At 42.0% G+C, this 127,998-nt stretch overlaps 1 protein-coding gene across 1 annotated transcript; it reads left to right on the forward strand.

The window, feature by feature from the left end:
* The first annotated feature begins 17,826 nt into the window (after positions 1–17,826).
* Positions 17,827–93,184, forward strand: LOC126174821 (peroxisomal membrane protein PMP34-like). Its single transcript, XM_049921199.1, has 8 exons — positions 17,827–18,158; positions 18,728–18,788; positions 18,866–18,932; positions 66,093–66,244; positions 73,760–73,879; positions 83,773–84,020; positions 85,249–85,316; positions 90,627–93,184. Exons 1-8 carry the CDS (start codon positions 18,093–18,095, stop codon positions 90,784–90,786), a joined length of 942 nt encoding a protein of 313 aa, XP_049777156.1. The 5' UTR covers positions 17,827–18,092; the 3' UTR covers positions 90,787–93,184.
* The last annotated feature ends 34,814 nt before the right edge of the window (positions 93,185–127,998 follow it).

Below are 127,998 nucleotides of genomic sequence, written 5' to 3' on the forward strand. Positions count from 1 at the left end.
AACAATATCTTCTTTGATTTTATCAACCTTTGTGTTAACAACTCCAACATTGTTGTTAACAACGTTAATAGCTTTGTTCTGATTGTCTAGCATCCGTTCAATTTTTTCAGACTGAGCTTCTTGCTTGGCAGCCTGAGCTTCTTGCTTGGCAGCCTGAGCTTCTTGCTTGGCCGATTGACTCTTGATTTCGTTAATCAAAACATTCAATAAATCAGTTAAATTCCCGGAAACTACCGGTTTTACTTCCGTAGTGGCTTCCTCTTTAATTGTCCCCCCGTATTCGTCATCAAGGGACTCATAAGGCGTGCTGTGGAAGGGTTGGTACAGTTTTGCGAAACACCCTGTAGTTGCTTCTTGTGGCGTAGTGGGGTAGAGAGAGTGGGGAATCGCTTGCTCGCTCTTCAGTTTACAGACCTATTAACGAGGGACATGGGTGATCCACAATCCGGCGACCTCCCTCTCACCTCTTGTTTCTGCTCCGTCAGAAGACAATATATCGCGTGAAATGCCTCTACTACAACTAAAACATGGTACACATATTTAATATTTGCTTTTAATCCACTTCATTCAATAATAAACATTAATTTTTTACTATTAAAACACTATTTTAATAGCCTGCGAGTTAATCCTAAACGACAAATTAGTCGGACAATTTCTGTAGGAAATTTAATGGAGTTTAATTTTGTAGTGGGACATATATTTATAGAAACAGTAATTTTCGAATTATTTAAAGTAAACAAAAAAAGTCATCTTGAAACCCCCCCCCCCCGCCCTCACCCCTCGCTGGTCATACCACACCGGTCAGAATTTTTAGTGTGTTGTTCATGGCGTCCCACCCCACCACCGTACAAAAACTTGCAACTACCTTTTTCTCCCCATAATTTTACTTCGTTGACTGGACTTCTGAAGATCTTTTTTTCGACGGGAAGTTAAATCCTTATCGCCCATACTTCACGTAACAAAAACTCGCCGTACTGTCAGAGTTGAGCAACGGTATCTATGCCTATGCTAAGATACCGGCTACTTCAGCTTTTACTCAACTACCCACAGGAGGGTCAATGTGGAGGCTGGCCAGCTGGCCTCGCCCGTTCATCCTGTCAGTGAGCCCGAGCAGGCACACGGGGGCAAAGGCTTGCTGGTTATTGGGAGCTCCAACGTTAGGCGGGTGATGGGCCCCTTAGGGAAATAGCGTACAGGGCTGGAAAGAATTCCAACGTGCACTCGGTTTGTCTGCCGGAGGGCCTCATCCAAGATGTGGAGGCGGCCTTGCCTGCGGCTATCGAGCGTACGGGGTCAGTCGTCTGCAAGTAGTTGCTCACGTCAGCACCAATGATGCCTGTCTCTGGGTTCTGAGGCGATCCTCAGTTCTTACAGGCGGCTGGCGAATTTGGTGAAGACCGCTGGCCTCGCGCGTGGGGTGCAAGCAGAGCTCTCTATTTGCAGCATTGTTCCCAGAGCGGATCGGGGTCCTTTGGTTTGGAGCCGAGTGGAGAGTCTCAACCAGAGGCTTCGTCGACTCTGTGACGGTCTTGGCTGCAGATTTCTAGATTTGCGCTATTGGGTGGGTAATTGTCGGACGCCCCTAGATAGGTCACGGATGCACTACACAAAGTAAGCGGCTACCCGGGTAGCAGAGTACTTGTGGCGTGCACATGGGTTTTTTTTAGGCTAGGCAGTAGTGCGAGGTGTCCTGATGAACACTCAACAGTCGACGTGCAGGCAGGGAAATCAGGACGTGCTCAGTGTAAAGACACTTCAGCTATCAAGATATTAGCAGTAAATTTTCAGAGTGTTCAGAATAAAGTTTCTTAATCTACTGCCCTCCAGGAAACGTGTGGCGCGCAAATTATTCTCGGGACTGAGACCTGGCTGAACCCTGAGATAGGAAGTTCTGAAATATTTAGTGAGGGTTGGAACGTGTATCGGAAAGACAGATTAGACACCGTAGGAGGTGGTGTCTTCATTGCAGATGACAAAAATATTGTGTCTACTGAGGTCGAAGTAGAGCGTGATTGTGAAGTTATCTGGACACGTTTAACAGGGCTAGGAGAAATAAACTTAATTGTTGGATGTTATTACCGGCCACCAGGTTCCACCGTGACAGTTCTAGAATCATTCAAAGGGAGTCTACACTCTGTATCGCAGAAGTACCCGGACCATGCTATATAAGTCGGAGGCGACTTCAACCTACCTAGTATAGACTGGGATGTCTATGGATTCATTACAGGTGGTACAGACAAGCCGTCGTGTGAATTACTTTTGAAAACATTATCCGAAAACTCTCGAGCAGCTAAATCGACAGCCAACGCGTAATGGAAATATTTTAGATCTGGTAGCCATGAACAGACTAGCCCTCATCGACGGTATCAGTGTTGAGACAGGGATTAGTGATCATGATGTTGTCATTACGACTATGGTTACGAAAGTTAAAAAGTCGGTCAAGAAGGCTAGGAGAGTATTCTTACTAGAAAGAGTAGATAAGCAGTTGTTAGCATCCCACTTAGTAAATGAATCGACTTCATTTACTTCCGGTGCGATGGACGTGGAAGAATTATGGGCAAATTTACACATTGTAAATCACGCATTGGAGAAGTATGTGCCGAAAAAGTGGATTACGGACGGAAAAGATCCACCGTGGTTTAGCAGCGCAATTCGGAGAATGCTCAGGAAGCAAAGACAGTTGCATTCGCGGTACAAGAAAGATCAGGAGAATGAGGACAGGAAAAAGTTAGTAGAGATTCGTGCTGCTGTAAAAAGAGCTATGCGTGTAGCATACAACCACTACCACCGTGGTAGTGAAAGGAAATTGTGGTCTTACGTAAAATCGGTAAGCGGGTCGAAGGCTTCCATCCAGTCACTCACTGATCATTCTCGCCTGGCAACGGAAGACAGCAAAACGAAAGCTGAAATTTTAAATTAAAATCTTTCACGCGCGAGAATCGTACAAACATACCGCCGTTTGAGTCTCGTACAGATTCCCGTATGGAGGATATAGTGAAGCAGCTGAATGGGTTGAAAATAAATAAATCGCCAGGTCCTGATGGGATTCCAATTCGATTTTACAGAGAGTACTCTACTGCATTGGCTCCTTACTTAGCTTGCATTTATCGCGAATCTCTTGCCCAACGTAAAGTTCCGAGCGACTGGAAAAAAGCGCAGGTGACGCCTGTATTAAGAAGGGTAGAAGGACGGATCCTCAAAATTACAGACCAATATCCTTAACATCGGTTTGTTGCAGGATTCTCGAACATATTCTCAGTTCGAATATAATGAATTTCCTTGAGACAGAGAAGTTGCTGTCCATGCATCAGCACGGCTTTAGAAAGCATCGCTTCTGTGAAAGGCAACTCGCCCTTTTTTCACATGATATCTTGGGAACCATGGATGAAGGGTATCAGACGGAAGCCATATTCCTTGACTTCCGGAAAGCGTTTGACTCGGTGCCCCACTGCAGACTCCTAACTAAGGTAGGAGCATATGGGATTGGTTCCCAAATATGTGAGTGGCTCGTAGACTTCTTAAGTAATAGAACCCAGTACGTTGTCCTCGATGGTGAGTGTTCATCGGAGGTGAGGGTATCATCTGGAGTGCCCCAGGAAAGTGTGGTAGGTCCGCTGTTGTTTTCTGTCTACATAAATGATCTTTTGGATAGGGTGGATGGCAATGTGCGGCTGTTTGCTGATGATGCTATGGTGTACGGGAAGGTGTCGTCGTTGAGTGACTGTAGGAGGATACAAAATGACTTGGACAGGATTTGTGATTGGTGTAAAGAATGGCAGCTAACTCTAAATAGAGATAAATGTAAATTAATGCAGATGTATAGGAAAAAGAATCCCGTAATGATTGAATACTCCATTAGTAGTGTAACGCTTGACACAGTCACGTCGATTAAATATTTGGGCGTAACATTGCAGAGCGATATGAAGTGGGACAAGCATGTAATGGCAGTTGTGGGGAAGGCAGATAGTCGTCTTCGGTTCATTGGTAGAATTTTGGGAAGATGTGGTTCATCTGTAAAGGAGACCGCTTATACAACACTAATACGACCTATTATTGAGTACTGCTCGAGTTTGGGATCCCTATCAGGTCGGCTTGACGGAGGACATAGAAGCAATTCAGAGGCGGGCTGCTAGATTTGTTACTGGTAGGTTTGATCATCACGCGAGTGTTACGGAAATGCTTCAGGAACTCGGGTGGGAGTCTCTGGAGGAAAGGAGACATTCTTTTCGTGAATAGCTACTGAGGAAATTTAGAGAACCAGCATTTGAGGCTGACTGCAGTACAATTTTACTGCCGCCAACTTATATTTCGCGGAAAGACCACAAAGATAAGATAAAAGAGATTAGGGCTCGTACAGAGGCATAAAGGCAGTCATTTTTCCCTCGTTCTGTTTGGGAGTGAAACAGGGAGAGAAGATGCTAGTTGTGGTACGAGGTACCCTCCGCCACGCACCGTATGGTGGATTGCGGAGTATGTATGTAGATGTAGATGTAGAAGATGAACAAACGTGCATATTTCGTCAATTAACCACGACTTCATATAGTCTTGGGAGTATCACGTATTCGGCTCCAATCTCATTATGCAATTATTTTTCTTTTGTTACCGTATTTACAAATGTAGGCAACAGTCGACTTCACATTCCCATCATCGTTCAGCTTCAACCGAAAAAAGGAAAAAAAAAACCGAAACATTCCACTGATTACTCGCAGAGACGGTACTTGACGCACTGTACTGAGTACTGCCTGCCGTTACTTCCTGGCCGTAATATCTCTTACACTGACCGATGAGCCTAGTCATCAAAACAGTTACTCATTGGATTCTAAGCTGAATTGCCGATAACCAAAAGACTCGATCTTCAGGGATTCTCATTTGCGTTCTCGGAGTATCTTATAACATTTGCGTATTATTCGAACCTACTGGTAACAAATCTAGCAGCCTGCCTCTGAACAGCGTAGATGTCTTCCTTTAATCGACTTGCTGCGAGCAGTACTCAAGAATAGGTCGCACTAGTGCCATCTATGTGGTCTTCTTTGCATCTGAAACGCACTTCCCTAAAATACTCCCAATAAACCATTCACCTTCCCTACTACAGTCCTTACATGTTCGATCCATTTCATATTACTTTGCAATTCACCTAGATATTGGGTCAAAGATCATACTATTAATGCTGCATTCGAACATTACTGATCTATTTTGCGTAATCAACTGCAATAACTTACACTTTCCTACATTTAGAGGCAGCTGCCGATCATCACACCACTAGAAACTTTATCTAACTCATCTGGTGCCCTCCTACAGTCACTCAACGACGACACCTTCAAGTGCACCACAGCACCATCAGCAAACAGCCGCAGATTACTGCCCACCCTATCTGCTAGATCATTTACGTATGCAAAAAACAACAGCGGTCCCATCACGCTTCTCTTGAGTCACTCCTGACGATACCCTTATCTCTGATGAACACTCGCCGCCGATTACAAAGTACAGGGTTCTATCACTTAAGAGGTGTTCCTGCCACTCACGTATCTGGGAACCTAAACCGTACTCTCGTATCTTCGTTAACAGTCTACAGTGGGACACCACCTTCAGAAATCTAGAAATATGGACTGTTCCTGTTGCCCTTCATCCATCATTACAGATTTAGGATGTTGTAGGCTGTGCAGACTGGTAAAATAGGGCAGGGGGGCAAACTGTGGCAGAACTAACACCAGACTTTAATTCTGGGCAGGGTAAAAGTGTGTCTGAACACACTGTGCAGTGAACTCTCTAACGATGAGCCCTCGTAACTGACGACCCATGCATGTGCCAATGTTAACACTGTAACATCAGCAGCTACAGCTGAAATGGGTATGTGACCATCACCAGTGGATGTTTGCACAGTGGCATAGTGTCACATAGTCTGATGAATCCTGATATTTTCTTCACCAAGCAAATGGGAGGGCACGAATCCGTTGTCTTCCAGGAAACAGCTCCTTGATACCTGTACTGCGGAGCGGAGGTAATAAGGTGGCGACTCCATTATGCTCTGGAGAGCATCACCTGGGCATCCATGGGTCCAGTGGAGCTCGTACAAGGCATCATGACAGCCAAGTAGCATCCTACACATCCTACACATCTCTTCATGACGAGCACATTTTCCAAAGGCATTGGCCGGCTGCTGTGGCCGAGCGGTTCTAGGCGCTTTAGTCCCGAACCGTGCTGCTGCTACGGTCGCAGGTTCGAGCCCTGCCTCAGGCATGGATTTGTGTGATGTCCTTAGGTTAATTTGGTTTAAGTAGTTCTAAGTTGAGGGGACTGATGACCTCAGATGTTAAGTCCCATACTGCTTAGAGCCATTTTGAACCATAGCCATTGGCATTTTTCAACAAGATAATGTTCCACGTCACAATGCCAAGAATGTAATGGTGTGGTTCGATTTGAGGAACACAGTGGTAAGTTCCAATTGATGTGCTGGCCCCCCAACTCGCCATATCTAAACCCGATCGAACACATCTGTGATGTGATAGAGCATAGCGTTGGAGCTCATCGTCCCCCCACCCCATAATTTACTGAAAGTAGGTGACTTCGGTATGCAAATGTGGTGCCAACTCTCTCCAGCGACCTACCAAGGCCTCATTGCTCCCATGCCATGACATGTCGCCGCTGTAATCCGTGCCAAAGATGGACATACTGGCTATTAGGTAGGTGGCCATAATGTTCTAGCTGATCATTGTGTATCTTAGTCTGTTCTGCTAAGAAATTCGTGGGTGGAGTAGAAAGAGTTGGCCATCAACAAATCCTTTATGCTTCTCTTAGAATGAAATTTATTGGTAATTTTTATGGCTGCTGGAATGTTATTGAAAATGAGTGCGCTTACTAGGTGTAAAGGGGCTGTAGAGAGGACCCAGGTGAGGATACTCCAGGTAAAACGACTGAGGCCAATTGTCTGTAATACAACACCTTATTGCTTGGCAGCAATACACATAACACGTGACATACTTCAAAGACCCAAAATTAAATGACTCCAAAAACAGTCATGCAGCACCACTGTGCCACTCACCAAGGAGTTTCCCCTATGTTAGCTGATGCAGACGCTGCCAAGTCTCTACAGAGCTCCCTACCCAGTAATGTGTATCCCTCAGGGGGAGAGGGATTTGGTTGATGACACTGCCATTGACCTACTCTTCACGCAAGCATGCATGAGCAACCATGCTTTGGCTGGATTCCTAAGATGGGCAGGGCTGTACCGTTTCTCACCATATTGAGTGGTTGTTTTTGGTCAGTAGACATGATATTGTGGAAGTGAGGGAGAAACCATTGTGGTCGTCCTAAAGGGATTGCTGATTAGCATTGGCGTGGGGGTAGGGGTAGCTGTGACTGGTGGAGGTGCTGAAACTGTGGCTACAGGTGTAACCTGTTTCGTTTGGCAGTGCTGTGGCTATGGTTTTTCTTAGTGGCTGTGAGGGTGAAGGTTCTGTCAGCTGACACAACCGATAATAAATGGTGTCTATGTTGACATTCTGTGGAAGTCTGTAATGGCGAGTGTGTATTTCCATAGGTGTGCTTTCATTACTCTGCCGTTCATTGTGTTGTCCTTCCACTATGAGAATGTGAGTGACGAGTCTAACTGAGATCTCTTCAGGCTGAAATTTTTGCTTTTCTAATCATACTATAAATATATCATCATCCTGATCGATGTGAGTCATGTTTGTTTGTGTAGTTGGTGCTATTTACCATCACGCTGGAGGTATCCTCAGGACTCACACAGGTTTGGGTCTATTGACAGTAACATTCGTCGGTTTCCCCTGTAACTCGGCACCGATTGTACCAACTTCTGTAAACTTGTTGAAATCCCATCTAATCACTTTGTGTGGAACTGATTACGGTACTTGCAATGTCAGATGGAAAGTACGGACTCTCGTTACTACAGTACATAATCACAGTTCTTTAGGGCTCGATGGACGAAGATTTTATGTGAGCCGTGTGCTTTGAGGGGGGGGGGGGGGGGGCAGCATATCTTGAGACGAGCAATTTGCTACTTCACCGTATAGATGAGCATAGTGAGTTCCTTCTCTGTTGGGAGAAGAGATGGCTCTGTCAAGTCTGCCATTAGAGTTAGTGGTTCCCCGTAAAGGATTTCTGCTAGAGATGTGTGGAGATCATCTTTATAACGGAAAGCATGCATAAAATCACCCATGGTAGAGCTTCTGTCCACTCCCCTCAATGTCACATGTCACATGAAGACTGTTCATAGTGCGCAGTGCCGGCACTCCACTAGTCAATTACTTGGAGTGTGGTAAGCTCGAAAGTGCTGAACAGTGCACAAATGACAAAGCTTGGTAAAAAGTGCTGATTCATATTGTCAGCCAGTTGTAATTAAGGCTGGCAAACCAAAACGGGAAATCCATAAATTGAACGGTTTTGCTGTTATTTCTATTGATGTAGCCACGATCCAGTGGGCTCCCTGTTGATTGCTCAAAAGATATAACGAAAACCACATGAGTCAGGAGGGGCCTGTCGAGGTCTACGTGGCTATGCTGAAAGTGGGCCTTAGAAATTGAATAACAGGTCTGTTGCTGCTGTGTACGCCACCCTATTTTGGATTCTTATCAGTCAGTTGAAGCTTGTGTTCCAATTTTACCATCTTTTTTGACATTTAGGCAAATGAAGCAGTCTGTGACAAGTTTCATTGTTGGCAGGATCACCGGATGGGACAGCATATGTAGTTTATTAAAATGAGCCTCCACATGCTAAGATGTACTAGTGGTCGAAGACAGTCCTGTGAAACATCACACAGTACTTGTTTTGAGGAGCTGGGAACAGTGGGGCATTCTGTGAGGGAACTAGTTATGGTGTCATGTAAGACTTCACATCGATGAGTGTCCTTCTGCTAGTTTGTTGTAGCCAGTACGCACTGAGAGTGCATTGATCCTAAAGAGAGATAATCTGCTATGACGTTGTCAATACCATGAAGATGTCGAACTTGTGTTGTGAAACGTGCAATATAATCTAAATGGCGAAGACGCTCTGGGTAACAATCTTTTACTGAATTGTGAATGGGATCTGCCAAAGGCTGTGATCAGTGTAGATGGTCAAAGACCTGTCCTCCACATCGTCTTTAAAGTACCGTAATGCTTCGTACACCACCAAGAATTTCATGTCATAAGCCGACAGCTTATGCTGCGAGTCAGTCAACGTTTTGAAGAAGAAGGACGGTGGTTATCGTGTTCGTGCTACTGACTTCTGGAGAACCATTCCAATCGTGGAATTGCTCGTATCTGAGGTGATGGACGGTTTTGCAGTTGAGGTCTGAGAAAGCCAATCTTTAATTTGCTCAAATGCCTGTTGCATTTGTGGGGTCGATTAAAATGTCTCTTTTGCCTGTTTCTTGTTTGCTTGCTAATGCGTTTGTCAGTGATATATGGATGGCAGTTGCACAAGGTAGGTGTTCGTGGTAAAAATTTAACATGTCAAGGAATTAGCATGTTTCTTAAATGTTATGTAGCCATTGAGATTTCCTGATGATCTCAGTCTTTTGTATTGTAGGTTGTATACCTTCACTGCTAACTGAATAACGAAGAAAGGCAACTACTTATTGTCACAGGTTGACATTAGCCGGCCGCGGTGGTCTAGCGGTTCTGGCGCTGCAGTCCGGAACCGCGGGACTGCTACGGTCGCAGGTTCGAATCCTGCCTCGGGCATGGGTGTGTGTGATGTCCTTAGGTTAGTTAGGTTTAAGTAGTTCTAAGTTCTAGGGGACTTATGACCTAAGATGTTGAGTCCCATAGTGCTCAGAGCCATTTGAACCATTTCAACAGGTTGACATTTGTCATCATTGACTTCCAAGTTTATGTAAGGCATCAGAAACAAGTTTGAGATGCTCACTGCATTTGTTTTGAGATGTAGAGAAGACTAAAATATCACCTAAGTAGGTGTAGCAAAAGGAAAACAGGAAAAGAAGTAGTCTATGAACCTTTACCAAGTCTGTACCGCATTTTCGTGTCCGTATAGCTTGTAACGGATTAATGAAGTCCAAAGGGTGTGATAATAGCTGTATGTGGTATGTCCTCTTCGTTCATGGGAATCTGTTAATAAGTGTTTTTGCAGACCAATACATTAAACACACGGATGCCTGCTAAATTATGAGTATATTCCTGAATATTCAGAACTGTGGGACAGTCAGGGATAGTGCAGGCGTTGAGAGCCTGATAGTCACGCACAGTCTATATATTCCATCCTTAGGTACATGATACATGGGTAACCCAAGGATTATCAGACTGTCTGATAACACCGGCTTTTAATAATTCATACATAGCCAAGGTGGCTGTGCAAAGCTTATTTGGGGCTAATCTACATGTCTTATGTCAGAGATTAGGGACTGCCATAGTGTTGATTTTATTAACGGTTCTGTCATGGAGAGCACATTGTCTGAACTGCATAGCTGACTCTGTTGAGTCTGGGGGGACACAAAATAGCAGCATGGGTACCGGAAAAAGGATACACTGGGCTGACCTGTGACAGTTCTGGTGTAGATGATGCAGACTGCTTCGATGGTGCCCACTACCCCATGCTCGCTGACTCGTTCAAAGTGGTAATGTTAGAAAGATGGGGTCTTTCTCTAGTGAGCTGCTCCAAGTATGCAAGACAAGTTGTGAGCTCGTCTGTGGATGCACGATTTTCATCATTTACAGTGTGTTTCTGTGCAGGCAAAGTGTTTCTTGTTTAATGTCGAGGTAGTACGGACTGAGTTGTTGCTACTTCAACACTGACGCCAGGCAGTGTCGAAGTGTTTTGCTGGTCCCGTTTGTGTGTGTCGACAGGAAGAAGAGTTTGTGAGTTGGAGTCCATGAAGTTGGAAGTATGGATGGCAGTAGACTGCCAAAGATTCCACTTCAAGAATGTCTGCTGCTATAATGCAGAAGAGTTCCATTTGCCAAATATAGTCATTATTGTCTGCTGCATTAATGCATTTTCGAATTTTCGATGTAACAGTCAGAAGTCTGTCTTCCAAAATTACTTTTCTTTCTAATGACTCTTGCTTATGTGAGATCATTTTATGTTCTGACTGAGGAGATAACTTCACTATCCATGGTGTTCACAAGGTGTGATCTAGCATGAGTATGACGTCGAGTAACATTTGAAGGCATCTCCAGAGATGGGAAGGCGTTTTGATTCCTAAATATCTATCATAAACAACTTGGCATAACTGCTGTTCCTCTGTTCTGCTGAGGTGTGGGAGGATTGCTGTCTTCACTATGTCATATTTGATGGAACCTAGGGGCGACAAAACAGTCACTAATAGTGTCAGGATGCTCAATTAGATGGCTCAGGAACGTGACAAACAAGGAACTGCCATAAGAAATTCCGTGGTTGTAGAGGATGCACTCCGTGAGAGCATTCCAATTTAAGTGGCCCGGCGATAGAATCGAGGTAAATTCCTCTGTGTCTGTCTGTGACAGTTTATTTAACAGTATATTGTTCATATGCAAAATAGATGCATTTGTTAACAAAGTCAACCAAAAGACTGGTAATCAGGACACATTGTGTGGAAGCATGATGTGGCATTGTTGATAGCATCAGCACTGCACAAGAAAGTCGTATTTTCACGTTTTAAAAAAGGCGAAGGTTTTTCCTGTTGAAACAAAGCACTAAACTGAACACTGCATGAGTCACTATTTGTATAAGTATTTCTCCAGATTAAAGTTGCAAAATGGTTCCATTGTTGTTGCATACAAGATGAAATTGAGAACACAGGACAATTTGTACTGTAGTAGGTGCGAACAATCGCTGCTGAGACATCAGTTGTAGAGTAGACCCAGGTGAGGATACCCCAGGTAAAAAGACTGAGACCGCAGGTACTTAATAAAGTACTTTATTGCTTTTCAGCAATACACAAAACGCTAGCACATACCATAAAGGCTCAGGTCGAACCTACACTAACGAAGGTGATAAAAGTCATGCGATACCTCCTAATGTCGTGTCAGAACTCCTTTTGCTTGGTGTAGTGAAACAACTCGATTTGGCATGGACTCAAGGAGTCGTTGGAAGTCCTCTGCAGGAATACTGAGCTATACTACCTCTACAGCCATCAATAACTGCGAAAGAGTTGCCAGTGCAGGATTTTGTGCATGAACTGACTTCTCGATTATATCCCACAAATGTTCAATGGGATTCATGACGGGCGATCCGGGTAGCCAAACCATTCACTCAAATTGCCCAGAATGTTCTTCAAACCAGTCGACCAACTGTGGCCCACTGACATGGCGCATTGTCATCCATAAAAATTCCATTTTTGTCTGGCAACATGAAGTCCATATACCATTGCAAATGGTCTCCAAGAAGTTGAACATAACCAGTTCCAGTTAACAATCGGTTCAGTTGGGCCAGACGGCCCATTCCATTCCATGTAAGCACAACCTATGCCACTATGGAGCCACCACCAGCTTGCACAGTGACTTGTTGACAACTTGGGTTCATGGCTTCATGGGATCTGCACCACACTCAAACCGTACCATCAGCTATTAACAGCTGATATCGAGTCTCGTCTGACCAGGACACACTTTTCTATTCATGTAGGGTCCAACATGTCATGTCCGGCCATCCTCATTTAGGTTTTCCGTGAATTCCCTAAGTCACTTCAGGCAGGTGCCAGGATGGTACCTTTGAAAGGACATGGCCGACTTCCTCCCCTGTCCTTCCTTAATCCAATGAGACCAATGACCTCGCTGTTTGGACCCCTCCCCAAACCAACCAATCACGGTCCTACCCATATGGTCACAAGCCTAGGAAAATGCTTCAAGCGAAGTCGTGCTGTGAGCAAGGACACTCTGACGGTCATATTCTCCTATAGCCCATTAACGCCGAATTTCGCCACACTGTCCTAACGAATACGTTCGTAGTACGTTCCACATTGCTTTCTGCGGTTGTTTCACGCAGTGTTGATTGTCTGCTAGCACTGACAACTCTATGGAAACGCCGCTGCTCTCGGTCGTTAATCAAAGACCTTCGGCTACTGCATTGTCCATAGTGAGGGGTAATGTCTGTAATTTGGTATTTTCGGCACACTCTTGATACTGTGGAACTCAGAATATTGAATTCCCTAATTATTTTCGATATGGAATGTCCCATGAGTGTAGCTCCAACTAACATTTCGCGTTTAAAATCTGTAAATTACCGTCGTGCGGCCATAATTACGTCGGAAATCCTTTCATATTAATCAGCTGAGTACAAATGACAGCTCCGACAGTGCATTGCCCTTTTATACCTTGTGTTCGCCATTCTACCGCCATATGTATGAATACATACAGCTACCCCCTGACTTTTGTCACCTCAGTGTACACCAAAGATAGTCCTGCGACATCACTCCGCCACTAAACATTGAGTTTTCCGTATGTTCGCAGATGCAGTCGTTGCCGAGTCACTACAGAGTCTACATGTGTCAGGCACGTAAACTGAAAAGTATGATTCGTTTAAAGTAGCTTGTAATTTTCAAAAATTCCCTACCATTTTCGAGGCTATTTTCATGGTACTTTAATTTCCGAAAATTAAACGAGAAAGTTGAAAATTGATAGGTATATGTAAACATAAAAACGTTTTTAGCACCCTCATCCCCCGCCGTTTGCATCCGCGCCTGTCTCATCCCGCAGAATGACAGTAATGCAATAGTGTTAATTGTTTTCCTTCCCAACAATGTCAATGTTTTGATTTGGTGTACAGTGTTAACGCACCACGGTTTTCACTGTACGAGGTGCAATCATAAATTTGTTATCACCACCACAAAATTATAAAGTTATCTAATTAATTTTTTGTTTGGTAATAGGTACATGTCTGGAGTCCTGATAAAACATTGAAATATCCGCGGCGCAGCACGCTGCTAGAGGGACCAAAACAAAGTGACACAGCCCATGAAAAGAAAAAAAAATGGAGTTTCGAGCCTTAATTCATTTTCGACAACTGCGGAAATGTTGTAGCTATTTCAGGACAATCCTAAGGTCCAAAGCAGTCATCTAGATTAGCCTGCCATTGAATTCAACAACGTAGCTTAATGTCCATTGGCTCCTTGCTGTAGGAGTGATAGGACTGTATGTGTGTACACTTAAGTGCATGATTACTTGGGCCTATGTTACCTCCTACCATTACAGCTCATGGATAATGTCTTATGTCTATGTATTTAGTTCTACTTTTAAATTTCTCCTAGTTAGTTCACTTTTAACAACCTCGACAGTTCGTGTAGGCATTCAGCTGTCAAATATCTTGACAAATGTAAGGCCGTATTCGTGGGCTTGAAATTCACAGAAACCGCATCTTGTCAAAGATGCATTGAACATGTTGTTGAAAAGAAGTTATATACTTGAACATAACAAAAAGGAAATAATTTCGTTTTAATTACACGTCGCAAATTTTTTTAGTAGAATGTACTGAGCTATCGTCCCATTGCCCCGCGGAAAATAATGTTCGTAAACTTTCGTGTCCTGCCATGCCATACATACAGACATATAAATTCAGTGTCATCTTGAAGAAAACTAGAACATCTAATGAATACTAGCTAGTAGCAAGTCTACGATCTGAATATAAGTGTACAATCCCCCCCCCGGTCCTTGTTCGAATTTTGAGTATAGTATTTTTCTTTTTTTTTTTACACTGTTGAGAAAAATCTCGAGGTATCCGGTGATCATTGCATGGTTCATTCTACATGAAAGTGATGGTTTACAGATGCCGCATGTGGGTACGTAATTAAGTAAATAATGTGAATACCGGGAAGAAATTAAACAGTAAACGAAACACAGATAACACTGTTCTACAAAAAAAACCTTTTTTTCTATTTCTGATAAAAAATATTGTGATCCTAGTTGTATTTTGAGTGCTAAATTGAAAACTGTTTTTGGTTTTTTTCTGTCAGGGATAGTTTATGAGTAATCGCAATTTTATTTCTCTTTTCAGTTTCTGATATAGTGCAGCAAACGTGAGGTGACATTCGACAAACAAATGCACATCTTTATGATGTTATAAGTTCATCACATTAATGGAGGGTGGGATCTAACATATAACACAGTAACCTTTGTGTATACACTTTGAAGCATTTATTTGACATGAGAAATTACTGAAAATTGACAAACAATGAGCCACTGCCTTGTAATGCACATCACTTTTTTCTCTTGTATTGTGAATCTTTCTACTTTCGAACGATATTCCAGCAATAATCTGCTAACATAGAAGGTACCCACTTCCCTTCATAGCGCCTTTATATGGTAGAAATGTCTTTATGGAATCTTTCCCCGTGTTCATCCGATACGTTACTACAACTCTCTGTGAAGTAGTCCAGATGAGAGTCCATCATATATACCTTCAAAGACATATTGCGCCTCAAATCCTGATATGCTTTGATGATATCCTTCACCACTGCTTTGTAGTTAGTAGCTCTTCTTCTTCCGAAGAAGATTTCCGACACCATCTTGAAACAGTCCCATGCGGTTTTTTCTTTATCAGTTAAACATGCTTCAAAATTTGCATCTTTCTGCAGCTCCCTGATTTGTGGGCCCACAAATACACCTTCCTTTATTTTTGCAGCTGAAAGACGGGGGAATTTGGTAGCTAGATATGCAAACCCACAGCCTGTTGGATCCATGGCCTTCACGAATTGTTTCATCAGGCCAAGTTTGATGTGAAGCGGTGGAAGTAGTATATATTCAGGAGCTACCAGACTTTCACGTTGTACATTCTTTTCACCAACTTTCCATCTTCGCCTAGGCCATTTCTTTTTCATGTAGTGAGAATTTCGGTCTCGACTATCCCACTCACAAAGAAAACAGGCATACTTTGTGTAGCCTTGTTGCATTCCCAGTACCATAGCAATTACATAGAAATCTGCACGTATTTTCCATTTGTGTTCATTGTATTTTAATGAATTTAGCATCCTTTTTACGAATTCGTAATTCTCTTTTGTCAAACTAGCGTAAGCTACTGGAACAGAGGGTATTTTATTTCCGTTATGGAACAAAACACCCTTCAGAATTGTTTTCGATGCATCTATGAAAAGTCTCAGCTCCTGTGAAATATAAGTGAAGTTCAGCACTTTCATCAGGCCAGCAACGTCATTGCAAAATGGCAGTGCTTCGTCAGTTGAAAAATAAGAAATGAAGACATGTTCTCTGTGTCTGAACACACTGATTTTAGTTCTTTGGTGCAGTAGATTATACTCTTGTAATCTTGAACCAAGCAGCTGCGCCTTTTGTTTACTTAGTCCTAGATCACGTACTAAATCATTTAAATCTTCCTATGTTAACAAATGTGGCGATGACTCAACCGTGCAGTGATATAAAGAATCATCATCTGTGATTTCTTCAGTACTACTTATTTCACTGTCACTCGGAATTTGACCTCGAGCTCTTGAAGGTACTGGAAGGTTGTCAGAATGCTGCACTGGCATTCTCGCTGAAGGCAGATCTGGGTAAACAATGTGCCTCTTCGACTTTTTGTTGTAAAACCCTGAATTTTTGTTAGACAGAAAAAACAATCAGTAACATGGTCCTTAGGCTCCCTCCACACCATGGGAACAGCAAACAACGCCACATTCTCTTTACCTTTCCAACACTGAATTAGTTTGCAGTAACATGTAGCACAACAGAAATGTGGTGCCCATTCTTTATCTTGGTCTCCTACCTCTTCTCCAAAGTAATGTTTGTATGCTTTCTTTATGATTGAAGAAATTTTCTTCCTATTTCTGGCAAAAGTGAACTTCCCACAAATGTAGCAGAAGTTGTCCGGCTTATATTGACATCCACGACGACGTGGCATTTCTGCAAATTTAAAAATACCACTTTGGTAATACACCTGTATTAAATTAATAGTAGGGAATAGAGGAACGCTGATGTGTAACAACAAGCAGTCGTTTTACCTTCAGCACCAGGGTCAATCCGTTTACACACAGAAACTAAAAAATTCAACCGTGCTCGGAAATATGACAGACAGTTACTTGTTAGCCAAAACACCCACTCGTTAAGACTGACACAAATTGCGGCTAACACCACGGTTGTAAACTCGATGCACCTGCCCCTAGGAGGCGTGAAGCTTTACCGCCAAGGCAGCGACCGGCTGTCGCCGTTCGAGTTAATGAGATGTTTCAGGTGGTCTTAATGACATAGGTGTGGCGGGGGATAACCTAATGGTGTCTGATTCTTCCAACCTGCTGATACACAAGAAATTATCACGTTCTATCACTACTGGATGCGGCAACATACCCGCATTTCTCTACAACGTCTCTGTGTTTGCCATGAATTGTGAATATAGATATATATTGTGAATATATATATATATATATATATATATATATATATAGATATATTACATAAAAAGTATCCCTGACAACGATATTTTGTTTACATATTTGAATTTCCCACGGTAAAATGGTCTAGAAGCACATACTTTAATATCAGAAATAGAACCCATGTCGAACAGTGTAATCTAGCAATGTCTCTGTCGGACATTATGTAGATGACTGAAATTGTCAACTTTTCTACAGTCGTTATACAAGTACGTTTTTAGCTGTCAACGGACATTTCTCTTACGTAAGTGGCAGTTCAGAGTCAGCACTAGTAATTACCGTATCTGTTGGTCATTGAGAAGCTATTAGAACTTCGCGCTCCAAAGGTCTTGGGCTGCCAACATCATAAATGTTAGCTCGTATAATGCTTAGTTTCGACGGTGAGGGCATCATCGTAGTAGTAACGTCTTACTGATATTTTGAAACGTTTCGAGTGTAAATGTTTCTGATTGTACACAATAAAATGCTTAGTACGCGATTTGGAAAGAGTCACGAACGACAACAACAAATGAAAACCTTTGGTTTTTAAAGGGTTGTCAGCGTGCATCCTTGTTGGGGACGAGAAGTGCAAATCATATTATGAGAAGCGGTATGAGGATGGGTGTATGTGTAGGGAAAGGATTTAAGAGATAGTTTTTTCGAATGAGCCGAAAAGAATTTCGGGCGAGTTTTCTTCATGAGATGTGTAAAGCTAAAAAAGGATCTTTTTTGTGAAAAAGTTCGGTGTTGAATTGTACCGGCAGTATTAAAATAACTTTGTGGTTTAGTTGATACTGGTGTAAATTTACTAATTATGAGTGACCGTAGCAGGAATTTATTTACGTACGAGACACTTGTCCATGCTATGGCAGGTGCAGCTGTAAGTATGAATATTTACAGATCAGTGTTATAAATACAGTGGCAAAAAACTGTGTTATTGGCAGCTGTGTTTAACTGTGCCAAAATGCAAAGTGGAGAGGAACACAAGCATCAAATAACAAATTTGGCAATATTTTATGTACCGGTACAATTATAGAGTATGCAGTGGCCGATAGCTGCCGCAGGAAGTAGTGAATTTGTATAAGGAAAAACCACTGTTTATATTTTGAGTTTTCGTTATTGTAAACTAACAAATGGTGGATTGATATTATCCTGTGTCGAGCAGTTTGTTGCTGTAACTTTTTTCCAAGTTAACGACTGAGTTTTTGAAATGAAGACCTAATCGTGGCATATTTAAGTTGCCGAAGTAGAAAGCCTCAGTTCCATACATCAGTTGCAAATCTAAAAGAAAACTACGAAATTGTAGTAGTACTGCACACACAAATAGATTTTCTTGCCCTTTGCTGTTGGTTCAAAGTAACTTTTAGTTTGTTGCTTGCCATTAACATTTTACTTGGTAGCATAGCCAAATAAATACTAGCCAATTACATTTCTGTTTCTGGTTTACAGGGCAGCGTTGTTGCGATGGGGACATTTTATCCATTGGACACAGTGAGAGCGAGGTTACAGTGTGAGTACACTTTGGCTACAGTATTTGGTGAGCAGTAATGTGCTGGGTGTTTGACTGATAGATTTGTTTATTTCCAGTGGAGGACACACGAGAAGCAAAGAATACACTTTCTGTATTGCGTGAATTGGTAGCAGAAGAAGGCTTGTGAGTAAATTGTGCAATTTTGTAAACAGTTGAGATAATGATAAATAATATTCTACTCTTATTTCACTTTAATTGGATATTTGTCAGTTGCTGTAGTGCATCATTGTATCATTCAGTTGCATTGTATGCATGTTTCAGTTTCATGTCATATGGGTAAAAGATTTCACAAGCAGCAACATAGTTAGAAATATAGAAATTTCTTTGTTTATTTCCACTCACTTGTTTGTCAATACCACGTTGATGAAATTCTGCATTTTAAGATGTTGCCAGCATTCCATTTTGTTTTCAGATTTAAGGATGGCTAATATTTCCAGAAATCAGTAGTCTAAATACAATATTTCTTGACCATAGACAGAAAATGTAGAAATAAATTTTTATAGAAGATTGTTTTTGCGTCCCCCATTTAAATACTGGATTATTATTATTTATTTCTTTATTTTACAAATAACTTACAATTGTGCCACCGACTTCATTAAGAAATTTTGGAGGTAGCATGATAGCTTATGTCTTATTTGTCACTAGATTATTCACCAATGGGCTGCTTAGTTTTTTGTTGACAGAAGTGACAATTTCAGGGACACATCTAATGTAATCAGCAGCGCCTTTCTGTGTGGCAGCCCTGGTTTCCAAACACTCTATTGTAGTCATTCCAAAGCTATTTGTAGTAGCACATATACAAAAGTGCACTCCACAAATGCATATCACAGTCATCCACTGGTAAAGTTTCACATTTGAGGCAGCACATGTTGCAGTGGTAAATCATGTCCAGTAAGACCTTGTTAATTAATAAACATGAAATTCCTGCACTTCCCACCATTGTGAAACATGAGAATTTCCTTCTGGAAAGTGGGAAGTAAGGAATTGGATAAAGTCTATGATCAAACACAACCATTATTTAATTATTTTCTGAGAAACTAAAGACTAGTGAATATTATTATTACTGGTGCTGTATTATCTTTTTATGTGCCATTACATCGAACTGTGTGAATTCTCTTTAATATTATTCGTTTAGCAAACACATTTGCTACCAACCATAAACAATTATTTTTACATGTTAAACATGTGGTAATGCCTTGTTGCTCTACTCCATCAATAAATGTATATATTTCACATCTACATCTATACTCTGCAAACCACCGTGAGGTGCATGGGAGAGGGTATGTACTGTTATTAGGGTCTCTTTCTGTTCCATTAACGTATGGGGCACTGAAAGAATGATTGTTTGAATGCCTCTGTGTGTGTGCAGTGATTAGAATAACCTTATCCTCACAAAAGCTATGTGAGTGATTTATAGGGGGTTGTAGTATATTCCTCGAGATAGACTTTTTTTTTGGGATAGTTTACATCTATCTCCATATTCTTCCAATTCAGTTCCTTCAGCATCTGTGACACTCTCCCACAGATCAGGTAGTTCACATGGTAGAGGTGTTGGCCAACTGTTGCAGGATGAACTAAGGTTAGGTTACTTGGTCACAAGCTTTTTAAACCTAGAGTAGGTCTGGGTCAGGTGATAGAGGATGTATGAGGAGTAAGTAGGTTCACTTTGCAAAGACTTCACCCTAATTATTCAGTTGAGAGTGACCTGGTAAAGAAAGATAGCTTCAGCAATGAGACATACTGGTGTTGGGCTTATGTCTGTTCTGAGGTACCATGACCAACCTCAAGTAAACTCTTCTGCTAGGAGAGTTAATTTAGAGGTGGAATAGCTGCGTGGATCAGGTATGGGGTCTCATATCAGTGTGGTTCCTGTTGACTCTAACAGCAAATGGGACTATACTAGGCATAGCCTTCACCTCAACAGGAAAGTGAAAGAAAAACTGTCTGGGCTAATAGCAAATAACTTACGGGGGGGGGGGGGGGGGGGCACTATCACAAGTAGTGAAGTATTAGTGGTTACAAGTGACAGAAAAGTATATATATATATATATATATATATATATATATATATATATATATATATATATAAACACAAACATACACACAAAATTCAAGCTTTCGCAACAAACTGTTGCCTCATCAGGAAAGAGGGAAGGAGAGGGAAAGACGAAAGGATGTGGGTTTTAAGGGAGAGGGTAAGGAGTCATTCCAGTCCCGGGAGCGGAAAGACTTACCTTAGGGGGAAAAAAGGACGGGTACACACTCGCGCACACACACACATATCCATCCACACATATACAGACACAAGCAGACATATTAAAAGACAAAGAGTTTGGGCAGAGATGTCAGTCGAGGCAGAAGTGCAGAGGCAAAGATGTTGTTGAATGACAGGTGAGGTATGAGTGGTGGCAACTTGAAATTAGCGGAGATTGAGGCCTGGTGGATAACGGGAAGAGAGGATATATTGAAGAGCAAGTTCCCATCTCCAGAGTTCGGATAGGTTGGTATTAGTAGGAAGTATCCAGATAACCCGGACGGTGTAACACTGCGCCAAGATGTGCTGGTCATGCACCAAGGCATGTTTAGCCACAGGGTGATCCTCATTACCAACAAACACTGTCTGCCTGTGTCCATTCATGCGAATGGACAGTTTGTTGCTGGTCATTCCCACATAGAATGCATCAAAACTGACCTGCCTACACTGTGATGCATTCTATGTGGGAATGACCAGCAACAAACTGTCCATTCGCATGAATGGACACAGGCAGACAGTGTTTGTTGGTAATGAGGATCACCCTGTGGCTAAACATGCCTTGGTGCATGACCAGCACATCTTGGCGCAGTGTTACACCGTCCGGGTTATCTGGATACTTCCTACTAATACCAACCTATCCGAACTCCGGAGATGGGAACTTGCTCTTCAATATATCCTCTCTTCCCGTTATCCACCAGGCCTCAATCTCCGCTAATTTCAAGTTGCCACCACTCATACCTCACCTGTCATTCAACAACATCTTTGCCTCTGCACTTCTGCCTCGACTGACATCTCTGCCCAAACTCTTTGTCTTTTAATATGTCTGCTTGTGTCTGTATATGTGTGGATGGATATGTGTGTGTGTGCGAGTGTGTACCCGTCCTTTTTTCCCCCTAAGGTAAGTCTTTCCGCTCCCGGGACTGGAATGACTCCTTACCCTCTCCCTTAAAACCCACATCCTTTCGTCTTTCCCTCTCCTTCCCTCTTTCCTGATGAGGCAACAGTTTGTTGCGAAAGCTTGAATTTTGTGTGTATGTTTGTGTTCGTTTGTGTGTCTGTCGACCTGCCAGCACTTTCATTTGGTAAGTCACATCATCTTTGTTTTTAGATATATTTTTCCTTCGTGGAATGTTTCCTTCTATTATAACTATATATATATATATATAATTTTTTTTTTTTTTATCGGGGAGCAGAATCAAAAGATGTTCCGATACAGTTTGAAAATGGCATTCACATTGATAAGTCAGTCAGTAAGCAAATTTTAATGTACACAATTCATGCAGACTGACTCTTATTGATTTATTGATACTAGTGATACTCAAAAATTGACAGGAAAATGAGGTTAATCCAGTTGTAATTCAGCCAGGACAAAAAAATCAGTTATCTTCATTGTGTCAGAATATCCGAGGTCTAAGGGGTAAGCTTAATGAGTTGCTTATTTGTGTTGAAGAATTAGAGCTGAGCAAACCAGTTGATATAATCTGCCTCTCTAAACATCATGTGATCACTGGTATAGATACGTTAATGTTACAGGATTCAAGTTAGCTTCTTATCTGTAGAGAAAATATGGAGAAAGGAGGGGTTGCCACATTTGTCAGAACCTGTTTTGATTTCAAGGATATTGATATTAATAAATTTTGCTCAAAGCAGCACTTAGAAGCTTGTGCAACAGAATTACTATTTCATAATAAGTCCTTTATAATAATAAGTATATACAGATCACCTTGTTGTTGTTGTCTTCAGTCCTGCGACTGGTTTGATGCAGCTCTCCATGATACTCTATCTTGTGCAAGCCTCTTCATCTCCCAGTACCTATTGCAGCCTACATCCTTCTGAACCTGCTTAGTGTATTCATCTCTTGGTCTCCCTCTACAATTTTTACTCTCCACGCTGCCCTCCAGTACTAAATTGGTGATCCCTTGATGCCGCAGAACATGTCCTACCAACTGATCCCTTCTTCTAATCAAGTTGTGCCACAGACTCCTCTTCTCCCCAATTCTGTTCAATACCTCCTCATTAGTTATGTGATCTACCCATCTAATCTTCAGCATTCTTCTGTAGCACCACATTTTGAAAGCTTCTATTCTCTTCTTGTCTAAACTAGTTATCGTCCATGTTTCACTTCCATACATGGCTACACTCCATACAAATACTTTCAGAAACGACTTCCTGACACTTAAATCAATACTCGATGTTAACAAATTTCTCTTCTTCAGAAACGCTTTCCTTGCCATTGCCAGTCTACATTTTATATCCTCTCTACTTCGACCATCATCAGTTATTTTGCTCCCCAAATAGCAAAACTCCTTTTCTACTTTAAGTGTCTCATTTCCTAATTTAATTCCCTCAGCATCACCTGACTTAATTAGACTACATTCCATTATCCTCGTTTTGCTTTTGTTGATGTTCATCTTATATCCTCCTTTCAAGTTACTGTCCATTCCATTCAACTGCTCTTCCAAGTCCTTTGCTGTCTCTGACAGAATTACATTGTCATTGGCGAACCTCAAAGTTTTTACTTCTTCTCCATGGATTTTAATACCTACTCCAAACTTTTCTTTTGTTTCCTTTACTGCTTGCTCAATATACAGATTGAATAGCGTCGGGGAGAGGCTACAACCCTGTCTCACTCCCTTCCCAACTACTGCTTCCCTTTCATGTCCCTCGACTCTTATAACTGCCATCAGGTTTCTGTACAAATTGTAAATAGCCTTTTGCTCCCTGTATTTTACCCCTGCCACCTTCAGAATGTGAAAGAGAGTATTCCAGTCAACATTGTCAAAAGCTTTCTCTAAGTGTACAAATGCTAGAAACGTAGGTTTGCCTTTCCTTAATCTTTCTTCTAAGGTAAGTCATAGGGTCAGTGTTGCCTCACGTGTTCCAACATTTCTACGGAATCCAAACTGATCTTCCCCGAGGTCGGCTTCTACCAGTTTTTCCATTCGTCTGTAAAGAATTTGCATTAGTATTTTGCAGCTGTGACTTATTAAACTGATAATTCGGTAATTTTCACATCTGTCATCACCTGCTTTCTTTGGGATTGACAGATCACCTTAGGGAATTTTAATCTCTTCATAAAAAATCTGGAGTCTCTGTTGTCCCAACTCACAGTAAAAAGCAGTGGTTGCTGGTGATTTTAATGTGGATGTATTGAAAAGCTCTGCCAGTGAACAATTATTACAATCAGTAACACTATCATACGGTTTAGTTCCTACTGTGAACTTTGCAACTAGGATATGTAAATGCTCTGAGACTGCTATTAATATCATCTTCATATACAAATCTTGGGGGGAAAAGACATATCACAAAACTGATAGTAAATTGGCTATCTGATCATGGCATGCAGTGTATTGTGTTAAATGTTGAAACTTGTCAGGATACAAAAAATCTATTAAATCTGATTACATGAACATAATAAATCAGTCAAAAATTGAGGAATTCAAGAAACTACTCAACGGCATCAACTGTATAGGTGTTTACAATACTTCTGACTCAAATGGAAAATACAAAGTATTCAGTAATAAAGTTATTTTCAGTTTTCCACTAAAGGTAACTCAAATCATGCAAGGAATAAAATATCATGTGGGGCAAAAGGAGACTGTATCTACTATCTAGGAACAGCTCTGATGATAGCATTGTAGTGCATTACAAAGAATACTGCAAAATATTGAAGCAAGTAATTCAGACATCGAAGCAGCTTTGTTACGAGAAAAAGATAATTGCATCAGGCAACAAAATGTATGGGATATAGTGAAGACAGAGACAGGTGGAGCCAAAAAGGAAGAGGAACAGATAGCTCTAAAAATAAAAAAATAATAAAAATAAAATGAGACTTGGGTAACAAGTGCATATAGTGTTGCAAGCTTTTTAAACAATTACTTAATTTCTGTTACTGACAGCTTGGGGTTAACAGGTTTGGTAAACAGTGCAATGGATTATCTGAGACCAGTCTTTAAAAATAACTTCAGTAAAATGTGAATGACACTCACATCTCCCAAAGAATTAGCATCCATCGTAAAATCCTTGAAATCTAAGTATTCTAGTGGGTATGATAACATATCAATGAAGTTAATAAAAGAGTGCTCATGTGGGTTGAGTTGTACCTTAAGTTATTTGTGTAATCAATTTCTTATCAGCAGAACATTTCCAGACTGCCTAAAGTATGCCAAAGTTAAGGCTCTTTACAAGAAGGGGGATAAAAAAGGTACCCTTACACTATCGACCAATTTCACTTTTGCTGGCTTTTTCAAAAATATTTGAAAATGTTATGTTCATGTGTCTCTGTAAGCATCTGACTGCAAATATATGTTGTCCAGGTCAGTTTGTGTTTCTTAAGGGTTCTGATATAGAGGAACTATTTACACGTACAGTGAGAATGTATTTAATTCATTAGCTAATAAATTGGAGGCTACTGACATTTTCTGTGACCTGTCAAAAACCTTTCACTGTGTGAACCACAGTATTCTCTTAAGTACATTGGAATGTTATGGTGCCACCGGCAATGCTGCAAAATGGTTTGAATCTTACGTAACAGGAGAACAACAGCAGTCCTATTACACTTCCCTGGGGCACTCCTGACGATACCCTTGTCTCTGACGAACACTCGCTGTTGAGGACAACTTTCCGGGTTCTATTGTTGAAGAAGTCTTCGAGCTACTCACATATCTGTGAACTTATTCCATATGCTTGTACTCGTTAACAGCTGGCAGCGGGGCACCGTGTCAAATGTATTCCAGAAATCTAGAAATATGGAATGTACCTGTTGCCCTTCCTCCATAGTTCTAAGTATACCGTGAGAAAAGGGCAAGCTGAGTTTCACATGAATGAAGCTTTCTAAAACCATACTGATTCATGGACATAAGCTGCTTAGCTTCAAGAACATTCGTTATATTCCAGCTGAGATTGTGTTAAAGGATTCTGAGGCAAACAGAACGTAGGGATATTGGTCTGTAATTTTACAGGTCCGTTCTTTTACATTTCTTATATACTGGAGTCATCTGCGTTTTCTTCCAGTCCCTTGGGACTTTGTGCTTGGCAAGAGTGTCATGATAAATTCAAGATAGGTAAGGGGCCAGTGCCACAGAGTACTCTTTGTAAAATGGAAATGGGATTCCATCTGGATCTGGTGAGTTATTTGTTTCCACATCTTTAGGTCACTTCTCTACGCCAGATATGGTTACTTCTATGTCGCCCATATGGGAGTGTGTCCAATGGTCAAATGATGGTGTGTTTGTACATTTCTTGTGCATGAATGAGTTCTTGAATGTGAAATTTAAAACATGGAAGCTTTAAACCCGTGTAGCGAATTTATATACAACTAGAATTTTCTCAGGTTCCCTGCCAGATCTTTTGCTAAGGTGTGACGGTAGTAGTTGTATGCTTCGCACATAGACCTTTTCACAGACACACAAATCTCTACAAACCTTCACTTGTCGTCATTTGTGTGTCCTCTTTTGAACCTAGAGTGCAACAGCCTCTGCTTTCTCAGCATCTTACAAATTTCCATATTTAACCATGGTGGACCTTTTCCATTCTTTATCCAGTTACTAGGCACGTAACTCTCCAGGCCACGATTTTCGATGTGGTTCAACTTTGCCCATAAATCCTCCGCATCCATCTTACAGGTATTAAGTGCTGCCAATTCACTGTCTAAGTAAGATGTTAATAACTTATTATCTGCTCTCTCTCTCTCTCTAGCAGTAACTCTCTCCAAGCCTGAAACTTCCTTGCAGATTAAAACTGTGTGCCGGACCGAGACTCGAACTCGGGACCTTTGCCTTTCGCGGGTAAGTGCTTTCAGTCCAGCACACAGTTTTGATCTGCAGGAAGTTTCATTTCAGCCCATTCTCTGGTGCAGAGTGAAAATCTCATTCTGGCCCCCCTCTAGCCTTCTTTACTGATTTATTAACTTTCGTAATCATAGTTGCTATAATGACATCATGATTGCTAATCCCTGTTTCTATACTGACATTGTCGATAAGGTCCAGCCTATTTGTAGCTACAAGGTCTAAGATATTTCCATTGTGGGTGGATTGCCGAGCTAGCTGCTGAAGACACGTTTTCAGAAAACGTGTTCAAAGACGTCCCAGTCTGTACTCGGCATTATTGCATGATCTTAGTATTTACACATTATTGACTGTAGACTTTCTTTGAATGACTCTAGAACTGCCACAGCGGAGTTGGGTGGCCAGTAAAAACATCCAACAATTAACATAGTTTCACCTACACCTGTTATGTGACCAGACGACTTCACTTCACACTCAACTGCGACCTCAATAGAGAAAATATTTTTGTCAACTGCAATGAAAACTCCCCCAACTACGGCCTCTAATCTGTCCTTCCAATGTGCATTCCATGACTCACTAAATGTATCACAGCTTTCCAGTTTGGGCGCGAGAAATTTCCTGGAGGGCAGTAAATTCAGGAACTTTTTTATGAGTACTTCGACAGTTCACTGACAAAATTGTGACAGTGTGTCTGTATTCTGAACACTGTTTGACTTCCCTTGCTGTAAATCAATTGGTGAGTGCTCATCAGAGTACCTCAAACTACCACCTAACCTAAAAAAACCCTTATGTGCACTCTACAAGTACTCTGCTAACCGGAGTAGCTGCTTCCATTGTGTAGTGCACCCCTATCAAGGGGAGTCCTACAAATCTCCATGTTATAATGAAGGTCCAGAAATCTGCAGCCAAGACCATCACAGAGTCGACGAAGCCTTGGTTGAGACCCTCCACTCGGCTCCAAACCAAAGGACCCCTATCAACTCTGGGAACGATGCTGCAAATTGTGAGCTCTCCTTGCACCCTGTAGGCGAGGCTAGCAGTCTTCACCACCTCCGCCAGCTACCTGTACGAACTGAGGATTGCGTCAGAACTCGTGTGACAGGTGGTGTTGGTGCCGATGTGAGGCACAATTTCAACACGACTGCACCCTGCATGTTCAGTAGGCACCAACACATCTCAGATGAGGCCCCCTGGCAGACATATTGGCTTTCTTTCCAGCCCTGAACACTGTCAGCCTAAGGGGCTCTATAATGTGCCTAACCACCTGTTTTACCCAGAACTTACGGGTAGTCACTGTAGAGAGAATAGTTGCGTGTAGACTACTTTAATGTCTCGGAGGATACGTTAGCAAAGCTGTTTTGAAGTCCTAAAAGAATGCTGTTACATATTGGTAGTTGTTTACTGATGCTAATTAGCTCAGTAACTGACAGAATAGGTTTTTTAATTAAAAATCTTTTTACTTTAACCACTGTATTGTGCCACAGTCCTAGGTTGTTTTCATTTTAAGGTTCAGAGCAAGTATATTGATAACTGATCATTGCTTGTATCTGGGCACCGTGCCCAGATCTACATCTTATTATCCAAAAACAGTAGTGAAGTGTATGGCAGAGAGAACTTTGCATCGTACCAGATGCAGGGGCTTCTTCTCCTTCCATTCACGAATCGAGTGCAAGAAGAATGACGATTTAAATGCCTCTGGTTGTAGTATATCCCTATTTTTCTCACTTAAGAGGACTATTCCATGCCTAGTGGTCTAATTTTGGAAAAAAGTTCCCACATGACCATCATGGACTTTGGATTTTGCTGGACTTTTGAATGAACATTCACACATGTTGCCAATGAATACTGGTAAAGATTTACTTTTGCCAATTTAATACTTGCAGAAATATAGTCATTTGTTTGTCCCATGTGCAGCTATCAACAGTGCACCTGTGTGTTCTTGCCAACTTTGAGACATGATACATAGGTTGGAACTTAGTGGCAACACTGCTCTGGAGACACTATGCAGTGGAATCTACTATTGTCACTGATAGCATACGTTGTTGACCTTACCTCAAAGCAAATGGACTCGCCTGTCCCACATCACCGATGAATGGAGTTGGATCAATATTGAATGTGCCAGAGGCCGTACAATACGACAGTGTCATCAAGGTCTTCAAGAGACGTGCGGGGAATCGGCATTGCTGTACAGAACAGTGGCACGTTGGGTAAAGGGTTCAACAAAGGTTGGCAAACTGTGGCAGACATGCATTGGGCAGGTCGTCCTAGCGTCTCAAGAAGTGCATACTGTTGCCGCGTTAGTGGACAATGATCGACGCCATGTGATTCGTGAGCTCGCCCACGAAACTGGATTAGCGCATACGACTGTGCTTCGCATCCTGAAGGAATGCCTGGCATGTGAAAAATCACATCCCCATGGGTTCAGCATGACTTGATGGAAATGCATGAGTGGATGCATTACAACGCTGCTCAGGCGCACTTGGAGCACTATGAGTGTGAAGGAGAGGCTTTTTTATGCCATATCGTAACACTGGATGAGACATGGGCCACATCGTACAATCCAAAACTGAAATGCCAATCCAATGAATGGCGTCATTACAAGTTGCCGCGAAAGTTGAAAGTGCGTAAGAGCCCCAGTATGGTGAAAGTTATGCTAATTCTCGTGTACGAATGTCATGGTGTTATCCTAATGCATTACGTTCCTCCACAGCAGACTGTCAGTGCACAGTATTACTGTTCATTTGTGGAACACCACCTGTGACCAGCTTTGCGGAAGAAGTGTCGACACTTTCTGTGCAATCCACCCATCATTTTGCATGACATTGTGCGGGTGCATACAGCGCAAGCTGTGGCTGCTCTGTTCGGTCTATGGGATTGGAAAGTACTGTACCATCCACCTTACTCCCCGGACTTACGTCCTTGTGACTTTGATTTGATTCCGAAGATGAAGGAACCACTTCGTGGCATTCGCTTCAGAACTGTTCCAGAGATTAGACAGGCAGTAGACCGCTCCATTCGCACCATCAACAGAACAGGCTCTGCTAACAGTATACTATGCCTTCCACATTGCTGGCAATAGGTTCTACACAATGCTGGTGACTACTTTGAAGGACAGTAACAGGTGCAAACATATAACACTTTTGTATCGGTTGTGAATAAATAGTTGCCACTATTTAAGTTCCAACCCTCATATATCCGGTAACACTTTCTGGAAAGAAACAAAACCAGTCAATCTTGTCCAACTTTTTGCTCTGTTAAGTGAAATAATAACAAAAAAAAATTGCTCAGTGGTTTACATATGATTTGAAGCAAAGTTGATAAAAAAATAGATGCTCAAAAAAATGCGAAGTTTAGCTTTTTATATCTCTGGGGGTAATGCAGGAAACATCTGAAACTTTGCACAGAACAACTTGCCAAAACAGGGTCATAGAATATAAAATTTAGTTCTCCTAGTGCTTTCCAGTAGTTTATAAAATGAGGGCAAAGTTAACAATTTTCCTAAAACCACCAAAAATTGCTATTTTTTGGCCCACTTTTACAAAAATATGTATTCTGCAAACTCATTTTAAATGTTTTAATTAAAATGACCATGTTCTTAACCACCTAACAAACTATATTTGGTTTTACCCCTTGTTGGTCTTTTTTAGGGCCTTATATAAGGCCCTAAAAAGAATGACAAGGTGAAGGAGCATTGCAAATGAGCCCGGTGGTACTCAAATTAAATCTGACATTGGTTATTATGTTCTACAATTGTTTAGTACTCCCTATAGAAGATAATATCAATAGTCTTGATGACTTGGAAATGAGCATGAGTCAGAAAAACTACAAGTAAGTAGTCTTTTTTGACATCTCTACAGCATTCAGCTCAACAAAATCCATTGTATAAATATAAATGAAATGGAATATGGAATCCAATAAAAAGAATAGTTTTCCCTTTTTTGTGGCTCTTATAATTTGAGGGACATCATCTGGCTGGTAGTATACGTTTCCTCATGACAGTCTACAGCAAATTAATGAACCAGTAAAAAATTCAAGTAGCTTAAGATAAACATAAGTTTAGGATCCTAAGAGAGAGACCTTTTCTATAACTTAAAGCTATATTGACCTCCCCTGTGGGTCCAGGGCTTAGAATATGCCCAAGGTCGTAAGAGGCAACTAAAAGTAGTCTCACACTTTTCAGCCCTATGAGTTCAGGTCCCAGTGTATGGTTTGACCTTCCACTTTCAAAATTCTACAGAAGTGCGGACCATATGGGGAAGGATGCCTTACGTGGTGCACGAGTGCCCTTAGATTCAATCTCCTGAATCACTTGTCATGGCTTTGCGTCTCCACCTGCGATTCAACTCTTTGGGCGAGGACACTTTCTGGGGTATGTCATCATCTTCTGTTGTCTCCTGGGTATGCCACCTTTTAACGTCCTGTCCGAATTTTAATACACTGGGCATTGATCTTGGCCTGCCATGTACTCTGGATGAAATTTTAGCGGATGACCCAGGAGCAGCTACTCGCGTTCTTCGTTTTATCCACTTGACAAACCTGTCTAAGGACATTTGATTATGCTGTTTTCTTTTAATCCCTTGTCTATTAATGTGCCTTTTATAGTGTTGTCCTATTTAGTTGCCTTTTTAACATTGTGCCTTGCAGTGCATTCATAATTTAGTCTGGGTGCTAATGACCACTGTAGTTGTGCGCCCTAAAACCAAACAGAACGTTGTCTCCTGTCCTCTTTCGCCCCCATGACAATATTGGATTTCTCTGCACCCAATATCCAGCTCAGTAGCCAGTCTGTTGTGGTGGGGCCATCATGTATCCATTTGGTGGTAGCCCCCTGACAACACATTGATCGCACTACTGATGCCTGAGCTGTAAACTCCCCCACATATGCCTAGGAGTAGATGCCTGTCTTCCTGGGGAATCAGGACTCCCATCAACGGCCATCATGCCAGTTGGCCTTTGCTGTGGCTGGGTGGCGCCCGTGGGGAGAGCCCGTGATCGGAGTGGGTGGCATCAGGGCAGATGACCCGCAATGAAGTGGACAAAGTCATCTCTTGCTGGTGACCGCATGGCACCAGTAGTCTCTAAGAAGGGCAAGATAGAATACAGTGCCAACAGGTATGACCCTAAATCGTTTCCCTCCATCAGTACACCATGGGAGGAACATAGAGCTACAGAACGGAGAGAGCCATATTCACCTTGGATTTTAGTCTGTAGAAGAACTGATGGGGGCTCTTTTCTACCGACAAAGCCTCAGTTTTTTGTTTAACACCTTGAGGATAAGTTTGGAGAAGTGACAGTGCTGTTCAAGATGCGAAGTGGCGCAGTCTTGAGTCAGACAGTATCCCCAGCCCAATTCCGAGTGTTACTCCTCTGTGACAAGCTGGGTGATATTCCTGTTTGTCACTCCCCATAACCCCCCTGCGGGTTCGGGGGTTAGAATAGGCCCGCGGTATTCCTGCCTGTCGTAAGAGGCGACTAAAAGGAGTCTCACATGTTTCGGCCTTATGTGATGGTCCCCTCTCGGGTTTGACCTCCATCTTTCTAAATTATTCCGAAGAGCGAACCAATTGGGGAAGGGCGCCTTACATGGTGCACTGTATCCGTCGTGCATTTAGACCTTTAGCCGTCTTTCTCGTCGTTGCAATGGTGTCCCGCTCGTTTTCGATCTCTTGGGCGATTACCACACTGCACTCTGCAGTGTTTCTTTTAACTGCGACGACGACCTTGGCCATTTTTGCACTTAAGATCCAGCACGGTAGCCAGTCCGTTGTGGTAGGGCCGCCATGTACCCTCTTGGTTGTAGCCCCCTGACAACACAGGGATCGCTCTACTGATGCCTGCGCCGTTCACTCCCCACGTATGCCAAGGAGTAGATGCCCATCTCCCTGGGGCATCAGGACTCCCGGCAATGGACATCCTGCCAGGTGGCTATTGCTGCGGCTGGGTGGCGCCCGTGGGGAGGGCCCTTGGTCGGAGTAGGTGGCATCAGGGCGGATGACCCGCAATGAAGCGTGGTACATCATCTCTCGCTGGTGGGCCACCACCAGCAGTCTCTAAGCGATCGAGGTCTAACCTCAACGGCAGGAAATACGATCCACGATCATTTCCCTCCCTGGCCACTCCATGGGAGGAACGTATGGCAAAAGAAGGCAGTGGAGACTATTCACCCCGGTTCCTTGTGTGTACGCGAGTTGATGGGGAATCGTTTATGTCAACCAAGCCCCAGTTTTTTGTGGAGCATTTAGAGGACAAGTTCGGGGAGGTGGAGGGCTTGTCCAAGATGCGCTCTGGTTCTGTGCTCATCAAAACGGCATCCTCTGCCCAGTCACGGAGGTTGCTCAATTGTGACAAGTTGGGGGATGTTTCAGTTAACATCACGCCGCATAAGAGTCTGAACATGGTCCAGGGTATTATATTCCACAGGGATCTTCTTCTGCAGTCCGACGATGAATTACGCGCCAACCTCGAACGACGAGGTGTTCACTTCGTCCGGCGCGTCCATCGGGGTCCGAGGGATAATCAGGTAGCCACCGGTGCCTTCATCTTGGCCTTTGAGGGTGATGTTTTACCCGAAAAGGTTAAGGTGATGGTTTACCGTTGTGATGTGAAGCCATATATCCCTCCTCCGATGCGGTGTTTTAAATGCTGGAAGTTCGGGCACATGTCATCTCGCTGTACTTCCAGCATCACGTGTCGGGATTGTGGACGTCCTTCGCATCCTGATACTCCATGTGCCCCGCCTCCTATCTGTGTTAACTGCGGAGAACACCATTCCCCCTGCTCGCCGGACTGTAGGATCTTCCAGAAAGAAAGGAAGATAATGGAATATAAGACCCTGGACCGCCTGTCCTACACCGAGGCAAGGCGGAAATTTGAGCGGCTACATCCTGTGCCAATGCCAACTAGTTATGCCGCTGCTGCAACACCAGTTCGATCTCAGCTCGGTCAGCATTCACCGGCCCCCTTGGTTGTGGGGGGCACTTCACTCCCTGTTGCTCCTGCTCCATCTACTTCAGGAGCAACACCACCCCAACCACCGGGGACATCTGTTCCCCCTTCACAGCCGGAGAAGCATGAGCCTTCTTTGGCTCCTCTCGCTCGGAAGGGGTCCCTTGGGGCCCTCCCATCCCAGGCTTTGCCCAGTGCCAAAGCGGACACCCGCAAGTTTGTCAAACAAGCACCGGTCACTGGTCGTAGGGCGTCACGGTCGTCTTCAGTCCCAGAGACTGACCCAGTGAGGCCCTCCCAGCCAGAACCACCTAAGGCTCAGCGCGCAAAGCAGTCGAAGAAAAAGGCTCCCAAGCATCCTGAAATTGCGGTGGCACCTGTCCCACCGCACCCTTCTCCCTCTGCGTCCGAAGATGAGGTGGAGATCCTGGCGTCCGCTGAGGACATGGATCTTGCCAGTCCCTCGGATGCAATAGATAGCTGTTGTCCAGGTGGTGACTCAGTAGCAGCAGGGGCCCCGGAGGCGTAATCTGCCTCCCTAGTCCCTTCACGCCTTTCCCATCCATGGCTAATACCATCCTCCAGTGGAACTGCAGCGGTTTTTTCCACCATCTAGCTGAGCTCCGCCAACTTCTCAGCCGTCATCCTTTCCTTTGCATTGCTCTGCAGGAAACTTGGTTTCCAGCAATGCGAACCCCCGCCCTCCGTGGCTATCGGGGTTATTTTAAGAACCGAGCAGCTTATGAAAGGGTGTCTGGTGGCGTCTGCATCTATGTCCTTAACTCTCTTCACAGCGAGTTTGTACCTCTACAAACAGCTTTAGAGGCTGTCGCTGTTCGGGTGTGGACGCCACAGGCTATCACCGTCTGCAGTATTTACCTTCCACCTGATGGTGTTGTCGCACAGCATGTCCTGGCTGCTCTGATAGCCGAACTGCCGCCACCTTTTTTGCTGCTGGGTGATTTCAATGCCCACAACCCTCTATGGGGTGGGACTGTCTCCGATGTTCGCGGTCGGGCCGTGGAGCATGTGTTGGCTCAGCTCGACCTTAGCCTCTTGAACACCGGTGCTCCCACGCATTTCAGTGTGGCCCATGGCTCGTTCTCGGCCATCGATCTCTCTATTTGCAGCCCTGGCCTTGTCCCATCCCTCCACTGGAGAGTGCACCCTGACCTGTGTGGTAGTGACCATTTTCCCATCTATTTGTCACTGCCCCAGTGTCATTCTTCTGGGCGCTTGCCCCGCTGGGCTCTCCACAGGGCTGACTGGCCAGCTTTTACTTCCGCTGCAACCATTGAGTCTCCCCCACAGGGTGACATTGACGAGGTGGTTCGTGTTTTAACCACGTCCATCATTTCAGCGGCCGAGGCTTCCATCCCCCGTTCTTCTGGCCTCCCTCGGAGGAAGGCTGTCCCCTGGTGGTCGCCGGAGATTGCTGAGGCTATTCGCGACCGTAGGCGGGCTCTCCAGCGTCATAGGCGGCACCCGTCTCTGGAGACCCTCATCGCCTTTAAGAGGCTCCGTGCCTTCGCCCGCCGTCTTATTGCACGGCGTAAGCAGGAGTGCTGGGAGCGGTATGTTTCCTCCTTGGGCTCCCGTGTTTCCCCCTCGCTCGTGTGGTCCCGGATACGGCGGATTTATGGACACCAGACCCCTACGGGTGTCCCTGGGATCTCTTTGGACGGCGCTGTGTGCACGGACGCTGCCGCCATTGCTGAACACCTTGCTGCGCACTTCGCTACGAGCTCTGCGACTGCAACTTATCCCCCCGCCTTTCGCTCTCTCAAGGAGCGGGCCGAGCAGACGCCATTATCGTTCCACACGCGTCGTTCTGAAACTTACAATGCTCCTTTCAGCGAGAGGGAATTCCTCGCTGCCCTCGCCGATTGCCCTGATACAGCACCAGGACCGGACTGCATCCACGCACAGATGCTGAAGCATCTCTCCAGGGACTGCCAGAGACACATTCTCGCGATATTTAATCGCATTTGGAGCGAAGGCGTGTTCTCGTCGCAATGGCGAGAGGGTGTTATTGTCCCCATCTTGAAGCCCGGTGCGGACCCACTGGCGGTGGACAGCTATCGTCCCATTACCCTCACCAACGTTTTGTGCAAATTGCTCGAACGTATGGTGGGGCGGCGTTTGTGTTGGGTCCTTGAGTCGCGCGGTCTCCTCGCTCCATCCCAGGGTGGCTTCCGTCGGGGCCGGTCTGCAGTGGACAATTTGGTGCGGCTGGAATCTGCTGTCCGTATGGCCTTTGCCCGACGTCAGCATCTCGTTGCTGTGTTTTTCGATCTGCGGAAGGCGTATGACACCACATGGAGGCATCACATCCTCGCCACATTGCATGAGTGGGGTCTTCGTGGTCGGCTCCCGGCTTTTCTTCAAAGCTTTTTATTGCGCCGCTCTTTCCGGGTGCAAGTCGGTGCCACCTCTAGTTCCTCTTACATACAGGAAAATGGGGTCCCGCAGGGCTCGGTGTTGAGCGTCTCCTTATTTTTAGTGGCCATTAATGGTCTGGCTGCAGCAGTGGGGTCGTCGGTGTCTCCTTCTTTGTATGCCGACGACTTCTGCATCTCATTTAGCTCCACGACTACGGGAGTCGCCGAACGCAGGCTGCAAGTCGCCGTTCGCAAGGCAGCATCATGGGCTCTGACTCACGGTTTTCAGTTCTCTGCACCCAAGACTCGAGTTATGCACTTCTGCAGGCGTCGGACGGTCCACCCTCATCCTGAACTTTACCTCGACGGCCACCTGCTTGAAGTGGTGGACACTTGCCGCTTCTTGGGACTCGTGTTTGATGCCCGACTCACATGGGTTCCTCATGTTACTCAGCTGAAGCAAAAATGCTGGCGGCACCTCAACGCCCTCCGCTGCCTTAGCCACATGTCTTGGGGTGCAGATCGCTGCACGCTGCTGCGGTTGTACAGGGCCCTTGTGCAGTCCCGGCTTGATTATGGGAGCCTGGCCTATGGGTCTGCGTCCCCCTCAGTGTTGAAGTTGTTAGACCCCATACACCACTGTGGGGTTCGGCTTGCAACTGGCGCTTTTCGCACCAGCCCCGTGGATAGTCTACTGGTGGAGGCCGGGGTTCCCCCGCTGCAGATTCGCCGCCATCGTCTGCTCGCCGACTATGCTGTCCACGTACATTGCTCGCCAGATCATCCCAATCGTCGCCTGCTTTTCCTTGCCATGGTCCTTCATCTGCCCGAACGGCGACCTAGGTCTGGGCTTTCCGTCGCTGTCCGTGTCCAGTCCCTGCTGTCCGAACTGGGGTCATTCCCTCTTCTGCCTCCCTTCCGGGTCTGTACACCTACGCCTCCCTGGTGTTTGTCCCGGCCGTCCGTCCGTCTGGATTTGGCACAGGGACCTAAGGACTCGGTTCCGCCTGTGGCCCTCCGTCGCCGTTTTCTTGCGCTCCTCGAATCATTTCCGGGCTGTGAGCCTGTCTACACTGATGGTTCCCTGGTTGATGGTCGCACTGCCTACGCTTTCGCTCACGCTGCCCATGTTGAGCAACGCTCCTTGCCGGCTGGCTGCAGTGTTTTTACTGCAGAGCTGGTGGCCATCTTGCGCGCTCTTGAGCATATGCGTTTCTGCTCAGGTAGGTCCGTCGTCATCTGCAGTGACTCCCTGAGCAGCCTTCAGGCCATCGACCGCTGCTATCCCTCCTCTCCTCTGGTGTCCTCCATTCAGGAGACTGTTTCCGCCATTGCCCGTTCTGGTCGTTCGGTGGTCCTGGTTTGGACGCCCGGTCATGTTGGCATCCCAGGGAACGAACGTGTAGACAGGCTGGCCAAAGGGGCGATCGACGCCCCGGCTTTGGAGGTCGGCCTTACGGCTCGCGACCAGCAGATGGTGTTGCGCCGTAAGCTGATTGGGGTGTGGGCTGCTGAGTGGCGTGGCATGACAGCCCCGAATAAACTGCGGGCTGTCAAGGGGACGACCGATGTGTGGCGTTCCTCCCTGCGGGCTTCTCGCAGGGACTCGGTAGTCCTGTGTCGGCTGCGCATCGGCCATACGTACCTGACGCACGGCCATCTGTTGCGTCAGGAGGATCCCCCCTTGTGTCGGTGTGGGTCCCGGCTGACGGTCGGCCACATTTTGCTGGAGTGTCCTCGACTGCGCACACTCCGGCAATCTTTTAATCTCCCGGGCACTTTGGCTTTGGTTTTATCTGACGATGCCTCCATGGCTGATGACGTTTTAAATTTTATCCGTGGTAGTCAGTTTTATGGCTCGATTTAGGGAGGTCCTGCACCTTTCCCTTTCTGTGTCTTTTGTCCTTGTGTCTGTTGCTGTTCTGGTGTGCCGTGAGATGGTTGACTCTTTCCCTTTTTTGTTGTCGTGGTCAGTCAACCAGTCTCCGGCCATCTTCTTCTCTTCTATTTCTTTCTGTCTGGTGTTCGTCCGTACTCTTCTTTTCTGTAGTGTTCGTTGCCTAATTTGTGTTCTTTAGCACCTGGGGAGGGGGGGGGGGGCAGTCTCCTTCCCCTTGGGGTTTTATCTGCTCTGCGACTTTGTCTCGCTTGTTTTTGGAATGGGGGACTGATGACCTTCGCTGTTTAGTCCCCCTTAAACATCCCAACAACCACCACCACCACCACTCCCCATAAAAGCCTCAAAATGGTCCAGGGGATTATTTTCCATCGTGACCTCCTCTTGCAGTCTGATGACGAGCTCTGTGCCAATTTAGAATGGCAGGTGTTCATTTCATCCGACGCATTTACAGGGGACCCAAAGACAACAGGGTTGCTACCAGTGCCTTCATCTTGGCCTTGGAGGGTGATTCATTGCCTGAAAAGGTTTACCGCTGTGACATTAAACCATACATCCCTCCCCCTAAACTGTGCTCTAAGTGCTGGAAGTTTGGGCACATGTCTTCCCGCTGCACTTCCAGCGCCACATGTCGAGACAGCAGACATCCGCTGCACCCAGATACTCCATGTGAGCCCCCTCCCACTTGCATAAACTGTGGAGAGCACCACTCCCCCTGCTCACCAGACTGCCCAGTACACCAAAAGGAGCAGAAAGTTATGGAATAAGAGACCCTGGACCAGTTGATTTACACAAAGGCTAAACGTAAATTTGGAAGATTACACCCCATTCGGTTGACATCGAAATACGCTGCAGCTACATCACCATCACTGTCACCATCGCCGTCCCAAGTGTCTGTGGTTCCCCACTCTGTGCCACGAATACATCTGCCCCCTTGGTGGTAAGGGGCAAATTTTCCTCCATTGCTCCCAAAGCAGCTACGTCGGGAGCAAGGCCACCTCCAAACACATGGGACATCAGTGTCCCCCCCCCCCCCCCCCCCCCAGCTGGAGAAGCAACAGCCTCCTCCAGTTCCTCTTGTTTGGAAGGGATCTCTTGGGGCGCTCTCTTCCAAGGTCTCCTCTAATGCCATGGAGGACACTCGCCATGGCTCAAGGAGCCAAAAGCTGCTGGACGGAGAGCTTCATGGTCTTCCTCCGTGCCTGAAGCTGCTTCGGAGAAATCTTCCCAGCAAGCCCCTAAAGTGAAGTGAGGGAGCAAGCAAACTAAGAAGAAGTCTGTTAAGAAACAGGACCCTCTGGTGGCCCAACACCACCACTCCCTATTAGTTCTGCACCTGAGGATGCAGTGGAGATCTTAGCGTCCCCTGCAGACCCAGATGTCACTGATGCCTCATCTACCATAGAAATGGCTACAAGTACTCAATCGGTGGAAGCAGGTGAACCTGAGGCATAACCCACCTTCTTGCGCGTTTCGTGCCTTCCCAGCCTCACGATAACGTCAGTCTCCAGTGGAATTGCGGTGGTTTTCAGTACCACCTGTCTGATCTACAGCAACTGTTAAGCTTTACACCTACTTTCGGCATTGCTCTCCAGGAAACCTGGTTCCCGGCAATGCGGACTCCTGCCCTTCATGGCTGTAAGGGATATTACAGTAACTAGCAACTATAATAGTGTGTCAGATGGAGTTTGTGTCTATGTCCTGAACTCAGTATGCAGTGAACCTGTGCCCATTCAAACCCCTCTTGAAGCTGTGGCTGTCAGGGTAAGGACGATGCAAGAAATAACTGTCTGCAACATATATCTTCCTCCAGATGGTGCAGAACCCCTAAACCTTTCCTACTTTTGGGAGATATTAACGCTCATAACCTCTTGCCGGGTGGCACAGTTCTTCCTGGCCGAGGCTGAGATGTCGAAAATTTAGTCACAATTCGTCCTCTGCCTCTTAAATACAGGTGGCCCCACATATTTCAGTATGGCCCATATTCGGCCATTGATCTCTCGGTTTGCAGTCCTGGCTTTCTCCCATCTATCTACTGGAGAGCACATGACGACCTGTGTGCCTGTCACCATTGAATCTCCCCCACACGGTAACATCGATTTTGGTGTTAGAGCAGGTAACTACAATGATCATTTCTGCGGCGGAAAACGCAATCCCTCGTTCTTTAGGGTGCCCCTGGCAAAAGACAGTCCCTTGATGGTCGCCGGGAGTTGCTGAGGCAATTAAGGAGCGTCGGCGAGCTCTACAGCAGCATAAGCAGCACCCTTCCCTGGAGCACTACATAGCCTTTAAATGGCTATTTGCCTGTGATCGCTAGCGTATCAAGAGGCAGAAACAGGAGTGTTGTGAGAGGTATGTGTCAACCATTGGGTGCCATACGTCACCTTCTCAAGTCTGGGCAAAGATCAAACGAGTTTTTGGGTACCAGACCCCAACAGGAGTTCCCAGTGTTAACATAAATGGTGTGTTACCTACCAACGCAATTACGATTGCTGAGCACTTTGCTCGCACTTCTGCACCGGAGAATTACCCCCCAGCCTTCCACACTCTCAAACGGCGGATGAAAGAGAAAGTCCTCTCGCTCACTACACACTACAGTGAACCCTATAATGCCCCCTTTACAGAGTGGGAGCTCCTCAGTGCACTTGCACATACCCCGACACAGCTCCTGGACCTGGTCAGATCCACAGTCAGATGATTAAACATCTCTCTCATGACTACAAGCAACATCTCCTCATTATCTTCAACTGGATCTGGTGCTTTGGCATCTTTCCATCGCACTGGCGGGAGAGCACCATTATACTAGTGATCAAACATGGCAAATACCCACTTGATGTGGATAGCTATCAGCCAATCAGCCTTACCAAAATTCTTTGTAAGCTGCTGGAACATACAGTGTGTCGGCGGTTGGGTTGGGTCGGGTCCTGAAGTCATGTGGCCTACTGGCTCCGTGCCATGGCGGCTTCCGCCTGGGCCACTCTACCACTCATAATCTCATGTCCCTCGAGTCTGCCATCCAAATAGCCTTTTCCAGACACCAACACCTTGTGTGTTTTTTTTTACTAAAACTGTATGACACTGCCTGGCATCATCATATCCTTGGCACAATATACGATTGGGGTTTGTGAGGCCCACTCCTGATTTTTATCCAGAATTTCCTGTCTCTTCGTACTTTCCATGTCCAAGTTGGTGCCTCCTGTAGTTTTCCCATATACAGGAGAATGGGCTCCCGCAGGGCTCTGTTTTGAGTGTATCTCTATTTTTAGTGGCTATTAACGGTTTAGCAGAAGCTGTAGGACCATCCATCTCACCTTCTCTTTATGCTGACAACTTCTGCTGCTCCGCCAGTACTGGTGTTGCTGAGTGGCGCCTACAGGGAGCCATCCACAAGGTGCAGTCATGGGCTCTAGCCCATGGCTTTCAGTTTTTGGCAGCAAAGTAGTGTGTTATGCACTTCTGTCGGAGTCATACTGTTCGTCCGGAACCAGAACTTTACCTTACTAATAATCCCCTCATTGTAGTGAAGATGTATTGATTTTTATGACTAGTTTTCAACGCCCGATTGACTTGGGTTCCTCATCTTTGTCAGCTTAAGCGGAAGTGCTGGCAGCACCTCAAGCCCTCCGCTGCTTGAGCAACACCAACTGGGATGCAGATCGCTCTATGCTGCAGCAACTATACAGAGCCCTTGTTCAATCCCACCTTGACTATGGAGTGTGGTTTATGGTTCAGCGGCACCCTCAGCATAGCGTTTACTCTACCCAGTGCACCACTATGGCATTTGACTTGTGATGGGAGCTTTTAGGACGAGTCCAGTGACCAGCATCCTTGCGGAGACTGGAGTTCCTCCATTGCAGGTCAGGCGTGCACAACTGCTTGGCAGTTATGTTGCACACATTCGTAGTTCCCCTGCGCATCCGAATTACCGTCTCTTTTTTTTTTTTTTTTTTCCACCCAAGGTGGTTCATCCCCACATCGCCGGCTCAGGTCAGGGCTTACAATTGCACTTCACGTCCGATCCCTTCTATCTGAACTGGAGTCCTTGCCTTTACCACCTATACTTGAGGTCTAATCGTGTACACCTCCATGGTGTACACGTAGGCCGCAGCTTCGCCTGGACGTTTCACATGGCCCAAAGGACTCGGTTCACCCAGCAGCTCTCCACTGTCGCTTCATTTCGATTCTTGACATGTACCGAGCCCATGAAGTGATGTACACTGACGGCTCGATGGCTGATGGTCACATCGGCTTCGCATATGTCCATGGAGGACATACTGAACAGCATTCCTTGTCTAATGGCTGCAGTATTTTCACTGCAGAGCTGGTGGTTATATCTCTTGCTCTTGAGCACATCCGTTCATGCCCTGGGGAGTCGTTTCTTCTGTGTACTGACTCCTTGAGCAGCCTACAAGCTATCGACCAGTACTACCCTAGTCATCCTTTGGTAGCGACCATCCAGGAGCCCATGTATGCCCTGGAACAGTCTGGTCGTTCAGTGGTGTTTGTGTGGACCCCAGGACACAGCAGAATCCCAGGCAACGAACTTGCTGACAGACTGGCCAAATGGGCTACACGGAAACCGCTTATGGAGATCGGCATTCCAATAACTGACCTGCGTTCATTTTTGCGTCGCCAGGTTTTTCGCCTTTGGGAGACGGAAGGGCGTATTCTCGGTACGCACAACAAACTGCATGCCATTAAGGAGACTACGAATGTGCGGCAGTTCTCAGTGTGGGCCTCTCGCAAGGACTCTGTGGTTATCTGCTGGCTCCACATTGGCCATGCTTGGGCGACCCATGGCTACCTTCTGTGTTGTGAAGACCAGCCTCAGTGTCGATGCGGTGTCCAGTTGACAGTGGGCCTTATTCTGGTGCACTGCCCCACTTTGACTGCCCTGCGACGAAATCTTCAATTACTGGACTCGTTGCTGCTAATTTTGTCTGACAATACCTCATCGGCTGATTTAGTTTTACGTTTTATTCGTGAGGGTGGGTTTTATCATTTGATCTTAATTTTAGCACATGTCCTTTGTCCCTCTGTGTCCTCCACTCTAGTGCTTTTAGGGTGGAGGTTTTAATGTGTTGCGGAGTGGCTTGCTTCTCCTTTTTATTCTCATGGTTAGCCAGCCATGGTAATCTGTTTTGTCATTTTAATCTCTTCTAACTGTGTCTTGCGTTTCTGTGGTTATCTTCTCCCCTTTTTTTCCTTTTAAGTGTTTGTTGCCCCTCCGTCATTCTTGTGGGTTTTCCTTTCTCTTCATTTTGTGTTGTCAGTCTTGCTTGTTTTATTCTCATGCTTGTGGCATTGTTTTATTCAGAACAAGGGACCGATGACCTAGCTGTTTGGTCCCTCCCCCCCCCCCCCCCCCCCCCCCCTCTTTTAAACCAACCAACCAACCTATATTGACCATTCACTCTTTTAAACCAAGCAACCAACCAACCTATATTGGCCATTCAGAAATATGAAAAGGTTCTCAAGTACCACTACCAGTCACGAAATTTGTTAACTACTAAATTATTTATTTAATGACATGTTTTGATGTGATACCTCATCGTCAGACTATAGTGACATTACAGAAACATTAAACATAAGTGTATACAGATATCAAAGTTTCTTTACATGACTGCTGCAATCATCCTGTGAAGAGAAAGGAGGATAGTCTAGTAAGAGGCAATTTCGCTTTGTATATTGGTCACCTCGAAACATGCCACGAAATAAATAATTTAGTAATCAGCAAATTTTCTGACTGGTAATGGTATTTGAAAAGCTTTGAAGACCTCTTCTAAATTTGGCCCCTAACATAGAAATGTGTCATTGGCTTGGGATTCTGTGTAAAGAAATCCTTATAAGTTTTGGGAACATGTGGCAGAGAAACTCGCTCATGGCTGCTGTTGCACAGCTATCGTACATGGCTCTGGTGGCGTTGGTGGGGACGCTAATTTTTTTCACTTGAAAAGGAACCAGCTATGGTTAAGGCACCATGGGCCTACCAACGTATTTACACAAATTTTTATATCTACACTAATGTTCTGCCGTAATTGTAAACTATGTTAACACAAAGTATGCTATACCCTAAACAAGAATTAAAGTATCCATCACACAATCGAAAGATATACTAATTAGCCTCATATAACATGAATCCATTCCATAAAATGTCAAAAAGACTGCTGTGAACTTAACCAAAATTTTCACAATGTGACAGTGGTGTAAATCTGCAGGCTGTTTGTACAGTGTGTCATCAGCTGTTATGAAACAATTTTACTGCCACGGCCTCTATTGACTTGGCAATACACAGCTAAACTGTGAAGTTGATAACCTTTTGAGTCTGATTGTAGCAGAAAAACAGCCTGAAATATGTTACAATGAGTTGTGACAGATGACAGCCTTTTTTTTTTTTTTTTTTTTGAAGTCTTTGAGTTATTTAGACTTCATCTCAGGTCTAGTCGTAAAGACTTTTGATATTGCCCACCATAGAGAATGCTAAACAATAATAGAAAATAATAAAAGATGTTGGATTTAATATGAGTGCCAGCAGAATGTGGGCCCATTTTAAATGCATCTCCGCTTTGTCATGTTTTAGGGCCTTGTAAGCTTGCATTTCAAAACCAAATATAGTTTTAAGGTAGTTTAGAATATGGTTTTAGCAATGAAAATGGTTTGAAAGAGCTTATAGAAGTCACTTTTTCTGTAAAAGTGGGCCAAAAGCAGCTATTTTTGGCATTTCTTAGAAAAATCATCAACTTTCCCCTCGAATTGTAACCTATTAGAAGGCAGTAGGAGAGTGAAATTTATTTGAATGCATTGCATTGATGAGTTATTCTGTGCTATCTTTCATGTTTATCCTGCAGTTACATCCATTGATATAAAAAGCTGAACATAACATTTTTTCAAGCGTCTATTGTTTTTTCAGCTGCAGAGGCCCATCATTAGGAGTGTTCAATGCACTATGTGTTCCGACACAATTGTACTCTGCCTAGCATTAAAGCTTGATGTTATTTCCACCATAGTTCGCTGCCTGTCCTGTTTTACCAGTTTGCCCAGCCTACAATGTCCAACATCTGTAATGAGGTATGGCCGCCCAGTTCCATGATGTCTGGACTTTGTTTCAACTTGGTTTGGCCACAAGTTGAAGATAGCCGTCACAGCAGTCCTCAACCACCCGAAAAGTTGAGCAGTTACCAAAATGCTTGTGCTGAGTCTCCAGGCCATCGCAATCAAATTCAGATAAATCGCGCCTTCCCCATACTACACACAGACAGAATGCTCACTAATACTGCATGCCCCATGCATGTGTCTGACTAGCAGTCATTCCTTGCCAGATGATGGTGCTATTGCTTAGATGGCTTTATATCGATAGTAGGTTGGTGGTTGTATTGCTCTGGTTGATCAATGTATGTCCGATATTTGACAACCTCTGTCTCTGATTATTTTTTATTAGGTTTATTATTTGTTATTGTGTGTACTGATCATTAAGAGCAAGTCTCTTTTGATTCCTCCTTCAAAAGTGCAGTGTCTATGAAAGAGTTACATTGTTGTTGTTGTGGTATTTGGTCCAAAGACTGGTTTGATGCTGCTCTTCATGCGTCTATCCTGTGTGATACTGTTCATCACTGAATAACTAGTGCAATCTACATCCGTTTGAATCTGCTTATTGTAATCATGCGTAGGTCTCTCTCTAAAAAATTTTAGCCTTAGACTTACATGCAGTACCAAATTAACAGTTCCTTGATAACTTGACCAGTTCCTTCTTTGAGTCAAGTTGTACCATAAATTTATTTTCTCCCCTATTCATGTTGGTACCTACTCATCAGTTATTTGATCTACCTGTTCCGTCCTCAGTATTAAGAGTATTACACAAATTGTAAAAATGCATATAACTGAAGTGAATTAATGGTAAAGGAAAGATAGGGGTAAAGTCAGGTATAGACATAAATAGAAATGACAAAATTGCATTCAAAATATGAGGTTCCTTGATCTGACATAGGAGGGGAAAGAATTGCAGGAAATAATGTTGGTTAAGGGATTAACCCATTATATCCCAGAATTAATTTTTTTTTTTTTTTTTTTTTTTAGATTTTGATAAAATTTAACATCCACTACCCACATGGGTTAATTATCACATTATGAATGTTAATTTGTGATGGTGGCCTTAAATTCATAATTTTTTTACATATGATATATCATACAGTGGGCAGTAAGGGGTAAAATTATTGAGGTATGATACGTCATACGATGGGCAGTAAGGGGTAGAATTCCTTACACAATTTTATCACAAGTAGTATGCTGGATTTTTCGTGATTATCATTCATTACATTAATAAATGAAGAAAAAGTACAATAATAATTTCCAGGTATTGTAATGTTCATTGTATTTATATTTTAAGGTTACATTATTTATTTATACATTAAATATACATGGCAAAATCATATAGTAGAATCAACAAAATAACTGTACTGCATTACATGAATAAAGTAAGACATTACAATAATAAAGGACAAATGGCAAAAATAACAGTTTATTGGACAACTTAGTCTTCTTAGCGCCGGTGATACTAAATGAAACTCCACTTTGGATGGAGTCCCACATCGAATTTTACACAGTGAAATTTTGTGCATTTACCACATTGCCCACATCATCTTTGCGTGTTGTGCTCATCAATCATGTGTCCAGCATTATCAAATCTTATGTCTTCTTGCACCTTTGACAGAAATCTTGGCCTCACACCTCTTGGCTTTTCAATGTTGGGTGAAGTCAGAATTGAAAATACAATACGTCTGGTAAATTACATTAAGCTTACATTATTTAGCTGCCAGTATAGGATCCACATATTCACAACAGCACCATTTAGGAGGAACCTGATCGTTGGCCAGTACCACTTTCGTGATCTTATAAGAATGCAATATAGACTTCGTAGATTGTCAAAAAGATCTACCCCTCCTATGAGGCGATTATATTCCTATACAAGGGAAGACTGTAGTATGAAAACCTTCTTTCTTGAGTCTCTATTCCACCTCAAGCATTTACTTTAACCTAATATACCTTCATCCAGTACATTTGTCCCCAGAGTCACTTGACTATTGTCGTTCCATCTTACAAATGTGATAGAATTTTCTGTATCACATAACACATGAATAGTACCTCATGGTGTCATATCTGGCATGTGTGCCTTCTCCAAGTGGTCATTTCTCAGGGTTCGTATGCATTTGGTTCCATTTGAAGTAAGAGATTCAAGTAGGGGCATGTTAAAGTAATTATCAATGTACACTGTGCTGTTCTGGCGAATGTAGTCCACACAGAGCTTTTCAACTACAGAATGTCCCATTGGCTTATGGGGATCTCTCTGACTTGCTCCAACATATGGCTCACTTTAGATGACCTATCCATTAGTTGTAGCTAAGCACCCCATTTGAAACCATAGCAAAATTGGTTTGCCTCGTACAAACTGTTTCACAAAGTGGTGGCCATAATAAGGCTCAAAGGCCTCATCCATGGAGAAGTTGACCCTAGAGACGCGATGATGTCTTGAAATTTCTTGTTTAGATGTGAAATTAATGGCCAAACCTTATAAACTTTTTCTTCTTTTTCGGTGCTGTCGTTATCATTGACATCGAAGAATCTGTGAATATTGTCAAAAGTATTTCTGGAAATAGAATTCGAAACAAGGACATTGTTTGTGTCGGGTATGGTCTTTCAGTACATATGTCTATGCATGACAATAAAATCTCCAGATAACAGCAAAATAGCAATGTATTTGTAGATATCATGACTTATTTGTATGTTGTGTCCCTTTTGAGCAGCATATTTTACTGTCTCTCTCATCAGAATCTCAACCAAGTCAGCATCAAAAACTCTACGAAAAAGATCTATTGGAGTCAAGTTTGATGTGTGGAGATGTATTACATCAGGTGTAGGATCACGAGATACCTCAAATTTTTGTGAAGAGTCTAGTCTTTCTTCTATCCGGTGTCTTGCTTTCCTAACTCAAGACCGTGATCGTGATTTGAAACAGCAGGTATTTTTCTCTTGGGTGGATACAGATGTAACATTTTCAACAAGGCTGTCAGTATTTACTGATCTTATCTCTGCAATGTGTCCCAGAACCTTCTTAACATTCTTCCCTAAACCAGCAACAGTGGCAGGTTGTCTTTATGCGTCACTACCTGCATCATCTTTATCAGTCCTCGCCAACATTCGGCAGAACAAGTACAAATTCAAGCTCCTGACATGTATCAAATGTGTCAGACAAAGTTTCATCATCTTCTTCTGTGGAGAACAGGATATTTAGAACCTCTTCGTAGTCCCTAGCTCCTTTTCCATATTATATCTGAAATAAATCAGACCAACTGCCCACCCCACTGTATGATATTTCATACAAAAAGATATAAGCCAGTACAACAACAAAGAAATTCCAATTTGTCTTATATATTGCATTTAAGTATTCAAATTACTAATCTGTAATAATATGAGCAAAATTATGAACCTGGACATCATAATTTTATTATTACGAGGGTGATCCCAAAAGTAAGGTCTCTTATTTTTTATAAGTACATAGACCTGTTTATTTCTACAATGGTTTACATCAATTTACAGCTTGAACATTTAGCTATTTTTCAACATACTCACCAATTCTGTCAATGCATTATTGTAGACGCTGTGGCAGTTTTCATATGCCCATACCATACCAGCTCGCCGCCGTGCTGTTCAGAAAGTTATGAACCTCTTCTTTCACCTTGTCATCAGAGCTGAATCACTGGGACCACAAATAACCCTGACAGGTACTGTGAGACTCTGAAAAAACTCAAACGGGGGCAATTCAGAACCAGAGAAAAGGAATGTTGAGCAAGGGCGTACACATTCTCCGTGACAACGCTCGCGCACACATCACTCGGCAAACTGTTGCTCTCCTGCAACAGTTTCAGTGGAACATAATCACCCACCTAACTTATGGTTCTGACTTGGTGCCCCATGACTGTCATCTGTTCCGTAGGTTAAAAGAACATTTGGCCGGAAAGAGATTCAGATCTGACAATGAGGTGAAAGAAGAGGTTCATAACTTTCTGAACAGCATGGCGATGAGCTGGTATGACATGAGCATACAAAAACTGCCACAACGTCTACAAAAATGCATCAACAGAAATGGTGATTATGTAGAAAAATAGCTAAATGTTCAAGCTGTAAACTGAAACTGTGCATGACAGGAGCAACTGTATGCTGTGGGTGATGGGAGCAAGGAAGTGGAATGAGGCGGGGAGGGTGAGGGATAGCAGAGTTGGGGTGGGGGAAGGCCTTGTGTTGCATGTGGGAATGTGCAGGAACTTGTTGGGAGCAGGGTAGAACTGCTAGGTGCACACGAGAAGTTTGGGGGATTGGTGAGGGAGGGAGTAAGGGGAGTGGAAAAGGAGAGCAGTAGAGAAGGGACTAGTGGTGCATTGGTGAAATAGAAGACCGTTCAGTGCTAAAGTGGGCGTAGGGAATCGTATTGGTGGCTTGAGGGTAGGGACCAGTGAAGTTTTAGGCCAGAGGATTTAAGACAATGTAGGATATACTGCATGGAGAGTTCCCACATGCATAATTCAGAAAATCTGGTGGTGGAAGGAAGTATCCAGATGGTACAGACTGTGAAGCAGTCACTGACGTGAAACACATGGTGTTGGGCAGCGTGTTCAGCAACTGGGTAGTCCAGCTGTCTCTTGGCCAGTTTGCAAGTGGCCATTCATGCTGACAGACATCTAGTCAGTTATGATGCTCATGTAGAAAGCAGTGTTTGCAGAAAAATTTCACAACTGAAGCCATGTTTTAGGATCCAAGACCCTTTTTTGTTACAATAAGTAGACAAACACAGTCTGGATCACAACTTTTTATTTACCAAGACTGTGCTGCAGATCATCTTCAGGTCTAGATTGGAACAGAAAGGCAATAACAATAATGCTTTTACAGAAATATGATCTTACGAGCAGTTGTCTCATGGATAGTACAAATGGCCATAAAATATTGCGAACTCACACATACTTGGGACCGCAAATTGCAGTTTGTGAACTTAGTGTGAAATGAACATGAAACACCATGATGTGATGGGAAGAAAAATTTTTGTGTAGTCATGGGATGTGCGTAAATCATAGATGAGTACCTTAAAATAATATAAAACTACACTCCTGGAAATGGAAAAAAGAACACATTGACACCGGTGTGTCAGACCCACCATACTTGCTCCGGACACTGCGAGAGGGCTGTACAAGCAATGATCACACACACGGCACAGCGGACACACCAGGAACCGCGGTGTTGGCCGTCGAATGGCGCTAGCTGCGCAGCATTTGTGCACCGCCGCCGTCAGTGTCAGCCAGTTTGCCGTGGCATACGGAGCTCCATCGCAGTCTTTAGCACTGGTAGCATGCCGCGACAGCGTGGACGTGAACCGTATGTGCAGTTGACGGACTTTGAGCGAGGGCGTATAGTGGGCATGCGGGAGGCCGGGTGGACGTACCGCTGAATTGCTCAACACGTGGGGCGTGAGGTCTCCACAGTACATCGATGTTGTCGCCAGTGGTCGGCGGAAGGTGCACGTGCCCGTCGACCTGGGACCAGACCGCAGCGACGCACGGATGCACGCCAAGACCGTAGGATCCTATGCAGTGCCGTAGGGGACCGCACCGCCACTTCCCAGCAAATTAGGGACACTGTTGCTCCTGGGGTATCGGCGAGGACCATTCGCAACGGTCTCCATGAAGCTGGGCTACGGTCCCGCACACCGTTAGGCCGTCTTCCGCTCACGCCCCAACATCGTGAAGCCCGCCTCCAGTGGTGTCGCGACAGGCGTGAATGGAGGGACGTGTCGTCTTCAGCGATGAGAGTCGCTTCTGCCTTGGTGCCAATGATGGTCGTATGCGTGTTTGGCGCCGTGCAGGTGAGCGCCACAATCAGGACTGCATACGACCGAGACACACAGGGCCAACGCCCGGCATCATGGTGTGGGGAGCGATCTCCTACACTGGCCGTACACCACTGGTGATCGTCGAGGGGACACTGAATAGTGCACGGTACATCCAAACCGTCATCGAACCCATCGTTCTGCCATTCCTAGACCGGCAAGGGAACTTGCTGTTCCAACAGGACAATGCACGTCCGCATGTATCCCGTGCCACCCAACGTGCTCTAGAAGGTGTAAGTCAACTACCCTGGCCAGCAAGATCTCCGGATCTGTCCCCCATTGAGCATGTTTGGGACTGGATGAAGCGTCGTCTCACGCGGTCTGCACGTCCAGCACGAACGCTGGTCCAACTGAGGCGCCAGGTGGAAATGGCATGGCAAGCCGTTCCACAGGACTACATCCAGCATCTCTACGATCGTCTCCATGGGAGAATAGCAGCCTGCATTGCTACGAAAGGTGGATATACACTGTACTAGTGCCGACATTGTGCATGCTCTGTTGCCTGTGTCTATGTGCCTGTGGTTCTGTCCGTGTGATCATGTGATGTATCTGACCCCAGGAATGTGTCAATAAAGTTTCCCCTTCCTGGGACAATGAATTCACGGTGTTCTTATTTCAATTTCCAGGAGTGTATTTATCCTTATGTAATGAAATAAAAAAAATCAAACTTAAAGGACACATTAATGTAGTATGCTTCTACATCTACGTGATTACTCTGCAATTCACGGTTGAGTGCCTGGCAGAGGATTCATCAAACCGTATTTAAGCTGTTTCCCTACCATTCCACTCTTGAATGGTGCAAGGGGAAATCGAGCACTTAAATATTTCTGTATGAGCTCTGATTTCTCTTATTTTATCATGATGATTCTTTCTCCCTGTTTTGCAATAATGCAAAAGGAGCTGCCTTTCTTTGAACTTTTTTGGTGTCTTCTGTCAGTCCCATCTGATAAGGATCTCACACCACACAGCAATAGTCCAGAAGAGGGCAGACAAGTAAGGCATAAACAGTCACTTCAGTAGACCTGTTTCACTTTCTAAGTGCTCTTCCATTAAATTGCAACCTTTGTTTTTCTTTACCCAGAACAATGTGTAAGTGATCTTTCCAATTTAAGTTATTTGTATTTGCAATCCCTAAGTACTTTGTTGAAATTACAACCTTTAGACTTGCGTGATTTATCGTGTAACCAAAATTTTGTGATTTCTTTTAGAACTCGTGTGGATGACTTCACGCTTCTTATGATTTACAATCAGCTGTCACATTTTGCATCATACGGGTATCTTATCTAGATCATTTTGCAGTTGGTTTTGATCATCAGATGACTTAATTAGATGACAAATGGTAGCATCATCTGAAAACAGTGTGAAAGGGCTGCTCAGATTGTCTCCTATATTCTTTATGGGGAACAGGAATATCAGACGGCTTATAACACTATTTTGGGGAAGGCCAGATAATTCTTTTGTTTTACTTGATGACTTACCGTTGGTTACTATTTCAGCAGGAGTTATGCATTACACAATAGCAGATTAAAAAAAAAAAAAAAAAAAAATGTTGTAAGCATACTGACAGGACACTGTGCATCGAAGATTTTAGTTCTTGTTCACATATTTTAAAAAAATTAAAAAGCCAGTGCAGAATTACTGAACACAATCTAAGATTTTATTTCATAATTAGACTCCTTTTTGTTCCCCCTTTTTTAAGTTAAAGTGAGAACTCTCAGGCTGTTTCTATTTCTGTCCATTAAAATGAAGTCTCAGATAAATTTTGGCAATTTTGCATTGGTTTTTTAAATTTTTTAAAAATTATATAAACAGGAACAAAAATACAGTGTCCTGTGAGTATTTTTATAACATTTGTTTTTGATCTACTGTTGTGTAACATACCATTCCAGGCAAAATTTGCTACATTAACATGTCCATTAAGTCTGATTATGTATTAATTTTTTATATAATTTCCTATTAAGAAATCGTTTTACACTGTTTTAATGTAATCAGCAATGACTTATGCACATGTCATGTGATATAAAATTTTTCTACGCACCACATCATTGTTTTTTATGTTTGTTTTGCACAATGTTGATAAACTGCACTTTGCAGCACCAGATATGTGTGAGTTCAAAATATTTTGTTGGCATTTCTACTATCCATGAGACAGGTGTTCGTAATATCACACTTCTGTAAAATCATTGTTGTTTTTGCCTTTTTGTTCCAACCTAGACCTGAAGATGATATTCATTGCAGACTGAAATCGGTTGTAAAGAAAAGTTGTGATCCAGATGGTGTTTGGTTATTTATTGCAGCTAAGTGTGTAGATCACATGGCTGCTTTGACAGGTAGCCTTATCTTTGATGATACAGGAAATACCTGTACTAGACAGGAGTAGGTGGTGACGGGAGAATATATAGTAAAGGTCTTGCACCGATGTCTATTGCAGGTAGCCTTATCTCTGATGATACAGGAAATACCTGTACTAGACAGTAGGTGGTGACGGGAGAATATATAGTACAGGTCTTGCACATATGTCTATTGCAAGGGTTTTGGGAGCAGGGGTGGAGTGAGGATGGAGAAGGATATTGTGCAAGTTCAGTGGGTGGCAGAATACCACAATGGGAATATAGTGGGTACAATATTCCTCATTTCAGGGCATAATGAGAGGTAGTTGAAATCCTGGCTGAGAATGTGATTTAGTTACTCAAGTCCTGGGTGGTACTGAGTCGTGAGAAGAGTGCTTCTTTGTGGCCAGACAGTGGTTATGTGACGAGGCGTGGGGGATCTACTTTTGTACAAGTTTGGGAGGGTAATTTCGGTGTGTGAAAGCCTCAATGAAACCCCTGATATATTTGGAGAGGGAACTGCTCATCACTACAGATGTGTCAACTATATATGGCTAGGCTTTATGAAAGTGCTTTGTATGGAATAGGTGGCAGGTGGCAGCTATTGAAGTGGAGATATTGCTGGTGGTTAGTAGATTTGATATGGACAAAGGTACTGGTGTTGTCATGCTTGAGGTGGAGGTTAACATCGAGGAAGATGGCATGTTGGGCTAAGGACAACCAGGTGAAGCGAATGAGGGAGAATGTGTTGAGGTTCTGGAGGAACTTGGAATGTGTAAAAGACAGCTACCATTTCCTGCAGCGACTCTCCACAGTGCCTGTTCCTTTACCACATGGTGCCTTACTCGTCACTGTTGATACCACCTCCCTCTACTCTTAACTTCCCCATGTACATGACCTTGCTGCTGTTGCACACTGTCTTTCCCAACACCCTGCTGACTCCAAACCTACAACCTCCTTCCTGGTCACCATGACTAACTGTATCTCGTCCACAATTACTTCTTAGAAGGCATCACCTAACAAACAAATCCATGGTATTCTAATGAGCATTCACGTAGCACCATCCTATGCCGACCTATTCATGGACCAGCTAGAGGAATCCTTACTAACCACCCAAAATCCCAAACTCCTCACTGTATTCAGATTCATTGAAGACATCCTCGTGATTTGGAGTGAGGATGGGGACACCATATCATCCAGTCATTTGGTCCTCCTCAATCGAATAAGTGCCTTTCTCAACATTGAAATCCAGCTCAAAGTTGGCTGTGTGAGTACATCTGTCCATATCAAACCTACCAACTACCAACAATACCTCCACTTCAACAGCTGCTACCCATTCAGTACCAAGTACTCCCTTCCATAAAGCCTAGCAACCTGTGGTCATCGCATCTGCAGAGATGAACAGTCCCTCTCCAAATATACCAAGGCTCTCACTGATACCTTCACAGACATAAATTACCCTCCCAAATGTACAGAAACAATTTCCTGTGTTGTGGCTGTCCAGTCATCTAGAATCTCTCACATACCCACCATCCAGATACAAAGGAGCACTCTTCTAATTTCTCACTGCTACCCAAGACTGGAGCAACGGAATCACATTTTGTATCAGCATGTCAACTACCTCTCCTTGTGCCCTAAAATGAGGAATATTGTATCCGTTATCCTTCCCACCCCTCCCACAGTGGTCTTCCACTGCTCTTCAAACCTATGGAATACCCTTGGCTGTCCCTGTTCCGACCCTGCTCCCATTTCCTTGCTCTGTATCACTGCAATAGACCTAGATGCAAGACCTGTCAAATACATTCTGTCAGCACCACCTACTCCAGTCTGACCACAGGTGTCTCCTATCACATCAGAGGAAGGGCTACCTGTGAAAGCAGCCCCGTGATGTACAAACTAAGTTACAGCTAATGTGTGGCTTTCTACGTGGGCATTGCAACATGCTGTCTGGCCACATGGATGACCAGCAACAAACTGGTGCCAAGAGAAGGTGGACCACCTAGTTGCAGAACATTCTGCCCAGTACCATGTGCTTCACTTCAGTGATTGCTTCAGAGTCTCCACCATCTGGATACATCCTACCATAACCAGCTTTTCTGAATTGCGCGAGTGGTAATTATCCATGCCATATACCTTATGTTCCCATATCCTCCCCCGACTGAATCTTGTAGCCCTATTCTGTCTCCACTGCATCCATGCATGTCCCCAGAAGTGGCACTACATGTACCCCCACCCCTCCCCTGCTCTCCCTCCTCTCCACACACTGTCGTCATCTCGACCCCCACCACCCATGCCAGGTAGCTGCTCCTGTCGGACGCAGCTGCAGTCAGACCACACTGCTGCTGGAGACAGTGAACATGTGCATTGCCTGTTTCAGAAGAAGCATTGTGGATGAAAGCTTAAATGTATAGCAGCCTATTCATTGTATAGCAGTCTATTCATTGTGCCTGTCTGCATCTCAATGTCTCATCTATATCGTGAGCAGCAATCTACACTTTCCATAATATTGTAATTTCATTCTTAATGTTCCATTGTTCAACAATATTTGGCCACACTGAAAATTCCTGTCCCCTTCTGTTTCCCCATTTTCTCACACAATGAAAGTATTGTCTTCGCATAGCATATTGTTCACACTAGACTGTTCTGTTTATGTATTTCAGTGACAAATTGGTTTGGCTGGTAAAACTATGTACCTGTGACACAGAAGTAAAAATAATTTCCTGTTTGTAACGAATAGTCTTGTTTGTTATTGTTAGCATGCAATGCTACATCATCCACAACAAATCATAGGAATATTTCAAAATAATGTTCAAAATTGTATGGTAATATGTGTTATAACGTCAACCTTTCAAAGTTCATTAAATAATTCTTGAATAGTAAGTAAAAAGAAATTCAAGTGAGAAATGTAGGAAGGAAACTTCAGTATGAGGACTGGCTGTGGGAATGAGTGGCGAAGGAAAAGGTTTATAGAATACTGTGGCTCAACAGCAGAGATTCAAATTTCAGTGTCCTGCTACTAACTGTTGTTAGTAGAAATCTAAATTTTGAATCTTGAGTCTTCCACCCTCTTAATTACTCATCATGTGTTGCACAGTGTCTGTCTAACTAGAATTTGCTTTGGCTTTTACTTCCTGCAGCAAGTGCTGCCACAAGGCCATGCCCACTTTGCCATCCTATCAGTGCCTGCGACGGCCCTTTAAAGCCAGCAGTGCAGCAGCTCCGCAGTTAGTCATGATTTCCCTGTGGATTGTATTGAGATCTTGCTACACCTTGTTGTCTTGGTCTGAATTTGCTATGTCTTATGTTTCAATCTTGGTTGACTTGCTGGACCTGTTATTCTTCTGTATCAGTCTTACAGAGTATCAATACTTTTAATTTCCATTATGATAAAACCAATCAAAACTGTAGGAAAAACTATTCAGAAAAATAGGCAACAAATAGTAACTGCTCTAACTGTGTTAGATTTTGCACATGACTGGCAAAAGTAAAGAAACTACCTCTCATATCAGTGTAAGAGCATAAAGTCATAGTCAGTGTGACATTTGATTGCTGGTGATTTTGAAGACCTGCCGGAAGGTATGGAACTTGATGACAGCCGCTAGACGGTGCTGCTTCATGTGTGGGCATCAGTGTCCCTGCAGCAAGGGCTGCCGCAAGGCCATGCCCACTTTGCCATCCTATCAGTGCCTGCAACGGCCCTTTAAAGCCAGCAGTGCAGCAGCTCAGCAGTGAGTTGTGATTTCCCTGTGTATTGTGTTGATCTCGCTACACCTTGTTGTCTTGGTCTGAATTCGCTATGTCTTATGTTTCAATCTTGGTTGACTTGCTGGACCTGGTATTCTTCTGTACCACCGCTGTCGTGTGTCTTCCTCTAATTGTTGTCCACCTATTTGCTTTCCAGTGACTCTGTGTGATGTCCTTGGCCAGTCAGCCAGTCTCCACCGATTCTTGACTCATTCCCAGTCTAGTTTGATTCTGGTCAGTACAGTATCTCTCAACAGTTTGTGTATTACTGCATCATCACAAATTATCTGAATATGTCAAATACTCAGAGGGACTTGTAATACATGTTATGTTACTTTGTGAACTTTAATATTGCACATGCAGTAACATCTGCTGCCCTTGTGGTCTGTCTGTCTGTCTGGGTAAGCATAGCTTGTGATGTATCAGCGCAACAAGAAGTGATGAAGAATGGAAAGTGTTTCAGGTTGTCTTTATTGGGGAAGCAACAAAGATCTGTGGGAAGACAAGCACTAGACTGAGAAAACAGGGAACACCATTGTGGAACAAAAGGGTAAAGAATGAAATACATGTGAGAAACCAAAATAAAAAATGAGAGAGAGAGAGAGAGAGAGAGAGAGAGAGAGAGAGGGGGGGGGGGGGTTAGAGGAGTGTAGGGATGACGAAGACAACAAAAACTGACCTAAGAATACAGACAGCAAAAACTAACTGTAAAACAAGTAGTAACTGAGGAGGAAAACAAATATTGGTAGTAATTTACAGATGCCCGAAGAAGACTACTGTAGCAATAAGAAACTTCTGTATAAAGAAATAATGAATAAAAGGAAATGCCAAGACACCATAAAAGTTATCGAGGGAGGTCTAGTTAGAGACACAGCAGGTATTCAATTAATAATGGAGATTTATTTCAGCAAACCCTTGTATGAAGGCATGAAAGCAGCTTGAATGATAATGAGATGCAGACTGAGTATTATGAGAAGCATGGAAGTGACAAAGAAGAATCATGACTAAGTTGGTTGGAAGCAGTGGAAGCTCTGAAAAGCATGAACATAAAAAGTCTAGAGGAGTTGGTGAATTAAAGGCAGTTATGATCAAGGCGGCAGAAACATACTTGATCCATTGGCTGTCCAGACTGTTAAACACAATCTGGAGGTAGAATAAGATCCCTAAGAGAGAATCAGATCTGATATTTGGACTAAATGTGTGACTATACCATGGTTCAAAAAAGGTAATAGGAAACTACCTCACTATTACAGAGGTGTAACAATGCTTTCACAGGGATAAAAATTTTTGGAGAAGATCTAGAAAACATACTTTGAAGGATAATTGAAATTCTCCTGGCAAGAGTTTAAGAAAAGCAGGAGTACAATAGAACTGATCTTTCTGACAGGAACACTATTTGCCATGCGGTTTGGCCACGTGGTTAGAGGTGCCATGTCACAAATTGCGCGACCGCTCCCGCCGGAGGTCTGAGTCCTCCCTCGGTTATTGGTGTGTGTGTGTTGTCCTTAGTGTAAGTTAGTTTAAGTAGTGCGCAAGTCTAGGGACCGATGACCTCAGCAGTTTGGTCCCTTGGGTATTCACACACATTTGAATATTTTTTGAACACTACTCAAAAAGTATCTGAAAAAAAGAAGCATCATGCTAGTCTTCTTAGACATCAAGAAAGCCTGCAACATTGTACCAAGATCCAAATCTTGGAATGTATTTATAGAAGAAATGTACTTAAGCCACTGATTGAGAAAGTGAAGATGCTCTGCGGAAGAGGTCAGTTGTAGAGTAGGAAGCGGAGAGTGAACATATAATGAAAAGGAATAAGGAGTGCTATGTATCTGAATCACACACACACACACACACACACACACACACACACACACAGAGAGAGAGAGAGAGAGAGAGAGAGAGAGAGAGAGAGAGAGAGAGAGAGAATAACCAAAACCAAGCTATTGAAATGAAGTCAGAATAGTCGTTCAGGCAATACTGGTGACACACAACGCTGCACCTGCATAGCAGCCAGTGTTGACAACCTGCCCCCACCATAGTTCAGTTGAGCATCTTGTGTGTTCCATGTTAGACCTGTTGGACGAAGAGCCTGTTTACTGCATTGGTTCTGAACTGAGAACAGGGCAATGAACGAGCAAAGGATCAATTTATAGGTTTGTTTTAAGCTTGGCAAAACGCCGAAAGAAACATATGCAATGCTGGTATGTGTTTATTGGGGGGGGGGGGGGGGGTCAAGCACTGTCCATGAGGTTTGTATACGAGTGGTTCGCCTGTTTTCGAGGAGGCCGGGAAAGTGTTTCTGACAATCCCCATATCAGATGACTGGGACCGCCATCAGTGAAGAAAATATTGAGAAAGTGAGGACATTAAACATGAATGACCATCGATTAACTGTGCACATAGTAATGGATGAACTGCAGATCAGTGGGGAATCCGTGCGACAAATCCTTGCGCAGTAGTTAGGGAAGAGGAAAATGTGTTGTCGTCTTGTGCCACATCACTGGACTGATGATCAGAAGTCGGCACATTTAGATGCTTCACAGGATTTTGTCAGAGTGGTGGATGTGAACTCTATCGTCACTGAGGATGAAACCTGGTGCCTCCGGTACGACCCTGAAACAAAATGGCAAAGCACGGAATGGGGTTGTCCGACATTACCCCATTGAAAAAAGATCAGAGCCGAAAAATCACACATCAAAACGATGCTCATCACCATTTTCGATAGTAAAGGCATTATCCAAAAGGAATTTCTACCTGAGGGAACAATGTTGAATGCTGCACATACGTTGAAATTTTGACCCGTTTCATGCAACATCTACACAGGGTATGACCCCAGTATGCACAACAAGGTTCCTGGTTTTTTGTTCACGACAATTCTCACTCTCTCACAGCCAATATCATCAAACAGTGCCTGGCAAAAAATGGGGTGGTGCAACTTGAACCTCCACCATACTCACCAGGATCTCAATCCTCCAGACTTCTTCCTATTCCCTCAACTCAAACTCGCATTGAAAGGAAAGAGATATGATGATATTCCTGAGCTCCAACGAAATGTGACGTGACTTTTGAACACCATCTCAAAGGAAGACTCTGTGCAAAGTTTCCAGGACACGTATCGCAGAGCTCAGTGGTGCATAGTTATGGGAGGTGACTATTTCGAAGGTGGGTAAGGTAACTGTAGTTCATAGTTCATCTACGTTGATGTTACAGGACTATTCACTGAACTTTATTGTCAAAGCTTGTTTATGCTGAGACAAACAATAAACGATAAGATAAGGAATGAAAAGAACAGAATGAATGCAGGTGTAAAACTTGGTGTACTGGAAAAGCTCCACAAATCTGGGTTAAGATGTTGGATCATGTGAAGTGGGTGGAAGAAATCAAGATAACTAAGAAATCCCTAGTGATTGTTAATGGGGAAAATACATGTTGAATGGCCAAGGAGAAGATGGATTGACGTAGTTACGAAGGACACTGCCAGAAGTGGTCTTCTTTAGGATAGAATCCATGGCGAAGAGCTAAACAAGGACAGGAAAAAGTTTAAATAGGCTTGTCACCAGCACCTGGGAAACTAGAGCTGCAACCTGATGTGACATCTCTCCAAAGATAGTTTTAACATTACCTAAAAATCCTGTAAGCAAATAATAGGATCTTTGCAGAAGGATGGTACATAATTTTCTTTTCAGCATACTGTAAATTTTTTACATTGAATTTAAAATAAATTTCTGTGGCTGTCTGGTGTGAAGTCTGGGCATAAGACTTCAATCTGCACGAGTGAACCAGAAAATAGTACATACGTTGACTATATACAGGGTGTCCAATTTATCTTCACCACCTAAAGAACTGCGATAATGATTGAAGCAGGCGAAATGAATTAAAATTTGTGCTGCGGCCGGGACTTGAACCTGGGTCTTCTTGCTTGCTAGGCAGAAATGCTAATCATTACACTATCACAGCACAATGGTCAACATTGCTGGAAGAATTAACTAAGCCGAGTGCACTCCCCAACACAAACTTCAATTCATTTTTCCCTTACGTATTGTCACTACTGCCAGGGCTCTCCAATATTGGCAAGCACCCCAGCATTGGACGTAATGGGTCATCCTTGTACAGTAAAGGCTGTCCTTCCTACAAACTCTATCGACATAACATTTATTTTATTGTTGTTGTTGTTGTTGTTGTAGTTGAAGGTAAGCAAAATGCTACACAAGCAGTGGAACTGTACAGAGAGCGATATCCTGACAAGAACCCATCTTCCCGACATGTTTTCTCATCTTGTTGGAACGCTTCAGGAAATAGGAAGTTTCAACTCATGACAATGTCATTCTTGTAGCACTCGCACAGACGAAGTTGCCGAAGTTACTGTTCTCGCTTCCGTTGCTATGAATCCACATGTGAGAACACGTCAGCTTGAACACGAGATTGGCATTCCTAAAACCAATGAACATCGTATTCTTACACGTTACCAGTTCCATCCTTACTATGTACACCTACATCAAGAATTGCATGGAAATTATTTCCAGAATCGTGTACAGTTCTGTCAGTGGGTACAGCAGAAAATCCTCGCCAACCCGAACTACTTCTCCAATGTTCTATTTACCAATGAATGTTCCTTCTCAAACAAAGGACAGGTAAATACAAGGAACATGCATTATTGTTCCAGGAACAACCCATGATGGCTTAGACAGGTGGAACATCAGCGTCAATGGAGAGTTAACGTCTGGTGTGGGATGCTTGGTACTACAATTATTGGCCCTTATATCATCAATGTTATTCTAAACGGCACAGTGTATGCCAACTTCCTCAGACAAGTTCTTCCTCCTCTTCTGGATGAAGTGCCGCTAAGAATCAGAATGCTTATGTGGTATCAACAAGATGGATGTCCAGCACATAATGCCTTGCGTGCACTTTGTATTCTGAACCGAAGGTATCCTGCTAGATGGATTGATCGAGGAGGAACAGTTACTTGACCTGCTAGGTCTCCTGATCTAAATCCTCTGGACTTTTTTCTTCGGGGATGCATTAAAGATGATGTCTATCGTGATATTCCAACAACTCCAGAGGACATGCAGGAATGTATTGTGCTTGCTTGTAATTATCTGCTGCAGGCAGCACTGGAAGTAGTAAATAATTCTTTAATTCGACGAGTGCACCAGTGTCTTGGTGTCCAGTGTCACCACTTTTAGCACCTTTGCATGTTCTATTTCTGGGCAGTGGTACAGGAGAGTCAAAGTCAATTTCATGTTATGTTTTTACTTGGTTTTAATTTGTTTTCTGACAACTCCAGCAAGTGCACGAGTTTGTGATCCCGGGCGCAAAGTCAGTATGTGTTATGTAATTAATAATGTTGTGTTTCAGTGAATGGTACACTGTGATACATTTTTGAATAGGTCTTTAGGGGAGGAAATGAAATACTGAATAAAAAATACAGGGTGCCATTTAAAAAAGTCATACCGCTGTTCATATCTTTGTAAAAAGACAAAGCTAAAACAAAGGCAATCATGCTGATTAATGTCCCCCTGACGGCTAATAAACATTTGCTTGAAATATTTTGTAATTTGCTCTGGACAAACAGTTATTTAGGGTGGTCAAGATAAATGGGACACCCTGTATATAAGACCATGACAATAATTTTCTTACAGATATCACCAGGGATTTGATAGAATGTGCTTCTTTAAGTTCCTGATTTTTATGGGTAGTTTGGAAGTTGTTTGTTTATGACAGTTTAAACTGGTTTAGTTGAGTGTTTATCATGTTCAGTTTTTATCCTCTTAGATCAAGCCAAAATTCTAAGCTGTTTAGGGTGCTGGTGACTCAGGATAATTCGTTCTTTGGTTTCGCTTTCCAATTAGGAAGATATCATCTGTAAATGAAGCAGAGTGGAAAGCAATATTCATGAGTAAATTATTTATAGAGGATGTCCCAGGATGAATGGTCAGTACTGGAGGATATGACAGACATAATCATTCAAAGCAAAACGGATGCTGTAAAATATATACCTTAAGAGCTATGAGTATCGGTTCACCTTCAGTAGTGTGATACAAATCTCTTCTACTGCAATCTCTTTGCTTTTCATATTTTGTAAGGTGGTAGTATGTGTTGTTGTTGTGGTCTTCAGTCCTGAGACTGGTTTGATGCAGCTTTCCATGATGCTACCCTAACCTGTGCAAGCTTCATCATCTCCCAGTACTTACTGCAACCTACATCCTTCTGACTCTGCTTAGTATATTCATCTCTTGATCTCCCTCTACGATTTTTACCCTCCACGCTGCCCTCCAATGCTAAATTTGTGGTCCCTTGATGCCTTAGAACATGTCCTACCAACCGGTCCCTTCTTGTCAAGTTGTGCCACAAACTCCTCCCCGGTGTATGGGGAGTATGGTAGTATGAACTGAAAAAGAAAGTTCAGTAAATATGGGCACTGAAGTGCTTACCTTGAGAGCTGTGAACACTCGTTCATATTCGCAACTGTGAAATACATCTCTTCTACTGAGCAAGTGCTCGTAAATCGTAACATTTTGCCATCCACACGTCTCATACAAATTAATTCGCCTGGCGCCGGCAGCGCTAATTTGGATTACTTGGCTTGTTGCCGGCATTCTTGACATTATCAGGAGATTATAAATTGTTAAGTGTTACTAATCTCATCCTTAGTTCTCATAAGTTCTCAACCCTGTTTCCCCACTTTTGTGGAATTTGGAAGATACACATACGTAAATATATACAAAATTTGTTTGTTTCAAATATTTGTGTATTTAAACTTTTTGGAAAAATAATCAATTACGAATTGCACTTTGAAAAGCCAGTCGGAATTATCTGGCTTATTGTTGTTGTCGGAAAAATGTAAAAATGATGATATTTGTGTAAATCGGTTGTGGGACATCGATTTGCAAAATATCGGTGTGTCTATCAACAGATTCATTGACCAATAATCATCGATCCTTGCCTTCTTTCAGAATTCTCATAAGGATAGCAAGCCCAAACCATTTATTATTGGTCCTCGGTAAATCAAAGTCTGACCACTGTGAACTGTCTTCTTCATCTGATTCATTCGAATCAGTTGGCAACCATAGAGTTCGCCGAATTCTTCTTGGATAAATTTCGCTATCTTCCGAAGCTTCTGCTTCACTTTCATTTTTTCTATATCCAGTGTCTTCTTCCCAATCGGCCAAGTCGTCCAGAACATCAGACAAGATGTCCACACATTCATCATAAATGATCATATCGTCTCTTTCGTCTGCCATGATGAAACGGCACAAGTACTTATAAAAACAAAAAACTTGTTCACATGTGTAACTTACTGTTACCCAAAAAAACACCAACAGAATGCAAAAGATACCAAAGTGCTGCCGTTGGTGACTGCGCGATACTATGCTCACAACACCACTCTGGTGTCACCATCCACTGAGCGATACCATGCACGTGACACCACTGTTGTGTCACCGGCTGTTGACCGCTATTTCGCATGCAGCACCACTATGGTGTCGCTGGATGGCAGTGTTAAGATATGCATTTTAAACCCAATGTATACTAGGCTTTGTACTTTGAATGATAATTCTTGTCAAATCCCTTCGTATTGACCATTCCTCCTGGGACACTGTGTATAAAATAAAAACAGGATTGGGCCAGAACCTGTCAAGATTCTCTGAGAAATAATTTTCCAGTCTGAGAGCAGAATTTTTTTCCTGTGAAATATGATTTGAACCACTTGGCAGCACAACCCCATGATGCTACATCTTTCTCATGTGTGTCGAAGTAGTATGTGGTCACTGGGCCGAAGACTTGCTATCCAGAAGCTTTCTTCATCTTCCTTTGAACCTTTTTTGGTCAATGGATTTAGCATGGAATACTTCAGAGATCGATGTCCCAATATCATATTAGAATCATTTTTAATTACTCCAGTTTGATTTCTTGTTACACCCAGTTGATTTTTATTTTTTAAAGATAATGTTACCTCCCCTATATACTTAGCTGTAATTATATGTTCAGAATTTAAAACTGCTCATCCTGTTTATTTCTATGGTTCAGAATGAATTTTTGTGCAGTATTTCTTGTGCCTTCATCATGCTTCTAAATGTGGTTTCATATCATTTGACATGATTTATAAAGTTTACATCTGTATTGCTTTCCATTTAATTGTCTAACATTTAAAAAAAAATTCATTTGGTTCTTTTATAGCAGCCTTAGCCCATTTCCATATGATTACAGTTTTTTATGGTAAACTCTTAAGAGGAAGTATTAGTGTAAAATATGTGAAAAAATTCAACACATTGTTATAATTTTTAGAACTGTGACACAGTGATTCACTGGCTAATTTACTTCTTCCTGTCTCAACAGAAAAAATTCACATTTTCGTTACTAAAATACCATTTGATACATTTTTCCTAGTGCCTGGATAATTTATTTTTGGTAATTCCAGAAACGAAGCATAGTGGCCACAATTTCCGTGTCAAAACAGTACTATCTTGTAAAGGCAAAAATGTAATTTACAGGATGTTAACCTGTATCAGATGAAGTATGCTCATTCTGTGAAGTTTAAGTCAAAGCCATTATATTTTTAAAGCTTAGAGTTTCTCCTGTATTCCTTTCAGTAAGATATTGTGGAGTTTAAATATGGTTACATCTTTCCCAGAGCTTCAGTCGACAACCACTTGCCCAAAGTTTTTCAGTTCATTCAAATTGAAGTGAATTATGTGGAGAATTGTTTAAAATTTCAATTGATCCTATTGTGAACTGTTTCTATAATGGGTATGATTTTCTTTTTTTATGTGGAAAATGGTAGTGTAAGTGCAGCAGGTGAAGAGATAGTACATTTGCTTGGTAATGACTGATCAGTAGCTGTAGATTGAAGAAAAATTGGTGCTTGATCATTGTGTTTATATTAAACATATCTTTCAGACCTCTTTTTTATTATTAGTAACCCCTATTACTATCTGATTAATAAGAATACACACCTTCCTATTACTTTTATGTTGTGTTGTTATTAGTCATCTTATTTGTGTATGGTGCTTTGTTTAGCTGTACGTTGTATCGTGGCATGGTTCCTGTCTTGGAGAGCCTGTGTGCCTCAAATTTTGTGTATTTTTACACATTCCATGGCCTTAAGGGAACAAAAGTTCATCCGGTACAGCACAGTGCAGTGAGAGACTTGCTTCTTGGATCCGTAGCTGGTGAGTAAATAACTTATGATGTTCATACTAGTGTGGTGGGTTCACTAATATTTTTTATCTGCAGTAGTGAAATGTGAATACATTTGTGTTAATGTCTTTATCAATAAATATATCATTCCTGTTGTCCATATTTTTATTGACAGTTTTGCTAAGCCCAAGTGCTTACCGAAATTGGAAAACCGTAGGACCCAGTAGTTTCTCCTAGTTTCTGTGGGCTGTTCTGTTGATTGTTACTTGTTTTTGATGCCATTTGACACAGGGATTTCAAAAATGGTAACTTTACACATACTCAGCATACTGTAGTCTGTATTTTCCCAACAGAATGCTAAAAAAATATTTAAAATAATAGATGTTTATAGACAGCCACAGAGAAGGGAAGTCAGAGCTGAAATAACTGAAAAACACACTTGCGAGTCTTTGATGCTGAAGGAACTCGTATCATTTGCCAGCCAATGCAACACTTAGTGTAGTTGTTGGTAGTGGGGAGGAAATCTACACTCAGTGCTTTGTTCCTGCATAACGCCAATTGAGGGATATCAGAGAGGTGTTGAGGTTCCTTATGTTTCTTATTCATTTCCAGATATGACACATCAGTTCATAGAAATGGTTAAGCTTAATAGGTCCACTTGGAGTACATACATTTATGTAAATAATCTCAAGAGACGTTTCACAGGAATTCTAAAATTCTAAGAATGTTCCTACAATTCCATCACATTTATTGTAACTATTTCTCATTAAAATATAAAAATTAAAAATAGTGTACTAGTAAGTGATCTGTTGGGAATGAAATAGCACTCGAAAACTGTGCAGAAAGAAGCTGAATTGTAATCTGAGGGATAGTCACTGCTCAGTTGTGGAATTTCACCACAGAAAATATTTAAGAGTGCTGAGGGATGTCTTCAGACAGGTTAAAACTGTGCATTTTCTGCTGCAGAAAACTGAAACTGGTGATTCACCAGATTCCTGAAAAGTACACAATGATTACTTCCTGTCAATAGCTAACTAGTTAATTCTAAATTTTGCTAGTACAGATAAGTGTGTAACAATTTTCAGAGTCCAGACAGATTAAAATAGCCATCGGGTATTTATAAAAATGCAGATACAAATGTCACCCTATTGTCTTTTGTGATGAAAGCAGTTTTCTGCACCACACAAGAGTGCTTTGTACTGGCACTTTTTTTGTTTCGAAAAGTGTTTGATTTATTTAGAGCAAAATGTATTATAAATATCCCAGTAGATGGCACTAGCTTTGCAAATGAAATTTCCTGTTTTATTCTGTACTAGCTGGCACCACACCTTTTTGTTTTATATGTTGGTATTGGAAACAGGAAACTGTGCTCAAGAAAATGAATTACCAGATATACTATTTCTTCTGAAGTACATTTTGGGCATAGTTGCAATATTTTTCAGCGAATGTAAAATGAATTTCTCTCGAATGAATTTTATAACAACTTCAACTTGTATAGACAACTTCCGCGTTGCTGTTCATCGGGATGGTAGGGCCTCCTCTCCTCAGTTCAGACCTAATAAATATGTAGGCTCATGGCTGTTCCAAGTTCATTATTCTGCAGTTGATAGCAGAAGCAAGAAGTTGTCTAGAAACAACGAATGTACATCAGAGGACTGTGGAAGCTGCTAGAATAACATCTTCTTTGTGGGTACCAGCACCTTTTTCCCACAAAAAAGCACTGTATAAAAATATTAAGAATGGAAAGAGTATGGACAAAATAACACGTTTCTGCTGCAGAAAACTGAAACTGGCAATTCACCAGATTCCTGAAAAGTACACAATGATTACTTCCTGTCAATAGCTAACTAGTTAATTCTAAATTTTGCTAGTACAGATAAGTGTGTAACAATTTTCAGAGTCCAGACAGATTAAAATAGCAATCGGGTAAACTACCTTATAAAAATGCAGAAAGTAGGTAGTTTACAAAAAGTTTTGTATTGTGAGCATATTTGGAGTTTTTGTGAAGGCCTTTTGTAAAAGAATAGTATTAATTTTCAGAAACAATTTATCACACTTGCTACATAGTTTCAGGAAAAGATTGCTTACGGAAAATGCTATTTATTCCTTTGTATATGATGTACTTATAGGAACAACCAAGCATTTGAGGACAATGTGCATAATCAAGGAGAAATTACAAAAAGGAATTAAAGTTCAGGGAAGAGAAATAAAAGCTTCAGGATTTGCCGATGGCATTGCAATTCTGCCAGAGATGGCAAAGGACTGGGAAGAGCAGTTGGTCAAAGCAGGTGGTGTCTCGAAAAGAGATTATTACAGTAAACTGTAAAATGAGGTGAATCAAATTTTCAACATTTGGATATCTGAGTGTGGCATCTTAACAAGAACACCACAGTTGACAAATGTCAATTCTTGACCGATTTGTCTATAACAGTGGCATATCTGAGTGCGAGATACCAACAAATGGCACTGTAAGGAGACAGTAACTATGTGCTGGACTCACGAAGTAAATGCATCAGTACTAAAACTTTTGCTGGCATCAGGTACTTCCTGTGTGTAATTGGTAAGTTGTAATATTACTACTTGCATAGGTACATCTTGAGTGCTACTGTTTAATTTTTGTTCTTTGTTAATACTGCTTTGATGGTATGCGTACCTATCCCTATCTCCAGAACATCTAACAGTGATGTAGAACAGCACTGGTCAAATGAAAATGAAGGAATGGACAAGGAGAAGTATAAAAATGACCAAGAATTCAATAAAAACAATTTCACCCTAGTGAAATTTCCTATGAAAAGATGATTTGGTTTTTTATTAGTAAAGAGAGAGCCCATAATATTAAAAATGTTGTGCCAGAAAATAGGTGAAGTGCATATATATTTGAAGGGATAGATGATCATGATATTGAGTAAATATCTTTCATGTTGATAGTTTCACAGAATTACTGAGACTGAAATTTGTATTTTAGCTTTTTTCAATGCAAGTGTCTTTATAATAGGAATGTAGAATTTAATGTATCATTGTAAACTTGTTTGTGTTAGAAAATGTAATATGTTGTTGTGAATACGCCAATATTTTGTTTTTAAATTCAAGATAGTGATCAGACTCACTAAATTTTTGCTGTACGATATAAATGAGTGATCGGATATATCCCACTTTGTGAGGTGAATGCAATCAACAATCAAATTAAAATAATAAGTGCATTTATGAATTATAAATAAATTAATATGTGAATATACCTTCTTCAAGGTTGTACAGTTAAAACTTCAAATTGGTATTAAAAAACTGCACTTCTTGATCAGATTCACCTCACTTTATGGAACATAAACAAAAATAAAACAATGGTAATGGTGTGTAAGCGAATTAAATCGGGTGATGGTGATGGTATTGGATCAAGAAATGATGCACCAAAAGTAATTGAGGAGTTTTGCTACTTAGGCAGTAAAATAACTAATCAATGACTCAAGAAAAAGTAATTAAAATGTAGGTACGCAGTAGCAAGAAAAAAATTTATGAAAAATAGAAGTTTTTCAACAAAATGTAAAGTTAAGTGTTAGGAAGTCTTGTCTAAAGGTACTTATCTGGGATGTAGCCTCATATTAAAGGTAGTCAATACAGGCAAAAGGAGAAATGAAACTTAAACGTATTGTTACAGGGGAATGCTGAACATTAGATGGATAAGTCGAGTAACTACTGAAAGGACACTGCATGGAATTGGGGAGAAAGAGCTTTAGGGCTCACTTGAAAAGAGATAACTTGAGATTTTGGAGGACAAATTATTGGGCATTGAGGTATATTTAATATGGTAACAGAGGAAAATTGGGAAAGGGTAGGGCATGGGAGGGGGAGGGGGGGATGAAAGAGAGGTGAAAATTGTAGAGGTAGACCAAGTCTTAACTGTAGTGTGAAATACAAATAAAACAGTTTTCTGAATCATTCACTTATTTATCTTGCCACTACACGTTTTGGTGGTTCACACAATCAGCTTCAGGTTGAGAATCGTTTAATTACATCACTGATTTTAGTGAAGAGCACAGGTGCCTCTTCACAATAGCCAACCAAGGGCACTGTAGGTTATGTTGCATCTTTTGTTGATGGCAAAAGTTGTCTCTTGGAGAAAGCACTTAAGTTAAAGAACATGAGTTTGTAACATTAAATTGTACTTACAGAAACAAGAGGGTTGTAATGTGTCTCCATAATGTTACTTATTGTATATCTTCTTCACTACACAATTTCAGTGGGCAGCAATTTATTTAAACACTGCCATTCATTTCCCAATAAGTTCAACCTGCAATATGTATGCATGATTTATTGTAATCTTTTTTTTTGTATACATAAGCATTTAATAAAATAACAGAATTGTGCAGATGTCCATTTTGTGTTGTAGCCAATTCATACATTTAATGTAAAGAAAAATATTTATGTTTATAACTGTATAATATAATAATTGAATTGTAATGTAGAGTATTGAATAACCAAGTTCCAGCTATTGCACTTTCAGTCAGGTTTGTATCCACTATAAGACAGTATATATGTAATATGTACGAGGTGTGATCAAAAAGTAATGAGGTTTTTGTTTCTTAAAGGATCTTAATTTATACACTAATATCAACTTTCTCTCCTTCAAGGTAATCCCCATCAGATATAATACACTTGTGTCAGCACTTTTTCCCATCTTGCAGGCCACTGCTGGAACTCACTTTTCATTGTGGTGTTCAGCTCCTTCAGCAAATCAGCATCTCATCAGTGGTGACAAAACGACATACTTTTATGGTTCTCTTCTGCCTCAGTAACAGAAAGAAGGGTAGGAGGCCATGTCTGGTGAATACAGTTGTTGAGGTAATTTAGTGGTTTTATATTTTGCCGAAAAAAATAAATAAATAAATAACGATCAAGTGAGGTGTGAGTGGGAGTATTATCATGATGCAATTTCAACGAGTGGTTTTGCCACAATTGCAATCATTTTCTTCAGATTGCCACATGCAAACAGTGCATAAGTTCCAGATAGTGTTCTTTATTGACCATATGACCACAAGGCATGAACTCACAATGCACTACCCCATTATAACTGAAGAAAACATTGCGAAGAACATCACATGTGATTGAACTTGTTGGATTATTTTGGCCTCAGCTCTTCATGCAGGTTCCATTGGGATGATTGGGCCTTGGTTTACTTCTGAACTCTTGTGTTACTTGTAGTAGATTCATCAAATGCCGCAGTCAACATTTGCAGATGTGGTGCTCAAGTTAATGTAAATTCTTTGATCCATCTTTTTCGAAAGTAAAAATTTGCTGAACACTTGAAAACCCACGTAACCTTTTCAGGTGTCAACAATAAACCAAATATTCAAAAGAGCTAAAAATACAAACATACATCAGGAACATGTGTACCAACAAGATAAAAAAAATGAAAATTCAATGTATAAAGCCCACAAAATGAAAAAATTCCCATTACTTTTTGATCACACCCAGTACATCATCTTTGGAGTAACAGTGTATACACAAAGTACAGTGAAGAGGACATAAAAGAAATAGCAGTATCCAGACTTCTCACTACTCTGCTGTCCCTGTAAGTACAATTTACTATCAAATTCATGTTCTTTAACTTTAAAAGTGCCTTCTCTAAAAGTAAATTTTTACCATCAGCAAAAGATGAAACATAACCTACACTGCCCTTGGTCTGCTGTTGTGAAAAGCATCTGTGCTCTTCAGTAAAATTAATTATGTAATTAAACGATTCCCAACCTGAAATTGATTGTGTGAACCATCAAAAAGTGTAGTGGAATAATAAATAAGTGATTGACACAGAAAACTAATTTATTTGAAGGTATCAGTTGTTGCAACCCTCATAATTCCATCCTTTGTGAATGAAATAACCGTCTGTAGTTAACAAAGTTTAAGTGGATGGAAGGTTGCCCGTATTTACACAGAGATAAAGATATTTGGATAAGACAGACTAGCATGGAGAGCTGCATCAAACCAGTCTTCAGACTGAATACCACAGACCATAATCTTTGATTTAACAAAGTTTAGATTGTGTTATGTTACATAAGCAAAAAAAGAATGTTTTGAATTTGGCTGGGAACGGGAAGCTCATCACTGGTTCCCATTCTTATCTATAAAACAGTGGTGCTTCGATAGAGACATGTATCATATTTTTGATTACCACTAAGTGTCTTCAGAATTACACTATTTTAACTGGAGCGTGTACACTTCATAATTGGTTATTATCACATGCATATTGCATAATCATTGTTTTTTAACTTGTAATGTAGTAAGCTATTATAAAACTGGTACTATTTAAGGAAAGTTGCTGTAGACATGTATATTAAGTTCTCCCTTATAATCATTTGATAGTTTCTTTCCTCCCTGTCTTGTGGTAACTTCTTTCCTCCAACTTTTCCCTTTTTTCTGACAAAGTGGGGTAACTTCTTGATCCAGATTTGGTTGTTTTTGTCAGCTGTGTAATGTGTGTATGTGGGGAGAGGGGGGGGGGCGCTGGCGGGCGGGCTGGCTGGCTTGTGTGCACTCCATACAAATATGAGGTTGGTTTGAAAAGTTCTCAGAACAGAATAGAAAAAAAGGACTTACATCACTGAATCTTTCTTTATTTTTCAATGTAGTCTCCTCATAGATTAATGCACTTGGTCCAACGATGTTCCAGTGCCTTGATCCCATCTCGAAAATGAGTTTCCTCCACACCTGCAAAATAGTTGTCATCTCTGGCTATCAATTCTTCGTTTGAAGTGAATCTTCGTCCACCAAGAAAAATTTTCAGTTTTCGGAAGAAATGGAAGTCTGACAGAGCCATATCAGGTGAATAAGGCGGGTGTGGCAACAATTCATACCTTAGTTAGTGTAATTTTGCCATGGCAACAGCACATGTATGCAGGCACACATCAAGAGTTGCGGCACCCATCTTGCAGGTAATTTTTTCGTTTCTAATTCTTCAGTTAAAATGTGATATACCCTTTCAGATGACATCTGACAAGCGTGAGCAGTTTCACGCACTTTCAATTGGCGATCCTCGACTTCAATTTTGTGCACTTCTGCAATGATTTCTGGAGTAGTGACACATCTTGGTTGACCATTGTGCGGATCATCGTATAAGCTCTCCCAACAAAATTTAAATTCCTTTGTCCACTTGGCAACAGTCGAATATGAAGGAGCAGAGTCCCCAGTGTATTCTGGAAACCACCATGAATGTCTTTTGATTTCGTACCTTTCTTTACGAAGTGCGTAATCACTGCTCGAATCTCAATTTTTTTCCATCTTTGCAAGTCACTACGTGGGAACAACAACAGAGCCACATCACCATCACAGTTCTCTTCCAAGAGCACTGATGTGGCACGTGTTTACAGGCAACAGTCCAATGAATATCACGTGAACAACACATTGCGCTAATGCTGACCTCTAGTGGTGATACCAAGAACGTCCCAAACCACCCTCGTAGTTTTTCCACTTTTATCTATGTGTAATTCCTGTTACTCTGTAATCAATTACAGTTTTCTATGTGAATGCTCTTAAACAATTTCCTAAATGCTTTTCAGGTGTTGTTAATGTTCTTCTGACAACTCCATTATGGGTTGTTAACACACGACTGAAAATGAAAGGTGTACAGCCAAAGAAGTCACATGAAAGTAACGGTGTTGAATACACTGGCCTCATTGGTGAGTAGACAGATGTATCATAATTTTGTGAAATTAGTCAGTGATTAGACTATTTGCCATAGTTTGTGTTTAAATTTTGCTGCATGTTCACATGAAGATAAGTAAATGTGATTGGTTTGCAAATGGGTATGACACATTTTGTGTGTGTGTGTGTGTGTGTGTGTGTGTGTGTGTGTGTGTGTGTGTGGAGTGGGGGCGGGTTGTAGAATATTAGTTTTTGTGAGGCAGAATATGCTTTTTAGGTCAGGCAAAACATACGGAGCGTAAGAGTACATTCTGTTTTTGTGGTTAGTTGAATGATGCACCACTAGGTAGACTATTGCACGTTTGATGGAAGAATGCCTTGCTGAAATAGAGATACTTTATCAGTTCAGAAGATTGCTGGAAAGTATACTGAAATTAGTTAACAGTACAAGAGTTAACAGTAAAACATCTAAGTCTTTGTATTTGGTGACAGCTGAATTGCTAATTTTTTTTGCATCAGGCTGAATTGCAAGAATCAGTGTTGCTACAGTATCATTGGCCAGCATTCTTAAGTCAGATAACTTTTCTTGAGGCAGAGCTGCCAGTGTTGTGAACAATTTTGACAGTATTGATGAAAGAAAGATGAGCTGTACAGATTTACTCACTGTTCTGCTGCATTTTGTTGGCGTTCTCCAGTAGTTCAGTGCTGCATTAACAAACTCATGTCGGAGATGGTCCAGATGACCAGTATAATGGTCACAGGTTAATGTTTTATCATTTGCTAGGTAATCATTAAGAATAATTCCTTTCATATTTCAGAAACTTTTGTCATCTTCCTGGCAAATAAAATCTGCTTCAGGGTCATTCCATGAAGAGTGAAGATTTTGTTATGTGTACGTTGCATATTTAAACCTTTGCTATGTAAGGTCTATTAGGATTTTTCTTTTTAATGTTAATACTTCAGTGTAATGTTTAGAAATATTTATCTTTCTGTTGATGAGGAATACCTGCAGTGGACCCATTGTTGATTTGTGTGTTCTGTTTTGTGTAGATGTTCTTCAGTGCTTTTGTCATTAATGGTGATGAGTGTTTATTTTCTTTTGGTGATCATTTTACCCTTTTAAATGTGCTGATGTACTGCATATAAGTTTTTAAGAGTCTAGTTGCCATTGTTCAAATTGTTCTACAGTGTTCAGGTAAGTATTTTTTAATTGTATGTGTAATTAGATTGCATTCCCGCAGCAACCACTTGAAAATGGCTAAATTGGAACTGTGGGAAATAAATATATTCAGAGTTACAGGTAAAAACATTATCACTTAATCCAGTGAATCTGTGAAACCAGTTCAAAAGAAATTCACTTATCACCACCACATTTTCCAAGCCAGACCTTTTCATCTTTCCATTGTACAGAGACATTGATTCTTTTGTAAACCCTCTTCGCCAGTTTTGTAAAGGCCTCATTGCTACTGCTGTGGAGGCCGAGTTGCCACTGTTACAGTAGGCCGAGATTGTGAAATGGCTTCTGGTACAGTACACCACTAAGACAATTTCTCTGTGCTGCCACTATTACACAGCTATGTCTGGGTCAGGTAACAGGATAGGAGAACGAAGGTTCTACAACACTCCAACAAATTAGTAAAGTAGTCTCAGAAATGAGTTAAAAGTTTTACTTTTCTTTGTGACTAATTGATTATTGAAGTCTGTAACACTGCTTGTAATGTAACACTAAAAAGGCCCTCAATGGCCAAGTGAAAATAATCGTAGGTAAACTTCACAGTACATAGTAATTGCAATTACAACTACTGTCTGTCCGATTCTAAGAGTTCAGTAAATAACATTCCCTGTCAAAGTCAGCCCTGGACGATGATATACAACCAAGTGGGAGAGAGCTGCTCTTCTATCTTCTGAGTAGGCTTCTGTCTGTTGCCATCCAGTCATTGGCAGATTGTACTCAGCCAGCAATTGGCTGAGGCAAAGTCGATATCTTCATCCTCAGCGCCGCCCGTGGTGCTGATGGAACTCACGCAAGTGGCGAGTCTCTATGGCACTGGCACCTGCTTGCATCATTGCACCTGTGGTGCTCTTGCCCTGGTTGTGTCTCGTTCAGATGACACAGAAGATTCCATTGCACTTCATTCAAATACTCCAGAGATCAATATGCTTCTTATCCACCATCTCCTGTCTTGGTAAAACATTTTGGCATTGAGAGTAGCATACCTTCCATGCAGTGTCTCATGTGTCCCACAACAAGGAAAACATAAAATCCCTGTTCTAAAAGCAATATTCCTCTGTAATGTATGAGGCATAATAAGTGTAAATCTGTTTTTTTAAGAAATTAATTATCTGGAGCCAAAATACAGAGTAGTTACACATGTACACATGAGGAAAAAAAAACAGGTGTAATGTTCTTTGTTGGTTATTAATTAAGTTACAAAAACACATTGATTATAATTAATTATTGTATGAACCTGTGGTGTCGCTAGTTTGTATCGACCATGAAACTTAATATCTGTGAACTCTACTTTAGTCAGTTCTTTGTTACACTTCATTCTGTACGGACGCAGTTTCAAGTGTAAATATATACGAGCTAAGACACATATGGGAATTAAGTTTTCTATATCCCGATTATCAATCCCGTTCCCATGGTGGTGACCTCGCAGTTCGTTCGTGTTTCGCATCTTCCGCGCCATTGTTTATGCAACAGGTTACATGCACTACACAATGACCATACCAAACAATGCCTTGTTTGAAGATGTGGAAGCACAACTCCGCTCACAGAGTTTCGTCGTTTCTTTGCCAACGGCGTATTCATCATTTACGCACAGTGATTCACGTTCTCAACCAACGCCGTGTGCTAACCTCATTAGTTTTCAATGGTCGACAACTATGCCATTAGAGCGAACAATGGACTCAGGCTTCGTGTCAGCGGATTATGCCCATCCAACAGTGAATTGTGAACTGAACAATATTTCGAATTGTGTCTCTTCAAATTGAGTGTTTCAGGAACAAAGTGATCTCCATTCAAACACGTGTTTAGCCACCCACCGGCATGCTACATCAGTTACTGTCGGGTAGTGTGCAACGCCGCCATTACTACAACCCGTGCTGGATCCGTTCCACGCACATGGTGTTCCAGTTGTGTCCAATTTACATGCACAATTCAGTGTTTCACGTAACATGGACCCCTTACCTCACCTCAGTGGTCCGCCACATACACTACAGGCATGTTACACATCAGATAGTTTCCACACGGGTGGCATTCTCAATCCCCCCCCCCCACATACCCCCCTCACTTGCGGGGGGGTCCTCGTTCCCGGTCACTCAACCGCCTGCCGCGCCCACAGTATGGCCTGTGTCTGCCACGCCGGTCTCTTGCCTTGTTCCGGAAGCGGGTCGTTTCCATCCAGCACTCGTCACTCATGGTCCAGTTTCCGGGCCCCCCTCGTGTGCCATCTGCCCATTTCCACGGTACTGTCCATGCCTGCCGCGCCATGTTTTCGTGACACACAGTCAACTATACCAGCTGCCGTAACTACACATTCACTCGCCTGGTTCAAATCCAGGCCTACTGCGCCAGTCTATGACTTAACCTCAGATTAGCCGCTTCCCCAGGACACACCGAAGCCACCATCGTCACCCCCTCCTGGCCGCTTGCCGAAGCTACCGCCCTTATATGAGGAGAACCCGGCATTGTGGTTCACGCTCATTGAACATCTGTTCAAGTTACATCATGTGTCTGATGAAAACTCAAAGATTCTCTGCCTCGTCGCACACCTCCACGACCACTCAGATTTGATTTGTGACCTGCTCCTTTCGCCGCCGCCTGCACCAAAATATGAGTTTGCAAAGAAGACTATAATGGAACGACTTGCCTGCTTGCCACAAGAGTTAATAATCAAGATTCTCTACGAGGAGCATCTGGGGGAATGCACCCCCTCACAATTCTGGCGTTGCCTTCGATTGCTTGTGAACGAGCATACCATGCCTGATGCCACACTATGGGCTGTGTAGTCTGCCAAACTGTCTACCGATCTACAGATCCGTCAGTTACCACTGTTGTTAGAGTCCATCGGCTCCTGCCTATGCATTGCTGAACAGTTGTATTCGCTGCTGCGGCAACATCAGCCAGTTCATTCCACACTGTTCATCGGCACAGCCACCCCCACATACTGGCCTTTGGCTGGCAGAGGCAGGGCTTGCTCCGCCATCACCTCGCCTACTTCTCCTGGCAGCGTCTCTCCACTGTCCGAGCACTCCAGGATCGCCCATGCACCTTACGTACTGGTCTATTTACCAGAACAAATCAACGAGGACAAGCTGCCCCCGCTGTCGTAGTCTCCACCTCCTCCTCACCCAGCTCACCCTTTCTGCTGAAGTGTTCAGCGATGACGCCAAGAAGTGCAGGTTGCCATGCCAACACCCAAACGCTGACCGCAGGAACTAAGAGACGCTGAGTCCTGCGGGGAACCTAACAAGCGTCCCCTTACATTACACTTCGTTCACTCGTCCACCCGGTCGAGTGGTTGTCTCTATGTGACTGACATTGCATCAGGTCTAGCTTTTCTGGTCGACACTGGTGTTGATGTGTCGATCATACCTACTTCGATGGCTCCACCCGCCTCTTCACAGACAGTCACTTCTACGAGCTGTCAACTCAACAATGTTACCTACCTCGGGCTCAGTAAAGGTACGGTGACCCCATCTCCTTCTCTCCGTTTTCCGTGGAAGTTCTAATTTGCCAACATCAATGAACCGATCCTCTGTATGGATTTTTTTTTCTCATTACAAACTATCTCTGAATGTCATACAGGGTTCAGTGCTCCATCATCTTACGAACACTCACATACCGTGCACCCCCACCTATGTCCAACTCTCTATTTCCACCACAACATACGATATCATACACGAGTGCTGTGCCCTCGTGGGCAACATATGTGACCTGCATTACTGATCTACTGTCAGAATATGACTCGGTGACGTAACTCCACCAGGACAATGAGAAGTTGACACAACGCATCACATCCACTGACAGTGAGCTCATCGCAGCTCGTACCTCACTTCTGCAACTGCAGTCCACGGCACCGCCACCTAAACAAAATTGCTCGGCCAAGCCTAGCTCGAACTCTCACCAGGTTAGTCCACAAACTTTACTTGCATGTGACGTTCCAATCCCCCCATTGCGCTCGCCTCATCCAGTGCCATGTGTTTCAAACAGTGCTGCTAATGACAGTCGTGCACGTTGCGACCAGGCCCACTTCTCTGACAGCTACCGTGCGTGTTGATAAAAGCTCCCCCTCTCTCACTAACCGGCCACATGACCCAGCGGCCACTGTGGCCCCATGTGCGACGCCAGCGCTGCTTTCGCCCATGCCGGTTGTCCAGTGCAAGGTTAACAGCGGACAGTCGCTGCTCGTTCCCCTTCACTCGGTGCTGAGCATGCACGCACCCCCTCCACACAAGCGCACGCCACACTCCTGTAAGAGACATGTGACTTTTGTGCTACCTTTCCCCACTTGCACCATCGGCTATACCTCGTCACACCCTACTCGTCCAAAGACTTGGTGCCAGGGCATTAACCAATCTTATGTGCAGTTCTCAGTTTCTTCCGTCACTGACTGAATGACACTCTAGATAGTTACCACTGCCGGCCCACCTATTAGGCTTAAGGTCCGACGGCTCAACCCTATCAAGTTGCACGTGGCCCGGCAGCAAATGAATAAACTTTTGGCGACAGGTGTTTTGCAACCTTCAGACAGGAACTGGTCTTCACCAATCCACCTCGTCCCCAAACACGATGGATCGTTTTGAATGTGCAGCGATTACAGACGCTTAAACGCTTGTACCATCGTGGACAATTACCCAATGCCGAACATCAATGACTTCACTCATGTTATCGGGTGCCTCAATTTTCAGTGTTATTGAATTTAAACGCACCTACCACCAGATTCCTGTAGTGCCGGAAGACATTCCTAAGACGGTTATTATCACGCCGCTCAGTTTATTCCAATACCACTTCATACCGTTCGGCCTAAAGAACGCAGCGCAAACGTGGCAACGTTTCATTGAATCTATCTTGCGACAGTTTGAGTTTTGCTTTGCTTATCTGGACAACATTCTTGTTTTCAGCAGCTCAGTGGAGGAACTTGAAAATCATCTGTCTACAGTCCTCCAGACCTTGAACCTCCAATGGTGTTAAGGTCAACAAAGACAAGTTTCAGTTGCACCAGGCATCGGTCTCCTTCCTAGGTTATTCCGTCTCCGCTGATGGTATACAGCCTCCCAGATCTCGTGTGCAGGCTATCGCGTCTCTGCCGCCACTGGCTACTTAGAAAGAGTTATGCTGTTTCCTCGGCACCATCAATTACAATCGTCGCCTTCTGCCGCCGCTGTTCAGGCACCCCTGATGGATGCGCTATCAGGCAAACAAACTTTTGGTATCAAACCCATCTCTTGGACTGCTCTGATGCTAGGGGCCTTCAAGGCTCTCAAGACTTCTTTTGCTCGTGCTGTGACACTCGCTCCCCCCTACCGCTCGGCCAAGTTATTCATCACTACAGACACCAGCGACATCGCGGTGGGGGCAATGTTGCAACAACGCAAGGGGACACGGTTTCTCCCCTTCATTTCTTGAAACTATCTACGGTTCAGAGAAAATATTCTGCTTTCGATAAAGAGCTCCTTGCTGTTTATGAGGCAATCAAACATTTCCGCCCCGAGGGACGTTCGTTTTTCGTCCTCACCAACCACAAACCACTGGCACAAGCGTTCTGCAACCCACCTGAGGACCCACCCCATCATTGTTACCGCCTCCTTGACCTGGTTTGTCAATTCACAATGGACTTCCGTTACATCAAGGGTGCAGATAACATCACTGTGGATTTCTTCTCGCGGATCGGTGCTGTTTCCTGCATCGTTGATGTTTCCGATCTGGCCTCCGTCCAAGCTTCTGACGAAGCTTCTCAGGCTCTCCTACGAGACCCACAAACATCACTTGTTTTCACAAAGGCTAAATTTCCTGGCGTTTCCGACAAGGTGTGATGTGATTCTTCGACTGGCACCCTACGCCCTATGCTTCCACCTGGGCTGAGCCGACAGGTTTTTGATGCCCTGCATAACATAGCCCACCCGGGCATTCGAGCTGCCACACGTCTCATGTCAGAACGTTTTGTTTGGAAGAATATCAAACGGGACGGTCAAACCTGGGTACGCAGCTGTGTCACTTGCTAGCGCAACAAGATCAGTCGCCAACCTGCCCGCCTCTGGGCAAGTTCTACTTTCCCACAGTATGATTCCGTCACGTACATATTGTCTGATCAGGCCTCTTCCTCCTTTGGAGAGCCGTAGATATGTCTTGTCAACTATCAAACGTTTGTCTCGCTGGGTTGAGGCTGTCCCTCTCCCTAACATTACTGCTGAGACAGTAGTCAAGGCTTTAATTGGCTCGTGGATCGCTCATTTCGGGTGCCCGACCACTATCACCACCAATCAGGGTCAACAGTTCGAATCCTCGAATCCTCCCTTTTCACCATCCTCTGCAATATCTGTGGTATTTAAAAAGTACACACTACCGCCAATCAGCCACAAAGCAATGGGTTGATGGAGAGATGGCACCGCACCCTCAAGATGGCCCTTCGATGTCACGATTGTCTCTGGTCGGAAGCTCTCCCATGGGTGCTATTTGGTCTACACTCGACCTATAAACCTGACCTACAGGGGACTATATCCGAATTTGTTTTCGGCGAGAATCCAGCCCTACCAGGGGAACTTATTCTTCCCCTAGATTAGCGAGGATCTTCCCCCCCTCGCCAGATTTCATTAGCCGGATGTGCACGCATTTTCAACAAATGCTTTTGCACCTGCCCATCAGTTTCTCACCGCCCGAGACTTGCGTTCCCACTGCACTCTCCAACTGCTCCCATGTCATGGTGTGTGATGATGCGGTTAGGCAGCCTCTTCAACCTCCTTATCTTGGCCACTACAGCGTCCTGTGCCTGGGGGACATGACTTTTGATATCATGATTAAAGACCGCACACACAGTTTCTCTGCATCACCTGAAACCAGCTTTTGTTGACCCTGATGGTCTCACACTGCCGTTGTCGGACTCTGCAGATGATCCATCGTTGATCGCGCGCACACCTCTTCCGCTGAAAACTGTTCACCACCGTTCGCTGGTTTCCCGACCTCGCTCCCTGTTTCACCTTGCGCAGGTTTCGCGCACTCATCTCCAACATCGGAGACACACACACACCTCCTATCAGTTTGTCCTGCAACGTGCTGCCGCACCGAGTGAACGACGTTTCTGTAGTGACGTTCGACAACTGAGGGCTCATTCTTTTGACAGATACTGTGGCCCCACCATCGGACAGTCCCTTACACATCAATATTGCACACAACCTCACACTCCCATGCGCGAGTGTGACCGAGCATCTCTACGTGCTTTTATTTCTGCAGATGGCTCAATCCGCTTATGGGCCCCACACGCCTCCACCACACCATTGACCGCCTCACGCACTTACTCCTGGGCCGGCCGCCATCTCATCTGGCCACGGTGGTTGACTGACTATGAAGTGGACCTGCCTCTTGCCGCTTCGCCAGCACAACCCACCTCGTTAGAGATGGAAGTAGTTGTGGTGTGCTTGCCTACACGTACGATTTCCATCTAGGCCCACACGTCCTCACCCTTAGACATCTGTAGTACTTCGCACCACGGGCGGGGGTGGGGGGTGGGGGGGGGGGCTGTGTGGCATCAATAGTTCGTATCGACCACAGAAACTTAATATCTGTGAACTGTAAGTGCTCTGTCGAGCCTTCATCTTAACTTTACTTTAGTCAGTTCTTTGTTATGCTTCATTCTGTACACACACAGTGTCAAGTGTAAATATGTATGAGCTAATATATCTAAAAAAGAATGATGAGACTTACTAAACAAAAGCGCTGGCAGGTTGATAGACACACAAACATACACACAAAATTCAAGCTTTCGCAACCAACGGTTGCCTCATCAGGAAAGAGGGAAGAAGAGGGAAAGAGCTAAGACATATATGGTAATTAAGTTTTCTATATCCCGATTACCGATCCCGTTCCCATAAACCCCTTGCAACTGGTCATTGGACTGGAAATAATTTTCATTATTAGAGGTGGAAAATTTATATGGACCACCTAGTATATTACACCACTCGCACAGGATTATAACAGTAAAAGGACCTATACTTTACCAAAACTATGAAATTCCGTTCACAATGTAAGCTATAAATTTCTAAATAAAAATTCATCTGTGGATCAAAAGAAGCAGTCCAGAATATTGAGTTTCTTCATGAATTTAATTTAGTAGTTCATCAAAGATCTTACATTAAATAACTAAAGACCAAAGATTTGGAAAACTTCCTAAGCTTAAGCTAGTTTTCATGAAGAAAAATTAGATCATTTTCATTCTAGGTAGTGAACAACCATTTAATACCATATCATCAGTAAGTAAAACATATTACAAGTCAATAAACAAGTATTAATTTGGCTGTTAACATATTGGGATCATAGGAAATTTCATGGGAACAACGCCGATTTTAAAATAACAAGTAAGTCAATCCACTTCAGAAATCATTAATTTAATGATAACCTATGCATCAGACGTGCATGAAGAAAAATGTTTTCGTGCGCGCACGCACACGTGCACACGCGCGCGCGCACACACACACACACACACACACACACACACACACAGAGAGAGAGAGAGAGAGAGAGAGAGAGAGAGAGAGAGAGAGAGAGAGAGATATCAGTTCTTCTAGAGGTGGTGTGTTAAACAGCATGGACTTCTTAATTGTTGTGAAGTTAGTTTGGATAAGTTGGTGATGACTTATCTACATTGTTCTTGTTCATCATGAGTTATCTGTATCATAGAGCAGTACTAACTATTTTTTTCTGTTTATATAGATGGCCTCATGAGAGTAGCTCGCAATGAAGGTGTGGGTTCGCTATGGAGTGGTACTCTGCCTTCATTATTACTTGTTGTGAACCCTGCTCTTCAGTTTATGGTGTACGAGTCATTGAAAAGGCACATGAGAGCTGTGTACGGACCAACAGAAACAAGTGGTTGGGTCTATTTTCTTATGGGAGCAGTGGCAAAAGCTGTTGCTACAATATTGACTTACCCACTTCAGATTGTGCAGACAAAACTTAGGGTAAAGTGTTAATATTGTTATTAGAATAATAATAATTATTATTATTATTATAAAACAGGTTAACAAGTAAAAAGTTTCTGATGGTACTGAACCATAGTCATACAGTATTTTTTGAAAGAACACACCGCCATTTGGCTTAATATTACTGCGTTTTTCTTCTGTACAATCTAGATTATGGCTTTTATGCCACTGTTGAGTACAGTGCTAAAAGTTCTTAGACCATTAACATGTCATATCTGGTACAATGAAATCAGTTGGCTTTGGGCTGACTTTACAAGATATTATTTGTTAACGGTCTAAGAACTTTTAGCTTTGTACTTGATAATGGCATAAAAGCCGAAATCTAGATTGTACAGAAGAAAAATTCAGTAATTTAGTCAAATGGTGGTGTATTCTTTCGAAAACAAATGGTTACTATGACAGTATTTTTCATATTTTCTAGATATTTTCCATAAATAGTCTTGAACCAATTAAAATTAACATTATCTGACTGTAACATGCATAATTTAAAAATATTAGAATCAGAGCATTAAGAATCTGCCATCTGTGTCTTTTGAAACATTTTAAGGAAATACCATTCTGCTAGACATTGGGACACACAGTAAACCGAGGAGATAAATTTGTTAATACTGCACCATCTGTGGTTTGTAGAACATATCCTGAAACATAACTTTTAATCAGCTTCTTTGCCATTACACACTGCTGATCAATTAGTTATACATTAGTGAGAGGATGTGGAAGTGGGAGTAATAGATGAAAACTACTAGCAGCTGATTGACAAGATTGTAATAAATTGAATGTCAGCTTCAATCTTTGTGTAACTTGAAACCTCTGATCCTGTTGTGAGTTTTTCCACCATTTTTATTTCAATAGAATCTGTAATTATTCTGAGCCAGATATTTGGACAATGTGCCATGATAGCAGCTTCTTATTTCGTATTGATACTTCAGGCATTTCTACTTGACACTCAGTTTGTTCAGCCATTTCAGTTGGATGTGCTGTTGATTTTATTTGCACCTCTTCTCAGTTGTGCAGGTGTATAGAAAATAGTCTGTTGGAGTTTATTTATTGTTGTTTATTTGAAAATTTACTTGTAGTAAGAAACTAGCCTTTCCTTTGTTATGATACTCCAAAGAAGAGTGTGACTGGGCAGCAGGAAATGTTGAAAAAATTGTGAATGCAGTGGCTCTTCAAAGGGATTCACTTTTTTTTTAATTTCATTTTGCAGCATGGGCACAATTTCAAAGATTTGACTTCTGATGCTGGGATGATTGAAATGACTTTATACTTACTCAGGTAAGAATTATGCTTCTTGTTACCACAGTTAATGCAACTCTACTGTCCTATGCTCCTATATAAGAACTGAGAACAGCCAAGAAAGAGACTTCAAAGGTGCTCTGAAAGCAATATTGTTAGCAATTTCAAATGAGTTATGAAATGTGAATAGTAAACTGTTTGGAGCTGAAAACACATCATACCGAACATATGACTAGATAGGATGCTGATGCACATTTCTGTGACTTTAATAAATTAAAAGCAGTAATATTTAAGAAGCTTTAATTTGGTAACTTGGTGGGGATTTTTTGGAACTTGATATTTCTGTGGTGTATGGAATGGGAAAAGTGACTATATGACTTTCAGTCTACACTATGCAAGGAGCAAGGTGGTGGTTGAAATTGGCATGCAGCCTTCTGAAGCATATATAAAACATTAATCATCTGATCATTCAAATATCATTACCTCTTGTACTTCTCACTTGTAATGTATCAATATTACAAAGCCAATAGAGCAGTAGTTCCAACGAGTGATCAGTCTTTCCCCCCCCCCCCCCCCCCCCCCCCCCCCAAATAATGTTATTGAAACATCGTTGAAATGTTTTACGGAATTGCACTTGCCCAGAAATAAATTCAAACACACTTTCTTGGACAGTTCAACTGTTATTTTTCAGTGTATTTAGTATTCTTTATGTAGCAAATTATCTAAAAGTTTGTGTTACACTGGTTTGTGGTATTATTGTCACTAAACAGTTAGCTGTAGCGTGCACAATGTACACAATGAAACAAATACTGTAACAGAAACTTTATTTTACAGTACCAGAATTAATTTTCTTAATTAAAAAAGTGTGTGTGTGTGTGTGTGAAAGATGATGAGACTTACCAAACAAAAGCACTGGCAGGTCGATAGACACACAAACATACACACAAAATTCAAGCTTTCGCAACAAACGGTTGCTTCATCAGGAAAGAGGGAAGGAGAGGGAAAGACGAAAGGATGTGGGTTTTAAGGGAGAGGGTAAGGAGTCATTCCAATCCCGGGAGCGGAAAGACTTACCTTAGGGGGGAAAAAAAGGACAGGTATACACTCGCTCGCGCGCGCGCGCGCGCGCGCGCGCGCGCGTACACACACACACACACACACACACACACACACACACACACACACACACACACACCCATCCGCACATACACAGACACAAGCAGACATTTGTAAAGGCAAAGTGTTTGGGCAGAGATGTCGGTCGAGGCAGAAGTACAGAGGCAAAGATGTTGTTGAAAGACAGGTGAGGTATGAGTGGCGGCAACTTGAAATTAGCGGAGGTTGAGGCCTGGCGGATAACGAGAAGAGAGGATATACTGAAGGGCAAGTTCCCATCTCCAGAGTTCCGACAGGTGGGTGTTTGTGGGAAGTATCCAGATAACCCGGACGGTGTAACACTGTGCCAAGATGTGCTGGCCATGCACCAAGGCATGTTTAGCCACAGGGTGATCCTCATTACCAACAAACACTGTCTGCCTGTGTCCATTCATGCGAATGGACAGTTTGTTGCTGGTCATTCCTACATAGAAAGCTTCACAGTGTAGGCAGGTCAGTTGGTAAATCACGTGGGTGCTTTCACACGTGGCTCTGCCTTTGATCGTGTACACCTTCCGGGTTACAGGACTGGAGTAGGTGGTGGTGGGAGGGTGCATGGGACAGGTTTTACATCGGGGGCGGTTACAAGGCTAGGAGCCAGAGGGTAGGGAAGGTGGTTTGGGGATTTCATAGGGATGAACTAAGAGGTTACGAAGGTTAGGTGGACGGCGGAAAGACACGCTTGGTGGAGTGGGGAGGATTTCATGAAGGATGGATCTCATTTCAGGGCAGGATTTGAGGAAGTCATATCCCTGCTGGAGAGCCACATTCAGAGTCTGATCCAGTCCTGGAAAGTATCCTGTCACAAGTGGGGCACTTTTGGGGTTCTTCCGTGGGAGGTTCTGGGTTTGAAGGGATGAGGAAGTGGCTCTGGTTATTTGCTTCTGTACCAGGTCGGGAGGGTAGATGCGGGATGTGAAAGCTGTTTTCAGGTTGTTGGTGTAATGGTTCAGGGATTCCGGACTGGAGCAGATTTGTTTGCCACGAAGACCTAGGCTGTAGGGAAGGGACCGTTTGATGTGGAATGGGTGGCAGCTGTCATAATGGAGGTACTGTTGCTTGTTGGTGGGTTTGATGTGGACGGACGTGTGAAGCTGGCCATTGGACAGATGGAGGTCAACGTCAAGGAAAGTGGCATGGGATTTAGAGTAGGACCAGGTGAATCTGATGGAACCAAAGGAGTTGAGGTTTTAGAGGAAATTCTGGAGTTGTTCTTCACTGTGAGTCCAGATCATGAAGATGTCATCAATAAATCTGTACCAAACTTTGGGTTTGCAGGCCTGGGTAACCAAGAAGGTTCCTCTAAGCGACCCATGAATAGGTTGGCGTATGAGGGGGCCATCCTGGTATCCATGGCTGTTCCCTTTAATTGTTGGTAGGTCTGGCCTTCAAAAGTGAAGTAGTTGTGGGTTAGGATGAAGCTGGCTAAGGTCTACATCTACATCTACATCTACATCTACATCCATACTCCGCAAGCCACCTGACGGTGTGTGGCGGAGGGTACCTTGAGTACCTCTATCGGTTCTCCCTTCTATTCCAGTCTCGTATTGTTCATGGAAAGAAGGATTGTCGGTATGCTCTGTGTGGGCTCTAATCTCTCTGATTTTATCCTCATGGTCTCTTCGCGAGATATATGTAGGAGGGAGCAATATACTGCTTGACTCTTCGGTGAAGGTATGTTCTCGAAACTTTGACAAAAGCCCGTACCCAGCTACTGAGCGTCTCTCCTGCAGTGTCTTCCACTGGAGCTTATCTATCATCTCCGTAACGCTTTCGCGATTACTAAATGATCCTGTAACGAAGTGCGCTGCTCTCCGTTGGATCTTCTCTATATCTTCTATCAACCCTATCTGGTACGGATCCCACACTGCTGAGCAGTATTCAAGCAGTGGGCGAACAAGCGTACTGTAAACTACTTCCTTTGTTTTCGGATTGCATTTCCTTAGGATTCTTCCAATGAATCTCAGTCTGGCATCTGCTTTACCGACGATCAACATTATATGATCATTCCATTTTAAATCACTCCTAATGCGTACTCCCAGATAATTTATGGTATTAACTGCTTCCAGTTGCTGACCTGCTATTTTGTAGCTAAATGATAAAGGATCTATCTTTCTGTGTATTCTCAGCACATTACACTTGTCTACATTGAGATTCAATTGCCATTCCCTGCACCATGAGTCAATTCGCTGCAGATCCTCCTGCATTTCAGTACAATTTTCCATTGCTACAACCTCTCGATACACCACAGCATCATCTGCAAAAAGCCTCAGTGAACTTCCGATGTCATCCACCAGGTCATTTATGTGTATTGTGAATAGCAACGGTCCTATGACACTCCCCTGCGGCACACCTGAAATCACTCTTACTTCGGAAGACTTCTCTCCATTGAAAATGACAAAGGTAATGAGGAAAGAGGTTTTAGGTAGGGTGGCAGGTGATCGGCGTGAAAGGAAGTGCTCCATTGCAGCGAGGCCCTGGACGTGTGGAATATTTGTGTATAAGGAAGTGGCATCAATGGTTACAAGGATGGTTTCCGGGGGTAACAGACTGGGTAAGGATTCCAGGCGTTCGAGAAAGTGGTTGGTGTCTTTGATGAAGGATGGGAGACTGCATGTAATGGGTTGAAGGTGTTGATCTACGTAGGCAGAGATACGTTCTGTGGGGGCTTGTTAACCAGCTACAATGGGGCGGCTGGGATGATTGGGTTTGTGAATTTTAGGAAGAAGGTAAGGGTGCGGGGTGTCGGTGGGGTCAGGAGGTTGATGGAGTCAGGTGAAAGGTTTTGTAGGGGCCTAAGGTTCTGAGGATTCCTTGAAGCTCCGCCTGGACATCAGGAATGGGATTACCTTTGCAAACTTTGTATGTGGTGTTGTCTGAAAGCTGACGCAGTCCCTCAGCCACATACTCCCGACGATCAAGTACCACTGTCATGGAACCCTTTTCCGCCGGAAGAATGACGATGGAACGGTCAGCCTTCAGATCACGGATAGCTTGGGCTTCAGCAGTGGTGATGTTGGGAGTAGGATTAAGGTTTTTTTATGAAGGATTGAGAGGCAAGGCTGGAAGTCAGAAATTCCTGGAAGGTTTGGAGGGGGTGATTTTGAGGAAGAGGAGGTGGGTCCCACTGTGACGGAGGACGGAACTGTTCCAGGCAGGATTCAATTTGGATAGTGTCTTGGGGAGTTGGATCATTAGTAGTATGATTAGGATCATTTTTCTTCGTGGCAAAGTGATATTTCCAGCAGAGAGTACGAGTGTAGGACAGTAAATCCTTGATGAGGGCTGTTTGATTGAATCTGGGAGTGGGGCTGAAGGTGAGGCCTTTGGATAGGACAGAGGTTTCGGATTGGGAGAGAGGTTTGGAGGAAAGGTTAACTACTGAATTAGGGTGTTGTGGTTCCAGATTGTGTTGATTGGAATTTTCAGGTTTTGGAGGGAGTGGAGCTGGAAGTGGGAGATTGAGTAGATGGGAGAGACTGGGTTTGTGTGCAATGAGAGGAGGTTGAGGTTTGCTGGAAAGATTGTGAAGGGTGAGTGAGTTGCCTTTCCGGAGGTGGGCTTGTCTGACATTTGGCATTACCCTCAAAGGCCTCACACTTAAAGTTCCCATCTCTGGCTGCAACCCTTCTTTCCATCAGTCCCTATATCAGTTTCAAACTGAACAATCCATTGCCCTCACCCACCTAATCCTTCACCTACACATCAACTCAGCCGGTGTGGATGTGGGAGAGGAAAGATTGAGGACTTTTATTAAGGATAGGAGTTGACGGGTGTGTTCATTGGCTGAGTTGATGTGTAGCAAGCAGACATAGCTTGCGCCTGTATATGTGTGGATGGATATGTGTGTGTGTGCGCGAGTGTATACCCGTCCTTTTTTCCCCCTAAGGTAAGTCTTTCCGCTCCCGGGATTGGAATGACTCCTTACCCTCTCCCTTAAAACCCAAATCCTTTCGTCTTTCCCTCTCCTTCCCTCTTTCCTGACGAGGCAACCGTTGGTTGCGAAAGCTAGAATTTTGTGTGTATGTTTGTGTTTGTTTGTATGTATATCGACGTGCCAGCGCTTTCGTTTGGTAAGCCAAATCATCTTTGTATGTGTGTATATATATATATATATATATATATATTTTTTTTGTGAGGCACATTTTACAGCATTGTTACTAATGTCTCTTTCCACTGTTTATCTTTTGGTAGGAAACATGGGGTTGGTGGACTCTTCAAGGGAATGGAATCTAAACTGCTTCAGACTGTTTTAACTGCTGCACTTATGTTTGCAACATATGAGAAGATTGCAGCATTTGTCTTCAAGTTGATGTTAAGTCATCAACAAACAGTAATTAAGAGAAATCATTAGGAAAATGGTTTATAAAGAGTAGAATTCGGTGTAGATACTAGTCTGTCTTACCTGAGAATACCAAAGGCCAGTAATCTTTAGAATGAATAACACTCAAAGAGTAGGCATTTCACGTAAGACATCCTCTTGTATGTATGACAGTGCTAAGCAGTCTTTATTTTGTTTGGTGGTGTATGAGTGTAGTGATCAGAAAAGTATTTGTGACACTTGCCAATGAAATTGTAATGATTTATATTTCTTATAGATAATATTGTGATCATTGAAAGTTGCAGTATTTCCATGTCATTAGCTCTCTTATTGTTCGTGTCATACTGTGTTTTTTTCTGTCTTTTCACTGCACACTCTTTGTCATACGATACTCTTGCCTATCTGTTCACTGGAGGATTTTGTATATGAATTTCCTTTTTACCTCTGTCATTAAGAGAAATCAAAGAAAGTAGAACGTCCTCTTCTGTCAAAAATTAAGTATTATTCTCACGAGTACAACCCAGTAGCATAGACATGAGATCATTTTCAAGAAGTGCGTTACAAGAAAATGTCAGAGATAAAGTTATAAAAATGATTAACATGAAATTAATTTCTCAGTAATGACAAATACGAAGATTAACCTCGTTAGTGTTCTCCATGTCTGTGTTGGCCAAATCAGACTAGGGGAGTTTCATTTCCCATTCTACACTGCAGTGCAGAATATTGCTGTTGATTTTGTTGGGTAGAATAATACATGCATTCCCTACAAATGAAATGGAGGTAAAAATCCAAAATGTCAAATGTTCATTCACTTACTTGCAGAAAAAAAAACTAATGTGGTAGACAGAGAGCTTGGAGCTATGTAGTTAACGAGGAAGGCTTTAAAGATCTGAAGGGACTTGCTGATGCCATAAGTAGAATATTTGTGATGGGGAACAGAGTGTGAGGTGAAGCCTGTGTAATTCAGCATTTTGTTATTTCCAGTGACACTTGAAGCTCACACAAACCATATAATTAACCATTCAACATGCCCTGCATCATACATTTTAATGCCTGCCAAAGTTTCATCTCTGTATAATCATTCCATAATTGATGAAAGGTTGGTATTTGTGTCTCTATTACAGATATATAATCTATTTTTAGCATAAATGTGCACTAATGTACATTCAGAACCACTCATTCTTAAAAAGCCACATTATATATAGCAATGCTTCCTCCTTACAGCAGATGAAGATTGCTCTCTAAAAAATTCCCATACCCACTGGTATTTCAGATGCTTTATGTGATCAAAACTACCTTGGTTTTTATTCCTCAAATTGAATGTGTAATCTATTACTGAAAAAGAAAAGTGACTGTGAGTCATTGAAGTACTGGCTGTCTGTCTTACAGCTTATTGCTCCAGATTTAGCACTGCCCTTTGTGGTGATTTGTGGGTACTTCTATTTTTATGTGGAAATTTAAGAAATATTGTTACTACTCGATTGGCGACTGTTATTACATGAATATTCTCTGGTGGTCTCAGGGAAACAAAATGGAAATTCAACACAACATTATACAGAACAGCACAAAAGTCATTTCATATATGACAAAGTAGGAAATAGTTTAACATTTTTAAGCCTATAGTTATTTCTTCTAATCAGTATGCACACCTTCGGAATCAGTCTGAAATTCCAAAAGTAATTCTCAGTGTTACGTAAAAATTATTTCCTTCCTTATTTTATCAATGAGAGGCAACTCTTGTGCCACTCAGTCTAAACTTCTTTTAGCCCAAGAACTGTATTGAAAGACAACTAAGTATGTCACTATCATTCATCACATTAGTATAACTCTTATATTGAACATATGTTAGTTTCACAAGGTCTTATTAGTTTCCATATTTGGAAACTGGAACATTGTGAAACCAGATGTATATTTTAATCTTTTTGTGTCATGGTTCATATTAAATAGGGAATATAACAGCTCTCTGTGTTTAGTATTGACACTGGATCAAAAATAATGAATATGTAAGACAATACTGCTTTTAGTAGATTAAGTTTTCTATATTTCCTTATATTACAGTGATGAAAGAAGCTACTATTTAATGTCAGCTAAATAGAGGGTGGAATATATCTTGTGTAACTTAAAACTATCCCTGTAAAAGCATTATTGTATTTATTGAACCTTTGCAGACATCCATTTATTTTGTTTCTGTTTAATTAGGAGACTATAAAACTGTGATTGTGTTGCCATTGAGCATATTTCTGTGATTTTTTACTATGCTTTAATTTACTGTAATTAAAAATATTTGTGAATAATGTTTCATGTAATAATTATCTCACCATATCACACTACAGCTGCAGAAAAAAACAGCAACTGACACTCTGCCATGTATAAATATTTTTTTGTACAGATAAATTTGTTCATTAAAATATTTGTTCCTTGAAACCAATAATCACATAGTGTGTCCTAGACTCAGATGATATATTACACAATCAGCAACAACTAAATGATGGAGGGGGGAGTAAAGAGAATCTGCTACCCAGACACACAGTAAGTCTACACAGGTTGTGATTCCAGTCTCCAGAGCATATTTATTCTATATGGAGGAAGGTGGTTCAATTAATGCACTAAACTCACTCGCTCAAGACCAGGGTTCAAGATTCCACAGGTTTGCTGAGATTTCCCTAAATCAATAAAAGTGGCTGCAGGGATGGTGGTTTTCAAAAGTACATTTCTCTTCTTCAGCCTTGTCCTACTAAGAGTTTCTGCCCCTTCTTGTCAATAAAATGTTAATCTTCCTTCCAAATTACTAAGCAGAAATTGGTCCAAATGACATCAATGTTAAGAGGTTCTGACCAGACATACCATTCGTATTTTGGAGAGTAAAATGACACGGGACTGGTGTTATGCCTTACATATTACAAGGTTAGATACAGCATTTCTGTTTATAAGGTATAATACAAGGTGTAAAACTTTGCTTCTGCTGTTTGCGGATAGGTGGCGACAACGGTAAGTAGTGGTCGAAAGAAACAGACCGCAGGTGTCAGGCAGTTTGCTTGGACCTCGGTCAACATAACCTCATTCAAACATTAGTTGATTTGTGTCTGCATCATGAAGTTGTTCTTGATTGAAAATGTCAGGTTACGAGCCTAATTCTTGTTATTTGCGGGAGGTGTTACTGTGCTGTTTCAATATGGAGAAAATAGCGATTGAGTCTCATCGAATGCTCTCAAGTAAGTATGGTAAGGACGCTATTAGTGAAAGTGTGTGTCGTGAGTGGTCTCGACACTACAAGAATGGTGATTTTTAATGTCGTAGACTGGCACAGTGGTGGAAGAGAGAATGTTTTCGAAGATGCAGAATTGGAGACATTGCTGAGTGAAGACTCGCATCAAACTCAAGAAGAATTGGCACAATTAGTGGGAGTGACACAGCAAGCCATTTAAAAATGTCTTGAGGCTATGGGCATGATTAAGAAAGAAGGAACTTGGGTTCCGTGTGAGCTGAAACCAAGAGACGTTGAACGGCGTTTGCGTGTTTGTGAATAGTTGCTTCAGAGGAAAAAACTGAAGGGATTTCTGCATTGCATTGTGACTGGGGACGAAAAATGGGTTCACTACGACAACCCTAAATGCAAATGTCGTATCGGCCGCTGCACAGCAGCTGTCAACTCGGCGCAGCATGCTACAACACGCGTGGCACACAGCGAGTACCGCTGGCGCCTCACACGATGTCAACAACTGGCGCAAGTGAACGGTTCGTCGCGGGGTTAGCAGCAGCGTACACACCACTATTGATACAGATTACCCTGGCGGCACTGCCCTTGCCACCAGAGTGAGCAACCGTATAAGAGCGCCATCTACCAACACCCTGATTGGCCGGACCTGCAGATTTAAGCGAGCTCCCTGAGCCCATTTAACCAGTTCAATCTTCGCCGATGACTGTGTTACTACCCGGCTGCTGGATTCACGACAGTCGAACCGTACTGTGGCCTCCCTGGCTGGAAACTTGCGACCGTCGGTATCGACTGGTTGGCAGTGGTTTGGACTTCTATTCTCTACTAGTGACTCTGATTTCTCCTTGGCGCTACAGCCAGCGAAGTGTTGTGTAGTCGAACTTAAGTTTTGTTTTGAGTGACAGAAGGTCAAATATTTGTTGTGTTATAGTGCAGACATAACAAATCTCGGGGATAGCCCAGTCATGCTTCCACGTCGACGGCCAAACTGAAAATTCATGGCTCCAAGATCACGCTCTGCATTTGGTGGGACCAGCTTGGCGTCGTGTACTATGAGGTGTTAAAACCAAGTGAAACAATCACAGGTGCTCGTTATCGAATGCAATTATTGTGTTTGAGCAGAGCATTAAAAGACAAATGGCCGCAATACAGTGAGAGCCATGATAAAGTGATTTTGCAGCACAAAACACTCAACCTCACATTGCAAAAGAGGTCGAAACGTATTTGGAAACCCACCCGCCATATTCTCCAGACATTGCTCCCTCTGCCTAACACCTGTTTAGATCAATGACACACTGCCTGATTGACCAACACTTCCAACCTCATGAAGTCACAAATTGGATCGATTCAAAAGATGAACAATTTTGGATTCGCGCACTGCCCGAAAGATGGGAGAAAGTAGTGGCCAACAATGGAAAATACTTTGCACTAAAAACAATAATCCAAAGGGTTTACAATCTTTCTTGACAAATGAATTTGTATTATTATTATTATTTTATAAATGAATCCAGAAATAAATGTAATAAACAGTAGTATTAAATTGTGTAATTAACAATAGAAATTTTAAGTGTGCTAAATATTTTGTAATTTCAAATATTTAAAAAAAATAATAATTTTAACCGTACATATCGATTGTAACAACGAAAATAAAGTAATTCTTTTTATAGATTTTGGCTTGAAAAATAACACATTGTGTATAAAATTATATGAAATTTTTCAGATAAACAGCTGGGACAATGTTGACCTGTCTAAAATTTGAAAACTATTTCTGGTATCTACTACTTCTGTTCAGGAAAGGTAATGCTAGAGGAGGATGTCCCTTTACAATATCCCCCTCACAAAATTTGGAAACAATGTGTTTACAACATTTTGTGAACGACTATAAGGTTTGCTAAAAGGATGTCAACGGATAGAATACCAATGTATTGAAGTATCCGATTATAACATAGTACAGGAAACGTAACATATATGAGAACATGGTATTCAGATCTGCAGAACATTCTGTCACAAGACAAATGATAGAAAGTCAAAACTACAACACTAAACTATATGAATTAGTCCAGAGACAATGTAAATTACTAAAATTACAAATTGCAAGTTTACATCTATAAAGTCACAATTTCAAAATCTTCAAAAAGAGAAGAGAGAGAAAAAATTCAGGGTCAAGTGTATGATTAAGTGAGCTGACTCGAAAAACTCAAGACAGGTACAGACCAGAAGAATATATTTAGTCGTGAGTACGAATATAGGATATGCTGACTCGTGGAAAGGAGAAAATAATGAAAAAAATATTAGGACCTAAGCTTAAATGATGTGGGGACCAGCCCAAGAATCTAAACCACACCAGGTACACACTGGCAAAAATGTTTCGACACAACAAAATGAATAAAGTTCATAATCATATAACAGTAAGTTATGTGATACAATATTGCAGTACTCAGACACGGCCAACCGATTTGGCTCAGATTTGGCAGGTCGCTTGTGTACAACCTAAAACAAAGGACTCTAAGATATTTTGGGTTAACACCCCCGCGTTTTTGAGAAAATCACCCCTAAAGGTTATGACAAGCGATCGACTCAAAATTGGCGGGATTGATAGATAATTTTAAATAGAGCATTTTTCATCATCAGGTATGGGGTCCGAAAACGCAGACTTTTCCAGAAATCGAGGTAAGAAACTTTTACAACTGCCGCTTCTGTACCCACATGGTCAAAGTTTTTCGCTGACAGCACCGATAGCGCAATGGCCAAGATAACTGGCTGCGAATCTCGAAGAAATGTAGTGGATATTATTCTTTTGGTTTGTATTTTTCCATATCTCACTTGATAAGGATAGGAGGGTTAATAAGGTGGGCAAATAAATTTCTCAAACCTCTTGGGACAGTAAACAACTAAAATGTTACTCCAGGTCACTTTACAATGGCTCTTCCAGTCACTGTTACGTGTCCTCACTTTTCTTCGAACAACTAAATGGATGGTACTTGTCATATAAACATTCCAAAAAAATATAGTCATGGCACCAAGAGCATCTAATGAATGCAATCTTTCGACAGCTACACTGTTCCTTCTCTATAATATGACGAAGAGGCAACCGGGACAACATAACTCTCCCCGCGTGCATTCTAACCCATGCCTCGCTTGTAAACAAGCGTCACACGGTTGGCTATCTGTGATCCCTCATGAGGAAATGGCAGCACTTTTACTCGAAGTTGTTTTCATGTTACAAGGCTTAAAAGTTTGATACTTTACTAACTCACGGCGTTTGGGAAATTAGTTTGCCTTCCTTATTATTATCATTCCTTATTAATTTACTTACACTATTAACCCTCCTATCCCTATCAATTGAGATATGGAAAAATACAAACGAAAACAATAACATCCACTAGGTTTCTTCAGGATTCGAACCCGGGTTTTCCAATTCCCAGCCAGTTAGCTTTTTTTTGCATTTTGTTCGTTATTGATCATTGTTTGGTCGTTGCGGACGTCGCAAGACATCCTGTTCAAGTTCGGTGGTTGATCCTTCCACTCAGTTTTGTTATTACAGAGGCCAACTGGTTCTCTGACCGAACACGCTGAGCTACCGTGCCGGCTTACCTTGGCCGCTGCGCTATCGGCGCTGTTTACGAGAGGCGTTAACCATGTGGTTACAGAAGCGACAGTTGCAAAAGTTTCTTACCTCAATTTCTGGAAAAATCTGCATTTTCGGACCGCATACCTGATGATGAAAAATACTCTATTTACAATTATCTATCGATCCCGCCAATTTTGAGTCGATTGCTCGTCATAACCTTTCGGCGTGATTTTCTCAAAAACGCAGGGGTGTTGACCCAAAATATCTTAGAATTCTTCGTTTTAGGTTGTACACAAGCGACCTGCCAAATCTGAGCCGAATCGGTTGGCCGTCTCTGAGGCCTTCCCCTTGTCAGGATAAATACAGGTAATCAGAGTCATAAATAGCTTTGAATGGGGACATAATCGAGTAACTTGAAGACCAAATCCAGTTTGTGGAATCAGAAATGTATACATCTTTTATACTGTCTATACTTGTAAATGTCTTCCACACTATTTGCTAATAGTTCATACAAACTAACCTACATACATAGAAGATTCATTTACAGTTAATAAAAAAATACATATTGTTTTAAAGTTACATAATGTACTGGGAAGTTAATCCCCATACTTGAAAAAAACGAACATTTATGTGGAATAACACTGTCCATAGCAGTGACTTCTTTTCTGAACAAATAGTTCCAGGAATTCTTCATATAGTATAATTTCTTGGCTAACAATTTACAAATTTCAGACACAACACATGTAGTTGACAGATGTACATAACCCAGCACCTCTGATCTCTTGTAAGTCGACTGCACCAGCAAGGGTGCAGCCATACAGGAGTGTGGGGAGTGGACCACCCACATCTTTCGGTTTCCTCCCTCGATTTCTCATCACATGCTCCAACGGGTAGGTTACTTCCTGTGTAGCATTCACATCAAATCCTGCAATATTTTTCTGTGTACTAAGTATGCTGTTCAATACTTCCTTCATATCACACAGCATATGCTTTGCCTATTTGTATTGAAAAAACAAATATACAGGGTTTACGTCACAATGGATTAAAAAGTGTTCACATATGAAACTGATAAACAGAGCTAATGCAATGAAAAAGTGAACTATTAAGGTGATACACAGATATACTAAGATGATATTCCTAATTTTTTAACAGTATAAAATAAGTCTTCACTCAAAATTTTAAGAGGATCTACTCATATAGTATCATGGCATATATGTATCAAATTCTAAAGCACAAATCCATTACAAAACATAATTATATAGTTGTCTGAACCTGCAAATATAGTATGGCATAGATTTAAACTCATTCAGTGGATAAGACAGAACTTCAGAAATCACATTTTTACATACTACATTCCTGACAAACAAAACACAATTGTACAGTTGTATGAACCTGCAAACATAGTGTATATTTTCTTCCAGGTTAGGGATCATCATGCATCCATGATCAAAGGTCTTGTCTTCTTTACTAAGAGTTAATAGCACTTGAGATTTCACAAACTTGCATTGCTTCCCTGTAGCTCCTCTTATCTTTACACCTACAATGGACATTTCCACAAAATTCTTACTATAATTGATCTTGTCCCTAAATTGTTCAGATACACCAAAACTTGAGCTATCTGTATCAATCAGTTACCTCCCCACTGATCAGCTTTAATTTTAATGTAAGGGTGCCCAAAATCTAAAACATCCTTTCTGTTGTCAGATACTTCCTGCAAAAGATCACTTTCAATTTCATCAAATGCTACATCCACACTGTCTTTACAGGATTTTATCAACTTTACTGGTACTGTTGCATTATGTTGGTTACTCATGTTGTCAGGTAAAGATTGAACACAATGAATGGATTCCATGGCACAACTAACATCACTTGTTACAGAAGGAACACTAAACACATTACTGTCAAAATTACGGATACAAATTCTGACTAACCACAGATAAGTTATTCCAGAATGCACATTTATCTATGTCATCATCAATCTCATCCCAGACAATTTCAAAAAGTTTTCAGCTTTATTCTCTAGGCTCACAGATAACTCACCTTTACTGTTTGGGTCATTATTCTGCATGACCTTAATGAAAAACTGTTTTGACTAGACTGGTATTCCATGACTCTCACTTATATCATCATATGCATAAAAAATATCACTTAATTCAGATCCAATACAGTCATCACCTGATTTACATACATCAATAGCACTGTTTGCCAACCAAGAGAAGAAATCATTAGTACATAATACTTCAAAATTCTCACTACTTTCATATTTTGGTTTGTGATTAGCACGTACATCCCCATAATTAAACAGAATCCCAAAACTTTTGATCAAAACATAAATGAGAACTCTTATATTCCTTCTGCTCAATTTCAGATACATGTGCCATATCATTAACCCTATCATTATTGTCTAATTGCAAATGTAACTTGGGGGTTTAGTGCTCATTACGTTTCTCGCCCCAAAACTGTGGACCTTCATTGAGGCAAACTGCAGTTTCCAGATTTGTTACTTCTATGATTGTTTCTTCTATTAAAATGCCCATGGTTATCCCCATTATTCCTATTTCGCTGCTGATCAAAATGTCTGCCTCTATTGGCACTTTGATCCTGATAGAAGTTACCATTATCTCTGTTTCTGCAATTACTCCCACTGTTTTTCCTATCATTTCAATTATTGTGATACACACTTCTTCCTAATGCCCTATCCAACATCGTAAAAATTGTTTAAGACAATTGTCAGGTCCTTGTACTAGATCGCACTACAATCTTTCTGGTAATCTCCTTTTAAGTGGCATCAATCGAGGTGATTTTGTCAAATGGTTTGTCAAGGTGTGATAATTTTTTAAGTTGGCTCTTAAAAATTCTTTCAAAGTGCCATCCCTATTCCTGTAATTAGGACCATTCAAAAATGCACTTTTGATTCTCTCCTGTTCAGCTTTGGACCAAAATTTATTTAAAAAACTTTCCTCGAAACTGATAAGTTTCCCACTGACTTAAATTTAAATTTACCCGTGACAAAGCTTCACCTTCAAGACATCTTTTAACAAATTTAATGTGTTGATCGTCATTCATATCTGACACAAAACTATCTCCACAGAGGTGCAGAAAATCCACTGGATGTAAATTTTCTGATGGAAAACTTTTGATAGGAGTGTTGGACCGTGCAATACCACTGTTTGCACACAGACTTTGGCTCATAAATTTCCTGAACTGCTGAATTTTTTTTATCTAAAACAGTTACATTAGTTTGCATATTGTTTTCAACATTTAAATTTTTTTGGTTTAAACTGGTGAAATTTTGTTCCATTTTTTCCACTACAGCCTTCTGTTCAACTCTTACATCATCAACATTCTTTGATTGCCCCCCTGTCTCAACTTCCAACTCATTTTCCAAAACAATAAATTTATTTTCTAAAACATCAACTTTTTCATTCACAATTTTTAACCTCTCAGACAACCTATTTTTTAGTGCTGAAACTTGATTGTTAAGTTGGTCCATCTGATCTTGCACTTTGTCTAATTTGCTATTGTTATCTGTCTTAATTTCTTCTATTTTTGCTAAAATTAACTGCAAAAATATCAGCTTTTACTGTTTCTTTACTGACTACGATTTTACTCGGCTCGGACATGTCCTGACTGGATCCTACAGTTTTCATTTCTACATCACTACCCTCATCCCTATTCATTTTGTTAACAAGCACATGAGTCCACAAACAAGTTAACTTCACAGATAGTTTGTACTTATCTTTTATTTTTGATGTCACTGGTTGTACTTGTAAAGTCTTCTTTCATTTGATCCAGTTTGTCATTATTGGTAGTACATCATCACTGTTGGTATGATTTGCTTTGTTCGGCAGCTTTCAGTTTTCTTGCTTTGTGTGATCAGAAATTTATTCATACATATGTTGTTAATGACATAAACTTTCTTTTCTGCAACATACAAAACTTCATTATTAGTCAATTGATCCTGGATGACATCCACACTTGTAATCTGCCCTCCCTCCTTTGTCATCACAACTGTCTTTATGGTTAAGACTTTTCATAAGATTCGAAATGAGTAAAATTTACAATAAACATTTTACTTATCCCCTTTTCTCACACAGCTGGCTCCAGTTCTTCATGTCTAGGGGTCTGATTCTTGAAGCTGAAATTTTTACATTTTATGTCCTCATGGTCCAATTGATCTAAATAAATTTGAAGAATGTCTGTACAGATTGTTTTTTTTTTTTTTTTCGGTGTTTATTTGTGTCACATTTTACTACATCAGACTGTCTTTTGAATTTTCGTATTAACAAAACTGAAATTACATTGTTTGTCCAAAATACAAAAACACGTCCCATCACATTAGAGACATGCCCACTACTACCTCACTCTGCTGTAATAACAATATTCCAAAGGGTTTACAATCTTTCTTGACTAGTGAATTTGTATTAGTTTCTTATTATTACATAAATGAATCCAGAAATAAACAGTACTAGATTGTGTAATTAATAATAGAAATTTTAAGTGTGCCAAATATTTTGTAATTTCAAATATTTCTAAAAAAAATTTTACTGCACATTCAGAGCTAGTACACATTGATTGTAACAACGAAAATAAAGCAATACCCATTCATACTATTTAGCTTGAAATATAACAGTGTGTATAAAATTATATGAAATTTTTCAGATAAACAGCTGAGATAATACTAACCTGTCCAAAATTTGAAAAATATTTCTGGTATTGACAACTTCAGTTGAGGAAAAGTAATGCTAGAGGAGGTTGTAACTTCACAACCTGGTACTCACATTGTGAGGGTACTGGTGTGTAGTATCTGTAAGTGGTTGTTCTTTGGAGGGCGACAATGCCCAGTGGTGCAGAGTGTCGCTAGCAGAGACAGTTGTTGAGGGGCTGTGGAAGGTGTAGGCTGTGTGAGCCAAAGGGGGTTGCATAGCAAAGGATTTATCTATGTTTGATAGTAGTGGCTCACAGTTTGAATAATAGTGTGTTTATATTTGTGCAGTATGATAAAGGAAATAAATTAAATTTTACCAGTTCTTAATGCGTCTCCATCAGTTAGTGCCACACCATTGCATTTAACAATGAAAAAAAGTCTCCAAATACATGGTCAACTACAACAAGAGGATTGTAACATAATAATCATTAATTAACCCATATAATCTCCATGGAGACGGGAGCTTATAACGTGAATGTTTTTTGCTTCAGTTTGATGAAAGCATGACATTCCAATATTGGAAAGTTATGTGTATGTATTACTATGGTCTTTCATGATTTTACAGTTGAGCAGGAGTTCATGAAAGTGCTGACACTATAGGAGAAGACGTATTTGAGAAGACATATTTACTGCATTCCTGAAATTTGTGAAGGGTACCGACTTTGCACAATCAAAGGTTGTTACTATTACAGATCAATGAGTGAAAAGGTAATGGGTTTCTTGCTCTTTGTGCCAAATAGGATTCATTTCCAAAATCTGTGTGTTATCCACCAGGAAGCTTTGCATGCAAAGTTTTTGAAGTTTGGCCAATTTGTAACTTGCCTGCCAATAATGAACAAGTTTTCTGAAGCCGTCACGGAAGAAGCTGACACTCTTGTGACGAATAAGCTGGGATAATTTTAATTCCCATCTTGTTTTGCCATCTGCCTCCTTAAACTTGTTTTGGTACTTTTAACTATTTACCATTAGCATAATGAGTATAATCTGTATTTTCAAAATAGAGAAAGATTGGCCCTCAGTTTTAAAGTAAATAACACCATATCTAATTTTGTGCTTAGTTTTATGTATGTAATTGATTTTTTAATTTATTTAGACTATTCCTAGTTAGTATCTTTTGTTATAGGGTGAAATCAGTTTCATAACTTAAGTTCTATTGTTGACATACAAACAAATATAAATTCTGTACTAATTATAAACATTTGGAGGAGCAAATACTAGTAATCTTAAAGTATTGATTTGGCCCTATTTGAAAACATATTAGCAAAGCGAGCCCTCAATTCCAATGTGATTAACAGTTCTGTCAAAAGTACTGTTTGCGTAACGATATTTGTTAATTTCATCATTTAAACAAATAATTTGGACTAACTCTTGTGGTAGAAGAAACTGTTAAAAAGATGGAATTTTTCAATGTATTCAGTTAATTTAACGAGTTAAGTTTTAATTGTAATTTCTGTAATGGCCATATGTATATAGCTATGTATTATTGGGGGAGGGGGGGGGAGGGTCGTGCAAAGTGAAAGTACACTACGGTGAAACGCGAATGTGTACTTGTCGGCTACATTATTTACAGTAGTCAGTGTCGGAATCCACAACCCATTTTTCAGCCAGTGTAGCAACACAGTACATTGACACCAAGGGCAACAAACAAAGAAATAAATAAAGCGGGCAGATCCGCTACACACTGTTCCCGGAACCACAGTCTCACAGTTACTTCAACGTCTTCATCAGAAGCATAATGATGTCCTCGCAGATCATCTTTCATTATCGGGAACAGTTGGATGTCAGATGGTGCTAAATCTGTACTGTATGGAGGTTGTCGTACCATGGTGAGATTCAGTCTCTGAAGTTCTGCTGCGATGGCACATGGAGTCTGTGGTTTGGCATTGTCATGCTGCAGGGAAACATTCCCCTTTTCCTTTCAGACCCTTGTTAGCCATTGTTTGAGTTCGCAGCGTTGTGATATAATGCCCTGAATTTCTTGTTGTTCCACAATCAAGGAAATCAACATGGATAACACCATCTGCGTCCCAGAACACTGTAGCCATGATTTTTCCAGCTGAGGACTGCATCTTGAATTTCTTTTTCTGGGGCGAGTCTGTGTCGAAATTCCATAGACTGAAGTTTCGTCTACAGGTCGTAATGGTGTACCCATGTTTTTCCTCCTTTCACAGTTCAATGGAGAAAGGTGTCACCTTCATTCTCGTAATGCGAGAGGAGTTCCTGGCAAATTTCAAGTCTTTGCACTCTCATTTCAGGAGTCAGAATCTGGGGTACCCGTCGTGCACAGATCTTCTGATAGCCAAGCAAAGCAATAATGTGACCCACACATTCTTGTGAAATGCCAATTGCACTCGCAGTTTCTCTCTGAGTGACATGACGATCGTCCTGAATCAATCTGTCAATAGTTTGCTTGTGAAACTTGGTAGTTGCTGTCACAGGATGTCCAACTCATTGTTTGTCGCACAGGTCAGACGTTCCCGCTTGAACATCTTTAAACTTACTCGCCCAACAATGCACAGTACTCACAATACCACAATCGCCATAAACTGCTTTCAATCTCTGATGAATCTCCTTTGGGGTGTCACCTTCTGCTGTCAAGAACTCTTTGACTGCACATTGCTTAAATTACACTGACCGACTGTCTGCTCAGGTTTCCATACTTTACACTGTAACAACTCAACCGTTCAGTGCTAAGGCTTCCCACCAACTGGAGCTGTATAGAAGAGGCTGTATGTACCTGCCACATACCAATGCTGCCAACTGTTGAAGAGTTACAAAAGGTAGAGGTATTACTTTTCAGTCAACCCTCATAAATTAAATCCGATCATCTACATCTCATAGATTCTTCAGAAATCTTTGGAATACCTCAGATTTGAGCATAGTGACATAATTCTTCATGCAGACAAAGTGGCTTAGTAGAGGGAACACTCTGGAACAATTGTAAATCTATGTAATTTTAATTTTTTGAATACATTTACAGTATTATGTGGTGGTGGTGGTAGCGGTAGTAAAATAGTGATTGTGACGGAAGTGGAAAATTCACCATCTTAGGCACGAGTTAAATGTTCCTGAGCACATAAAGTTGGACAGCACTGGTGTAGACTATGATGGCTTGGCTGGGTAAGGGCAGATTTGATGTACATTAGCTATGATAATAAAATTTTATTCTGAAGCTCGGAATGATGTTTGATAAAATATGTTTTTTGACACAAGCTGGTAAGGGCTGCAACATTATGTTGAACTATTTGTATGTACATCAGTTAAGAAACTTTATTGTACTTATCTATACATATTCTAAATTAAATTCCCACCATTTTTTCTATCTGTATGTGATGGCTGATCTCAGGAACTGCTGTAGCGATCTTGATGTGATTTTCACTAACAGTCAGACTGACTCCCAAGAAAGGTTTGTGTACAATTTATTGTCACTATGCTAGTCAAGTAGACCAGCCAACAGATAATTCGTACTGGCAGTATTTTATAATTTTAAGTTGATAAGAGGGTGGTTTGAAAAATTCTTAAAACGGAATAGGAAAAAAAGTACTTACATTACTGAAACTTTTTTTTTAAATTTCTCAATGTAGTCTCCTTGTAGATTAATGCACTTGGTCCAGCGATCTTCCAGTGCATTGATTCCATCTTGAAAATGAGTTTCCTCCAGGCCTGCAAAATAGTTATCAACTCCGACTATCAATTCTTCGTTTGAAGTGAATCTTCGTCCACCAAGAAAAATCTTCAGTTTTGGGAAGAGGTGGAAGTTGGATGGAGCCATATCAGGTGGATGTGGCAACAATTCATATCTTAGTTCGTGTAATTTTGCCATGGCAACGGCACATGTGTACGGGCACGTGTCAAGAGTCGCAGCACCCATCTTACACATAATTTTTTTCATTTCTAATTCTTCCATTAAAATGTGATATACGCTTTCAGATGACATCTGGCAAGTGAGCAATTTCAATCGGCGATCCTCCATGACCATTTTGTGCACTTTTGCAATGGTTTCTGGAGTAGTGACACATCTTGGCTGACCACTGTGCTGATCATCTTCTAAGCTCTCCTGACCAAATTTAAATTCCTTTGTCCACTTGGCAACAGTCGAATATGAAGGAGCAGAGTCCCGCAGTGTATTCTGGAAATCGGCATGAACGTCCTTTGCTTTCATACCTTTCTTTACGGAGTACTTAATCACCGCTCGAATCTCAAGTTCTTCCATCTTCGCACATCGTTACATGGGAACAACAACAGAGCCACGTCGCCGCCACACCTCTCTTCCAAGAGCACTGACATGGCTTGTCTTTACAAGCAACAGTCCAATGAATATCATGTGAACAACTCGCGCTAGTGCTGATCTCTCATGGTGATTCCGAGAACTTTTCAAACCACCCTCGTACATACATATTAAATAAAATAGTATTATTCTGAACTAATTTCCCTTATTCCCTGTGGGTTCTATCTGAATGTTAATATATTTTGCCATGCTCGGAGAGAAAGCAGTATGAATGAAATCTTGTGTAAAAACCTGTTTGCTTATTCAAGAATTCCCTAGAAGGAGGGAAAAAAATTCTTGTCACAAGTTCATGTGAACATTCTAAGAACTGAATACTAAGGTATAACTTTGACAGTAATATGTAGGGATCTCATATCTTTATTAAGATGGCTATTAAATGTAAAAAATTGACCCCCCCCCCCCCCCCCCCCCCCCCCCCACACACACACACGGGGTTTCTAGGTCAGGTAGTGTTGCTTCTCTTGTATGCACTTTACAGTTTAACACAAAATATTTTATTGTCAAGATAAGCAACTTCAAATATTTATGCAGTATCACTTTCTGGACAAGCTCTTCGTTCTGTTGAAAATATTCTGACCCCCCCCCCCCCCCCCCACACACACACACCACCCACATTTGTGGTGAGTTTATACTTGTATCCAAATTTTCATTTTTCCCTCATATTTCCTTTATAGAATCACAGTTCAGGTGTGGAGATGCCTTCGATGGTTTAGCAGACTAATCCTGGCATGAAACGTGGCCTCGTAGATAACACATAATAGAAGATGGAGGGCATGTCTGGGTCTGGCGAAGTTTGGTTTTTGCTCTGTGATGTTTCTCTCATTTTCCAGTTTTTAGCATTACCGCTCAGACTGTATGATGTTCTGTTGTGGTGCACCAGTTACTCAGGTCAGTGTTTAAACACTCTAGGATTTTCTCAAATCGATTCATATAGCACTTCACAGAAGCACCATGGGGCCTTCTACCTGTGCTCACTCCACTACATAAAATTTGTGGGGAAAGTCTGTCGTTTCTATATGCTGAATACGCCCAGACCATTTGACCTGATGACCAATGATGTGATTTGTATACTGTAAATCTTCACCTTCTTATGAAGTCAACCTAAATAAGGTTAATAATTGGCTCCTTTTACTGACCTCCCGACTCAGCAGCATTAGTGGCAGAACAACTGAGAGAAAATTTGGAATACATTTCACATAAATTTTCTCAGCATGTTATAGTCTTAGGTGTAGATTTCAATTTACCAGATGTAGACCGGGACACTCAGATGTTTAGGACGGGTGGTAGGGACAGAGCATCGAGTGACATTATACTGAGTGCACTATCCGAAAATTACCTGGAGCAATTAATCAGAGAACCAACTCATGGAGATAACATCTTGGACCTACTGTAAGTGCAGAACAGGGAATCAGTGATCATAAGGCCGTTGCAGCATCCCTGAATATGGAAGTTAATAGGTATATAAAAAAAGGGAGGAAGGTTTATCTGTTTAGCAAGAGTAATAGAAGGCAGATTTCAGACTACCTAACAGATCAAAACGAAAATTTCTGTTCTGACACTGACAATGTTGAGTGTTTATGGAAAAAGTTCAAGGCAATCGTAAAATGAGTTTTAGACAGGTATGTGCCGAATAAAACTGTGAGGGACGGGAAAAACCCACCGTGGTTCAACAACAAAGTTAGGAAACTACTGCGAAAGCAAAGAGAGCTTCACTCCAAGTTTAAACGCAGCCAAAACCTCTCAGACAAACAGAAGCTAAACGATGTCAAAGTTAGTGTAAGGAGGGCTATGCGTGAAGCGTTCAGTGAATTCGAAAGTAAAATTCTATGTACCGACTTGACAGAAAATCCTAGGAAGTTCTGGTCTTACGTTAAATCAGTAAGTGGCTCGAAACAGCATATCCAGGCACTCCGGGATGATGATGGCATTGAAACAGAGGATGACACGCGTAAAGCTGAAATACTAAACACCTTTTTCCAAAGCTGTTTCACAGAGGAAGACCGCACTGCAGTTCCTTCTCTAAATCCTCGCACAAACGAAAAAATGGCTGACATCGAAATAAGTGTCCAAGGAATAGAAAAGCAACTGGAATCACTCAACAGAGGAAAGTCCACTGGACCTGACGGGATACCAATTCGATTCTACACAGAGTACGCGAAAGAACTTGCCCCCCTTTTAACAGCTGTGTACCGCAAGTCTCTAGAGGAACGGAAGGTTCCAAATGATTGGAAAAAGAGCACAGGTAGTCCCAGTCTTCAAGAAGGGTCGTCGAGCAGATGCGCAAAACTATAGACCTATATCTCTGACGTCGATCTGTTGTAGAATTTTAGAACATGTTTTTTGCTCGCGTATCATGTCGTTTTTGGAAACCCGGAATCTACTCTGTAGGAATCAACATGGATTCCGGAAACAGCGATCGTGTGAGACCCAACTCGCTTTATTTGTTCATGAGACCCAGAAAATATTAGATACAGGCTCCCAGGTAGATGCTATTTTCCTTGACTTCCGGAAGGCGTTCGATACAGTTCCGCACTGTCGCCTGATAAACAAAGTAAGAGCCTACGGAATATCAGACCAGCTGTGTGGCTGGATTGAAGAGTTTTTAGCAAACAGAACACAGCATGTTGTTATCAATGGACAGACGTTAAAGTAACCTCTGGCGTGCCACAGGGGAGTGTTATGGGACCATCGCTTTTCACAATATATATAAATGACCTAGTAGATAGTGTCGGAAGTTCCATGTGGCTTTTCGTGGGTGATGCTGTAGTATGCAGGAAGATCTGCAGCGGATAGGCACTTGGTGCAGGGAGTGGCAACTGACCCTCAACATAGACAAATGTAATCTATTGCGAATACATAGAAAGAAGGATCCTTTATTGTATGATTATATGATAGCGGAACAAACACTGGTAGCAGTTACTTCTGTAAAATATCTGGGAGTATGCGTATGGAACGATCTAAAGTGGAATGATCACATAAAATTAATTGTTGGTAAGTCGGATACCAGGTTGAGATTCATTGGGATAGTCCTTCGAAAATGTAGTCCATCAACAAAGGAGGTGGCTTACAAAACACTCGTTCGACCTATACTTGAGTACTGCTCATCAGTGTGGGATCCATACCAGATCGGGTTGAAGGAGGAGATAGAGAAGATCCAAAGAAGAGCGGTGCGTTTCGTCACAGGGTTATTTGGTAACCGTGATAGCGGTATGGAGCTGTTTAGCAAACTGAAGTGGCAGACTCTGCAAGAGAGGCGCTGTGCATCATGGTGTAGCTTGCTCGCCAGGTTTCGAGAGGGTGCGTTTCTGGATGAGGTATCAAATATATTGCTTCCCCCTACTTATACCACCAGAGGAGATCACGAATGTAAAATTAGAGAGATTCGAGCACGCACAGAGGCTTTCAGACAGTCGTTCTTCCTGCGAACCATACGTGACTGGAACAGGAAAGGGAGGTAATGACAGTGGCACGTAAAGTGCCCTCCGCCACACACCGTTGGGTGGCTTGTGGAGTATAAATGTAGATGTGGATGTCAGGTCTCTTCTGTTAACTTTGGCACCTGGAATATGTGATTGGGCAGCTATAATGGTCAAGTATAAAACAAAATAAAGGTTTAGAAATATGTACTAGTAATTAATTTCTTGAGGTTTTTGTCTTTGTTGTTCCAAATTAAAGTTTTTTTGAGCAAGTTGCCACCCAATTATTTCTCTATTTAAGTAAGCATTCATTATTGCCACAATCCACATTCTCTTACCTGTTAAAATATGCTGGTTTGAAAGTAACTCCACATTTTAGAGGACAAGATGGATAGCAGACTCATAACTAAATGTGGTTTGAGTACTTTGATTTTCACAAACAAGAATTCATTTTCACTCTAGATTAAAAAGTGTGTTTTAGCTTGTGTTAAAAATAAAACGGAGATAGGATTATTGCACCAGTCACAGAAGGGTTCACCCCTTCAAATTTGGGTAGGGAAGATGTGTTAGGTGATGGCAAACTGCAGCATCGAAGTGAGCACATGCACTGTTAAGTTGCAGCAAATTGCTTAAGAAACTCCCGATACATTTGTTATTGGGGTGAGAGGAGGTAAAGTTCAATCTGATAGAGGATTCTGCTTTTTAGCTAGGATCTTTCTGTTTGGTTTCCTAACCGAAAGTGTTCAGTTTTGATTCCTCCATCAGTTGCATAATTTTGAATTTGGGTTGGGAAAACACCTTTTACATGGTTGCAGACATTGCAATTTTAAATTTATGAATGCAGGTGTTTTTCTCGGTTGAATGTTGTGATGGAGGGCATAGTGCACTGTTCATAGCAATCCATTTATTCTGTTGTATTCATTTCCATGGAAAAAAAAATCATAAATGGTAGTGTGACATTCTGTCTCAAAGGATTGAATTGTTTTCATCGGCCGGTGTGGTCAAGCGGTTCTAGGCGCTCGAGTCTGGAACCGTGTGACCGCTACAGTCACAGGTTCGAATTCTGGCTCGAGCATGGATGAGTGTGATGTCCTTAGGTTAGTTATGTTTAAGTAGTTCTAAGTTCTAGGGGACTGATGACCTCAGATGTTAAGTCCCATAGTGCTCAGAGCCATTTGTGCTCTCAGTTCATCCCAATCCTGTGCCCCCAGAGCAAGATGCTGCTCACATTCAGATGTTGCAGCATCTTTTTCTTGAGGGCAAGCACTTTCTGCTTACTACGCACAACCACTCTTGGCAGAGGGCACTTTTCCCAGATATTGGTGTGAAGCAACTGTCATATCCATAACTAAGCCTGACAAGGACAAACACCTTCCTTATAGCTATTGCCGCAATTCCCTCACCAGCTGTTTCTGCATGGTGATGGAATGTACGATTCATGACTGGCTGGTGTGATGGCTAGAGTCTCGCAGTTTACTAACCACTGCGCAGTATGGATTTGGACCGCCCGCTGTTCCTCGGGCGCAAATCAAAACACCCTCATCCATTCAAAACTAGACTATGGGTGCTTTGTTTGTGCACTTGCATGTGCATACCTCTTACACTGTCTCAACGTTATCCATCATTGTGGCATCTGTTTGGCCACTGCAGCTTTTTACTCTAGCCCAGGTGAGAGTCCGTATGCCAAAGATGCTGAACTACCACTGTCCTACCGCTGTGACTTTCTCCTCAGCAAGTATGCATGCTATTTGTCTGCCATGTGTGGCCACCCATCCTATGCCTCCTCCTTCGATGACTCCTTTGGCCGCCAGTATGGGGCACGTCCCTCTTCTCTGTTACCTCCTGGAGTCCACTTTCGGTTTTTACTCCAACAGTTTAACTGCACATTATCTGCAACTTTCCCAGTGGGTGCGAACCCTTCACTACCATGGCTTCATGTGGCCGTGTTCACCTTGGCCTTCATTCACTTCCTAAGGACACTACTCCAGCCTCACTCTATCGCCTTCAATTTCACGACCTCCGAATGGAACTTTGCGATAGTACTTTTATCTACACTGATGGCTCTTGGATTGACCATGTGTCGGGTATACCTTCGTCATTGGCACTGATGTTTTTCAGTATCGGCTTCCAGCACACTGCTCAATATTTACAGCAGAACTCTTCACCCTGTAATAGGTCACGAAGTACATCTGGCAACACAGGCTTTTTAATTGTGTTCTCTGCTCAGACTCTTTCAGTGCCCTTCAAAGTATCTGTATGCTGTACATCGCCCATCCCTTAGAGTAATGGGCCCAGGAAAACTGTCACTTGCTCACTCTTCATGGAGCCACTGTGCTGTGATGTTTATGTGGGTTCTTGATCATGTCGGTCTGCCAGGAAACAAAGCTGCTGACAAGGCTCCAGTCCTCGTACCCAAGCCCACTTGTTTCTATATTCTCTCTGATGATCTCTGTGTTATCGTCTGTCAGGAGGTGCTGTCACTTTGGCATCATCATTGGCGCTCCCTTCATTGGAATAAGCTCCAGATTATTAAGCCTCTCCCAGCGACTTGGAAGACCACCTCTTGGCCGTCCTGCCGGCAGCTGGTCATTTTAACTAGGTTGTGTATTGAACACTGCCTTTTTAGCCATCACCATTTGTAAAATGGTGCTGCCCATCAGTGTGCACATTCGCCCAAGTTTTAACTGTCCACCATTTCTTGACAGAATGCCCATTTTTTAACCGTTTATGTTCCCGCTTGGGTTTGCTGTCTGAGTTAGCGAGTGATGTGCGGGCTGTCGACCGTGTTTTACTGTTTAACCATTGTTTTTGAGCTGTAAAACAAAACACAGCACTTGATCTCTTAACAGAATTTCAATAGATTATTCATCCAGCAGGTGTACTTGATCCCCTCTTCAAGCCATTCAACAGTGCACCTTATATGGACTACAGGTGGTCCATCCTCTTTTTCAATCATGTGGTGATTACAGAACACTAAAAGAACAGATAATTTTGTGCGTCATCTTTCTAGATGTAATGTTTTTTTTCAATGCTGGACTTTCTCAAGGCCTACAAGCAGCTCCCACTGGCCACATAGGCTACAGCAGTACACAAAATGACTACTAGAACTCTGAATTTCTCAACATGTTGCACAGAGTTTCCAAAAATTTGCTGATGAGGTGTTAAGTATTCTATCTTACCAACACTGAAAATGTGCTGTCGGCACCATCTTCGCCAGAAAGACACAAATGTCATCTTTGAGAAGTTTTCCAAAACTTTGTAGTGTTGTGATCTGGCCTATTCAGAATAGATGAAAGAAAATGGTGTAGGAGAGAGCCTACTTATGTCAGGGTGCACAGTGAAACAGTGGTAGCATTGCAAACTGTTTATTCCAGCAGCAGTGTACAGTGCAACGGCCATCCTCTAGGACCCTCAGCAAGCATGCCATTGCAGCTGGTTGTGGAATATGCTGATGTCCTAATGGAGCCCAAGTGGCTTCTAATGTGACACCATGTGGGCTGCAAACTGGCGAAGAAATGTACTTGGCTCACTAAGGACCTCCAGAGATTTGTGAGCTACACACCCAAATGCTTACTTGTAGTCACCCCATGTCATGAGCTTTAGTGTAATAGCCAAAGTTCAATGCCCAGCAGTGATGGCCCTGGTCACCCACTAGTGTTTGACAAGGTGGCCGATGATGTCTAGATGACAAGGAGGCCATGAAGGCGAGCCTCCCCCAAGCGGACTGTACATAGCCATAGAGCTCTCCATTGGCCGAGGTCCTTCAGAGGCCAAGGCTGGCCGCTCACCAGCATTTCACATCAGGAAGTTTCCAAGTCCAGCAGCTGCTATGTCACGGATGTGGTGCACCTTGGGCTGGCATTTAACAACCTGATCAGTGGGCAGTCAGCTGGCAGATCTCCATCACCGAAGTGTTAGTCGTGGTTTCTCTGAAACTCAGCAGACCATCACACTATCCAGTTTAGAATGCAAACAGGATGGCAGTACACTGAATGGTCTGAGCTTCTAGGCTCGGTTATTTATACACTTACTGTTACACTTCTGAAGTAATCTTACTGGTGGGAAAAATGGATCTGTTCCACATTGCTCATCCCATCAGCTTTTCCTAGCTTGCTCCAAGGCTCCACTTTGAGCACAGATGGCTAGGCACTGTCATATTTGCAATGCACGAGTTTCCAGCAGAATGCAGATGCTTCGAGTTACTCTTGGTCACACTGTGTTGCGGCATTATCTATTCTATGCGCTTCGCCTGTGGCCAGTGTAATCAACCCATCTGGCCAGAGTGTTTGAAGTAATGTCAGCAGTACTGCCCAATGGCCTCCCTGATTAGTTCGTTGGGCCAGGGTAGCCTCTATTGCCTAGCAGCAGCTGGAATAAACATTTAAAAAATTTTACAACTGGCATGCTGAAGTTTTTTGGGGCGCAGTACACCTTCCCCCTTTTGGAAGGTTCATCCTGAATCTTCCAGGATGAATCAACTGTTACAATTACTCTTAACCATAATACACTATACTGTGTTGATGGTAACACACCCACCTTTGACAATGAGCTGTCCCACATGGGTTCCTCCCTTACTGTGAGCTTATTCTTAAAAGTGTGGTTTCCAGAACTGTATTACAATGCCATCCTTTAACTAGTGCTTATATTACTTAAAACCCAGTGGTTTTGCTTCCATTAATTCCGCCCCCCCCTCCCCCTCCCGGCCTATGACCGCTAACCACTCGACTGGCAGCTGATGCGTCAGTGGATCTGTAGACTGTGCATGTCTGCGGTTTTTTTTAATTGAGATTTTCCTCTATATAAACATTTTTTTCCAACGTAACAAATACCCAGAAATTATTACTTCTGTTATGTAAGATCTTAATACCTTGTGTGTCCTCATATGTATACATTTCTCAATTACCCTCATTTCAACAGATATGGGTGAATGGCATAACACTGAAATTTTACACAAACCCTTGCTATATGTAAGTGAGCCGCTATATATACACTTCCTCCATCTGTTCTTACTCTTATCCTAGCCATATGCAAAAAACCTCTAAATTACTTTCAGTCAGTTCTGCTATATGTCTTAATTCTGCTAGGAGCTGGTTCTCTGTGAGGCCTATTCCTATTATGAATTCCTATGGTGGAATCAACACCAGACTGAGCCATCTGTTTACTGCACGATACACTACTTCCTGCAATAACGTCAACTCATTCCTTGTGTCACCAAGCCAATCTGCCAATGCACACAATAATCTTGTGTGGCTAATTTGTTATCTAGTATCTTCTCTAGATCACTTTCAATACCTTCTGCATATCATTGGTATATTGCATTAGCTCCACCATTAATTCTAGTTCCAACCTCCTATTATTCAGTACTCCCTGCTGCAAACTAAGACAGTCGTGTTGGCTGCTATTCAACGACACTTTCCTCAGAGGTTGCCATTTGCTGGAACAGACCAAGTTTATGATTTAATTTCTGAGCATTCTCCTCATCTGTTGTCCCAAACACAATTTTTAGTAATTTCCCTCACACATTCAACCAACCTCTTTTCCTCTGAATTACAGTCTGTGGTACAATATCCACCACTGGTGACAACTGTACCCTTAACTTACCATACATAAACTGTAAGCCACAGTACGCCCCTTGCATTTCCCTTTGCCTCTTCACATAATTCCGAAAAAAAAAAAAATAAATAAATAAATAAATAAAAAATAAAAAAATAAAAAACAACTTCCAATCTCCAAATTTCATTTCTAATTCCCAAATCTCTGCTGATTTTAACGTCCACCGAAGGCTCAAACTGCTCAGAGAAACACACACATTACTCCAGCGGCTGAACGACAGTTAAGTGTTCTCTTGATGAAGCCTGGCCAAACCAAGACCATCACCACCACCCAGGATCTCTCTACAAACATGAACTCGCCACCTGAGGAAAGAAACTGTCCATCGTCCTCTTCCTCCTTGAGTACCAAGTAACTATCAACAAGTAGAAAACAAACACCACCAAAAAACCTGACAATAACCTTACAATAATAAAAGCAGAATACACATGGCAATGATATACCCATAGCAATACAACATAAAATCCATCTGAACACAACACAATGTAAAACATGTCCCTAAACAGCAAATATCAAGAGTGAATCTAACACCTCACAAAGCACTGCAAAGAATTTAACAATATAATTAGTTATGTGACCGTAAAGCATGTCATGTGTGCCTTGCACTAACTGCTAAATGTCCTTTCTTTCTGCCTATTGCACCTTTATGTATCGGATCAGTTGCCATTAACTGGGGTACCATATCCACCTAACTGATATGAATGATAGATTTTCTGATGGGAAATTGTACTTTTACATTAACTGGTGAGGTCATCTTCATGAACTGAAACTGATATGGTTGTTTGTTCGAGAACTACTTCGTCTTTCCTTTCGGAGTACAGTGATTAGTGACCAGTACCCACTGCTTTATATGATATTGTGGTAGTTTGCCCAAGGGCCTCTTTAGCTGTTCCTGGCTTTCCTGAGCCTTCGTGTTTGCTTTTTGCACTTATTTCATATTTCCATATTGTTCTCGCAAACTTCTTTACCAATTCACAATCTAGACCCAACTTGGGTCTTAAAACATCAAAGGGGACACCATCTTTCTCCCATACACCACCTCAAATGGTGACATGCCTGTTCCTGTATGAGCTTTTTAGATGAAAGGGCAAACCGCATATAGAAGATATGTCTATCAGTCATCGTATCTAGCATTCACACAGAAGCTTGGCATTTTCAAAACAGTCTTATGGATATGCTTCGTTCTTCTGTTGGTCTGAAGATGGAACAGGCTCATTCATAACTTTCAAATATGTAACACGCAGCACAGCATTTTGTAGGTTCTGAAATGAAGTTTGACCCTGATCTGTAACTAATGTATCAGATATTCCAAACTTCATTATCTGACTTAACTGATGCCTGTCACAGCATTGGCCTGTTGGTCTGGAACTGCTACAAACTGTGAAAAATGGTCAATGATAATAAACACATACCTATTCCTCGAAGATGTTTCATTGAACGGTCCGAGGATGTCAAGCCCATGTATGAGAAATGGCTGTGGTAATTTCTGCAAAGGGATTTTCTGATGTGAAATATCTGCTCTCTGTGTGCATGGTAAACACTCCTTGACATACTGCTCCATGTCTATTTCTACACCAAAACCATTCCGCAGTACGTCTATCTGTTGTTCGTTGGCACCACGACCTAACATGACATGGTCATGAGCTTGGCATAACACTTCCTTTTGAAAAGCTGCTGGGACCACAATACATGGTCCTCATCTTGTGGCTCTGCACAACAAACGCCATGTAATCAACATGGCTACTTTTCGACTCAGTGCTGGGGTGTAACAGTGCCATTCTAATACTGTTCTGAGCCCAGAAGACTGGTTACCTTCCAAACAATCTGTCATCCTCATGCTACCAATGGTACTTTTTACCTTAACTTAATTCTTGCATGGTTGCCTTCCAAGAATCCTCTTGATGCAGTGGACCTGCTATGCAGTGTCACCAACTTCTTCATCTGCAGAGAGCTGGAAGAAAGTTTTGTAATATTCAAGCAACGAAATGACATAACTGTTTTATAAAGAACTCTTGTGTATTTTGCAACAATAACAACATTAGGTGAACAGATTTATTATTACTCACAATACCTCAGAACTGACTCTCAGAATAGAAAGGTATTTCTCTGCATCTTCTTCCAACTGTTTCTGAGCACTGCCATTGTAGGGATGGGGTTGGGTTGTTTTGGGGGAAGAGACCAGACAGCGAGGTCATCGGTCTCATCGGTTTAGGGAAGGACGGGGAAGTAAGTCGGCCGTGCCCTTTCAAAGGAACCATCCTGGCATTTGCCTGGAGCGATTTAGACATTGTAGGCAGCACCTCATTCTCTGCCTTCCTAAACAACAACCAGCCATGACGCCAAAGCATAAGTGACCCCTTCACAACTGTAGACACATCCAATCGCTGTCACACCTTGTTGACATTCTGTACTCGCCCATCTCCCTTTGACTCTGTACATTCATCAAACCAGTATGTGCACAGTGGAAAGTTCTCTCCAGGCTAATTACGTAAACAATGGCAACACAGAAGTGGGAACACCATGTTACACCACAGTGTGTTTGCATTTATGTTTTTCCTATTTGGCTTAAGAATGATATCATCACTTTCAGTGAGCTTGACAGTCCAGCGTGTTAAGTGACTAGGTGGGCCTTTCTGCATCACCTCAGTTCTGCGAGTTCCTGGACCTGTACAGAGATCAACATAAACTTCATTTCTGTCCTTTTTATTCCTCATGAAAACCACATGTTGCATGTTGTACCACCATACAGCAAGACCTTCAGAGGTGGTGGTCCAGATAGTCCCACTACTCAACGGCGATTAGGCGTAGATCAAGTGGTATCGTCCATAAACAGCTGTTTTCAAGCTATGTCAGGCATGTTCGATAGGGTTCATGTCTGGAGAACATGCTGGCCACTCTAGTCAAGTGATGTCATTATCCTGAAGGAAGTCATTCACAAAGTGTGCACGATGGGGACGCGAATTGTCGTCCATAAGGCGAATGCCTTGCCCATATGCTGCCAATATGGTTGCACTATTGGTCGGAGGATGGCATTCACATACCTTACAGTCATACAGCGCCTTCCATGACCACCAGCGGCATATGTCGGCCCCACATAATGCCACCTCAAAATATAAGGGAACCTCCACCTTGCTGCATTCACTGGACAGTGTGTCTAAGGCGTTCTGCCCAACCAGGTTGCCTCCAAAAACGTCTCCGATGATTGTCTAGTTGAAGGCATATGCGACACTCATCGGTGAAGAGAACGCGATGCAAATCCTGAGCAGTTCATTTGGCATGTTGTTGGCCCATCTGTACCGCGCTGCATGGTGTCATGGTTGCAAAGATGGACCTTGCCATAGATGTCGGGAGTGAAGTTGCACATCATGGAGCCTACTGCACACAGTTTGAGTCGTAGCACGACATCCTAAGGCTGCACGAAAAGCATTATTCAACATGGTGGCATTACCGTCAGGGTTCCTCCGAGCCTTTGTCCATACGTAGTGGTCATCCACTGCAGTAGTAGCCCTTGGGCGGCCTGAGAAAGGTGTGTCATCAACAGTTTCTGTCTCTCTGTATCTCCTCCATGTCTGAACAACATCGCTTTGGTTCACTCAGAGACGTCTGGACACTTCCCTTGTTGAGAGCTCTTCCTGGCACAAAGTAACAATGCAGATGCGATCAAATCGCGGTATTGACCGTCTAGGCATGGTTGAACTACAGACAACACAAGCCGTGTACCTCCTTCCTGGTGGAATGACTGGAAATGATCAGCTGTTGGACCCTCTCCGTCTAATAGGCGCTGCTCATGCATGGTTTTTTACATATTTGGGCAGGTTTAGTGGCATCTCTGAACAGTCGAAGGGACTGTGTCTGTGATACAATATCCACAGTCAACGTCGTATCTTCAGGAGTTCTGCGAACCGCGGTGCTGCACAACTTTTTTGATATGTGTATGTAATACCATACGTGACTGCTAACACCTCCTTTGCTGTTGTTGAGTAGTTAAGCTCCTTATTTAATTATCTTGAAGCATACAATATTAGATGCTCCTGTCCATTAACAGCATAACCCAAAATACATCTGACTGCTTCATTAGAAGCATTTCATTAGAGGATGACCTATCTATCAGAATTGGGGAAAACCAATACCAGATCCAAAATCAAAGCCTCCATTGATTTTTCAAATGCTAGTTGACACTCCTGTGTTCACTGAAACTTCACACTTTTTTCCAAATGTTTAACTATTTTTGCGCAATCCTTGACAAATTTATGGTAGTAGTAATACAATGAATGACTGTATCTGTTGTTTGTGGTGTTCGAAAATTTTGAACTGCTTCTGAAAGACAAGGACTGGTCTGCACACCATGTTCACTAATTATGTGTCCCGGATAGTTAACTCTAGTCTGGACAAAATGGCACTTGTTCCTGCTCAGCACCAAACATACTGACTGTGATCTACTAAAAATATCCTCCCATTGTCTGGTAAGTACTTTGAAAAAACTGTCATTTAAATAAACCAAAAAGGTTTTTGGCTTTAACCCCCCTAAAACTCAATCAAATAACAGCTGAAAAGTAGTTGGTATATTTTTTAAACTGCTTATACTGAGAATGTCCACATGATACTGTAAATGCTGTCTTTGGTCCATCCACATGTGCTACATCTGACTGAAGATTCACTGTTGTAAAGCAATGAGACTGACCCAAATTATCCAACGTTTCCATAATGTTAGGGATTTATTCAGATACCTATAATCACAGCAAAACTTATATTTCCTCATTACATCTAATGATTTCTGAGGCACAATAACTATATTCATGCTCCAGGAGCTGTCACTAGGTTTTATGATCCCATCTCCTAGCTGCTACCCAATGAACTCCTCCATTAAGGGCTGTAAATGTCTCGCTATGTGATCTGGTTTCCTATAAATCGGTGTGCTACCCACCTATCTGTACAAAACATGTCACTAAACTTCAGCAATATTTCCACTACAGCTGTGTGATCACTGCCTGTCAAGTGACCCACTTTCTCACATAATGCTGCTGCACTGACTGTTTGTTTATGGTGAATATAGAGATTGGATCTTCTTCCTCCAATACTTCCAGAGTGGCTGTCACCATACTCTTTGACAGTCTAACTTCACCTCTGCCAACTGGAACCATACAATCTCCATTATATTACTTCTGCATCCTATGCTTCTGCACACAAAACAATGTGAATCATCCAACTCTTCATTGCTTGAGTGGCTCAACCACATACAAAGACCCACAAGGCAAATCTGTACCCATTGAACCACGCAACTTCTCCCATACCTTCCGGTATTTTATCCTGTTGATAAGTCAATAACAAACTCATCTGTAGTTTAACTGGCATCAGCTTCATGACGTGTGAACATTGCAATACTGCTTCAGTTGCAACTGTATCCCCCAACTAAAACGAAGTTTCACTGAGATCAATCAAGTGCTGCCAAAGATCAATCCTAGCACGAAGTTTGTTGAGAAAATCTAGCCTGAGAATCACTGAACATCCTTCACCCATATGTGGCAAAACTTCCATATGTCCAGTAAACTTAGTTTCACAAATAGTGAAATGAAGTGCCATTGTACCCAATGACCTAACACTGTATATGTTTGATCTGCATTACTCATCCTGTCTGCCTTTCCTGGCTTGCTGCAGGATCCCACATCGGGCACAGGTTGCTACGTGCTGTCATATCTGCAACATGTAGGTTTCCAGCAGTATGCAACTGTTCAGAGTTATAAGATGTTACTTCAAACCTGATCACATTGTGTGTCAGCGTTAGCTGTTCTATGCACTTTGCCCATGGTCAGTGTTGCAAACCTGTCCAGCCAGAGAGTGTTGTAATGTTAGCAATAGTGGCCAGTGGCCTACTTGATTAGTGCATCGAGTAAGCTGGTCTCTTTTGCCTGGCAGTGGTCAGAAAAAAACTTTAACACCTTATAGGGCATGGTACAATAATGTACCACCTTTCTTAAAAAAATTATGTTTCCCAAACGTCTGCAGTACAACATTGTACCGCTTATTCAGTGCCTTCTACACACAATATAGTATCGATTTGACAACATTAAGTGCTCTTGGAAACGATATTATAGGTAGCGCAATGATAATGTCTTTGATCGGCTGTTACTTCCGCTGCTCCTTTTTAACTGTTGTGAATTTTCCGGCAAAAACAAGAAGAGTGATTGCAGTTCAGCATCTGTAAGTACAATATAATAATGTGACAGTAAAATAAGTAGGCTTATGACCTTAATTTTCGACTATTTGATAGTTTTTCAAGAAAAATAAGTTTGTATCACAATGAGGTATATGAAAGTGGTGGTTTTTACTTGCATTTTTCACTAATTCCACTTTTTGTTTGAATGAAATTTCACATTTGCCAAGAGCTATAGTGTCTTGGCTTTGTACTTTGATAATGTGTTTCCCGAAAGATAATACTGAATTAGTTTTAATAACACTACGAAAATTTCGCACCATAACAGAAATCTTGGAAGCATGTGTCCACTAGAATTTTTACTTTATTTTTATTTCATCTTTTCAATTATCTTTCAAACCATTTATTTCAAATTATACAGTTTGATAAAGAATTACAACAAAGAGTTTGACGCTTGATAATATTTGGTATTATCAACAATAGAGCATAGTAACATGTAGCTTTACAATCCTTTCAGATAATGAAGGGACTTTTGGATAAAGAAGTGGAAGATCTCAATTCTTTTACCAACTATCAAGTTTACAACTCAAAAGAGGGAGGTGACGATGACGTCAAAGATTTACTGCCAGTGGCAGTGCATGGATCACCATGCAAGACCTGCACATAAGCATCTCCATCCACAGCAGCTGGGCATTCACAGCAACACGGAACATCTGCATGTCTATCGCACCTCACAGAAATTGTAAATGAAAGTGATGACGATATCTCGCCAGACGATTCAGTTACCGATCCCAATTATTTTTCACGAGATGAGTTAGTAAGTCAGGAAGAAATCTGAGGTTTTCAGAATAATTTTCCCAGTTCTGATTCAGACTGAGATTCTGATTAAAATACTAACTGTTCTCTTGGTCCAAGCATATGTCTTTACCCACTAAATTTAGTACCATACAATTTCATGAACCTTATGCTCCAAAAATAAACACAGATAATAAAACACCAGGTGAAGTTGGTGTTTTTTTTTTTTTATTTTTATTTTTTCTTCCTCTCCCCTCACACACACGTCTGATGTTTGCTGATGTTTGGAAAGTTATCGTGGAATAATCCCATCTCTATGCCAGTCAAACAGTGGGTACAAATCTCTGTACAACAACAGAAGAGATGAAAGCTTTCTGTGGCATTCTTGTAATAATGGGCTTTCATAAGTTACCAAGCATGATGCTCTATTGGTCAAATGATTCCAATTTTCATGTGGAAAGAGTTGCCAGTGTGACGCCAGTGAAACATTTTTTGAAACTTAATCGATATATTCATCTAAATGATAATTCGAAAGCTCTAGCTTGTAACACACCATAAAATGATAAATTGTTCAAAATAAGGCCCCTAATAAGCTTTTTACAGAAATCATTCCAAGGTTCATTCTATCCATCTAGGCACATTTCTATAGACGAAAGCATGATCAGGATCAAAGGAAGAAGTACCCTAAATCAATACATGCATATGAAACCTATAAAGAGGGGCTTCAAAGTGTGGGTTGCTGCATGTACAGTTTCAGGTTATATGATGGGATTTTCAGTATACAATGGTAAATTGTACTCTGGGGAAATTACTGTTGGCTTAGGTGAAAGAGTAGTTCCTGATCTAGCAGAGCCATTTCAAAATTTGGGATATTGTATATACTTTGATAATTTTTTTACATCTATTCCTCTTCTAAAACATCTATTGGCGAAGAGCCTTTTCTCCTGTGGGACAATTAGGTCGAGTAGAAAATATTTTCAAAAATCACTGCTGAATGAAGACCATTTACTCAAACAATCCGAAAGTGATTTCACCCAGTCAGGTAATATATCAGTATGCAAGGGGATGGACAGGTGGAAGAAGGCAATATGTATAGAAAGTTCAATGCACAATCCCTCTGACGAGACAACTGTGCAGCGTACCAATCATCATGGTCTGAAACGAATTTTTGTGTCCCGTCGTGTCATAATATGTATACGGGTCGTATTGATAAATTCGACCAATATGGCCGTATACAATGTGGGCTGGAAGTCACGAAGGTGGTGGATGAGAATATTTTATTACCTGTTTGATGCTACTATTGTTAACAGCTACATTATTTATCGGGAGAATGTAGACTGCAGGATAAGAAATTGTGGATGACTCAACTAGAATTTCGTTCACAATTGCCAAATGAGCTACTTGCAGATTTTACGTCCAGAAAAGTGGGTATTCACCAGGAAATTCATCCGTCTCCCAAAGAAAACTTCCTACTGGTAGGGAGACTTGTGAATGCTGTTCGTTTTGCTAATATTGGCATCCATTTGCTTGAAGTTGGTAGCAGACGACGGTGTGCTTAGAAAAAATTCTAAAACTTAATACACTGTGCTGCAATACTTGCAAAGTAGCACGTTGTAAAGGGTATTTTGCACCTTTTCATAACACAGTGCAAAAATAATTCAAGTTTATTGTTATAGTTTCTGCAAATTATTGTTTGTAAGAACATGCACATACATGAATAAAACTATGTTTTTTGAAACCTGTTTTGTACCTTACTCCTACTGGAACATATATGTACCACTGCCCATTTACAGATTGTAGTTGTCGTCATAGGGCAATGGTACACACATGTACCACCATATTAGTCAATCTAAAAATATGGAAAAAATACCTTTTTTGGTTAGTGGGGACCAAAAATACCTGTTAGAAGTTTAAATAGAGAAAAAATACATTTTCATTTATTGCCCTATAAACGGTTAAAAAATTGTACAGTTTGAGTACTAAACTTTTGGGATGCAGCAATTGACTACTGAATCTTGTCAAATGCGTTGTCAGTACTACAAAAGTTTGATAAGTGATTTACATGTCAGTTTTCTTCTGATCACTGCATTGTATTACAACAGTGTTAATTAATTTAATGCTCCCTGCTACAAATAAATACTGCATTTGAAGACTACCATCTCTATAACTCACATTCACGAATCCGTATTACTTCCATGTCAAAATTTATACAAAAGCAGCTGATCAGACTGAGTTGCACACGACCATGAGTTGTCAGGAGTGGCAGACAATAAAACATTCACACTCTTCACATCTTCTAACTTCACAGTGGCCCGCTACTTACCCCTCTGCTCCTGAGTTGAGCGGCCAACTTAGATCACGGTTGTGCTAACCAACATCAATTAAAATTAAGTACATCTTAAAGTATTACTGTCTCAGTAAGTTTTCATTGTTTTTGTTACTGAGCAGAACTACTACACTCTTACGAAGCACTTAACGTTAGCTGCCATTTCTGGATTCAGGTGTTGGTTGCTAGATGCATATTATTTTAAAATTTGGTTGAGAACCGCCGGCCACATGAATACTTCATTTGGGCTGCATGCAGCCCCCAGGCCATAGTTTGATGACCACTGTATAACATAATCTGCTGTTGAGCTATATGTTTTATTTGTGTGCAAGTATCACGAGATGGATCGATGCAGCGTATCTGCACGCTGGGATGACAAACATCGTACCACCTTCACAGTACCTGCTGGTGTGGCAGTTTATTGTGTTGTTGGTTCCTGACTTGGTGGCATGGTGCGCACTATAGAGGAAGAGTGGACATGATAATACATGGGGATAAGGCAAAAGTTGTTATATAGATACATTCAACTGACAGCTGAGAATGAAGACAGATCTTATTTTTTCTTTTTTTTTACTTAGTTTTGGCATAATGCACCAACTTCGTAATGCACAGTTACTATAAACTAGAGTGCAATATACGAGAAATTGTTAATGAGAAGTCTTGCATTTATTTTGAGAGTGTGATTTATACTCTTAACTTCCAGCAGCAACTGCAGCACTTTGAGAAAAAAAGTATGATCAAAAGAGGTTGGCGAGTGTTCTGATAAGATGAATAAATAACACGAAGTGTTGGCTCCTGATCAGACTTTACTTCGCCACTTGGTATCACCATAAAGAACCAGTGGAACATCACAGGCGAAAAAATATTTCAGGTTTATGATTAAAGATCACAATATTTCATGTTTGTGATCAAAGATCACATCTTAACCACATACACCAAATGTTGATCGCTGATGTTCGAAATTTCACAGCCCTTGAACAATAGCCCTCCAGTCGAGGTAGTGACATTTGGCACACTACTGGTAATGAAAAAATGGTTGCTGACACTGTCTAAACTCGGTACCACATCTCAACCAACAGATTTCAACAACACAAAACAATAACACAGGACTGAAGGACCTGCTGCGAGTAACATTAGAGAAGCCACAGGCCAGCAGCAGTCACACATATCCATATCATTGCAACACCATGAAATCGAGTCCTTGCACGGGCTAAGCTAATAAGACATATGCACCATGCTGTACCAGATGTCGAAGAGACGAGGGTGCATCTGTGACAACACAATATGGATGACACGTGTGATTGCCTTGGGCCCCACGGAAAATTTCATGAACTTTATCATTATTGGTTTTTCTGCATGGAAGAAGAGTGGTGTGGCATTTTCAGCCACTTCTATGCAGGGAACAGGCAACACCCAGGCAGGAATTTATGCAGAACAAATGGTTGTAAGAACGCCAGCTTGCATCTAGCCAGTGACCCAACCAGACAACTGTAGGCACTACTCTACATACAGTTATGCAAATAAAACACTGTGCTACCATATGCATGGAGTTGATTAAAAGAAAGTATTCCCCATTTTGAGAGGTGACTTGTATGGACAGAAAAATAGCAAAAATGTCCAGTAAACATGGATTGCAAAATGTATACTTAAGAGCTATGAGCGCTATACTTAAGAGCTATGAGCACTTTTTTATCTTCATTACTATGAAACACTTCATCTCCAACAAGCTCTTTGCTAATACAAACAACCCACAGAATGCAGTAAACAAATCTGTTAGCACTGATCCAGTAAACTGTATTCATAGTTCAGGGTTAAGTGCAGCATATACACTCCCATTCTAATCGAACCAGTCTGTGTTGCAATAATTTTGTGAAATGTTTTACATTGTAGTTAAATCTTTGCACATACCTGCATAGTAAGAACCAATTCTGCATGGGAAATGGTAGACATGATGATCTGTTATGGTTGACAAATGGAAGCAAGCAGTGTGCCTTTGTCCTGTATACTGAAAAATATCCAGAAACCAAGGTGCTATCTGACAATTATTCAGACGTCTTTTCCAGTGACTAGCAGACTCTGAAGATCCAACAACAGTGGAGTGTGGCAAACATTGCACAATTTGTGCTCCTGGTGTGGAAGAACAACTGTTGCAATGAATGGAAGATCTTGGATCACCCAGCATCTATTAAGGTTAGCCACCCTCTAACCTGGGAGATCCTCTATGAATAGATGTGACACCCATATCATACACAGTGTGTCCAAGCCTTACTACCATAAGATCACCTTGCCAGAACACAGTTCTGCCAATGAATTATGCAAAGATATGGTGCTTCACTTTTCACAAAAAAGATACTGTTCACAGATGAGGCTGATTTGATGCAAGATGGATTTGTAAGTTTTTATAACCACCACATGTGGGATGATGCATGGGCAGGAAAAGACTAGATAGGCCTTACATACTGCCAAACTGGTTGAGTGGTGCAAGGTATCATCAGTTCCTATCAAATGGCTTGCGTATTCTTTTAGAGGTGGTATCATTCCAACGACAGCTGGAGTTGTAGATCATGCATGATGGAGCGCCAGCCCATTTTCTCCTAAAATTCTGAGAATACCTCAAGCAGACAAGTGATGGGTAATTGATTGGTCAGAGAGGGCCAGTATATAGGCCAGCTTGTTCCACTGATCTTAATCCCTTAGATTTTCAGTTGTGGGGATGCTCGAAATCTGTGGTGTATGCAAGCCTCATTAACGATGTACAAACACCATGGGAACATTTCATCAACACCTACCAACTCATTTGTGACCATCTGGAGTTTTCCAGAGTGTGCATGATTTCCTCAAGACAGGGCCAGTCATGGTGTGCCAAACTTCATGCAAACAGCAAGTGTGGGCCAAGGCCCGGCCTGTCATTCGGCTTTGCTCGGCCCTTCTTGGAAGTACATGGAACAGTGCAAAATTTCATTCAGCACTGTGATGCAGAATTTTTTGGTTGGTACAACTTTCTGTGTTTGGCAGAATTGTAGCATCATTGCTGATTAACCTTCGCTATTTGTTCACAGGTCCAGTAGCTGTTTGCACAAAAAGAGGCAGTCTAGTGATATCTTGAATGGATTGCTGACTTCGCATTTTAAGAGACTTGACTGCACACTGCCCATATTAAGACATT

This window comes from Schistocerca cancellata, chromosome 3 (assembly GCF_023864275.1).
Source record: "Schistocerca cancellata isolate TAMUIC-IGC-003103 chromosome 3, iqSchCanc2.1, whole genome shotgun sequence".
Taxonomy (NCBI): domain Eukaryota; kingdom Metazoa; phylum Arthropoda; class Insecta; order Orthoptera; family Acrididae; genus Schistocerca; species Schistocerca cancellata.

Coding starts and splice junctions, on each gene's coding strand:
- LOC126174821 (XM_049921199.1), top strand. CDS start 18,093: ATGAGTGACCGTAGCAGGAATTTATTTACGTACGAGACACTTGTCCAT. Junction 18,789..18,865: donor AGTGAGAGCGAGGTTACAGT/GTGAGTACACTT, acceptor GTTTATTTCCAG/TGGAGGACACACGAGAAGCA. Junction 84,021..85,248: donor TTGTGCAGACAAAACTTAGG/GTAAAGTGTTAA, acceptor TTCATTTTGCAG/CATGGGCACAATTTCAAAGA.